The sequence below is a fragment of the Girardinichthys multiradiatus genome, chromosome 4 (assembly GCF_021462225.1).
Source record: "Girardinichthys multiradiatus isolate DD_20200921_A chromosome 4, DD_fGirMul_XY1, whole genome shotgun sequence".
Classification (NCBI taxonomy): Eukaryota; Metazoa; Chordata; class Actinopteri; order Cyprinodontiformes; family Goodeidae; genus Girardinichthys; species Girardinichthys multiradiatus.
In genome coordinates, this window is record NC_061797.1 from 52,458,304 (window position 1) to 52,600,209 (window position 141,906).

Here is a 141,906-nt window from a genome sequence, read left to right on the forward strand (position 1 = left end):
TAGTTAGAGTGGTTTAGTTTATCAGGGAGAGAGCCTTCCTCCCTCCCTGTTGGATGGAGTAAGGGGGAGTCAGGTTTAGCCTAAACCGGCTCAGTTATGGTTGAGGTACAAACACACCCTCCATTTCTGCTACCTGTATGACCCCTTCTCTTTTCCAATGGTTATAATCAGTCTGACAGAGAGAGGTATCCCAATCGTTGTGGTTTTTAGTATAACAATGACCATCAGTGGGCTCTAGATGGACAAACTTTATCAGTTTATTGTTTTACTTAGTGCCCCTACACGTGGCCCATTCTGGGGTGGCCAGGCTCTGGCACGCGGTGGTTTGATCTGGCCTCCCCTAGTGTTTAACCCTTTCTCTCTCCTAGACATGGCGATTGACTGAGCTTCTACTGTAACTAACTCTATGTGCTCTCTTTCAGACTCTAACCTTGAAACCCCCAGTCGGTCGTGGCAGATGGCCGCTCACACTGAGCCTGGTTCTGGTTCTGCTGGAGGTTTCTTGTTGTGACATGTGTTGTGAATTGGCGCTATATAAATAAACGGAATTAATTGAATTGAATTAAATTAAATTAAATTAAATTGAATTGAATTGAATTGTGCAGGGCTCGCGTTAACCAAATATTTTCAGCTTTTTTTAGAACAGTGACTGAAAATCTGAAGACCGTGCCATTTTGACAGATTGCAATCTACACCCCTGTGGTCAGTGGTCACAGCAGCTCCTGGAGGTGTACAAAGGTTTTGAAAAAAGAGGGAATGATGCAGAGGAAGATGAAGAACGAACAAGAAATCAGCCCTGGGCTACTATGGAGTGAGCAAGCGGACACAAGGAGGTTAGGCAGGACTACAGAGTTCAGTGGGAGCAGGAGTTCTTCTGGCTAAGGAGGGAGGCCGGAAAAATGTTCTGCGACGCAAAAAAAAAAGCCAAAATGAGAAACGGATTTTTCCTTGGATGCACGAACATGCAGAACTTAAAATGAATGAAAATAAATGCTATTGAATGTTTAATTATTCTCCTTTTAAAAATAAAGAGACAGGTGAAACTAGTTTGTGACAGGATTTTTTTACACTATCAGTCAAGATGACCAACAACAAAAAGTGTAGTACAACCCCTAATCTTGAGACACCATCCTTCAAACCTGAGATTTTAGATTGAAGCGTTATCTTCCATCAGTGTGATGGGGTCTGGTTAATGGTTGTTCATGTGTTCAGCATTTATATTTGGTGGCATTTGAAGCAGCCTGTTGTAATGATATCCTTCCTATACATAGTTTCCTATTGTCCCTTTTACTCTTTTGTTTAAGTGCTCATTGTCTTTGATACAGTGATATCTAGTGACATAAGTTGGGATTGCAACAACCATGCAACAGTTAAACGTAGTGCACACATCCCCTAATTGTTTATTACCTGGTTGCTGGCAGATTGAGGGATTGAGAGATTTGTGATTTCTATGGGCAGCAGTTCAAATGCAAAATGAATTTGTAACACGAACAGAAGCCCTATTGTTGTATTGAGTGACAAGAAGAAAGAACAACGAAAGCATCCTGAAAACAATATGGCGATTCAAGAACAAGGTGAAGGGGGCCTTATAATAGTAACATGGCAATCCAATGGTGGACAGGAAAAAGGAGAATGAATTTAGGCGCTTTTATCCAAGGTAATAAAAATAAATTTCTGATCTGTTTTCATCGTAATTAAAACATTTTTGTGAAGATATTTTTACCATTGTAAACTGTGGCATCATGTTGTAAGGATTTTTTCTGTTAATTCATTCATGCTCAGAGCCATCATATGTATTCTGAAGATCAGAGGACAGACAAGACTGAAAGAAATCTTCTAATTATTGGGATTTGTTCCTCTGCTGTGATATTACAGCAAACATCTAGAGTGCTTGCTCTGTTATGACACTGGTTGTCTAAATATTGGGGAAAAAAATATTTCAACAGTAAAAACATGAAATTTCCCCCCTTTTATTTCAGCTCCTTACTTTTACTCCCACAAAACTATAGTCTACTCCTTCGGGTCCCTTTGGCAATTCTTTCTGTGAGAGTTTTAAAACCACGTTTTTCATTGTGGTGTAATTTAGGGCCAGTTCTTCTGGCATCAACACGGCGCCGTTTGCTGACCCCTCTCACTCTTTTTCTCACAACTTTGCAAGTCCTTGACCCCACCAACCACCAGAGCACCGTGGCCAGCTCAGACTCATCCGTCTTTTTGTCCTCATCTGTTCATACTTAGCTCCCTTCAGGCGGGGCGCCAACAGATATCGTCATACGCTGACACTGACATGTCGGCAGGACGCGGAGCGACGTTTGATGCGAGAACGTCGTGGTCTGGACTCATTCTGGCAGCTGCACAGAGGGCCCAGCAGCAGCCACAGGTAAAGGATCACACAGGCCCAACAGGATGACATTTTCACCCAGAAGGTGGACCAGCAGCCGTGGGTGAAGGTGGTCTCCAACACCGCTGACTCATAGCTGCAAGAGGACACCAACAGTCAGAAAGGGAACTCTCCACAAAAATCATGACATGCATTAAAATAAGAATAAAAACAAAACGTTCACTGTCCTACCTGAACCAGTTAGTGAGGGTCATCATGACGTACAGTGAGGCCAAGAAGAAGACAAAATGGAAGAAGAAGTAACTGTAAGCCACCTTCTGGGTCTCATTATGGATAACATTCTGACAACCTTTGTTGTCATCATCAACCACAAACTCCTCTTCAACTGGAAAAAAAGGGAAAAAAGTCTAAATTTGAACACCAAAGTTTATACAAAAGCAAATCTGATCATTTAATATGTTGTAAATCTGCTCTAAATTTGGTGCAACAGTTCACTTTCTGGTTGAAACCAAATAACACCTTTCAGGAGTTAACCCTCAAGCCCTGAGTGGGCGCAGCATTAACATTTACCCTACCGGTCGAACATTTTAGATCACCTTTCTCATTTAATGGTTGTCTTTACGTTTATGACTATTTCCGATGTACATAGATTCTCACTGAAGGCATCAAAACACTGAGTGAACACATATGCAATTATGTAGCAAACCAAAAATTGTAAAATAACTTTAAATATGATATATTTTAGATTCCTTAAAGTAGGCGCTCTGCTGTGATGACTGAAATATTAACCTTTGACCTTCTCTCGATGAACCTCTGGGAAGTTCTTTCAAGACTTTCTGGAAACCATTCCAGGCGACCACCTCATGAAGATCATGGAGAGAACGCCTAGAGAGCAAAGCAGTCATCAGAGCAAAGGGAGGCTGAATCTAAAATATAAAAATGTTTAGAGTTATTTCACACTTTTTGTTTACTACATTACTCCATGTGTTTTCATTCACAGGTTTGTTGCCTCTGGTGAGAATCTACAATGTAAATAGTCATGAAAATAAAGAGACCCATTAAGTGAGAAAATGTATCTAAAACGTTTGAGCGGTAGTGTATTTCTGAGGTTTTCAACAAAATGTGCATTTGATGTTTACAAATCTACTTCCGTGTCAGATTTCTTGTAAAACACAGAAAGAAGAATCCAAAGTACAAAAAGAAACAGGACTTGATGAAAGTAGAAGCATGTTGAGAAGGGCAGCTTTACAGGTTAAATGATGGCATACCTTTAGGGTCATTACAAATGCTGGTCATTTGACCTTTTGTTGTACCTTTGCAGTTTCAGTCCTTTTGTACATGACCCACTCAGATAGATAAAGGAGCCATCTGTAACGTTCTGTACCAGCCTCTCATCTGTAGTTTAACAACTGCTGAATTAAAGTGTTTTTGTAAAATTGAACCTAAAATCAATCGAAATATAGAATACATAATAGGTAAGTAAGTAAAGTTTATTTATATAGCATCTTTCACAGACATGGGAGGGTAACAAAGTGCTTTTCAGAAAGTACACAAAAATACAATAAAATACAGATAGATTCACCATCTCAGTGCAATAAAATAAAATACTGTAAAAGTTTAGCATAGAGGTAACATTAAGTAAAAACTTTGCACGGAGGTCATCCAACTCTGTCACTGCTGTACTTAAAAATCTTGGAGAAACAAGTGGATCTTAAGTTTGCTCTTGAAGACATCAACACAGTCAAGTGCACGTAGGGGGAAGGGAGATCATTTCAGAGCCTTGGCGCGATGACCTGGAAAGAGGCGTTCTCCTCGGGATTTAAAATGGGTGCGAGGGACCATGAGAATGTTCTGATCAGACGACCTCAGCCTCCGAGAAGCAGTATAAAGACATAACAGGTCTCTGATATAGGAGGGAGCTAGACCATGCAGAGCTCTAAAAGTCAGTACCAAGATTTTGAATTTAATACCAAAAGAAACTGGGAATCAGTGGAGGACTTGTAGAATGGAAGTAATATGAGGCCTTCTGTTGGTGCGGGTCAGCTGCAAAATTTTGGACATGTTGCAGACGAAACAGTTCCTTTTTGTTTAGACAAGAAAATAAACTATTACAGTAGTCTAAACGAGAAGATACAAACGCATGGATGATCAGCTCAAGATCGTCTTTGGAGACAATTGTTCTTAATTTACACATTTTCCTCAACTGGTAGAAACTGTTTCTCGTCAGCTGCTTTGAATGATGCTCCAATGACATTGCTTTGTCAAAGATAATGCCAAGATTTCTAAGGCTTGATTTAGCAGACAAGCTCAGATCACCCAAAAACTGGTAGATCCCTGGAATGGCATAATCAGGGGCAACCAGCAACACCTCAGTTTTATCTGCAGGGATAAAACTGTTTGATTTTTACAAAGCAGTTCATTAAATTCAATTTTTGGAGATCAGAGGCCTTGAAGGAGCAATCCAGCTGAGTATCATCAGCATATAAAATGAGAGGACACATCAGCAAACTCCTGGATTATCTTTCCTAAGGGAAGAACATCCACTCTAGCTTCCCGTCCCGTCTACAGTCGCACTTGCCTCTCTCTCAGAACCTCTTGCTGCCTCATCTTCTTCTACTCCAGCTGTCCCCGCTTCATTTATCTCATTGATGGACTTACTTCAACGTTCCATCACATCACTCACTCATCACCTTATGGATTTCTCCGCCACGTCAGCTGTCCATCCGCCCTCTGACCCACCTGACGCTCAGTCTGTTGCTCGGCCTGCTGCTCGGCCCCTCCCCTCAGCTTTCACACTGGCTAATGCCCGGCCAGGCTCTCTGTTAGGTAAGATGTATTTATTCCTTTATTCCCCTTTTCTGCATTCTTCTGCATTCTTTCTAAAAAAAAATGTTTTATTTTTTTTCCTACTTTTTTTTTTTACATTCAAGCAGACCTTATGTCCCCTTTCATGCCAACATATCACCCAGACTTCACTCAAAAATCCTTCAGGGTTAATTGATTAATTTAGTGTCTCTCATTTTACCTTCTCCTGAATTAGATTATCGCATTGCAACCTCAGAAGATGTCACAGCAGTCTTTAAATCCTGCCTCTTTAGGCTCATCACTATCTACGCCATTGGCAGGCATTTCATTCAGCTGTCAGACTCTCACACGCCATTGGCAGGCGTTTCATTCAGCTGTCAGACTCTCACACGCCATTGGCAGGCGTTTCATTCAGCCATCGGGCTAACTCACGCCATTGGCAGGCGTTTCATTCAGCCGTCAGACTCTCACACGCCATTGGCATGTTGTGGTTTTTAGTATAACAATGACCACCAGTGGGCTCTAGATGGACAAACTTTATCAGTTTATTGTTTTACTTAGTGCCCCTACACGTGGCCCATTCTGGGGTGGCCGGGCTCTGGCACGCGGTGGTTTGATCTGGCCTCCCCTAGTGTTTAACCCTTTCTCTCTCCTAGACATGGCGATTGACTGAGCTTCTACTGTAACTAACTCTATGTGCTCTCTTTCAGACTCTAACCTTGAAACCCCCAGTTGGTCGTGGCAGATGGCCGCTCACACTGAGCCTGGTTCTGGTTCTGCTGGAGGTTTCTACCTGTTAAAAGGGAGTTTTTCCTCTCCACTGTCGCTACATGCATGCTCAGTATGAGGGATTGCTGCAAAGTCAACACCAGTTACTGTCCACTGTCTCTACATGTTCATCCAGGAGGAGTGAATGCTGCAAGTCACTGACTGGATGCAATCTGCTGGGTTTCCTTAGATAGAAAAACTTTTTATCCAATTTGAATAAATAACTGAATCTGACTGAACTGTTCAATGGTTACGATTAATTGGAATGTATGAACCTGATTGTTGTGAAGAGACTTGTGACGACATATGTTGTGCATTGGCGCTATATAAATATAAACCCTAGAGATGGTAGTGCGTTAAAATCCCAGTAGATCAGCAGTTTCTGAAATACTCAGACCAGCCCGTGTGGCACCAACAACCATGCCACATTCAAAGTCACTTAAATCACCTTTCTTCCCCATTCTGATGCTCGGTTTGAACTGCAGTAGATGGTCTTGACCATGGGTATATGCATAAAAGCTTTGAGTTGCTGCCATGTGATTGGCTGATTAGAAATTTGCGTTAACGAGCAGTTGGACAGGTGTTCACTGAGGTGCAATCTATTGACATCACGTTTGGTAGACTTCCACAGGTGTTCAGTTTTCTGACAAAGTCTCCTCTTATCCCAAATACAGTCATTAATCCAAGGACGTGTGGTCTTCTTAATCACCAGATTAGATTTAACAGGAGCAACCTGATCCAAAATGGATTTACAATGACTGTTAAAACTGTCAGTGAGGCTGTTCACATCATGACAATCCACGAGAAGTTCAGAGTTAAGCACGGCAGAGATTTTAGCAGCCCTGTTTTCAGTGATGATGCGCCTCTGTGACCTAATCTCAGGTGGCACGGGCTCAGGAGTGAACATCAAGTCAAATAAAACACAGTAATGATCACTGATATGGACATCCTCCACACAGAGTCCCAAAGTTCACAATTTCAGTGTTGCACTGGCTCCCGAAAACTGGCTGCGAGGACCAAGGAAGACGACAACGAGGGGGCACTGACGCCACAGCGCACGCCCAGCGGCCAAGGTTGGCTATTCGTGAAACCCGTCTGTATTTAACTTGGACACCGGACCTAGAGCCTCTTTTCCTCTGGCTCTTCTTTTTACCCAGAGCCCAAAACAGCAACAAGTATTCAGGTGAGTCAGGTGAGCAAACAATAGGAGGGGGAAAAGTTTGTTTGTACTTTCCCCAATCATTAAAGAGGGACTCCATATACTCTTTTATGCCAAAAAGAAAGCCACGGTCATAACTCTGGACAGCAGAAACGTATCCATTAGATACTTGGGCAGATATGACCGTACATACTGTCAAAACAATCAAAAATCAGTCTACATAGTAGGCGAGCAGTGGCGTGGCCAGACACAGGCGCCATCTTGAGTTAATAGTTAACTGCAGAAATCTGCTCTGACTCAGTTTGTATAGTACTATGAAATACTAGGAAATTTAATTTACACTCTTTTGCCAGACTGGATTGAAGTCAGAACTCTGTCAGGATCCATATGTTTCTGGTGTTTCTGCTATTAATTCTAAAACTACCACAGTGTGCGTTAAGGACTTAAGTAAGTCAGTGTGGACAGTACAAACCTGCTTCTTCCTCAGGGCAACAAAAACAACATGTCGCTTTCTGGAACTCGTAGCGATAAACTTTGATCATCCAGAACGGACCAAACACCTCCGCCAGATATGAAGCTTCATTACTGCAAGGAAAGTTTGATGTGATTACAACCATCTCCAGGTAAAGCTTGCAATGAAAGGTGGTTGGACGGCAGATACTCATCCGTTCCGAGATGCACTCACCAAGCGAAGAGAACACAGCAGTACATGATGGCAGCTCCAATGATGGCCACGGCATTGCCCTCATTCTTCACTCCATCTTGTCCCACACTGGGGTAACAGACGGTCATGTTCATGCCCTGATACACCACTGACACACAACACAAGACAACACAGCAGGGCTTAGAAAAAAATGTCTGGTTTTATTACAAGACTTTTTCCACAGATGGCAACAAACAGAAGAACAGAAAAGCTGCTTTCTTTCTTGTAAAAGGGGCCTTGGCTGTAATTACCTACTTAAACACGCCCTCTGACTCTCGTAAATATGCACTATATACTTCTAAATACTGTATACGAACACTCCAATACTAATATACAGAAATCCGGGTGAGTCTCTGGAGGGTCTTTTCACACAGATTTCTCAGAGAAACTTTGTGCCTGTTTGACGTAGATGACAAGAAATGTTATTTGTAACACAACCTTCTTTTAATTCTATCTGGAGTCCTGATTTTCCATGAATGATTGCACTTATACTGTCCTTACTCCCAGGACCTGAAACTCAAATTATTTCTCAGAGTAGTAGACCATTCAGAGATTATAAGAATACCAGGATGAGTCACTTGCAAAGAAAAAAGAAACCTAGACCTTGAAGAGCTTGCTTGTTAAGTTGTGAGCGTGTGTCTTTGTGTGTGTGTTGGTGGGTTTGTGGCAGCCTTCAGAAAGTGGTTAGGAAAATATTTTTTAAAAGGCTTGAAGCGCACATATTTTTCCAACATGTTGCTACAATGCCCTGCACCGCCAGGACTCACACACACCTACTGTACGTACAGTCACTAATTACCAACATGGCTCAGTAGGCTGGGGTGGAGGCTGGGTGGTTAAAGGATTTCACCTCCGGCCACTTTCAGCTAAAATGCTGAAACGAATTTCAAAAAGGGAGGCTAGAGAAACCTTTAATTATGCAACAATTATTACTTAACCAATTATTACTTTCTTTCTCTGTTTATAGATTATATTATTCATTTTTATTTATTCTTGTATTTTTGCATTCATTCATCTATGTTTTCCATATATATGTATGTGTGTATGTATGTATCTGTCATGCAGCTGAGTCATCCTGTTAACTCAGCATGTTTGCAGTAACATGTCAGTATGCCGAACGGTTTCTTCCAAGGAGGGATATGTTTCAATAATTGTTGACAATGCAGCACAAATGTTGCAAGGCAGTGATGAATCCAGTCTGCCCACAGCTGCTTCCCTTCTAAACATTTCAGAGCTAGCTTTCAAACAAGTGCACAGCTGCGTGGGTGCCAATCATAACAAAGGAGTTCAACTACAGACTCAGCCATAACTGTTTAGAGAGCCAAATACTTTTTTCTTTAACATTTGGAGAATATTACATGTAAATTCTGTAATTACAATCCTTCACTACCTGAAAGATATGTTTTCTGTCTTTGTTGGTTTATTAATGAGTTTAAAACTATAATTAATGTAAAATATAGAAGTACCTTTTTACATTTTAACTTGGTAAAAACATGTAATAGTGCGATAGTGTGGGAAAACAGACATCAGTATTGCTTTTAGGCACGTTCCCCATGACTTAAACAATCCTTTAATATGCGGCTGGATTGAAATTTGGAAACCTCCTTCAGAGTGAAGGCATTTCTAACTCTGCTGCTGTCTTAATACTTCTCTAGTACTGCAGGACATCTCCATGATGGCATCGCGCCCTGGGCATGAATCTCTCATAACCCATACCACTATCTCAGTCATTTATGCATCGCTGCTTAAATTGATGCACTTTGTACGAGAATGTGTACCTTTCTAACTTTTGCCTTACGTTCTGGTAGTTAGCCGAAGCTGCTAACTGTAAATTATCAGTTTTTTAAAGTCTGCCTCTATGTCCTTAGAAAAGAAAAAGGCTGCTGGGTTCATTCTCACCCTGGTAATAACATCAGCGCCTCAGTGGGTTTCACAGAAACACATGCACTAATGTTATTTACATTGTAATTTGTCATATTATACTGTATTGTACTGTAATAAAATGTATGGTATTGTTTTCTTTTCTGTTATATTACCAAATAATTTTTCTCATTGAAATTCGTTCTTCCCGTGTCATGATCTGCCTGTATCAGGTTTCAAGTTTGAGTTCCTAGTCAGTTTTCTCTTACGTTCTTCAGTTATTTCAGTTCATCAGTCAGGTTGACACCACTGCTCCAGCCATGGTCCCTGAAAACGCCTCCATTCTGCCTGCTTCATTAGCGCCCGTTTCTACCTCATCTCTTCATTGTCACAGAGGCACACTCATCGACGTTCCGGAGGGTCTGGCGGACGCCTCCAATCTTTTTCCGGAGGCTCACGCCGAAGCCTTTCCTGTTTTGAAGGGTCAGACAGGCGCCTCCTAACCTCTTCCAGAGGGTCTGGTCGACACCTTTCCCCCTCGCCCGGCGTCTTCAACCTCGCTTCCGGCTTCCAGCTGCCAACCCAGCTCCACGCCTCTGCTCTCCACTTGTTGTTCCCCAGCCCAAGATGCTGCGTCCAGCAGTGGGCTTCAGCAGAGGTCTGAGCTTCCTGTGCAGTCCCCAACAGCAAAGTTTGCTGCTCCACAGTTCCAGAAAACATCTTGCTTTGCCGTTTGTGCTCCATCATCCTCTGCACTCCTAGTCCAGTCCTCATCACCGACCACACTTCTGCCTCAGTCATCATCTTCCTCCTCACCATGTCGCCAAAGAGTTGCAGTTGAGCAAGCAGCTAGTCTCAAGAGAACTGTAGCCAGCCCGTATCTGCCTCTTCTGCACGCCGTAAACTTGACCGCCTGCTTCAAGTCAGCTTCTGCTTCCACTGAGGGTCAGCTAGACGTTCAGCTTCAACTCCTGCCTCTGAGGGTCATCCAGACATCCTAACTTCAGATGCTTCCTAAAGGTCCTCCGTGGGTTCAAGCCTTCCGAGCTGATATCATGATCTGCCTGTATTAGATTTTAAGTTTGAGTTCCTAGTCTGTTTTCTCTTCCATTCTTCAGTTGCTGATATTTTAGTTTATTTTTTGATTATTCATTCCATCCATGAGTTTAGGTTACTTTCTTGGATTCCTGTGTTAGGTGTATTAGTTTATTTTCTCTTATAAAACGGGTTCCTCCTTGTTTATCTTTTTTAGTTAGTCTCATTGTTTGTTTATTGTTTTATGTTCTCTTAAATGTTTTCTGTTTCCTCCCTGGACTCCCTGCTCATTTCTGTTTGTGTTTTTAAGTCCAATCAACAGTTTCCACTCAAACAAACTGAGTTCATATTGCTGAAACGTGTGTCATTTCTTTACATAAATTGTGATTTCTGAGTGAACTGTAATTTTTAATGGCCTTTCTTATTGTAATTACATTTTTGAGCTCAAACAACTCAATGCCATCAAGTTTTGCATGTTAGCAACGTATTGACCTCACCCACCTGCCAGAAATCTAGTTTAAACCAGTTTTAACAGAGTGTCAGCTAGGTTTCCATTGACCATCAAACTGCGCAAATGGTGATTATGAAGCATTTTAAGGGAACTCGTTGCCTTAAAATGATGTTTTTAAATAGATTCTACTTATCTGGGTTTACAGTGTTCAGTCGCCTCCTTTCTCTCCCACACCAGCTGCACCCGATTCTCTCGTTGATTAGCGCCCTCAGTTCATTGGTCTATTCTTCACTGCCCTCAGCATTTATACTCTGTAGTTTTCTGTTCTTGCAACTGGATTCTCCTCCTTGCTACCTGTCTCTTCTCTAGTGGGTTCCTTCCAAGCTTCTGTTTCTTGCCTATATCCATCGCAGCGATTTTGTAAGTGAATGCTTCATTTTATAATAAACTTGAAAAAACTCACCATGCTGCTTCCTCATTCCGCTCTGCACCTTGGTCCTACACAACCACAGCATTCCCTGACATCCCACTAACTGTTAACAACAGAATGCTAAATTGATTTCCTAGTTATTTATTGGGTCATTCTTTAATACTGCTAAGTTAATGCATTTTATTATTACAATAAAGCCTTATAGTTATCATCAGTTGCCAGTTAGAAATAATATTATATAATAAAACATAATAAAAGTTAGATATTCTCCTTTGTAAAAAGAATCTCTTTTAAAATAGTTTTTCTATCCAAACAAAACATATTTTATTTAGGTTAATTATTACTTGTTTTTATCACCTCCCCTCTTTATCATGTCAAGCTGTGTCAGAATGTATGTAATGACACTGCTGGGATGTTTTCCTCTGTTATTATGCTGTCAGTGGTTTGTCAGAGGAATGTGAAACAAACATTTTTCCATCTGCTCTCCTCACAGAATAGCTGCATGTCGCAGCACATCTCAGCCCAGATTATCTGTGCTGGTGTCTGCATGTTTGCATGTGATGAAAGTCCGGATAAGATGGGAGGGGGCCTCTAACAAGCTGCTGCACTTATGTCTTCATTATTAAAGAGCTCTTTGTCTTTCCTGAGGCCAACAGGTGAGTCATTATGAGAGAAGTGGGGGAAGATGACAGAGGATAACTTGGGTCTTTATGTGTCTAAATGCAAAAATGTTAACTCTGAAATAAAATATTTGTTGCCCAGACATGACTGAGACAGAAATTAGCAATTAGCAAGAATTAAACTGTTTGACAAACTGCTCCAGACTGACTGAAGACCCAGCATCTCAGCTGCATTACTGATATTAAAAAGCAGATTAAGAGAGATGATCGAAATGTTGTCTTTTATATGAATGAAAAAAGGAGGCAAGTTTTGGTTTGTGATTTAAAAATGGAAAACTACTAAACACAGGTGCTAAAACCAATTATTTTCTAAAAATAAATAATTTCTTTAACAAGACAAAAGCATTTAGATTTTTCTGTTTTTATCAGTAACATTTGAAACTGAAGCACATGCCTTACTTTTTTAGGTTTTTTAGCATGTCTGGAGCTTATTTTTAGCAATCTGTGATTTACTGTTTCCCAGGGACACAAATATATTCTCCCTGAGGCTCATTTCAGCAACAAAGCAAGACCACGAAGAGGCATTGTAGGGCAGATACAAATTCCTCAAACCTCCGTCTTAAAGAACTGAAGCAAAGACTGGCACCAAGTCCCAATCATTGTCCCAATCTGTCCTATCATCAGAAACATAAACATGTGCTACTGGGACTTTAACTGGAATTGTGTGCTTTTGTCAGCTAAGGCTAAAATTAAGTTTATCAACAATAAAAACTCAAAGTGGGTCTGGCATGAAACAAATGAGGATTCTGTGGAAAATACCGCCATGCCCACTGTTAAGTACAGTAGTGAAAGTGTAATGCTGTGGGCCTTTTTCTGTAGGCCCCAGCAAACGTGTTACAGGGGATGGCATTAGAAACATTTTGAAATATAAGACTTTTTTAAATAAAACACAGATGGCCTCTGACAGACAACTCAAAACAGGTCGTCACCGGGTCTTTTAGGAGAATAAAGAGCAAAAACTTAGGACCAAATCAACACACAAATAGTTTGCTAGTCACAAAATTAACTGTCTTCTATAGCTGTCAATTTGTAGAGGTCAACATTAGTTTACTGTAAGATAAAACTGAAGTATGCCCTTTAATAAAGTCCACCATAGATAAAAATGTATCTCACCAGGTGGCAGACTTTAATTATTTTGTGAGATTAAAGCTCGGACTTCTTGGAATTTGAAACTGAAATGATTTGGAGTCAGTTGTGTTTGATTATAAAGATCAATATTTGAATAAAATACACATTGTTTTCTAAAAAACCGTCAAAAGACCTATTAAGTTGCTTTTCCGTCCTTGATGGGTCGAATGCTGGCCCACAGGTTAAATGTTTTCCCTAAAAGGTCATAAAGAAACATCTAAACATTAACCTTGATCGTCTGACCCTTTCGAGATAACAGGACAGACGTGGAGAGGCAAGACTGAGTCCAGGTGCTGGCAAGAGGAACTGCCTGAGGAGCTAAGATGCTAAGCAGTCAGCTAAAATAAGACATTATGCTGAGCAGATCTGGAGAGGTAGGAGCCAGAAAATAATTAGTTTAATAAACTATTATGTGCAGTAATCTTCTTATGCTCTCAGTCATTGGAACCATTATTAATAGAAACTGGCACAGAGAGGATAGGATGTGTGAAACAGACCCTCCTCCTTTAGTTGTCTTAAAGAAAAGAAACGTTGACTGTTGGTAACTTTGGACAGAAATGTTAAGTGTCAGCAGCATTATCTGTGGTTCAGCTTTATGTCTGCTTCCTTACCTTTCTCTGGCGGGCGGCTGGACAGTGCGGAGAAAGTCAGGTACATGACGTAACAGCTGATAATGGAGGCCTGAAGGAGCCCAGAGCGAGGCTGCTCTGTAGAGACACAAAATAAAAACCTTAAAGCATGCAAAGACAAACACATTTAACCAACTTAAACTGTCCTTTTCTTTATTTTATTATTGTACCGTGTTGGCCTTAAACAACACACTGAGGAAAACTAAAATAAATGTCTAAATTGTCTATTTGCAGCAGGTTTTTACTTTTTGCTCGGATATTGCAAAAACCTGCTGCAAATAGACAATTTAGACATTTCTTGTAACGGACTACAGTTAGCATTGGGAAGCCAAAAGCTTATTTTCTGAAAAGCATTCTGCATTTTCATCTAGATTTACTGGCCTCGCCTCCCAAACAGGTTCAATAAATACTACAAGCAAACTTCTCTGATTTTTAAAAAATATTCTGGAACAACTTCCAGCTCAACAGTACTTCTGTTCTGGGATTCCTCTTTTTATCAATCAACAGTTTTACGCATATACAGGTCCTTCTCAAAATATTAGCATATTGTGATAAAGTTCATTATTTTCCATAATGTCATGATGAAAATTTAACATTCATATATTTTAGATTCATTGCACACTAACTGAAATATTTCAGGTCTTTTATTGTCTTAATACGGATGATTTTGGCATACAGCTCATGAAAACCCAAAATTCCTATCTCACAAAATTAGCATATTATTAAAAGGGTCTCTAAACGAGCTATGAACCTAATCATCTGAATCAACAAGTTAACTCTAAACACCTGCAAAAGATTCCTGAGGCCTTTCAAACTCCCAGCCTGGTTCATCACTCAAAACCCCAATCATGGGTAAGACTGCCGACCTGACTGCTGTCCAGAAGGCCACTATTGACACCCTCAAGCAAGAGGGTAAGACACAGAAAGACATTTCTGAACAAATAGGCTGTTCCCAGAGTGCTGTATCAAGGCACCTCAGTGGGAAGTCTGTGGGAAGGAAAAAGTGTGGCAGAAAACGCTGCACAACGAGAAGAGGTGACCGGACCCTGAGGAAGATTGTGGAGAAGGGCCGATTCCAGACCTTGGGGGACCTGTGGAAGCAGTGGACTGAATCTGGAGTAGAAACATCCAGAGCCACCGTGCACAGGCGTGTGCAGGAAATGGGCTACAGGTGCCGCATTCCCCAGGTCAAGCCACTTTTGAACCAGAAACAGCGGCAGAAGCGCCTGACCTGGGCTACAGAGAAGCAGCACTGGACTGTTGCTCAGTGGTCCAAAGTACTTTTTTCAGATGAAAGCAAATTCTGCATGTCATTCTGAAATCAAGGTGCCAGAGTCTGGAGGAAGACTGGGGAGAAGGAAATGCCAAAATGCCAGAAGTCCAGTGTCAAGTACCCACAGTCAGTGATGGTCTGGGGTGCCGTGTCAGCTGCTGGTGTTGGTCCACTGTGTTTTATCAAGGGCAGGGTCAATGCAGCTAGCTATCAGGAGATTTTGGAGCACTTCATGCTTCCATCTGCTGAAAAGCTTTATGGAGATGAAGATTTCATTTTTCAGCACGACCTGGCACCTGCTCACAGTGACAAAACCACTGGTAAATGGTTTACTGACCATGGTATCACTGTGCTCAATTGGCCTGCCAACTCTCCTGACCTGAACCCCATAGAGAATCTGTGGGATATTGTGAAGAGAACGTTGAGAGACTCAAGACCCAACACTCTGGATGAGCTAAAGGCCGCTATCGAAGCATCCTGGGCCTCCATAAGACCTCAGCAGTGCCACAGGCTGATTGCCTCCATGCCACGCCGCATTGAAGCAGTCATTTCTGCCAAAGGATTCCCGACCAAGTATTGAGTGCATAACTGTACATGATTATTTGAAAGTTGACGTTTTTTGTATTAAAAACACTTTTCTTTTATTGGTCGGATGAAATATGCTAATTTTGTGAGATAGGAATTTTGGGTTTTCATGAGCTGTATGCCAAAATCATCCGTATTAAGACAATAAAAGACCTGAAATATTTCAGTTAGTGTGCAATGAATCTAAAATATATGAATGTTACATTTTCATCATGACATTATAGAAAATAATGAACTTTATCACAATATGCTAATATTTTGAGAAGGACCTGTATTTTGATATTTACCCAAAAGGTTGAGACAAAAAGTTTTGTTTCCTCTTTGATAAGTAGTGTCTTCATTTCCAACGGATTGAAAATTTCCCAGATTTTCAGCCTGAAGTTCTTTTTCTCTTTAAACGATCCGACCCAACCAGCTCCTGCCTCTGTCCTTAACATCATGAGACCAAACCTTTTCTGCTTGTCTTTTAGGATTGACACAATTATTTTTGCTCAACTCCAGAATTGTTTGAGAAAAAAAAAAGGTAAAATAATTTTTCATTACTTTTTATTACTATTAAGCCAGCATTTTACACACATTAGGATTATTATGCTTTTATACAACTTGGGAATGTCCACATAATGATGTCAGGGATTTGTAAGCCTGTGGTAGGTTTAATCACAACAGTTAGTTGAATTACGCAGACCAGTGGATGTATTTTAAGGCAACACTGCTTCCTTGTTTGACATCATTGAAAAATCAGAAGATATGGGCCAGGATAACAAGACGAGAACCATGTTCCTGCACAGGTCTGGTTCACCCTTAGCTACATTTTCCAGGCACCTCAAGGTGCCACCATCATCTGTTCAAACAATTATATGCAAATATAGACACCATCTGAATGCCAAGCCATTATATTTAGGAAAAGGTCGGGTATTTTGTCCTAGAGATGAACCTGCTTTGGTGTAAAATGTGTGAATCATCCCCAGAAGAAAAGCTAAAGACCTTGTGAAGGTGGCAGATATAGCTGCCAAGAGAGAAACAAGTCCTGCACTGACATGGGCTGAAAGTCCAACCAGTGAGGAAGAAGCCATTACTCAAAACATAAAAAGCAGGAATGCAGTTTGCAATTGAACCTTAATTCCTAGTGGTATGTCCTGTGGTCTGATGAAACTAAAACTTAAGTGTTTGGCCATAATGACCATTGTTACATTTAAAGGAAAGTAAGTAATTAAAGTTTATTTGTGAGGCACCTTCTATAGACAAAGCTGTCACAAAGTGCACAGAAACCGTACAGAAAACCAATAAAATAACTATTAAAATTAGGTGTCTTAATAGGTAATAAAAAGATAAAGTAACACGTAGTAAAAATAAACATTCAACTGAAAGCCTGTTTGAACAAGTTTTAACTGCTTTTTAAAAGAGTCCACAGAGTCAACAGCAGCAGAGGGAGACTGACCAACAGCCTTGGAGCAAAACAAGGATAAGCTTGCAAGGCCCAGCTGTGACGTATGAGGGAGGCAGTATAATGCTGTGGGGTGTTTTTACTGCAGGACTGCTGCACTTCACTAAATAGATGGCATCATGAGGAAAGAATGTTTTATGGACATATTAAATATAAAATATATGCAAACACCAGCCAGGAAGATAAAGCCTGTCTGGTTTCAACATGTGGATGGTTTCTTTTCTCTGATAGACTCACTCTGCTTGACGCAGGGCGTGACGGCGATGAAGGACATGAGGCCGCAGAGCCCCAGGTTGACCCACAGCAGGACCTTGTTGAATTGGCAGGCGATGGGGTGTGTGTAGTACTTGTACATGAAGGTGAAGGCCATGGTGGCGATGGTGTAGAAGAAGAGGGTGGCGCACATTACTGCCAGGTACCAGCGCTTGTTTTCTGCTGCTCCGGTCAACCTGAGGGCGATCCAGCAATAGCTTTTACTTCAAACGCTTTCTTAATTACTGTCCAGTCACCATACCGTACATACACCACACTTCACAGATACAGAGTAGATACTAAACTTTAAAATAATATTAACTGTACATTTTATCTGACTGATGTGTTTCATAAACATCAAACTCTCTGAGGTGTCCCTGTTTCTATAAGAAAAGACATTTTGAAATCTTTGGAGGAATTTTCCCACTGATTGCTTCCAGCTAAATGTCCTGTGGATTTTGTCTAAATGTAAGGAGTTTTTTCGCAAAACTGTGAGCTAAACTTTACATTTTTTTAAAGAATATGACTGGTCGACCTAGGATCATAACGGCTGGCATAACAGTACAAAAGGCAGACATGACTTTGTTAGGCAGTTCACAGAATGCAGTGAAACTGAAGACCTAAGTAAAAATCATGAAGCATCATGAAGACCAAAGAACACAAGAGGCAAGGAGAGCATTACTCAGAGAAGCAGCCAAAAGGCCCGTGATGACTCTGGAGAAACTGCAGACATCCAAAGTTTAAGCCTGAGAATCTGTCGACAGGACAACTTCTAGTTGTGCACAAATCCCTCCTTTATGGAAGAGTGGCAAGAAGAATACAGCCACTACATACCATGTAGGGGACAACAAATATGTGGAAAAAGGTGCTCTGTTCATTTATGACCAATACTGAAGATTTTGGTCTCATGCAAAATGTTATGTGTGGAGGAAAACTAACACTGCAATTTGAGCAAACAATCCCTGCTGTGAAACATGGTGGTGGCAGCATCATTATGTGGGGGTTGATTGAATTTAACAGGGACAAGGAAGCCGTTCAGAGCTTATGGGAAGATGGGTGGAGCTAAATACAGGTCAAGAGGCTGCAGGCAACTTGAGAGGGAGGTTCACCTTCCACATGGAGAACAACCCTAAACATGCAGCCAGAGCTACGGACTGGTTCATCAAAGCATATTCACGTGTTAGAATGGCCCTGACAAAGTCAACATTCCCTGGGATCAATCTGATAAATGATGACTAAAGCAGCCAAAGTCCAAAGATAATCTTTCAAAGACATTGATCAGGTCTGGCTGTTTGGAAGACAAATATAAAGGAATGTAAAAGTGGTTTAAAACATTCACAGTTCTGCATCTCACACTTTCTATTATTTGCCACAATTACAATTTCATCCACAGGGGATCTCCTGACTCACCAGTTTTTGTTCCATGTGTGTGCAAAAGCTGTGATGAGGATGAGCTGGATGAGGATGAAGGCAAATCCTCCCACCACGCCCACGTAATGCCAAGCTGAGAGAGAAAATCAGAGAAAGAACAACCACTCGGTTTGTTTCTGGAAGTGATAACGAGAGTAAAATAAAACAGAGAGAGCAGAGTGCTGATCATCAATCAGTTCTGACATCAGGCTTGTAACTCCACCACATTAATTGTTCCCAACAGAAGGAAAACCACCTGTAGAGATTTATGGTCCCGTATTTAATTCCCTTCAGTAGTTTCTGAGTGCAGATCACCACTGCCCTCTAGGAACATTTAAAAGGAAGTGCATTTGGACCATGATCAACGACATGTTTGCTCTCAGTGGGTTTTAAAGAAAAGGAGCTCACCATGTAGAAAAGACTCTGTCGGGATGAAGAAGGCAGCAGTGCACATTCCAAGCAGGGTGATAAACTTTAAAAACCAGAACCTGAAAGAAAGAGACACAAAAACTGACATGAAAACCTTCAATCACAAAACCTCAGGAATGAAATAGCTCCGTTTTTATAGAACTGTGCAGTGAGTGATGCATATTTCAGCTCATGCTCATAACTCCAGAAAAACTCTCTTCATACCTTAATTAAACTTTCCACATAGAAACAAATAGATTTCTGTCAAAATCTGAATCAATTCTTGCATCTTGTTTATATTCAAAATATAAATAAGTAGACAGCGGCAGAAACTAAAGAATGAATGAAACAATGAAATAATTAACATCTCAGACTCAGACAGGTATGAGTGGGAATAAGCTTGTTTTAATAATTCAAATGAATTTATTTATAAAGTGCCAACTGATACTAAAGTAATCTCAGGCCACTGAGTGGACAGCCCAGCAAATACCCTCAGCTCAGAGCTGAAACAGCAAAAACCCAGGTCCATCTCTGACGCTGCAGGCCTCAGTCAGCATGTTAAATGTGAAAGTTCTGGGCAGGTGTCAACCAGAGGCCTTTGCGACTGGATTACCAGTGAGAAATAATAGTGACGGCGGAGGAAGTAGCAGTTGATTTATTCAGGCGCGCACCATCAAGCCTAACAGCATCAAGCCCCTTAACAAGACACAATTGCAGCCTTAAATATTTAATATTTAATTTCCCTTTGGGATTAATAAAGTATTTTTGAATTTGAATTAAATAGGCACAGCTGATAAAAGGACTAAACCATTCTCCACATGGAATTTAACATCTCACAACTTCCAACTCAAACATACATTTTATCAAATATATACATATTCCCCCTTACTTTTTCTAAATATTTTATATTTTTTTAAACCTACACACACAAACACCATAAAACCTCACAAATACTAAGTGCACAAATCCCCCACATTTGCCATGGTGTCTCCCGGAACCTATAAATGGTGTCTGGACCCCCAGGGAAGTATTTGTCCAAACACCCTGGAGAGGACACAGAAAAGACAGGTGAGTTACTTCCTTAGCTTCACTGACACTTTTAAACAGACTAGTGTTCATCTGTCTGAACGCTGAAGCTCGGCCCAAGCTGGGTCATCAGGAGGAAAATGATCTCAAACTCAGCAGCAAATCTACAAAAAAATGGCAGAGAATGAAAAGAATCAAGGAGTTGCAATGGCCCAGCCAAAACCTGTTGCAAGACAGAAGCCTTTCAATGAAGTTAAGGTGTGGGTGTCCAAAAACAATGTGGACTGAAGCAATGAACAGTGATTGGGACAGACTTTCCTCCGCAGAGAAAGCAGCTACTGAGAGTCGCTGCAGGAAAGGGTAGTTCTACCAGAAACCTTAGAGCTGAAAGAGGGTGTACTTTCTTTTTACTTTGACTGTAGTTTACTTTTTTAAGTATGGTGCTCTTCAATAAATTTCAGCCAAACATTTATAAACCAGAGAATGACATAGTATATGAAAACAAAGCATCGAAGTGTAAAACAGCATCTGTAGCTCCATGGCACTGGGTCTCTCACTGGCCTGTCCTTACAGACCACTAAGACCTGCCAGAGACCCTGAAGCCTTTTCACTCAGGCACCAGTAAGACTCTTATTCCAAGAGGAGCAACAATCCAGTCTGCCAAATCCTTATCCACGCTGCGTCACAGCGCTAATCGAGTGCTCTGCAATGGAAAGTGCAACCACAAAGACCTTTAAATAGATGTCGGACCTGCTCAGGTGAGCTGAGGGAAACACTTTCTCCTCAAAACATGGAGTGAAGTATTTAAGGACAACATTAGGACTTCTTGTTCTTATTCAGACAACAATTAAGTCTTTTCTGTAGATTTAGAAAAATGATCATAAATGTTGTACAAATGTATTTAGGACTCGGAGTTAATCTACTGTAATCTGGTGCTGGAGTTCACTTGAAGGTGCTACAGTCCTTGATTTTGATGACTAAAATGAAAGGTACCCTGTTTTCCAAGAATTCAAATCCACAAATCAATGACTGAGGCAAAAAGAGTGTCTTCATCATCAAATCCAAATAAGACTGACCCGTTGTGGATGAGCGCTCTGAAGTCCTGACTGGACTTTACGTCAATGAGGAAGATGGCCATCATCAGGTAGAAGCAGGAGGTGCCGAAGCAGACCCTGTAGACGGCGGAGTAGCCCACCAGCATCTCGCAGTGGCCGCCGCCGTGCGCCTGGTCGCACACCACGTTGAAGAAAGGCACCTGAAACACGAACCCCAGTTTAATTAGACACTGCTTCCACATTTCTGTCCAGATTCCTGAATCAGAGGCACACATTTGGAACGAATCTCATGTCATTTGCTGCCCTACAACTCAGCCCTGCACCTTGTGTTTTGTACGCTCTTGGCACTAGAGGACTAGAGGAGCATCGGCAATACGCAGCCTCCCCCTCAAATCCAATTAGTTTTGTCTCGTATAAAGAGGGTTATGTGGTCAGACTATCTGTGTCTAAAAATGGAGATTTTCCTGATAATGACGCAAGTGTTTCTAGTAAACAGGCTACTTATCAGGAACATTTTTCAGTTTCAACAACAAATATATTCTCTAATTTCATGTTATTGCAATGCACCACATTTTGTATTAAGGTCACTTTTCCTGAAAAATGTAGTTCATTGCACATTGAAGGCAAAAAAAAGTACACCCTTTTTCAATTCTTTGGTGTTATGCATCAGGATATAATACAACTGATCTGTTTTTTTACAGGTTCTAAAATGTATAATCATAGTTTATTAAACAAAGAGTGAAAAACTAAGAACACCCCATAATTTAACAGCTTGTAGAACCACTGTTCTTTCCAATGCTGCGTCTGTTCATTGTGGTTTGCAGACATTTGTTTTTGCACAGCTTGCTTAAGTCCTACCATTCCTACCAGCATTTTAGTCAGATTTGGACAGGTCTGGACTTTGACTGGGCCTTGCAGACTGGGCCTCGTTGTACTGTTAATGACCCAGTTTGGACCCAGCTTCAGGTATCAGACAGCTGATCTCTTGTTAGACTCTAGAATACTTTGGTATGCAGAGTTCATGGTCGACTCAGTGACTGCAAGCTACCCAAAATCATCACCCCTCCACCACCGTGCTTGGCAGTTGGTATGTGGTGTCTGATATGCTGTGTTTGATTTCTTCCCAATATACCGCTGTGCTAAATATAGCTAAACATCACAGAAGCCTTGTAATTTCCTCAGATGCAGCTTTGCAAGCCTACTGCAAGTCATCAATCCATATCATATATTTTTAGTGAAAGGAGGGTTTTTGAAAGTCTGCCAGATAACTCATACTTGTTCAATCTTTTTCAAAATCACCTGTACAGGACTTTTAATATTTAACGTAATAACTGACGCTTGTGAAGTCTGCAGCAGACCTAGTGTCTTTTTGGTCATGTCCCTGAGCATTGCAGTCTTTCTTTGGAGGGGATTTGTTGAGACATCCATTCCTGGGAAAGTTGGCAGGTTTCAAAAATGTTTTCCTCTCGTGTCTTCTTTAAAGTTAGGGTCAATCTTTAAGTCTGTAGAAAGATGATCTGTGAATTGTTTAGAAATTGCCTCCTAACCCTCCCTAGACTGAGGAGCAGCAACAGTTACTTCTCTAAGGTCATTACTGATGTTTTTCCCTGTTAACACATACCTGCATGCTCCAGTACAGCTAAACCTCTGCTTGGTTCGAGGCCGTTACTCTTGCTTATTGTGACTAATTAATCAATGCATTTGCATTTGCATTAGAAAAGAGCAGATTGTTTTTGCTACGTCCTCATATGAATAAAACCCTTGAAGTGAAAGAACGTGTCCACCCCTCAGACTATATTATACTCACATTCTCCCTGACAAGCTCAGAGATGGTGCGGGACAACATGAGGCAGGAGACGGCGCAGCTCATGATGTGGAAGATGGTGTACATGACTCGTGTGCTGGTGGACGATTTGACAGGAGGGCAGAAGGCACAGCAGAGCGAGCAAGGAGCCGGTCCACAGCAGCAACAAATCTGAGGAGGAGAGGAGGGAGGAGGTCGCTCAGCATCGAACACAAACTGAAGGAAACACGGGAAAGAATCTGTGTGTAATCCCAACACATCTAACAGAAAAGACTTGTTTCAACATGATTAGGATTAAAATTCATATGAATTGTCTAAATGTCCAAATATGTTTAAAAGCACACAGACTTTTACTGCTTGGGTTTCCTGTTTTTCTTTACAGCAAAACAAAATCGATCCTTGTGGGATGCAATGGGCAATGTCTGTTTTAGCTGGTGCAAAGTTATCCAAAGAAAGAAAGAAAGAAAGAACATTTAAGGACAACTACAGATAACCACTCCTCACACACACACACACACACACACACCCTAAAACTGCATTAACGTTGCTGAATCTGAGTTTAGAAATAAAGAGATCAGTTGTACATGTGTTAGAAGAACAGCTCAGGATCTCTTTCAGAACCTAATTTGTTGAGGTGTAACACTGAACCTTCAGGTTTAAAGAAGAGAAAACACAGATTCCAAGCATTAAAGGTCAACCAGTCTGGAGACGTGTTGTTTAGTATCAAATAACCTATATTACAGGACTTGGCAGAGGCACCGTTGGTGACAGATTAATCTAATGAAAACAGCAACATTCGGATTCTGATGGACAAGTGGATGCAAGCCCATCCCTGCTGATCCTGGACTAAATCTTCGGAGGCATGCACATCTGTCTGGTGCGTCAGCAAACTCTGACGTCTGGAGGTCAGTCTGGTTTATCAGGGTCACAACATGACCCTGATATCAGGAATGAAATATCAAATCTAGCTGTATTTTTCTGCTCCTATTGATAGGCTGTTCGTTTACAACACAGATGGAGGTCTGCATGATTTATAGATACATAGTGGTCCACCACATCCTATTAAATTGTTCCTCCTCATGTGCAAGTCATAATCTGAAGGATGATGCAGAGAAGATCACCCAACAACACTTCAGTGACATCTAGAATAGACCTTTAACCATTGACATTCTTTGAAATGGATTTTATTTTGTCAGTTTGAGGAGCTAGTTTGCTCATTTGTCCCTGATCCATAAACAGTAAGATGTCTGAAATGTTCACAGTTATGTTCTTTTATGAATTTTAAAAATATCAATGCAGTGCAACATAAAATTCTAAATATTGCACAGATAGTTTTTGGGAGTTTCAACCAGTTGTTTGATTTTTTAAAACTTTTTCTTTGATTTGAACCTTCATTATGCTTAATTTTAATCATACATGCATTTCACAAGATGCACACCCTAGTTTAAGTTAATTAGTGACTTGTTCTATTGAAATATTACCTTGATCCTTAACACATCTGTAGACCTTGATGTCAATAGTACTCTACACTTTTTGAACTGAAAACTTGAAGGACTTTGGAGCAAAGAGTATTTAATTAAATACAAATAATTAACTTTTTTCTCATGTGGGGCTTTTTCAGTGCAAGCTATGAACTTACAAAAAGCCCAGTGGAAACAGCACAAATCCTAAAAGTTCTGAAGCTCCTTGGAACCATTTGGGCAGATGTCTGTCCTGTGTCCCAGTTTAAGGTTCATAATACAGGATTACCGCTCGCAGAGTGAAGCTGCTGCAGTGAACGAAGGAGATTATCTTCCATAAACACAGAATGATCACTCAGATTTAACAATAGCCAAATTACAGAGTCAATCACACAGTATTGCACAGTAAATAAAGTTCAGGATATTTATTAATGATTATCAGCCCACTCTAAACATTTTATTCTTTTTAAAGAGAAAATACTTTTGTTTCACAGCGCTTGTTGAGAATGCTTGCATTATTTTGATTTGAACTCAGAAATTAAGCTACTCCACAGAAAAGGTAAAAAAGGTCAAGGGTCAACATTACTGGCCCCTTGATGCTACAAGTCATTTCTGTATATTTGCTGCTGGACAACTGCCTGCTGCTGTTTTAGGTATTCTTTCAAAATCTTCAAATATCTTTTTTACTTATTACAAGAAGCCACTTACATATAAAAGTTACTTTAACAAAATAATTCTGGTAAGAAATAAATTAGTAAACGGCGGCGTTTACTCTAACTTAAAATGGCTAAAGTCACATACAGGCATACCACATTGGTGGCTGGAACACTGATGCTCCATATTTTAAAGGAAGTTTGCACTGCGTAAGCCTCAGACCTTTAGTATGGTGCTCCTGGCTGATGAAATGAGATTGAACACCATGGGGAAATGGAAAGAGCTGTCAGAGGCTTTCAGAAAGAAGATTGTAGCAGCTTGTGTATGTGTTTGGTAAGGAAATCTGCCATTCCATCGTTTGGGTAATAGGCAACAGAGGAGGTCATTTAAAACGGTGACCAGCACACCCAGGTCCGAGCACGTTCACCCTGAAAGCAGTTCGCAAGATGCTGAAAGACGTCTGAAATGTTATCATTAAACTTGCAGCAGGCTCTTGCTACTATTAATATGAAAGAGCATAACTATACAAACAGCAAGAGACTCCACAAAGGAGAATTTTTCTCAGACACCGGTAATTACATGACCTTATTTTAACCAAACTAGCAATCGGGGGAAGTGTGAACCTTCTCCTGAGCAAGAAAACGTTACTGATTACTGTAGATTTTAGTTGGTGAGTAAGCTGAGAATAATTTGTGCAATTTTACAAATGCTTTCTGGACACCTGAGGGCATCTAGTAACTTGGGTGCTCTTGTTGGAGTATGGTGGTTTAGGAGTTCCTCTGAATGATACTGGCCATCCCATGCAGGGCTTTGTTACCAGTCAATAAAACCCTAAAATCCACCCTGTACTGGTGTAATGTGATCACTGTTCCCCATAGTCAGGCCGTACATACTCCTTTGCGTATTGTTGCCAAACATACTGGCAGTACTGGTCACAGACAAACTTCTCAAACTGTGAATGTTCTAGTGAGCACTGTTGGAGACATAATCTGGAAGTGGTACAACAAGGTGATCTTCAAAATGTTTCTGACAAGCGTGTTAAAAAGTGATAATAAGCATTGTCTAAGAGCCAATAACTCACACAAAACTTCAGAAAACCCTCAAATTAACGAGTGAGGGTTTTTATTTCATGCAAACAATAGATACTGAACTCAAACATCCTGAAATCTATGCATGCTCACTGCATAATACTCCACTGCTGAAGAAAAGCATGTTGAAACTTTTTTAAAGTTTGCTATAGAGCATTTGGACAAGCCAATGAAAAACTTGAAGAATATAGTATGGTCAGATATTGCACACAGTATGTTTAGAGGAGTACAGTGCTGCATATAAAACCAAACTTACAGTTATGTTAGGAGGTGGGCATATAATGGTTTAGGGAGACTTCATGTAAATGAAGGAAATATTAATGAAGTCATTTTTGTGGACAATCTATAAATGAAATGAGGCTGGATTCTTCAGTAAGACAATGATCCCAAACACAGCCAAGCAAACTCTCAGCTGGTTTCAGAAACATAAAATACAGCTGCTAAATGGGGCCTGTCCATCCATTTATATGTCTGTAATTTTCAAGTAAGGCAGAAAGTGAACATTGTCCTGTTTGAATATAGTTTATACTGGTGCCCTAACATGTAAACATCAATTCAATGTTAAAATTTTATTTCTTTAATTTGTCGAGGTGCTTAAAATGTACATATACCTCATATGTTTTTATTGTTCTTCAGAAGTCCAGATTCTTTGTGAAACCGAACCAACAGAATTTCTATAAAAATGAACAAAGCATAAATCAAGGGTGCAAACTGTCCAATGATACGTTCTGTCAGAACTACATCCATTTTTCCCAGACAATATTATTGAAGAAATCGAGGTTGCAGAATCTTTATATGTAGTCTCTCCTGTTTCTTTTCAAACTCCTGCAAACCTAAAAGGTGCTTGTTGTATTTTGCATTGTTGCAGTTTGCACTGCCTCAGAACATCCATTGTGTGCTGCACCTTCACAACATCCCAGAGGAACATACTGTACTTTTTGCTCTTTCACAGTTACACTACAGTTAAACTGTACTGTAACTTTTCAGGTCATATTTCAGATTATTATTAAGTATCTCCAACAAAATGCATCATGCCAGGATTCAGCATAACCATGCTTCTTGTGCAATAATCACTCAGCAATATTAACCCAAACTCTTATAATGTTTAGAACAAAAATGGAGGTTTTTTTCCTTTTTTACATTTTTTTCTGCCTTCTCTTTATAAAAATATGTGTGCTGGAAACAGCTGACAACATTTGAAGAGTTTCATCAGTTATGTTAGCCAGGCATGTTTTTAATAAAATCCAAAATTAAAGCATCGATTATTAATAAAAGATCTCCTTTTCTGTAGTTTTAATCCAGGTGTGACATCGGAAACCTCTCCTCCTCCTGCTCTGCTGCTCCTCAACTCTCACCTGATAGGCCACCATGTTGAGGAAGTAGCTGTAGACGCTGGTGCGGCTCATCGCCTGCGTGGCCGACATTGTCCCTCCGAAGTTCTTGTCGTCAACCACCACAGCTCTACATTTGGCCATGAACTTCCAGCACTGACAGCTTTTCCCAAAGAGCCGGCAAAGAATCCTCACATCCTCAAGGAGGCCAGAACTAAAAGCCCTGACGGGCCTGTCAGAGAAGTAACAGGTTGTCCTTACTCAGTCCTTCTGCTGGATTAACAATGGATTTGGTCCAGCTGGGCTCCCTGCAGCCGAGACCGTCAGCCTGAGCCCCGGCCTGACAGCCTTGCTGGAGAATCAGTTGTTTTTTTGCCCATATCCTGCGTGCCTTTGCTCTGCGGCTGTGTTGGCTGCTGCCAGAAAAGAGGGAGAAACGGAGGCGAAAGCCCAGTGGCCTCCCTCATCCCCCTCCCTGTCCCAGTCAGATTAGACAGAGGCGGGGGTTGGAGGAGGTGGGGGAGGAGGTTGAAATGGACCATGTGTCTGTCCCATCTGTCCATTCTGTCCCTTCCCCCAGCCCTACAGTACCGTGGTTGTGACAACACCTTCTTTACAGCAGGGACCACTGATCTCTGGATGCTGGAATGCCACCTCACAGGCCTCCAACAGACCTGCACCAGGTCTGAATCTGTAACTTACTCACTGAAACAGGCCATAACTGTAATCATAGCCAGTTATAAGGATTGCATTTATGACCCAGAAACACAGAAACAGAACAGACTAAACACTGAGCAGAGATATGGAATCCGAAGAGGCAACATGCATTAGTGGATGTTCTCAAAGTCCAATAATAAACCTGCCAGTGCATTGGAAGAGCCCTAACCCAAGGCCACAAAGGCTTAAAAATAGAAAGTCAGGTGGAGATAATAATTAGGCTCCAAAATGATGTGCAGCTTAACTTCGCTAGTAAGATAAAGACTGTTAGAATAAGAGCCACTCTGCAGTCCTGTCTAATAAGATCATGTTAAACAGTGCCTTGATCAAATATTTACATCCCTTGAACATTTTTACATTTTGTTACCTTACAACCACAAACCATATTGGGATTATTAATGGAATTTAATGCAATCAATCAACACAAAGTAGCACATAATTGAGGAGTGAAAGGAAAATAAAGTGGGAAATATCTGAAAGGCGTGGAGTACACTTGTATTCAATCAACACTTTAAAACCACCTTTTGCTCCAATTACAGCTGTAAGTATTTCAGGTTGTGTCTCCAGCTGCTTTGCAGACCTAAAAACTGAAACTTTTTTCCATCTTTCTTTGCAAATTAGCTTAAACTCACTCAGATTTGGATTAGACCATTTGCGAACAGCAAACTTAAAGTCATACCACAGATTCTCAATTAGACTTCAGTCTAGGCCATTCAAACGCATGAATTGCTTGATAACTGATAAGTGATTGAAGCCTGAGATTGAAGTTTACATTTTGTTTGGGATTTAAATCGAAACTAAATTTAGATTAAAAGTTGCATTTTAAATCTGCATTTTATAATGTTTTTCTTTTATGCAACGCTTTCCATATTGCGCTCTCTTGTTAAACAAAACTTTAAGTTTTTCTCTTCTTTGATGTCCTTTAAAGCACTTCAGGTTGTCTTGTGTGTGAATGGTGCTCTGGTGCATCTAACTGGTTTTCTTCCAGGATTGTCCTGTGTTTAGCTCAATCCATCTTCCCATCAACATCTCTGTATCTGCCAAAGAAAAGCTTGCCCACAGCATGATGCCATGGGTGTGATCAGGGTGATGGGCCATGTTGGTTTTTCATCATACTGAGAGAGTGCTGAAAAAAAACACATTTTGGCCTCATTTGAACAGAGCGACCTCTGTCTCTACATTTAACCTAACCCTGCTTTAAACTTTGCAACAACTTTCTCCTTAACTTGTCTGCTGGGTTCCTTGGTCTTGATGATGCTGTTTGTTCTCTAATGTTCTCTAGCAAACCTCTGAGGCCAGAAACAGAATATTAATATTTATGCTGAGGGTAAATCATACACAGGCAGACTGTTTACTTATCAGGTGACTTCTTAAGGGTGCTTGTTGAACTAGATTTTAGTTAGTGGTGGTAGAGTAAATGGGGCTGAAGAGTTTTATTTTGAAACTCTTTCCCTACACAATTATGCACCAGTTTGTGTTGGTAAGATTTCAATAAATAAATAAAAACTTTGCAAAGTTTTTGGCTGTAATGTGAAAAATGGCGTAAAGGTTCAAGGTTTTACTAGGCCCTGTAGGTCAATGTTTGCAGAGTTCAGTGCAGATATTAGAAATGAAACCTTTTTCTTTATGTTAGTTTTGTTAATTTGCTGAATGTAAAACCTTTGCAGTTCTAGAGATTTGCATTATTTATCTTGTCATGCTTTGTGCTATGCATCAGCAGTGAAATGAAAAGCTGTCCATTTAGCAGCAAAACTGCAATGAACACTTGAAGAGAGAGAGCCAGATTAGATTTGGGTTAGTGTGCAGCGGGATAATCCCGTCACTGTTCAGCCCTCCGCTCTATCAGGATGACCTTCATCGGCCCAGACAAGATTTTAAAAGCTGCAACCCGTTACTCTCCCTAAGCCACTCATACACAGCATATTTCACACAGCATACTGCATGTTATCCTCCTCTGAACTCTGATTCTGATATGTTGAACTCTCATTTACAACTGCTGAGTCAAACCTGAGCAAACCGAACCACCAGATTAAAATTCAGATGCATTTCTTTTTTCAAATTTGAGATCTTTTAATAATATTTCTCTGTAATTCTCATAGACTAACTGTATTACAGTGGTTGTGTTGCAAAATAAATCCTAGATAAATGAGGGTCTCCTAAACTGTCAAGCAGTGGAGGTTCTAGACCAAATGTACCAGCATGGCCAGGGTGGAGCCAGTGTTTTTTTCATGGGGGCACAGAACAAAATAAGAAACAAACAAAAAAAACAAAAAATAGGGCAATATTTCATCGTTTTATACATTAAGTGAGCCATAGAGCCACTTGCGGCTCTGAAGCTGCAGGATGCAGACCCCTGATCTAGCAGATGACAACTGTGATCCTATCTCAATACAACTGAATCTAAAAGTGCAACACCCTAATTTATAATTCATTTTTTTGATGATATGAAACACTTCATTGTGCCAGAAAAAACAAACACACAAGAAATCTGTAAGGGTTGAACATGGCTGTGTTTTAAAAAAAATGCAGGAAACAGAGTGAATGACTGACTCATTTTCTGCCCTCTGAGTTGCTTTAGTACTTGTTGTTGTTCTGTTTGTGTAATTCTTAAGAAGAGTCTCAGTCTGTCCAGATTCACTTTCTTACAAGTGCCAAACAAATAGCTGGTTAAATGAGGGGAAGGCGACAGAGATTCACACTCAGCTAAGAGGCTTGGACTTACAGACCCAGTGAACAAAGACTCTCCCAGAACCTTCAAGAGAATCTGCAATCACAGGATTACAGGCCTGAACCTGATGGTGACGAAAAAGCAGTCAAGAATAAAGCAATATACAGTGATACAACAACCCTGCTTGTGCTCAGAAGGAACTGAATAACTTGCCTTATCTTTGCAATTACTTTTTGCATTTTTAAATATCCTATTTTTGCCAATATTTTTGTTCATCAGTTTTTATTACAAAGCTTTCTCTAACAAACTGTTAGGAATAACCTTTATTAATATTGCTCATAGCTGTTTTTCCCATCTATACTATAGTGAAATAAAATATAAGTTCTAATGTTTCCCTTTTGTTAGAATAGGATAAGAAGCTCATCAACATACATTACAAGGATAAATAGCCCAAGGTTTGTCATAAATGACCTGAAGCTGGGGCACTGGGTTTGATAGTGGAGCAGCTGGTATAACTGGTTTGATTAGAAACCTACAACACACTTATATTAAGTATGGACACCCGCTACTACACAACCTAACAGATAGACACCACAATGATGACACATAGTCTACTGATAATCACTGAGGGAGGAAACATCCATTGCATTGGAGACCAGATATAAAACTATATGTGACCTTCTATCGAGGCTCTTCGTCATCCTCTAACAGACGGCGATGGTCCGAGACGGGAGCCTCAGCGCTGATCTCTGTAATCATTCCTCTGCCTTAATTTAGATTAAAAAGAGCTAAAAGTTAGAAACTGGTTGAGTCGTTCTTTTAGATAGAGTGTGTGATCGCTTCATGGGGACCAAGTACCGGTGGAGCTCCAAGGCGTCTGACCGCCAACAGGTGCGGTAGCTTTGGACAAATTGGTGTTCCCGCTCGCGCCCCGGAAGCGAAAACCACTTTTGGATAGGATAGGGTTGCCACGGAAGGACAACACATCACAGCTGCGGCCGCAACAGGTAAGAAGATTCCTATTAAAAATCTCCAGTGTTTTTCCTGTAAAAACACTCTGGCTGTGTTGTTAGTCCTGAGTGAGCTGTTTTTGTGATTCTTGGAAGCAGAGAAATGGTTCAGAATAATTGTTGCGTACGCATTAATAAGTGATAAGACGTGTTAATAGGTGGTGCGATTTTAACGGTGACAGCCCGGGAAGAAATGTACAATCTTCTAAAAGACTGTTAAAATCTAAGGAAGTAGGTTTTGAGTTCCTTTGTTGTATGCAAGGGAAGATCGGTTTCCCTCGCACACAACATAAAAGCTACCTTCCTGAATAAGGCACGCCATACTTGGCTAAGGTTTGAACGGGTCCTGAGTTCCGCTTAATGGAATTCGAAAGCGCCGCCAAGGGGGATGTATTAGGTTTCGATAGCTCCTTGGGCTTCTTAAAAGTCCTAAAAGCCGCTTACTTCCTTGTGAGTAAAACACGCAGAGATGAATGTGCATCCTCGGTTTAGGTTTTGATGGTTCCTGTTTGCTCTCGTAAAGAGCACGAAAGCCACCACCGAGAGGGAGTCTTGAGTTTCGATAGCTCTCTAATTTTTCCATAAGAAAAATTTTAAAGCCGCTGGCTCCTTTGTGAATGAACAGCTGTATAAATATAAAAGTGTAACATCAATTGGCCAGTGTGGATGTGTGTGAGTCATAAAAGTGAGCAGACGGAAGTGACGGGGGACATATTACACTGACAGACACTGACTGACTGCTATATGCTAAGCTAACATGCTAAGCTAACAGGCCAAGCTAACAGACCCAAGCTCACTGAATAAACTCTATTGTGAATAAACTTTGGTGTCTGAGAGATAACAAAATAAGCTCTCATTTGGACCAGGAAACGTTGCTGTACCGCCTGGTTGGTCAGAGTGTGTGAACGTCTGTGTGAAATGAGAGAATGACAGAGACGTCACTAGAAAATGAGCTCCCTGCTTGTTCTATAGGAGCAATGCTTAGAGACAGGGAGGATAAATATATTAGCAAGTTTCAACCACAAAGATGCTTTAAGAAGTTAAAACAACAGTTTGATGGAGCTTGTTTGGGTCCTGGAAATAATTGTAGCGTCACCAGAAAAGGGTAAGAAATAAATTTTAACCATTAAGTGACACAAAGTGGTTCCACTCTAAAATGCTGTATTTAAAGGGTAATCAAACTTTATGTAGCCAATGTTTGTCCGTTTTGTCTGTTTTTGTGAAATGAATGTCTGTTTCATGTTATGTAAAAAATTAGGGGATATGTGGCAGGATACATTTAATTTAAATTGTTTTCTGATATGAAACTAATTGGAATTTAGAGTTATTAGGTCTGGAGAAGCAGTCCTGACTATGGACCGCCTGCTTGAAAGGTAAAAACATTTTAAACTATCTGACACTCAGTGTTATTTATTAAATAAGGTATCACAATAATAATTAGAGACTACAAGAGCAGGTCTGATCCAACAGGACCATAATAATATTAGGTCAGTTTTTTATGATAACACAAAAGGAGGCGCCAGAAAGGGACAATCTTTCACCTCAAAACATGATTTTAACAGATGGTTTGAACTTTTTACAGTCAGAATGATCAAATTAGACTCAAATTTAACACAAGATGAAATGCACCTTAACAGAATTACTGGACTGGACTAAATGAACAAACTTTAGTTACATGAAATAAATACAAAGTGTGATTAAAAAGGAAACTGTACAGTGTGTTTATAAAACTGGGTAAGACAAACTAAGATTATAAGACATAATATGTCCTTAATTTCTGTCTTCATTCATTTCATTAAGCCTTCTAAACGGATGAGGAGTGAGTTTTTTCCACAGGAATCAGTTACAGTCAGTCAGTCAGTCAGTCAGTCATTTTCTACCACTTATTCCATAGTGGGTCACAGGGAAGCTGGTGCCTATCTCCAGCAGTCTACGGGCGAGAGGCAGGGTACACCCTGGACAGGTCGCCAGTCCATCGCAGGGCAACACACAAACAACCATGCACACACTCATTCATACACCTACGGTCAATTTAGAGTGACCAATTAACCTAACAGGCATGTCTTTGGACTGTGGGAGGAAGCCGGAGTACCAGATTTTAAAAATGGTATCTATGGTTCAGATTTATTACTTACATTCACAATTAACTGAACACAATACTCTGACCCTTTTTGATGCCTACACTACACATAAAAAGAGACCAATCAAGGTATGGAAAGAGATTTAAAGAAGCACTAGAACTAATGAAATTAGCACTTCGCATTATTAGAATAATAGCAACTAATAAAAAATAGTGACCCCATTCTTAAATATAATAAGAACTTACTGCATTAGAAAATATAGATAGATCTAAATGAAGCTAGATTAGAATAAAACATTCAGAGCCGTTATAATCTTGCTGATGAATACCACAAACATTGTTATGGAACCAGATGATTACAAGAGAGCAGCTTTATCAGGGTCAAACAGAAACATTTGTAGAGCAGATCCAATGTCCTTCGACCTGATTTTGACTTTATTTAACCCTATCATGGCACATATTATGTATGGAAAGAAATAAAAGGTATAATTGCCAGCATTGACACCTGATTATTTCAATGGTGACCCCTTGAAATGTACCATCTCATTTTTGACAGGGTCCTTGCAGAACAGAAGAAAAACAACAGTAAAACGAATCAAACAAATATGACAAAATCACACAGAAACACCCACAACATTCTCAAGGACCCACACACTCTCACAACCACATAGTCACACACAACCAAAATCACAACCACCAGCATAGCAACTGCATGGCACATAGACTTAACATCAAGACACAAAATAAGAAAACATACAGGTGCAGAGTTCATGTTCATATCTCTGTGAGGATTAAGTCCAGAATAAATTAACCTTTATTCTTACTAAAAGCAAGAAAAAGATGTTTTACAATAAAATAAATATGAATAACAGTAAGACTGTCAGTAAGTGAGCCAAAGTATTCAAGCTGATGAAGCTTTAAACTGAAATGCAAAACGTCTCATTTTCCTAATTCTTGGTGTAAAATACATAAAGATAACTGATCAGTATTTCTCAGGCCATATAGTGAATTAAATTGGATTAAGTATTTCTAAATACAGAGTATTTCAAAATTTGAGGGGATGAAGATTAGTTTCTGTGGCACGGTCATAAATAACATCAGCGTGTTCTAGGATCAGCAGCACCAGTTGTGGAAAATTATTTTACAAGCTGGAAGGAAAAACATTCTCAGAACGATAATGTGAGAATTTTAAGGCAACAGGCTTTCAAACAATATTAAATTCAGGATTTTAACTCGACCAGTTAGACTCAGATTTTATCTGACTCCAAAAGACAATTTTTCGAAAACATTACAACAATTAATTAACCCTAACCCTAACCCTTGAAAAGGATAAATCTACCATTGCCTTCTGACAAGATTAAAATTAATGTCCTATGTTTAAAACTGTGTTTTCACCAAAAGTGGTAGTTGCATTAATTGATAGAGTTGATTTAATTGATGGAATTAAAAGCAATAAAATGCCAGGAGAATTGTACATAGGGATTTATGTCAAGTCAAATTTATTTATATAGCGCTTTCCAGCAACAAGGCACTCAGGATGCTGTACATAAGGAGGAGCATTGCAGTGATACAAAATCAAATAACAGAGGTAAGAATAGAAGGATGGATAAGAAAATGAAACGGAAAGTTGGACTTAAAACTTAACTAATAATGTTTAGATGTCATAGTCATTATTTATGCATAAATAGGTTTATTGAGGTAGGCAGAAGTACAAATTAATTTTCAACTTTCACTACTTGATGCTGCAAAAAGGTGACAAGAGGCCAAGTATCCATAGTATTTGTGTCAGACCACCAGGTGCAACAAAGGTAGGCTATACTTTCCTTTTTCTGAATGAAATGATTCTGTTTATAACTAATCTATTTACTATTATCTTCTTTTACTCCTTAATAAGCTGGTACACAGCAAGACTGTAATGTTGTTTATTTTTTTCTTCTTTGTCTCGTCTCGTCGTCTTCCGCTTATCCGGGACCGGGTCGCGGGGGCAGCAGACTCAGCAGAGACGCCCAGACGTCCCTCTCTCCAGACACCTCCTCCAGTTCCTCCAAGGGGAGCCCAAGGCGTTCCCAGGCCAGCCGAGAGACATAGTCCCTCCAGCGTGTCCTGGGCCGTCCCCTGGGCCTCCTCCCGGTGGGACGTGCCTGGAACACCTCCAGAGGAAGGTGTCCAGGAGGCATCTGGTATAGATGCCCGAGCCACCTCAACTGGCTCCTCTCGATGTGGAGGAGCAGCGGCTCTACTCCGAGCTCCTCCCGGATGGTCGAGCTCCTCACCCTATCTCTAAGGGAGTGCCCGGCCACCCTACGGAGGAAGCTCATTTCAGCCGCTTGTATCCGGGATCTCGTTCTTTCGGTCATGACCCAAAGTTCATGGCCATAGGTGAAGGTAGGAACGTAGACCGACCAGTAAATTGAGAGCTTTGCTTTTCGTCTCAGCTCTCTCTTCACCACAACGGACCATTACTGTGGCAGCCGCACCGATCCGTCTGTCGATCTCCCGCTCCATTCTTCCCTCACTCGTGAACAAGACCCCAAGATACTTAAACTCCTCCACTTGAGGCAGGAACTCCCCTCCAACCTGAAGAGGACAAGCCACCATTTTCCGGTCGCGTACCATGGTCTCTGACTTGGAGGAGCTGATCCTCATCCCAGCCGCTTCACACTCGGCTGTGAACCGCCACAGTGCATGCTGTAGGTCTTGGCTAGAGGGGGCCAGCAGGACCACGTCATCTGCAAAAAGAAGAGACGAAATCCACTGGTCCCCAAACCCGACCCCCTCCGGCCCTTGGCTGCGTCTAGAAATCCTGTCCATAAAAGTTATGAACAGGACCGGTGACAAAGGGCAGAACTGCCAGAGTCCAACATGCACTGGGAACAGGTCCGACTTAGTGCCGGCAATGCGGACCAAACTCCTGCTCCGCTTGTACAGAGACCGGATGGCCCCTAGTAAAGGGCCCCCGATTCCATACTCCTGGAGCACCCCCCACAGGGCATCATGAGGGACACAGTCGAATGCTTTCTCCAGGTCCACAAAACACGTGTGAACCGGTTGGGCAAACTCCCATGAACCCTCGAGTACCCTGTAGAGGGTATAGAGCTGGTCCAGTGTTCCACGGCTGGGACGAAAACCACACTGCTCCTCCTGAAGCCGAGGTTCGACTATCAGCCGGACTCTCCTTTCCAATACCCTGGCGTAGGCCTTACCAGGGAGGCTGAGGAGTGTGATCCCCCTGTAGTTGGAACACACCCTCTGGTCCCCCTTCTTATGAAGGGGGACCACCACCCCAGTCTGCCAGTCCAGAGGCACTGTCCCCGACCGCCACGCAATGTTGAAGAGACGTGTCAACCATGACAGCCCTACAACATCCAGAGACTCGAGGTACTCAGGGCGGATCTCATCCACCCCCGAATCTCATCCACCCCCGAAGCCTTGCCACCGCGGAGCTTTTTAACCACCTTGGTGACTTCAGCCTGGGTGATGAAAGAGTCCATATAATAATAATGGAAATAACAATGTACAAATATGATTATGTGTTTTGAAATGAAGATGGTGAAAGAAAGAAAAATGCTGAACTCACCCAAGTTTGTGATTTCTTGTTCATGTTAATTTGTTGTACTGGGATGACTGTATGATCACATTATTTTCAGGCATTGTCCGTCACAATACTCATGATTTCTCTTGAAAGGTTGATGAAGAGTCGTCCCTCTATATTGCCTGATGATGTGAGCGATAACCCTAAACATATAATTTTCTCCTGGGTGAAGAAGGCCTGAAAAGGTAGCTTGGACCAGCCTGACTAATGGGACCATTGACATATTATTACTTAGAACATGAGATCTCTGGGGTTCAGGAACAATAGGAATCCAAAGATTGTGTTTGAGGGTTGAAAACGTGTGGTTGAGAAGAGCGTGACAGGAATGAATGAAGGTCCAAGGTATGAATGATGAATGATGTGGGCCACATGAGTGAAAGGTTTATGGATCTAATGTTTTAGTTTCTTTGAGCTCATTATTTGTTCTGGGTTTTGATTCATAGTTGTGTTCAGACAACTAATGAACGTTTTAGAGTTCACCAAGTTTTGTTTTTCATTAGTTTTTCTCTAATGTCGATGTTCCCTAGATGTGTTCAGATGCTCGCAAGTTGGAACAATTTTCTGGGTTTTAGATTCAGAGTGAAAACTTAAATTTCTTATGAAGTTTCTTGAGGTGAAATTGGATCTAAATTCTCTTTGGGATGGGAACAGAACCAAATAGAACCTGTCATTCTGCCATAGGGTTCTGGTTGAATAATTTGATGGTAAAAGATTTGGCAGCAAACTTCTTTAAGAGGGGAGGCTGAAGCCGGCATGTGTTGTGTGTCTGAAGTGTTTGTCTAAATTTCTGTTTCAATGTTTGTCTGACTAACCTCTTCCGCTGTGCTTCTAGCTTTTTCTTATTTTTGTTGTTTTAAATTTTTCAACAGGTCATTATTATCTATTTGCGATGTTTTAATCATTTAAATTTCAGACACACATGACAGGTCTGTTCTATGGGAAACAGAGGGGGGTCCACACACTGAGGGCTGCAGGCAGTTACCAGAGAGATGGTACTCCGTTTGGGGGACAGAGTTACGTGACGGACGGAAGGACCTGCCTCCCATATTCTAGCTTAGGGTCCATATCCACCAGACACATTGATTGATGGGAGGTGGGTTTTTTCCCACCTCAACAGGTGGATTGTTATGGATGTATGATTCTGTGGCCTTTTCTAATCATCTCTTTGCTGCCTTAATTAAATATATCTGTCCTTGTTGCTTATCTTATCACCGCTCACTGCTACAGCTTACACAACATAACTGTTGATTTCACATAAGATGCAACACATAGTCAAAGATAAACTAATACAAGAGGATGACACCCTTTAGGGGAATAACTACAACCATGAACTCAGGGGGACTGAAAGTGACAACCGCCTGTCAGATGCAAATAGTTAAGGGGTCGGGCCCCTCAAATCAACGACGTAAGAAAGAGGGGGCCGTGATCAGGCTCACCGGTTTGACAGAGGATAACCCATAAGTGAAAAGGGGGCCCGCCCTCTGACCCGATATCCTTTACAGTGATTTCTGTGACTTAATAAATAATGTTGATATTAAAGGAATCAGAATATTTGATTTAATGGTATGAATGATGTACCAGATAAGTTAATGACAGATTGATTAAATGAAATTAGTTAAGCACATGTCATGAATGAAAGTATTAATAGAACCTCGCAGGTTATTTTTAGTTATGGTCACCTCCAAAGGTTGATTTTTAGGACGTTAAGTAATAAATGGAGGCTGCTTTAAAGTAAAATGTTTTCTAATTGTGCTAAACAGGTACATTGTTCTTGATAATAATGAAATATTTTTGACTAAGATCCATATGATTATGCCACTATGTGGCCTGTTTTAATGATAGTAATTGTAGTTAATAATTACCTACAATTGGGTGTAATCTGCCCGGTATGAATATATGATTTTATATTCCATTTTAAGACTAACCTTTTCAGGTAGCTGAACCTGCGAAAGGACGCTTAGGGATGGATGTCGCTCAGGGGGCAGAGAAGATGGACAAAGACAATCAACACTTAGGGTCTACATTAACTGATTCACATGTTAGACAGAATTTTCTGCTGTGCTTCAGGCTGTTGTCCTTTTTCTCTTTTCTCTAATTCATACACATACAGGTTTGATGGGGTTAGACTTGTCTCCACTAGGTGTATCAACTGTTGCTTAGACACAACCAGGGGGTCTACCGGAGAGATGGCGTTCCTCCGTGCGGGGGGAGGAACCACGTGACAGCTGGAAGGAGTTTCCCTGGTCATATATAGGTTTAACACACATACACGGTTGAATGATTGTTTCGGGGGGTGGGTACCCAGTTGCAGGTGGTCCACTACCCAGTGCCTAGGGGGTTAACTGATCTAAATTAGTGAGGTGCCTTTAACTAACACCTCATCAGGGGGTTGTTAGGAATAACCTTTATTAATATTGCTCATAGCTGTTTTTCCCATCTATACTATAGTGAAATAAAATATAAGTTCTAATGTTTCCCTTTTGTTAGAATAGGATAAGAAGCTCATAGACATACATTACAAGGATAAATGGCCCAAGGTTTGTCATAAATGACCTGAAGCTGGGGCACTGGGTTTGATGGTGGAGCAGCTGGTATAACTGGGTTGATTAGAAACCTACAACACACTTATATTAAGGATGGACACCTGCTACTACACAACCTAACAGATAGACACCACAATGATGACACATAGTCTACTGATAATCACTGAGGGAGGAAACATCCATTGCATTGGAGACCAGATATATGTGACCTTCTATCGAGGCTCTTCATCATCCTCTAACAGACGGAGACGGTCCGAGACGGGAGCCTCAGCGCTGATCTCTGTAATCATTCCTCTGCCTTAATTTAGATTAAAAAGAGCTAAAAGTTAGAAACTGGTTGAGAGTCGTTCCTTTAAGAGTCTTTAGATAAAGTGTGTGATCGCTTCATGGGGTCCAAGGACCGGTGGAGCTCCGAGGCGTCTGACTGCCAGCAGGGAGCGGTAGCTCGGACAAAACTAACCAAAATAAGACCAGGAAGAAACTCAAATGGTGAATAAAACATTGACAAAAAAAAACTAAACTGTCAAAGAAAACAAAGGACAAACCCAATCAGACTGTGAACAGATCTATAATGAGTCAGAGAATCCAGAGAGAGTTGCAGAATAACCAAACTAAATCCAGACTCCTAAACAAATTAGAAACTAAATACAGAAATGACAAACAACACTATGAAAATAATTTCACAGAAAAAGACAACAAAGAAAAGCAAAATTAAACACAGAGCTACAATAGCGATGGATGGATGGATTATTTCCTGCAGCCTTGGCTGGGTGTAAAGCAGTGGTTCCAGGCAACAAACATGAGTTGCTCTGAGTCCAGTCTGCAGCCCAGCATTCCTGGGGGCCCATTCACTCACAGATAATTGCTGCTGCCATGTGGGAGAGGAGGAGGTGCCAAAAAGAACAAACAAAAGCAAATTAGGGGATACAAATGGCTGTATGAGTGAAAGCACTCAATCTATGGTTTCATTAGGCTTGCGTAATAATAGCTGGCAGTGGTCCAGAGGTGGGGGGATTATCTATTCATTATGCATTGAGTAATATCCCTAAAGGTTCCACACAAGAACATAATTAAAGTTCTGTTTTTATTTCTTTACTAAATAGCAGAGTAAAAATACCATTCAGGAGCTAGCAGTCAGAACAGAAACACAGTGAACCTGTTCAAGGCCGACTACCTCGGTGCATCATGCTCATATTCTGACAAGAAATATCTCTTCATCCATTGGCTTGTCATTGTGTGAGTCACTCGCCACCCAGAAGACAGCTTCATGCTTCGCGAGAGCTTCCCCCTATAAGAGGAATGCTCATGCTACAGTCTGCTCTATCATTATTTTCCAATGCTATTTAGCCTGTACAAAACTCAGAAGTAGAATTGGCTATGATATACCGATCTTTACTATATTTATACCCTCACTTAACAAGAGACCTTCTAGATTTACGGAGGAACATTTTCAGACTATTTATTCCTCGTTTTTTGTATTTTCCTTCCAAAAAGGAAAACCTTCTTGCAATCTTTTAAAATGAACTTGATTGTTAGTTTTTCCTAAAGGTCTTGCTTTTTTTCCTGGTCGTTTTGATGTCTTCTCCCATATCTCTAAGTTACATTTAATAAAACGTAATTACACAGAAAATACAGTTAAGCCCAAATATAATTATAATCCTCAAATATTTAGGATTAAATTAATCTTTTAAATTTACTAACATACATTTTCCTGGAAGTTGTGTTTAATGTTCTGAAGTGACCTAGCCAGAGTCCCGATTTGAGTCTAATAATCTCCGGAGGGAGCTAAAGATTAGGGTGATGACAAGGAGGCCATCCAGCCTCAAAGAGATCATCAAAGATAAGTCATCAAAATACGGGTGGAAACATGCAAAAAGGTGTTTTCAACAATTACATAAGGGGTCTGATTGCTCTAATTCCAATAAAGATTTGGCCTTTGACTGTTGTGATGGGTAAAAAACAAAATTGGCATGTTTTTTTTTTTTACATAAAATGTAGAAAAAACAGACTTTTGTTAAGTTGATATTCTTTATCATCTTTTGTGCCTGTGTTGTTTATTGTTAGAAAAAAACTTGGCTGAATAAAAAACTATTTTAAATCAAAATCTGAAAAAAAGTATTGAACACATGAAGAAAATAACCAGTAAAAAGGGTATACAAAGCTAAGAAAATAGTTGAAGTCTGACAGTATTTAGAAAGCAATCGTGCCCCTTATTAGTACCAAATAATCTGGGATGGTTTAGCCTGAACTGATGGCCTATTAAAAGCTTTTTATCAACAAGGTATTGCACAAGAAGCATCTCATGATAAATAAAAGCAAAGGGCTCTTTCAAGGCCTTTGCAACCTAATAGTTGCAAATCATACAATTAAATTATTACATACATATTTATAAACTACTGAATGTTCCAGTGATCAGCATTGGGGCCATAATCTGGAAGTAGATAGAACATAATCAGCATAGACCAGCCATGACCCCAAGTCTTCTAAAGACTTCTGACAGAGGTGTCAAAACATTATAGGAACTGTTCAAAACCCAGCAGCCACTCCCAGAGTTTCAGAAAGATCTGTAATGAACAGAAAACGTTCTTCCACAAAATAATCAATACACTCAAACCACACAGACATCTGCACAAACTCACAGCGCAAGACTCCACTGCTGAAGTAAAAGCTTTTTAAAGCATGTTTAAAGTTTACTGGAGGACATTTCGAAAAGCCCAGGGGAGTGTCTGGTCAGATGAGACCAACACTGGACTCTTTGGATTTCATTCCACACACCATGTTTGGAACTAGCACTATGCATCACTCCAAAAACACAATTCCAGCAATAAAGTATGAAGGTGTGGGGCTGTTTTTCAGCATGTTACCAGCAGACTTTAAGCAACTGGAAAAATATGAGGCAAGGTCAATTTATTTATGAAGGCAATCCAAAATGCTTTACAGGTCATTAAAGAAAAGACAAAAAAACAAAGATCTTTACGAGTTTAGAGAAGAAAAGGTTTAAATACAGGATACCGGGACATCCTTAATAAGAATCTGATGAAACAATTTTTTTTTTCCTCTTGTTTTGAAAAAATCTTCAATAATGCTGTTTCAGAAACTGGTTGTTTTATTCAAAAATCCTGTAGTACCCATATTGTACCAGAAGGTGACGATAAAATCAACATTGACTACATTGAAATTCAAACAAAGAACATCTAAGCATAGCTACAGGACCGCTACACTATAGATTCTCATCAAACAGTAATAGCTCATGCCATTTTTAAACAATTTACCCTTTTCTTTTAGTCAATGAGTTCTTTGGATTTATCTGAAAATCTTCACATTTGACATTTAAGGGAAATAGAGTCAGAGCAAAGGAAGTGAAATAACACAAAAAATCACTCTAATGTTGTCTTAGTTTCTTTTCCTCTCTTAACACCTCCCTAACACACCCAATTCACATTTAAACCTGTATTTAATGTCTACAAACTAATTTAGGGCTTTTCTTGGCTTTTTTCAACATCTCATGGGATCTGGTTTGAAAACTCAACTACATACACAAGTCAAACCTGGAGGGAACTATTTTACACCAATGACAGATTCTGTAAAACATATTATGTGATTTAAGAAGACTATTGAATTTATTAAAACTAAAAAAAGACTGAATTGAATATCTTTTTATCTAAGGCCATATAACATGGGTTACAGTCTAAGAACTACAACAACTAAACACTATTGGTATACAATGATACATTTGGAGATTTTTTTAAACCTTTATGAAATTTGTAATAGGGAGCCAGCTTAAGAACTCTATTGCCTGCATGGGTCAAACCTGCACAGAATTATCCCATATTAATGTTGGGCTACAGAAAGTTTGTCTGTGTTTTAATTTTTAAAACTCAAAAAAGGGTGATTTTTAGAGCTTTGCTTGTGCTCTTTACAACCTTACATGGGATCTATGCTGAAAACTGCTCCACCTAAATAAATTAAACCTGAACATATCTAATCACTGATTCTATAAAACACAGTTTCTGATTTATAAAACCTTGCTTAAATAGTTGAAAACTAGCTGCAATGTTGTTAGCTCATCTCTGGAAGGAATAAATCCTTTCCTAACCCCTCCCTAACATACCGAAACTCACACTGACTTTACCTTTGACCACAGGATCTAATTTGTAGGATTTATCGCATAATGAATGATAATAATATATTTTTTGTCTTGACATTGATTTCTGTAGATGAAGTTTGTGGCTTGACAAGGAAAAAACTTGACGAAGATCCAATGGCAAATAATCCCACGTGATCTCCAATTACACTTTACAAGACATCTCCATTTGAACAAGGAACTGATTAGGATTGTTGGAAGAAAGCGTTGAGCAAAAGAAGAATAGAATAGAGGAACTTTGGTATGAAAATATTCTCCTAAAATTGAAAAACCCAGCTGGAACTGCCTTACCTGAGCTCTAAACAAGCGTCCTGTCATCCTATTCCTGAGACCCGGAGCAAAGTAGGTTCAAAACAGTCAAACAGCCATCAATCATAGAGCAAGATGAAGGGGTTAGTATGACGGCAATGGCTTATCCTGGGACCTGATGCCATTTATCAGCCCCCTCACCACCCCACACATCTCCTGAAGCAACAGACCTAAAGAACATTGATTTTGTTTTGAGTCCTGCTTGGGGCAGACAGCTTGAACAGGTTTGCTTTTCCTTTAATCTCATTAAAACAGGTGGATTGTTAAAGCTCAAGTACATAAAAGACCTAAAAATGTCTGGAGGCAGGAAATCGGTGGTTGGAGAACAAATAAACCTCTTAAAACAGACAGGAATAGCAAGGGGAGGAATACAGACTGACTTCTGTAATCCGGACAGACAGAGGGTCACGCACGCACTCAAGTAATTGTATTTTCTTCATCAGTGCGTAAACTAAAACTGATAAAAGAAAAGATATTCAAGGTGTTTTCAAAACTTACTGATCACTGTTTGATTAGATTAGAAAGAAAGACTGAAAACCAAAGGAAAATATGTATCAACTACTGCCATGTACACCCGGCCACTTTATTAGGTACTTCTGTTCATCTGTTTGTAAACACACATAGCAGATGAACCAATCACATGCAAGCAACTTAGTGCATCTAGACAAGGAGAAGAAGACTTGCTGAAGTTCAAACTGTTTAACAAAAATAGGACAAAATAGCTTTAAATGACTTTGAGCATTGCCTAGCTGTTGGTGGCAGATAGTTAGGTCTGAATATTTGAAAAAATGTTAATCTACTGGGATTTCTACACACAACCATCTCTTGGGTTTACAGAGAATGCTATGAAAAAGAGAAAATATCTAGTGAGTTGTAGATGTGTGGATGTCTGTTAATCTCAGAGGACAGAGGAGAATGGATAGACTTGTTCAAGATTATATAAAGAGCCCAGTGGCTCAAATTACCACTTGTTATAACCAAGGTATGCAGAATACCATCTCTGAACACACAACAGGTTGAACGTTGAAGAAGATGGGCTACAGCAGCAGAAGACCACGCCAGGTGATCCTCCAATTAGATAGAACTTTTTAGGTGTACCTAAAAAAGTGGCCAGTGACTGTATATTATCTAAAGAGGAGCTGATGTAAAACTAGGAAAGTCCATGTTCTATGCAACTAAATTTACTAATGATTTGGATTCTTTACACATCTGAAGAGTTGTTGAGACGTGGGTTTTATTTGGACCATGCTCTATAAGAAATCCTCTCTGTGTAAAGACAATATTGAGAGTTATGTTTTCAATAAAGATTTATAAAGCTTCTCCGGTAAGATTTCATATTTCTTGGCTGTCTTCTACAATTTTACTGACTTCCCTAAAGAAACCTCAACGTTTAACATTAAGATTGATGATAATGCATTCAACATTATTGTCATGCTTGGTACAGTTTTATTAATAAAGCGGTCCCAGTGTCCCTTCACGAAGAGCGACGTTAGTCTTTTACTTTGAAATTTATGGAAGTGGTACATACGTATTTCCGTTGCTCTGCGACGCTCTCATCTCTTACGTGAGCTTCGCCGCCATATTGTGAGTGGCTTTGCTGTGGAAAGCGCCAAAGAAGAGCAGATAGCCCTGCCTTTTAAAACATTTTTGAGCAACATGCCTCATTCGTGTGCTGCGTTGGATTGTACAAAACGCTTTACGGTCCAAACCAGATCCTCGGGGATTACCTTTCACAGGTGAGGCTGCATAATCATCGTGTTTGGGTGTGTTGACGTCATGAACAATACTGTCAACTTCCGCGCTCAAATTCCAACAATTTCTAAAGCTATTTTGTGTTTATTGAGAAGCAGCTCTGTTTGACGCCGTCTACGAAAACTGTGTTTATTTGAAAGTAAACCGATGAGTCAGTTTTAACTAGATTAGCTGAACGGTTGTCCTGGACGACACTGACGTTAGCGTCCTACTAGCTTCACAAAAGGACTATTCCGCTGCATTTAACGATTCTGGACCAGATTCGATGAAAGATAAAAGATCATTAAAATAGTTAGACTTTAATAGAGTTATTCTTTATTCATTGCATGTTCTATATAACACGGTCAACAATTTGTAAAACAGAGTTTGTGAAACCTTGCTTTAATTATTGAAAACTGTTTGGATTGTTATTAGCTGTTTAGTTATCCTTTTTACACTTGATAGGTTTCCCAAAGAAAGTGGCATGAAAAAACGATGGGTGAAAGCCCTCAGGAGGAAGGGTTTCTCCCCCAGCACAGCTTCCAGGATCTGCAGCGAGCACTTTAAACAGGAGGACTTTGACAGGACAGGCCAGACCGTCAGACTCAGAGATGGAGTTGTTCCTTCAGTCTTCAGTTTTTCTGCTTGTTCCAAAAGGGTAAGTGCATCACTGGGCTTTTAAGATCAAAATTATATTCAAATTGTGTAACATTATTTTTTATGAATTTTGTGTTTCAAATCAGCGACGGGCAGCCAAAACAACCAAGACTTCATCCAAGAAACAAGAGACCCAGATAGTGGACAGTTCCCCACCTGCCCAAGAACCAGAGCCTCTGCCCAATCCTGATTTAGTGAGTTCTGAGCATTTTGAGCACTCAGCTGTGGGTCTTTTGACCCCTTACCACACCTGTACATATATGCATGCAGTGCCTTTAAACATGCCGTTTTTGATTGACTCTGACAAAGTTCCTTAGTGGCTATAAGCTGCCTGACTGTGTCTGCTGATAGTGCTAACATGACTGATCCCTTGTGTCTTACTAGGACCACTCCTATGCATTGCCTCCATCTCTGGGAGATCTGAAGGCAAAACTCAGTGAGGCGCTGAATAGGGTTGAAAGTCTGGAAAGAGAAATGAGGAATGCCAAGGATCGGGAACGGAGAGCGAAAAATGCATTGCATGTTCTTGTGGAGGATCTGAAGGGCAAGAACCTTATAAATGAAAAACTAAAACAAAGCCTTGATTTATAGTAAGATCAAATGAAAACAAGGACTTGGAGAACATTAAATTAGGTGTAATACACCTTTACATATCTCATACGACTTTTTAGTTATTATTTTAAGAGGACTCAGTATTCAGTCGAAGCGCTGAATTTAAAATCTTGTCTGCCGGGGAGTTCATCATCAGCACTGACACCCTGATGCTGACGATTCTGGAGCATCTTTCATGTCCGTGATGCATCTCCTTCCATCACAGTAGCCAGGACCATTTGGAGCTCTACCTCACTTCAATAAGGGCAGGTATTGATTCATTTATTATTTTCCTCATGAATGTCCATATTTTTTGTAAGTGCTGCTGATTTTACTGCAGGTAGTTGCTATCATGGCAAATTCTTGTTGTATTTGTCCTGAATGTTTCTATGGTAGCAGCATTGTCTTTACTATGCTCTATAGATTGAAAACAGTTATAAAACCTTAGCCTTTAAAACAAACTCTGTCTGTTTTAGGGGGTTGGTGTGAAAACCCGTCCGGTTGGTATCTCTCCAAGCACATACGGAAACCTGGCAGCGCAGCATGAGACCATCTCCCTTTCTCTAATTGAGATGTGTACTCCATCTGAAGGAGAACAGTTTCCACCCCCCTTTCCCAACATCCCCGTTGGCTTTTGTTTACACCTCAGCATCTGTTTGATTTGTTTGGTTCAGAAGAATTAGTTTCATCTCATTTCATTCAAGAGGAATCACTGTACCAGGATTTTCTACTTGGTTAGCTTTGGTTATCTGCGTTTCACAAATTAAGACTGCACAACTTTGCCAAACTAAACATTCTTCTAGTATAGGGTGGCGACATGCAAAAAACAGCAAGACATTTCTCTCCCAAGGGTTTGTGGAGATGTGGGCCTGTGGGGTGTGTTGTGATGCCGAAAGTGAGTCCTTAGCAGCACAAGACACAAATTTGGCAAATAAAAATTTTCTTTATGAATTCTGTGATGTGTAGGCCTCTTTCTAATTTTGTTAATGGCCATTAAACTTAACTTAAATCATGCTTGTCTGGAATTTACCAAAATCTTTTGCTACATGTTTGTAGCAAAAGATGTTTGTGTGTTTTTGCACCCTATGTTTGTCATCAGCCATGCATGGTAAAGCAGTGATTAACACTGTTGTCTGGCAGCAAGATGGCCTGGGGTTCAATTCCCAGCCTGGGCTCTTTCTGCATGAAATGTATATGTTTTTCCTGTGCATGCATGGGTAGTCAGACTTAATTGGTTATTCTAAATTGTAAATAGGTAGGAGTGTATGTGTGCATGGTTGTTTGTCCTGTGTGTGTCTCTGCGTTGCCCGGTGATGAAACCACACGTGCTAATGATGGGACACCTGAACCAAAGCTATGAACGCTGTTCCGAGCAGGAAGGGTAATTTCAAATGACGCCAGATTCAGGGCTTGTTTCATTTTAACAATGAAAGGATCAATGAGACAAAGCTATAAACGGTACAAACTCCTTACTGGGTTCTTTGTCCATTTGCTCATGGATTAGCTGTGTTGATCTGTGGCCCAAATCCTTAATACTCCTGCAGAAACAAGCGATAATAAATAAAATCCCCTCATTTAATTCAACTCTTACTATTTGCAGTGTACAGATTTTAATCTCTAAACTATGTGGTTTATCAATATGCATATTTATCAAGTTTTGCATCCAAGTATTTATTTTAGCACTAAACTTGTGGCTGAAATTACCAAGATAGATGTTTGCTTCTGAATCCTCACGTGACCTTTAGAAAAATGAGTGAAGCACGGCAGAACAAGACAAAACAATACTGTTTTGAAACTTTTAAACATCTCAGAACAATAGACAAAGCCTTTAATCCCTAGTGGATGTGCAGTCTCAGTTTGAATCTTAGTGAATGTAGGAGAGGCAACTGTCTAAAACCAAAGAAAAATTGCTGAAGATTGGCAGACTTTATACTATGATTGGTCCAAGTCCACTTATTAAGCTGTAAAAGCAATATAAATTAGCTGACCCAGTTCCCTAAAAAGCAACAATATATTGCATGTTCTATATAAGTTTATAAGTGACAAGATATAAACGTCCTAAGGCCTTAAGGACATTGTTGGTGGTTGCTCATACCTTTTGTCAACAGGGGGCACTTTTTTTTTGCTTGTTTTTAGGAAAATCTTAACCATAAATGTAAATAATGTGATACTCATTTATAATCAGTGTAGTTTGTGTCACAAACCATTTTACTTCTAATGTAAGATCCTCGATGAAACATTTTTACACGGGTGATGCCTTTAACTGAACCCTTCTTTCTTCCTCTTTAAGTGTTTGTTTGCATGCTCTGTTCAGAAAACAGCATTACATGAAACGTTGATTGCTATGTAATTAAGATTAATGAGAAATAGTGGATTTAAAAAATCATTTCCGGTGCAACCTCGTTTTCTCTCCGGTGTATAGCGGCGTCCTCTTTGTTCCGGTTAACTGTATCCAATATGGCGGCGGAGGGAGACGTTGATTTGGACCTGGAAGCCGAGGAAAACTGCACCGGGAAGCCGGTGGAAAAGCCCCGGAAACATGACAGCGGAGCCGCTGATTTGGAGCGGGTCACGGACTACGCGGAGGAGAAAGAAATCTCAAGTTCGGATCTACAAACGGTGAGAAGTACGGGCTAACCAACGGGCCGCCCCCGGAAACATGCGGCTGCTGTTAACAGACGTTCCCCGTGTTTCAGCAGAGCCACAGCGGTGTAGAAACTGTTTAGTTTGCGTTTTTACTTCAGAATACCAATAAATGACTTTAAATGTTTACCTTATCGTCAGACATTTAGAGTTTATTTACTGGATGTTTCCTAAACTCAGGTTAAATGCAGCATTGTGATTGTGGAAAAACCTTTTAGAGCTGCTATCAAGTCTTCTTTTATGTCATTTAAAGTGATTCAGGCCTCCAAATTCAATATTTTGCATAATAGTGTGTAGCATGTTCTGTAGTTAAATTGTTCCAGAGCATTTTTACAGTATACATTGTTGCAGCAGCTCTGTAGTTTGGATGTTCACGACAGTTTACAGCAGGGAGGAGAGCGGACGGGAGAAAAGGAGAGACGGGTTTTGCACCGACAACTATCTTTCTATCAAGTCATCCTTGATAAAAGTTACAACGCTTAGACAGAGAGAACATTACAAGTGAAAGGACACATATGCAATAATGTAGCAAACCAAAAATTGTAAAATAACTCTAAATATGTTATATTTTAAATTCCGTAAAGTAGGCGATCTGCTGTGATGACAGAAATATTAACCTTTGACCTTCTCTCGATGAACCTCTGAAGTTCTTTCAAGACTTTCTGGAAACCATTCCAGGTGACCACCTCATGAAGATCATGGAGAGAACGAAGCAGTCATCAGAGCAAAGGGAGGCTGAATCTAAAATATAAAAATGTTATTTTACACTTTTTGTTTACTACATTATTCCATGTGTCTTCATTCACAGGTAAAGAGATGCATTAAGTGAGAAAGGCGTCGTAAAACCTTTGACCGGTAGTGTATGTCTATACATAAATGTAATTTTCAGTATTTCAGAGCAGGAAAGATAAAAATGTTATCTTTCATAAATCCCAGTTGGTTCTGAATAATGAGAATATGGGTCTGAGAGCCATGTTATCGCTATTATTGCAGCTTTCTGGAGGAAAATCAGGTCTCTAGTATTAACCCCTTACATGTCTTGTCACAAACAACACTTGCAGTAAAATTCATTTCAAATAATACTTTTACAAAAACTTAAGTAAAATAACTGCTTTCCAAAAAGACAAATTGAATGAGGAAGAAACAGATTTAAGAGCTTTAAACGACGCTCCTTTATTTCTAAGGTTGAATTTTTAAATGAAATTCATCATTTGCTGAGATGATCATACAGAATAAAACTGTTGTTTAAAGATCAGCTAAAGACAAACTGTTACTCTTTCAGGCGATGTCGGTGATTGGAGACCGAAGATCTCGAGAACAGAAGGCCAAACAGGAGAGGTAAGTTTAGTTCTGACCCGTCCCGTTTAAAACTTATTGTCTTATATTTTGAGACCCATGTATCCTGAGATTATTCACTACAATTTGCTTTTGACAGCAGGAGCTGAATTCTTGTTTTGTTTGTTTTCAGAGAAAAAGAGTTGGCTAAAGTCACCATCAAGAAAGAGGATGTTGAACTGATTGTAAGTAGGCAGCGATTCTTTCTCTGCCTTAGATCATCACGTTCCAGATTTTTACGTTCCAGATCATCACGTTCCAGATCATTACGTTCGATTATCACGTTCGATCATCACGTTCCAGATCATTACGTTCCAGATCATCACGTTCCAGATCATTACGTTCCAGATCATCACGTTCCAGATCATTACGTTCCAGATCATTACGTTCCAGATCATCACGTTCGATCATTACGTTCCAGATCATTACGTTCCAGATCATTACGTTCCAGATCATCACGTTCGATTATCACGTTCGATCATCACGTTCCAGATCATTACGTTCCAGATCATCACGTTCCAGATCATTACGTTCCAGATCATTACGTTCCAGATCATCACGTTCGATCATTACGTTCCAGATCATTACGTTCCAGATCATTACGTTCCAGATCATTACGTTCCAGATCATCACGTTCGATTATCACGTTCGATCATCACGTTCCAGATCATTACGTTCCAGATCATTACGTTCGATTATCACGTTCGATCATCACGTTCCAGATCATTACGTTCCAGATCATTACGTTCCAGATCATTACGTTCCATCATCATGTTCCAGATCATTACGTTCGATCATCACGTTCCAGATCATCACATTCCAGATCATCACGTTCCAGATCATCACGTTCGATTATCACGTTCGATCATCACGTTCCAGATCATTACGTTCCAGATCATTACGTTCCAGATCATTACGTTCGATTATCACGTTCGATCATCACGTTCCAGATTATTACGTTCCAGATCATTACGTTCCAGATCATTACGTTCCATCATCATGTTCCAGATCATTACGTTCGATCATCACGTTCCAGATCATCACGTTCCAGATCATCACGTTCGATCATCACGTTCCAGATTATTACGTTCCAGATCATCACGTTCGATTATCACGTTCGATCATCACGTTCCAGATCATTACGTTCCAGATCATCACGTTCCAGATCATTACGTTCCAGATCATTACGTTCCAGATCATCACGTTCGATTATCACGTTCGATCATCACGTTCCAGATCATTACGTTCCAGATCATTACGTTCCAGATCATTACGTTCGATTATCACGTTCGATCATTACGTTCCAGATCATTACGTTCCAGATCATTACGTTCCAGATCATTACGTTCCATCATCATGTTCCAGATCATTACGTTCAATCATCACGTTCCAGATCATCACGTTCCAGATCATCACGTTCCAGATCATCACGTTCGATTATCACGTTCGATCATCACGTTCCAGATCATTACGTTCCAGATCATTACGTTCCAGATCATTACGTTCGATTATCACGTTCGATCATCACGTTCCAGATTATTACGTTCCAGATCATTACGTTCCATCATCATGTTCCAGATCATTACGTTCGATCATCACGTTCCAGATCATCACGTTCCAGATCATCACGTTCGATTATCACGTTCGATCATCACGTTCCAGATTATTACGTTCCAGATCATCACGTTCGATTATCACGTTCGATCATCACGTTCCAGATCATTACGTTCCAGATCATCACGTTCGATCATTACGTTCCAGATCATTACGTTCCAGATCATTACGTTCCAGATCATTACGTTCGATTATCACGTTCGATCATCACGTTCCAGATCATTACGTTCCAGATCATTACGTTCCAGATCATTACGTTCCATCATCATGTTCCAGATCATTACGTTCGATCATCACGTTCCAGATCATCACGTTCCAGATCATCACATTCCAGATCATCACGTTCCAGATCATCACGTTCCAGATCATCACGTTCGATTATCACGTTCGATCATCACGTTCCAGAACATTACGTTCCAGATCATTACGTTCCAGATCATTACGTTCGATTATCACGTTCGATCATCACGTTCCAGATTATTACGTTCCAGATCATTACGTTCCAGATCATTACGTTCCATCATCATGTTCCAGATCATTACGTTCGATCATCACGTTCCAGATCATCACGTTCCAGATCATCACGTTCGATTATCACGTTCGATCATCACGTTCCAGATTATTACGTTCCAGATCATTACGTTCCAGATCATTACGTTCCAGATCATTACGTTCCAGATCATTACGTTCCATCATCATGTTCCAGATCATTACGTTCGATCATTACGTTCCAGATCATCACATTTGATTATCACGTTCGATCATCACGTTCCAGATCATTACGTTCCAGATCATTACGTTCCAGATCATTACGTTCCAGATCATTACGTTCCAGATCATTACGTTCCAGATCATTACGTTCCATCATCATGTTCCAGATCATTACGTTCCATCATCACGTTCCAGATCATCACGTTCCAGATCATCACGTTCGATTATCACGTTCGATCATTACGTTCCAGATCATTACGTTCCAGATCATCACGTTCGATCATTACGTTCCAGATCATCACGTTCCAGATCATTACGTTCCAGATCATTACGTTCCAGATCATTACGTTCCAGATCATCACGTTCGATCATTACGTTCCAGATCATTACGTTCCAGATCATCATGTTCCAGATCATTACGTTCCAGATCATTACGTTCCAGATCATTACGTTCCAGATCATCAGTTGGTTTACATGACTCCAGTCTTACATGATTAAACTGAGTAAAACGTGAACCCTGCTGTTTAGAGGACTCTCTAGTCCTAGTTAAAGACGGGTGTTTGCACCGAAGGCTTGATTAAATTATTTGCTCCACTTCTCCATTTTGCAGTTGCACCTCTGAAACATCTGTCTAAAGTGCATTTATAGCTGCAGATGTATTTATGCATATGTTCTAGACTCCATGGTGAGCCACTTGATGAGACGAACATGAAAACTTTAGGAATAGAAATCCCCAAATTGACTTGGCATGGGCCAGTTTAAGATTCTCAGTTCATAGTTTTTAGTACAAAATACTTGGTTCAAACCAAACATGGAATAAAGAGCAACTGAAGCTTGTAGTTTTCAAGTTATAAATATTATCCGTTTTGCTGTTCTCTTTATAGTGTAACACAAGAGTCTAATGAGCTGATATTAACTGGCTAATTAGTCAGGCTGTCTGCTCAGGTAGCAAGCCCGCAGCCAGCTACTTACCAGATATGCTGCTCTTAGCTTGCCAACTGTTTGGATGATGCAGTACCTTAATAGTGTTGCGTTGCTTTAGTTTCTATGGTAGCTTGTTTTTCTGACTGGAAAGAGATCTAAGCTGTAACATTAGTCTTTTTCTGTATGCAAGGGAACACTGTAGGAGATGTCTTTCAGCCAGCTGACCAGCAGAGCACAGCCAGATGCTGGGGAGGGTCAGTGCTGTGTTACTGTATGCTCCATACACAAGCAGAAACCTCTTTGTACTCTGGCATCTCACTAAAGGGACTTTAAACACAGGAAATATTAGGGGCTTCTAGGCCGTAACGTTTCAAATCTTTGACACCGATGAGCGGGTCCAGATTTCAGCGGCACCTCGAATCCAATCCTGCTGCGGCTGCCGTTACTGTTCAGTAACATCATGGTGTACAAGATCTGAACGATTCTTTTCTGGGCCTCATTAATACATTAAAAATCTGTTCTTGTGGTTTGGATGTTAACTTGCATGTCTTCTGTTGTGCAGATGTCAGAAATGGAGATCTCGCGGTCAGTGGCGGAGCGCAGCCTGAGGGAACACATGGGGAACGTGGTGGAAGCTCTGGTGGCTCTCACCAACTGAACAGACATTCACACACTGGACTGTTTTCCCACTTAAAGCTCATGGAGCAGATTCACGGTGGTGGTAGATCTTACGCCATAACCCTGTTTTTTGATTTTTAAATAAAAGTTCATTCTTCCCTTGTGTAAAATCATTGAGTGTCTTTAATTCAAACACCGTGTTAACAGCTGTACTGGCAAGCAAATAAACAAATTCCACAGACAGCCAGTAAGAAAAAAGTAGGTTATTTACAAAAGCTAATTCTCTTCATATCCAACTGCATCTTTACACTCCGAATATTTCCAGGCAAAACAGAAAGTAGGGGAATGAGTCCATGTGTCTGAAACGGTCCAGAGAAAGAATGGGCTTTAAATGCAGCTCAGTCTTCAACGTTCTTGAGGATCATCTTAGGTCTTCCTCTTCTTCACCGTGGGGCGATCAAACACGTCCCTCACACCTGCCGCCTTCTGCTTGAAGAACTTGCTGTTCTGAGCGCTCTCCTGAGCCCAGGCCGAGTCGAATGAGGTGGTGTCCTGGTCCACCAGGTGGGTGTACTTTGTGCGTCCCGACCGCCCAAAGTTTTTGACCTGGTGAGAGTGAGAACAGTCGTAACCACCTGGATAATAAATTCCTGCCATAGTTAGGGAATGACTTGTAGCATATGTGAAGCGCCTCACCTGCATGACTTTGGGTAAGATGGTTTTGTTGAAGTGATCCTCCAGAGTAGGAGCGCTAAAATCTCTCTTATAAACATCCTCCTCTTCATCCTGGGAAGAAAGCAAATGTTTCAAGAATGCCATCAGGAAAACTACACCAGATATGTCCACAGCGCCACCTAGAGGATAAAAGCTGGTGCCGGGCCAATTCTCTCCTTCAAGGCTTCATAATGCCGGGTGGACTGATTACCTGGGTGTTTTCTGTGGCTGTGTTGATGCCAACTACAATCCATCTGGCCAGGTTGTGTATTGTGATCAAAATTTCACTTTTGTTGTTTTCCACTAGGTGAAAATATCTGCACTGAAAACACAAACCTTTCTGCTGGATAGAGAATCCAGCAACATCTTGGTTATTAGAAACACACACTAGGGCTGCACGATATTAGGAGAACATGCTGTGTTGTGATAATATAACTTTATTAATAAGTGCCTTTTTGGGGGGTTTACAGCAAACAGACCCCAGATAGAGCAGTCTATTCAGCTTCACATTCATCATCTTAACAGTCAAAGACGTTCTCTGTAATATGCATGTTGTGATATTGCTTGATTTAAATAAGAGCGTCAGATGCAGAAAGTATTTTGAACATGAGCATTTATCGTATCGTTTATCATCATTCTGAAAAATGTCTAATAGGAATGTTGATTTTTTGTGATGATGACAAAATCCCCAGAACTGAGGGGTCCACCACCGGTTCCACAAGAACATCAATAAATATCAAAGTTGAAAATATGATGCAGTTACTTTAAGTAACTGGTGTCCTGAAGAGGCCTGTTCTAAAACTGGGAATATCTTAGTGTTTGTGGGACTGTGGTTGCAGTGAGAAATACTTTGTTACTGTGACTTTTATCATTATCACAAAAAAGAACTAAATATCGTGATGGGATTTTAAGTCCATATCTCCCATCCCTACTGTGAGCATTTAACCTACAGTTGTAGTGAATTTAAACCCAATTAAATCATTCAAAGTCTCCACTTAGTGGTTAATTCTAGGGCTCCCAAACATTTGGAGTCACTGCATCATTTCCTTGACTGTCCTTTGATCTGTTAAACATAAATGGTAAATGACCTGAACTGTAGAGCACTTTATCAACTCCTCAGAGACCCCACAGCACTTTCCACTACAATCACTCATCCATCCACTAACAGTGGTGAGCTCCAGTGTAGCCACAGCTGCCCTGGGACAGACTGACAGAAGCGAAGCTGCCATAAAATTGGCCGAAGGACACAACGACTGAGACAGACAGAGCGAGGGTTCGAACCAGCAACCCACCGGTTACAGGACGAACCATGGGTAGGATACAACTGGTAGTTTTCCTCTGCACTGTGACGTGTTCAGGAAGCCTCTGGCCCCGGTCAGCAGGGCAGTGTGTGCACACTGCGGACGTCGGTCAGGTTCCAGGTTAGTGAAGCAACACAAAGGACTGCCTGCAAGCCGTGTAAAAAGGTTTGAGTACCAGGATGTTTGACTCCATCTGTGGAAACGCTGCTTATATGATATTTTAATGAAAGGGTGTAGCAGTCTCTTCTCTGCAGCGTCAGCATCAGGACTGAATGAATGAATGAACTGTTGCCTGTTTTTCTTTGTTCCATTTCATATTTGACATTTTGAATACAAAGTTTTTTCTTTTATTTGTAAATACATAAAAAAATAAGAGCTGCGTTTGATTTTGTTGTTTTGGCATGTTGGACATTATGTTTACTGGTACATAATATACTTTATTTAGTAATAATTAGTTCAGATACTTTCTTAAATGAATAAAAACATGAAACAGTGAATTCTTGTTTGATTTACTGAATAAATAAATACAATAAATTGTATTGTAACCATCTGGATCCGGACGGATCCGTGGGGAAATCCCAGCTGGTATTTGGGGGGAGGGTTCTAGTGGTAGAAAAGCTTGTTTTGTGTTTCAGACAAACTAAAGCTGAGTTAATCGATGATGGAAAATAATCTGGGTCATGCTCACCATGAAGAAGGCTCCTCGGTGGTAGTACTTCTGCAGGAACTTGTATTTGCCTTTTTGGGCTTTATTGGTGACGAGTTTTCCGCTGTTTCGGAGCTCAGCCCTGCGCTCCTCCTCCGTCAGGTTGTGGAATCTGTCGATTTCAGCCTTCTCCTTCTCCAACCTGAAGACAAACAATACAACTGACCACCATGTTCGACAAACGGGACTCTCATTATCAAATCTATTTGAACTTTTACTCACATTTCTCGGGCCTCTCTGTCCCTCTTGATGCGTTTCAGCTCTCGGACCTTCCAGGCTTCGTATTCCTCCTCCTCGTTCTCTCCGTCCGTATCCAGGGCTTCCAGAGCAGCCAGCGTGCGCCGATTCTCCTCGAACTCCTTCTTTGCCTCCTCCTCAACGATTTTCAGGGTGTAACGGCGGCGCTCCTCCACCTGCTTTTTGGCCTCGGCCTCCAGCTCTCTCTGCTTCTGCTCCTCAGCTTCACGCTCTGCAACAGTGATTCTGTCCTTCCTGTAGATCAAATAGGGTTTGCATCATCACCATTTTTTCCTGACTTTCATCCATCTAAACCAGACTCCAAAGATAACCAGCCCCTATTTTTCAGTAGGTGTTATTTATTACAGTTTGAGTATGTTTGTTGATAAGGACTTTTTCTATTGTTCTTTTTTATTGTGTGGCACTATCCATCCTTTATTTCACACCTAACTGACAGGAAATGAAGCAGAGAGGGAAGGGGTAAGACATGGAGTAAACCAATTGGGTTCTGATGCCCCTGTAGCTTTGCCAACCGAGCCACTGGGCTGATTGACTCATCTTTAACATAAATTGAGGTGAATTCCAACACCAATTTTTGACAGCAAGCTGAAAACTGCATTTCAGGAGGTTTGAAATGAGTTTCTGGGGCCCCAACATGAAACCTGCTCTAGAAAACAAGACTCCTGAAGTTGCTGACACTGATAAATTAGTGATGGATTTATTTCTCAGAAACATTTTCAGTTTTTTAAGTTCTTACTTGCGAATGAAGACAGGTTTGAGTCTGGGCTCTGCTTCATCCTCGCTGTCCGTATATTCCTCATATTCTGATTCCGACTCTGACTCCTCCCCAGACTTCCCCTCCTCCTCCACCTCCATGACCTCCATATCCTCATTCTTCCGTTCCAGCGCTCGCTGACGCATCATCGCACGTCTCCTTTCAATTTCCTGTGTGGAACAATGATTGGAACAATAAGAATTTGTCCAACATGAAAAGGAATAAAACACAAGAAATATTTGCATAATCACAACCTCGTCATCCACTTCTTCCTCCTCCTCTTCATCCTCGCTGCTGTCCTCATGTTCAGGATGCCACGTCCCCTCATCGGAGTCCTCGCTGCTCTCAGCCACAACTTCAGGCTCAACGATCTGCCTGTGCCTCGCTAACCTGAGGACCAACGAGGGAGAAACATTTTAGCTCTGCAGGATTTGCTGATAACTGAAGTTAATGCTGAGGAACGGAGTGATACCTCTCCTCTACATCCTCAGAGGTGCGGTTGAGTAAACGTTTGAGACGTGGGTCAGAGACATGCTCCTCCTCCTGCGGCTCCACCTCTGGCTCCACTTCCACTCCTTTCTTCACAAACTTGAATTCTTCATCTTCTTCGTCTGAAGACTCCATCGGGGCGTAGTCTGGACGTTTACCGGACACATACCTCTTCACCTTCACTTTCTCCATGGTGAGTTCACCTACATGAGGCACACATGAACAAGATAACTCGCATCAACTCAACTTTAAAACAAGGGACCAGAGTTTCCTGCAGCTGTATTAAAAAATCTAAGATCTATCCAGATCATCCAGAAAGCTTGAGTCATTATTGACCTTAAATTTAACTACATAAAAACTAATTCCTGAACTAGCTTTGGTCTTGTTTGTAGCATCTACATAACATCACAGTAAAAGACTGCAATAATTTAAGATGAACAATAATTCAACAAGATAAGGATTTGAGGATTTTCATTATATGTGCTGCATCTGTGCAGAAATACACTCCTCAAAAAAATGAAGGGAACACTCAAATAACATCCTAGATCTGAATGAATGAAATATTCTCATTAAATACTTTGTTCTGTATAAAGTTAAATGTTCTGACAACAAAATCACACAATAATCATCAATGGAAATCAAATTTATGAACCAATGGAGGCCTGGATTTGGAGTCACACACAAAATTAAAGTGTAAAAACTCACTAGAGGCTGATCCAACGTTGATGTAATGTCCTTAAAACAAGTCAAAATGAGGCTCAGTATTGTGTGTGACCTCCATGTGTCTGTATGACCTCCCTACAACACCTGGACATGCTCCTGATGAGACGGTGGATGGTCTCCTGAGGGATCTCCTCCCAGACCTGGACTAAAGCATCCACTAACTCCTGGACAGTCTGTGGTGCAACGTGACGTTGGTGGATGGAGCGAGACATGATGTCCCAGACGTGCTCAATCAGATTCAGGTCTGGGGAACGGGCGGGCCAGTCCATAGCTTCAATGTCTTCATCTTGCAGGAACTGCTGACACACTCCAGCCACATGAGGTCTAGCATTGTCCTGCATTAGGAGGAACCCAGGGCCAACCGCACCAGCATATGGTCTCACAAGGGGTCTGAGGATCTCATCTCGGTACCTAATGGCAGTCAGGCTACCTCTGGTGAGCACATGGAAAGAAATGCCACCCCACACCATTACTGACCCACTACCAAACCGGTCATGCTGAAGGATATTGCAGGCAGCAGATCTCTCTCCACGGTGTCTCCAGTCTCTGTCCCGTCTGTCACATGTGCTCAGTGTGAACCTGCTTTCATCTGTGAAGACCACAGGGTACCAGTGGTAAATTTACCAATCCTGATGTTCTCTGGCAAATGCCAAGCGTCCTGCACGGTGTTGGACTGTGAGTACAACCCTCATTTGTGGACGTCAGGCCCTCATACCATCCTCATGGAGTCGGTTTCTAACCATTGGTGCAGACACATGCACATTTGTGGCCTGCTGGAGGTCATTTTGCAGGGCTCTGGCAGTGCTCCTCCTGTTCCTCCTTGCACAAAGGTGGAGGTAGTGGTCCTGCTGCTGGGTTGTTGCCCTCCTACGGCCTCCTCCACGTCTCCTGGTGTACTGGCCTGTCTCCTGGTAGCACCTCCAGGTTCTGGACACTACGCTGACAGACACAGCAAACCTTCTTGCCACAGCTGGCATTGATGTGCCATCCTGGATGAGCTGCACTACCTGAGCCACTTGTGTGGGTTGTAGAGTCCGTCTCATGCTACCACGAGTGTGAAAGCACCACCAACATTCAAAAGTGACCAAAACATCAGCCAGAAATCATCGGTACTGAGAAGTGGTCTGTGGTCCCCACCTGCAGAACCACTCCTTTATTGAGTGTCTTGATAATCACCAAAGATTTCCTCCTGTTGTCTTTTTCATTTGAACAACAAGATGTGAAATTAATTGTCAATCAGTGTTGCTTCCTAAGTGGACAGTTTGATTTCACAGAAGTTTGATTTACTTGGAGTTATATTGTGTTGTTTAAGTCTTCCTTTATTTTTTTCAGCTGTGTATATCAGTTCCTACATCATTACAACCACATGAAAAGTTACACTTTTCCCTCAAATGGTGTTTCAGCAGCTGTGAAGTTTAATTGCTCACTCATTTAATGATGTTAAGCAATCAAAACTCTATTAATACTTATTACACACATCATCATAATATAAAACCCCTAATTAAAACAAAAAAAGTAGAATACCGAAACATTCTAAAATGAATACTAATATAAACTAATATAAATGTCTGGAAGTAATCAACTGACACACACAAAGGTCAACCAGTAATTACTGGATGTTCGTAAAAACCAGTTCAAGTAAGCACTAAACTCATAATCGAATAGTTAATAATAGGTTTTATTATAATCTTGTCCACTTGTATTTTACAGATCTGACACACCTAGCTCACCTGTTGTCAGCGGATTCTTACAGTAAACCGTGTAAGAAGCTTCATAACAGTAAATAATGTCAGGAATTTATCAAACTCGTTTAAAACGAGCTGAGCTTTGAATTCAAGATGTACCAATATAAGGATTAATTTCATGTAATGTAAGCCCTTATATGAAAACTCTGGACGTACTAAAACGTTTTATGGCCTAAAATTAGGAAGATAAAATTTAGGACTTTAGGATCGAGAAAAAACGGACAATGCCGCTTTTTCTAAGACCTTATTTATCATCATATCTTTATTAAACCAGTCCTGCCCCTGTAACTAACTTGTCGGTCATTCCGTGAAAGTTGCCAACTGTGGCACAGATGCTAGCTAATGTAGCTGAATGGCTAACCAACAAAGCTCACCTTTCTCGTTCCGGATCGGAACGGCACCGGCCGTGGACTGGATCGGCGGGAGCTTCATGTTGGCGGCGTCGTGACTAGACATGGCTGCCTGGTCAACGAAATATGAGGCGATAAAAGGGAATTAAAAACGTTTTTCACTTTGCTAAAAGAGCTCGTTGTTGCTGCAGCGAAACGGAAGTTCAACAAAATGCGTGAACGGACAGGAAGTGGAATTGTTCCGACAAATGTTTTCAGAACTTTGAATTAAATATTTCATTTTGTGTTTATTTTTTACTATGGTGGGATGGGAGTTCTGGATTTCATAAATAAATAATAATAAAATAATAAATGATAAAAGTTTGAGGTAGAGGGTTCAAAGAGAGCTCGCAGATTTAGTGCAAATTAGCGCCCTCCAGTGGTCGTTGAAAGCGTTTATCAAAAAAAGAGCAAAAACAATACAGTGCAAGAAAAATGTATAATAATAATACCAATAATAATAAACCATTTCCATTTTATGTGTAGATAGGAATACATGTTGTGCTGTTTCATTTACACTGTATGGCCAGAAATGTTGGGTCCCAGCACCAAATTAATGAATCCTGGTGTTCCTATCACTTCCATGGCTGCAGGTGTGGAGAACCTTGACTGGCCTGCAGAGTCCTGACCTCAACCTTCTTGAACACCTTTGGGATGAATTAGAGCCGGGGCTGCAGTTCTGGTTCTGATCCAACTATGAACACACTCTGATATTTACAGAATTGTTCAAGCCTCTATTGCTGGCAACAGTGGGTCCATCAACAAACTGGACCTTATAGATTAGCAATTGGATGTCATTGAAGTTCATGTACATGTAAAAGCAGACAGATTAATACTTTTTCCCTCTCACAGCCTAGCACTCATTTTTGAATCAATTTTCAGTTTACCTAAGAAGGTGATATTTGCCCATTAAAACGTTTGCTGAAGCACCAGAATTGTGCTCAAAAGAAAATAAAATGTTGTTAATTTTTAAACTAAGCTAGCTTGGACTTTTTTTCCAGAACCTGTGAGTCAGAAATAAATGCTCAATTTAAGGATCCTGGCCACAGAATTCTCAGGGTTCAGCATCCAAACCAAATCTCTGTTCAGACCTTTAGCATATGGGCATTAGTTACTGATAATTTCAACTCATCTTACACTTTTATAATGATAATTGAAGGTGATTACATTTGTGTCACCTTCCTTTTAGTTTCCCTGGGTACCTGTAAAATTACTTTATTTAATAACGTTTTTTAAACATTTATTTTTAAATCTTTTCTTGCTCAAGGATTTTTGTTCAACTTTTAAAATTAGCAAATAAACTTGGATCTTTGAATTGCATCTGGTGCTTTCTGTACAAGTCTTTGTTCTGTTGATGGTACTTGCTATTTAGATACAATTGAATTATGAGTTAATATCTTCCAGTAGTACAGTATTTGTTTGTAGATGGAAAATGTAGATAACTTTAGATAACTTTTGAGTTTTTCTTGAATATTTTTCCTTGCCTTTTTTTATTTTCTAAATTCAGAAATAATAACAATAACTCTTCTGTATCGAATGAAACTGGCCCAATTTTATTTATTTTACTACAGCAACTAAAACCCCTACATTCGGACGGTGTTTAGATAGTCATTTTCATTTTAAGGTATATATGAAAAAAATACTGAAACTAAAATATGTTTGATAGCTGAAATGTCTGGTTTTGCAAACATACCTAAAAAATTAACCGATGTTGATACTATTTAGGTAAAAAACTCAATGTCAAAGAAAAAAGTTGCATATTTAAAATAAATATCCACACAGTTACAGTTACTAGAACACTCAAAACGATGTGCACTAGAGGAGAGTCTGCTGCCCGCGCAACCCGGTCCCGGATGAAGCAGAAGACGAGTACAAGGTATCATAATTGCATGTTCTCCTGACAGTGTGCAGCAGCCATTGCATGTATGAGACACAGTGCAGCAGAAATACTGGTAAAAAGATTTATTCTCATGGCTTATAAATGAAATAAAACAGTCTGGTCTCCAGTGAGGTGAGGCTGCTCTTTCAGAGTTGAAGCCCTCTCTGTTTGAACAGCTTCTCCAGCTTCTCCTCCAGAGCCAAGTTTGTTCCTTTTAGACCTTTAACCACCTCGGCAGCCCAAACAAAGTACTCCTGGACCCGCTCAGCTGACCAACCTGCCAGAGAAACAAGTAGAGGGTTAACTTGGGAAAACTGAATATAACAGCTTTGATGGACATGTTTCCTCCCCTGAAAGTGCTTGTTTATGTGTTTTTCTGGACTTCTAAACTGTGATTGAAATCAGCATGAGAAGATGTCAAGACTAAAGCAGACTCCTTAAAGGGGCTGGCCTTACAAGAGATGATGGTTTGGGGTTTCTCATTTACAGTACCTGGAATAGTAAAGACACTCCTTGAGCTTTTTCACATTTTGTCTCATTAAAACTGAAAACTTCAGTGTATTTCATTGGGATATCAGGTAATAGACCAACACAAAGGAGTGCATAGTTTTGATGTGGAAGGAATATGAAGTGTGGGGTATGGCGTATGTTAGGTATTATTTAGTCAACTCAGAGGTAAGAACGATACAGTCAGAGTTACTTGTGACAAGGGTAGCCCACTTTGCAGTGAAACTACAAAGTTTTGACACCCTATCTCTTTATTTATATACACAGTTCAACAGACAGTTCAGACAGGGTGTGTGTGTGTGAGACGGAAAGGAGGCTGGTTCTCACAAAGATAACAATGATCTCACACACACAGGGAGGAAGGCATAGTGCAGGTGCCTTGCAACCCAAGGTTTTTACATGAGTGATAACAAGTTTTTGCACCCATCCAACAGCGTATGTCTGTTCTAGCTGTGCACATCTTTGTGGAGCATTGCTAAGTGGTTAAAGGAATATTTCCACATGTCAAATTGAAAGGAACTGAGGTCTCCTAATAATGTCCAAGAGTTGAGCAGCAGGATTAGGATATTATGAAAATAAATGAAACACAAATGGCTTTAAAGGTACTAAAATAAATTGTCTTTTGTTTTTTTCTATTAAATATGGGTCTAGCCAAAACTTTAAAAATACTAAATGAGGTTTTATTTTATTTCTAAAGCTTTCTTCACTAAGGTGTGTATCCAGTGAATCTTTCTGCAACATTTAGCTAACCTAACCATAATAAATGAAACAATGACAGCTTCCACAGATAAAAGATTTCAGCTTTAGTTTCAGTGAAAAGAGGTGCTGACCGACAGGCATGCAGGCATTCAGGTCCCTTAGGTTGTACAGCTTGTCAGCCAGTTTCACCAGTTTGGCTTGTTGGCTGCAGTGAGGTGCATGCTCCACCTGCAGCCGCTTCCGCTCCTGCTTCGGCAGACGTTTGTCATCCGTCACCTCTTGGACAATGTGAGTTACGATCGGGCCAAATTTGGCCTCCAGCTCCTCCGAGGTGGTGTCTGTGTCCTCTACAGTGTCGTGAAGCAAAGCGGCCTGCATGTCAAAAAGCAAAAAGGCTCAGCGTTGCAGGAAGGCTGGGTGCATCACAGAAATAACAGATGAAGACGCACTTGCAAAACCTCAATGTCTGTGACTCCTCCTTCATAGCTGAGGATTCTTGCTACTCCTTAAAATGGAACACAGAGCTGCATTAGAGAAGTTTTCAGCTTATGAGAAAATATGGTAAAACATACAGGATGCTCTGATAGAAGACACCAGATATAAAAGGTACTCCAGATAAAGCATCAAGATCCTTACACTAAAGTGAAGGAGTTCAAGGAAAGATATGCAGACTGCAGATGTACAGGTCCTTCTCAAAAAATTAGCATATTGTGATAAAGTTCATTATTTTCTATAATGTAATGATAAAAATTTTACATTCATATATTTTAGATTCATTGCACACTAACTGAAATATTTTAGGTATTTCATTGTCTTAATACGGATGATTTTGGCATACAGCTCATGAAAACCCAAAATTCCTATCTCACAAAATTAGCATATTTCATCCGACCAATAAAAAAAAAGTGTTTTTAATACAAAAAACGTCAACCTTCAAATAATCATGTACAGTTATGCACTCAATACTTGGTCGGGAATCCTTTTGCAGAAATGACTGCTTCAATGCGGCGTGGCATGGAGGCAATCAGCCTGTGGCACTGCTGAGGTCTTATGGAGGCCCAGGATGCTTCGATAGCGGCCTTTAGCTCATCCAGAGTGTTGGGTCTTGAGTCTCTCAACGTTCTCTTCACAATATCCCACAGATTCTCTATGGGGTTCAGGTCAGGAGAGTTGGCAGGCCAATTGAGCACAGTGATACCATGGTCAGTAAACCATTTACCAGTGGTTTTGGCACTGTGAGCAGGTGCCAGGTCGTGCTGAAAAATGAAATCTTCATCTCCATAAAGCTTTTCAGCAGATGGAAGCATGAAGTGCTCCAAAATCTCCTGATAGCTAGCTGCATTGACCCTGCCCTTGATAAAACACAGTGGACCAACACCAGCAGCTGACACGGCACCCCAGACCATCACTGACTGTGGGTACTTGACACTGGACTTCTGGCATTTTGGCATTTCCTTCTCCCCAGTCTTCCTCCAGACTCTGGCACCTTGATTTCCGAATGACATGCAGAATTTGCTTTCATCCGATAAAAGTACTTTGGACCACTGAGCAACAGTCCAGTGCTGCTTCTCTGTAGCCCAGGTCAGGCGCTTCTGCCGCTGTTTCTGGTTCAAAAGTGGCTTGACCTGGGGAATGCGGCACCTGTAGCCCATTTCCTGCACACGCCTGTGCACGGTGGCTCTGGATGTTTCTACTCCAGACTCAGTCCACTGCTTCCGCAGGTCCCCCAAGGTCTGGAATCGGCCCTTCTCCACAATCTTCCTCAGGGTCCGGTCACCTATTCTCGTTGTGCAGCGTTTTCTGCCACACTTTTTCCTTCCCACAGACTTCCCACTGAGGTGCCTTGATACAGCACTCTGGGAACAGCCTATTCGTTCAGAAATGTCTTTCTGTGTCTTACCCTCTTGCTTGAGGGTGTCAATAGTGGCCTTCTGGACAGCAGTCAGGTCGGCAGTCTTACCCATGATTGGGGTTTTGAGTGATGAACCAGGCTGGGAGTTTTAAAGGCCTCAGGAATCTTTTGCAGGTGTTTAGAGTTAACTCGTTGATTCAGATGATTAGGTTCATAGCTCGTTTAGAGACCCTTTTAATGATATGCTAATTTTGTGAGATAGGAATTTTGGGTTTTCATGAGCTGTTTGCCAAAATCATCTGTATTAAGACAATAAAAGACCTGAAATATTTCAGTTAGTGTGCAATGAATCTAAAATATATGAATGTTAAATTTTCATCATGACATTATGGAAAATAATTAACTTTATCACAATATGCTAATTTTTTGAGAAGGACCTGTATAGTTCCTGACATATTCTTTGCTTATGCATTGAGGTTCGGAGGGACACATTATTTTCTGCAAAGCTCCACTGATGTGTCGTCCTTGTTGATAATTGTTCTCTGTAGAATAACTGACGTTAAACCGCAGGGGATTTGCACTTACAACTCTGCCTAAATAGGTCGGCAGTTTGTTTGGGGGTTTGGGTCATTGCTGATGTCTTTCCATCCTGGCATTATGCTGCTGTTTGTTATGTAAGGGGAGCTCCAACAGGTAACATCAAACTAAATGAATGTTTAATATTGGTTTTATCTAAATATAAAAGGTGACTTTTCCGTCACTATAGTTCACTGAAAACACACAATAATATTCCTACCTACCGATTGGATGGTTAATGTACGGCGTTCCCTCTGGATCTTTACGCCGTTGATTACGATGTTTTTCCGCAGCAAAATTAACTGTTTCTAACAATAAAACCGCTTCTGAATCCATGGCTAACTGTACCGTATCTCAGGTATCTAAAGAAACACAGAGTCCGTTCCTTTCTGGGTCCGGGAGGAAACAGCAGTTCACATGTTCCTTTCCGCCCTGTTAGCCACGGAAGTCGTTATCTTTTCCACTCATAGATTCATTTTGCTGCTGTTTAGAATAAAAACGTGTTTTCTGTTGCCTAAATAGTTTAAAATCAGAATTAAAGTTTTAGGTTCCAGTTAGCCGTGTAACAAGCTAACCTTGCTGGAGGGTTTATTTCTTTCTGTCAGTAGCGTCTTTGATAATAGGTAATAATGTAAACGAGATTTTTATTTAGTCATTTAAGTGCAGCTGACTTTATTTCGCTCCGTTGTTGTTGTTTTAGCCCAGAATGGCTCACAGTACCAGGAGAGACTCCCCGGAGCTCCCAGACTTCTCTCTGCTGAAGAGGCTGGTCAGAGATCAGCTCATCTACCTGCTGGAACAGGTGGGAACACGACCCACACAGCACCACACCTGGGTACCAGTTCGGCTCAGCTGGATGCCACCTGGCATCGCCTTTTCCCAGTTGGAATGACTATGCAACATTTAGCTTTTAAAAATCAGATTTGGATGCGTAGGTTAGAATGTGTTTTTGATTTTCTGCAAACAACGCAGGTTCAAAACTATACATACTCGGGCTCACGTCTGCTGTGAACAAAGTCAGCTCTGGTGAAATGACCTTTGCCCACTCTTCCTTTGTTGCCACCCTCAAACTTCTGGCACCCTTGCGGCTTAATTTTTGACCGTTCTTGTCAGAATCGCAACATTTCATTTAAACTGGTGGCTTTCCTGGCACAGACCTGGCTTTTAAGCATAGTCTCCTCAAATGTCCTGCTAGAACACCCAGCTGGGTCCAGGCTTCAACCATCTAGATCAGGGTTTGAGATGAAGTTGATGAATTTGGAGGTAGTCTCCTGTCTTCATAGTTCAAGCTGGTTTATTCAATGTACCAGTACCACTGGTAGCTAAACAGCCCCACAGCATGAAGCCGCCACCACTATGCTTGACAGTGAGTACAGTGCTTATAGGTATGAAACTGTCTTTTTGACTCCTCTAAACATAGCTCATGTTATTGTCGATAAACAGCGCAATCTTTGATTCGTCTGTGTGGATTAGCTATAACTTTCAGTTCAGTTTTAAGGAACTGATTTTGGAGCAGGGGCTTCTTTCTTGATATCGGTAGATGCTGATGTAAAACTGGCTTTGCTGTTGACAGCTGGGACACTAACCTCCTGTTTTCTATCCTAATACGTTGTGTTGTCACACAGCTGCCAGGGAAGAAAGACCTTTTCATTGATTCAGACTTGATGAGTCCACTTGATCGAATTGCAAATGTTTCAACATTAAAGGTAAATTGTATGTACTTCTTTTTGTCTCACCAAAAACAGCTTACATTTCTAATACTTCCAAAGCATCTAATACTGTATGTTATATTTTGCAGCAACATGAAGTTGACAAGCTTTACAAAGTGGAGTACAAGCCAATAATCAGCATCTCAGATCAGTGAGTTCTGCTTCCTGTTAATAGTGTAACACTGTTTTTATACTTACACACTCTCTGACTTCATCACGTTTTTACAGGCTCTGCTTTCTGATTCGACCACGAATACAAACTGTGAAGTGGATTTGTGGTAAGTTAGATTTAGTTTTTGTCTCACCTCACCAGCTGCAAGGGGTTTTTCACAACCCCGGTCCTTGGGGCAAACTGTCCTGTATGTAAAGCATCCGTTACTTCAGTTGAAAGAGGAAGACGAGGAGGGCAGTGTACCTCGAGGACCAGGGTCGGGATAAACGGTGTTTTTCTGGGATCAGTTGATTTACTGATGGTGGATTTGGTCAGCAGTTACACAACTGTAACCCTTACAGAGGCCACTGCGTGTACATTTTACAAATTACGGACAAAAACTGCAAACATGGAAAAGTATTAAATATACAAGTTTGTTTATTATTGCTGTAAAAGTTTATTTCCTGTCTGTAGTGATCTAAATGTTGTTTATTATTGCTAATTAATGGACGGTGTTTCAGATTTTTAAGCTCTTGTCTTTTCAGATGTGGTCAATGCAGACAAGGCAGCAGAAAAATATCGACGATACAAGATAATCTTCACCCCCCAAAAGGTTGGTCTTCCTCTGCTGCAGGTAGAAAACACAAGTTTGTCCCGTATGATGTTTTCATACCTTTCTTTGGTTCAGATTTACTGGTTTCCATCAGGTTTATAAGAGAAAACACCAAGTAACTTTTAAATTGTGCCGGTTGAAATCTGTGCAGTCCTGTTCGAACCAGTAATGTCTCAATTCAGCCCAGTTTGTTCAATCCAGTTAATTGTGAATAGGCCTATAATCCACTTTCATTCATTTCAGTCTAATTATTAAAGAGAAAATCAGTTCACAGATATGATCCACTCTACACTCCAACTATTGTTCACATCTTGTTTAATTAATGTGTTTGTGAGTCGTCTAAATTGATCCAGCTCAATTAAAAAATAACCCAGTTTATTCCAGTTCATTGTCAGTACAGTCCAGTTTAAAAGTGTTAAAACCAATATAATCAAACACAGTTCAAATAAATAGAATTTAAACCCTTACATTTATAATCCAGTTCAAATAAATAGAATGTATTTTACTCCAGTTTATCCAACTCAGTCCAATTCATTCTAATTAAGCACTTTCTACTTCAAGTGTATTAGATTCAAGTTCCATCCAATTCAGCTTGAATAGATGTGATGCTAACTAAGCCAGTTGTAACTAATTTAAATCAGTATGGTCCAGTTTATTCTAGTCCAACCCAGTTTAATCCGATTCATTCTGAGCAACTACAGACCAATGGCCGTTGTGATCCAGTTTCATCCAGTTTAATCCAAATAAGTGCACTTGTTAGCATAAAAATGCAATCCAGGTAAAATCAATACATTTTAGTTCACTCTTCTAGTCCACAGATGATCCGGTTTAATGTAATCAAAATATATTCTGGGAAGTTCTTTTGAGTTATTATAAATATAAATTATTAGGATATTTAAAAGCCACCCATTTTAATCTAAATCTGATCTGGTAGGTCTTTGGTATTTTATCCACTGTATGTGTTAGTTTCCCCCTTTGTTTTAATGGTTTTAGTATTTAACTGCTTAGCTTGACTGAACTGTAATATGCTATATAAATATATTCACATTGACAATAACATGAATAAATCCAGTCCAGTTAATTTAATTAAAATGCCACCTGGTCCGGTGTAAAATTATTTGTTAAACTCCGGTTTGTTTAAATCGTGTGAATGTTTCTCCTTCCTGTTCAGTTCTACGCGTGTGAGGCTCTGCTGGAGGAACAGGGGATCTTTGGTGGTCAGTTTTTCCTCTGTTGTTACTTTGATTTATTAACAGTCAGCAGGGGAAGGTGACCGCGTGAGTGTTGAAGCTGTCTGTCTTCCTGCAGATGTGACCACTGATGAATGGGCTTTCTACCTCCTTCCACTAGATGATGACGTCATCAGCCTGGAGCTTCCCGAGTTCTTCCGAGACAACTTCCTGGTAGATTTGGAGTCGAGCAGAGAGCTGAGACAATTAACCAATTCATTAATTTTTTTAAATCTGCAGATTTTATTAATTATTAACCCTCAGAGTACCCATAAAGTTGGTATTGACTATATGTAGGGTTCGAATGTGGTCTGGAAAAGTATGGAATTTAATTTCATTATTTTCCAACTCCAAATAATAAGGGCTGCACGGTGGCGCAGTTGGTATCACTGTTGCCTTGCAACAAAAAGGTCCTGGGTTCGATTCCCGGCTGGGGGTCTTTCTGCATGGAGTTTGCATGTTCTCTCCATGCATGCGTGGGTTCTCACCGGCTACTCTAGCTTCCTCCCACAGTCCAAAGACATGCCTGTTAGGTTAATTGGTCTCTCTAAATTGCCCTTGTGTGTGTGTGTGCTTTGTTGTTTGTGTGTTGCCCTGCGATGGACTGGCGACTTGTCCAGGGTGACCCCGCCTCTCGCCCATAGACTGCTGGAGATAGGCACCAGCTCCCCCATGATCCACTATGGAATAAGTGGTAGAAAATGACTGACTGACAAATAAGTATTAAGAAACAAGATGGATGTATGAAAGTATCTCTAACCCATCCATCCAGTGAACTTTGGACCCTGGAACCCTAGGAACCCTGTATTTGTAGGGTTCCTTACTAGATTTCCTGAAGATTTTTTTGCTGGTTATTTATTTATTTGTGGACAGTTTTTGTTTAATTTCATGCATTTTGATCTTTTTCCTGATAGTGAAGTTCCAGGAGTTTAAAAAAATAATTGTAAAGAAGAACCTAGCAATTTTGAGGATTCACACCTCAGGTTTGATCAGAACCGAAAAAAGAAATATTGAAAAATGTCTGGGTATTAGCATTTGCCGATCCATCACCTTTTGAGGATATACACACGGAATGACTCCGAATATAAGAACAAGTTAACAAGCTTAGCTAATGAAGCTTTCATTTCCACAGGCAGGAGACCAACGATGGGTGAGAACAGCTGGGAGTGCCCTGCACCTCCTTCACTCCCTCTTCGGGCCGTTCTCGAAGATCTTCGGGATTGGGCGCTGTTCTAAGGTCCAGTATGATCAAAGAGCAGAACCTTCAGATCTGGTGGCTTTATCTACATTAACACAGCTGCTGCTGTTTGTCTGTCTTCAGATGACCTACGAGTCGTGGAGGGAGCAGGTAGAAGAGGGAGAACAAAAAGCTCGGCAGGCTGAAATCGGGAATGTGTTTCTTATTGATCGAGGTACGGAGCCACGGCTCTTCAAAGTGGATGCAGGTGGTGCTGTGCTTTCTTTCCACTCTAACACCATTGTTGTTTAACAGATGTGGACTATGTCACTCCTTTATGCTCACAAGTTGTCTACGAGGGGCTGGTGGACGATATCTTTAGGATCAAATGTGGTGCGTATCTGCGTTCAGTCACCTCGGGTTCAATGGAGAAATGTTCTTTACGTCTTGTTTATGGGAAGAAACTTGCGCCATCGGAAACTGAATTTGAATTGATCAGACTGAATCTGTATTTCTGTAATTTAGAATTAAATGCATTGGTTTGAAAATGAATTTCACTAAACTGAAACTGAATTTAATGGTTTGAAACCGAATTCATTTGCGGTTAAAATGTATTTTGTTGTATTAAAAATTCAAGTTGACTACTTTCACTTTCAAGTCTGAAATTCAGTTTTTTGTGTCACACATCCAGGTCCTTGAGGATAGCCACAGATTAATTAAACACAGATTCATCGATTTATGTTTCACATCAGATTAAACTTCCTTTACGGCATGTTGAGCTGCAGCAGGGCAGTTCCAACAGCAACACCTCTGCTACCTGTAGATATTAGCTAAACATGTCAGATTAGGGATAAGGTGCCGATATGCAGATAAGTTGCTCCGATGTTACGGCGGTCTGGGTTTCTTGCCCTTACCCCAGCGCAACTTCTGTAGCTTAGCAACTATTGAGACCGAGCCTGAAAGTTAATAACGCTGCCTCCACTGTAAATAGCTACATTGTTTTATTTAACCTTTTACATTTTGCTGATGGCTCAAATATCCTATTTTGTTTAAAATGTTCTTGTTTTCTAATCTTGTTCAGCCATTTAAAATGTTCAAAATATTTTTTGTGTTCATAGATATAAAAATCTAACACTAAATAAAATACATTGATGACAAATAGCATTTGTTACATTTATTCGTAAAGTTTTCAACAACTTAAACACTAACATATTAACTTTAGGAACAAAGTTTAAATTAGTTTATTTGCAGAGCATAATAATAATTATTATTATAATAAATAAACCAAACATTAATATTAGATTTCATCTGACTGAATTACTTCTGTTTAACTTCCATCCATTGGGGAAACCCAGCGGGATTTTGAAAACAATGAGCCGGGAGTCAGCTGTTCTCTGGGGGTTTAGGCTCCTCAACCACCCGGTCAGCTGACAGCTGGCGAGGCGAGCGGCTGCTGGGGCAGCGGACGAACATATCGGCGCATTTGTGAAATTAAGCGATATCTTGATAAACTGATCAGATATTTTAGGTTTAAACAGCTACATTCTCGTCTAAAAACATTGTAAAAGTTCAGTTGTTTCACAGAATGTGCAATATATCTGATTTTATTCCCAATTTTTCTCTCTCCTCCGACCTTTCCTACTTCCGTTTGAATTTAAGCCGCAATGAATCATGGGGTCCGTGTATCCTCCATGGCCCACCCTATCCCATGATTCATTGCGGGTCCAATCTTCGTGGTACCTGCTGCTCTACCGCGAAGCCCTAGCATCAGAAAGCTTGTTGAAATGAATGAAACATATTTGCCGCGTATTTTAGACTAAAAATGTTCCACACCAGCATTGAGTTTAAAAAGGTAAACATATTTCTGCACTGGAACAAAGCTGAGTTGAGTGTTAGAAGAAATACCAACCCAAAAATAAAATGGAGTTCCTGCAGGAATTTACTGAGGCTGAGTCAAGTTACGATTTTGGGCAAATGCAAAAAAACGAATCAAAGCTGATTGGAAGTTGCCAGTTGATGCAGACCAACTAGACTGAGCAGTACCAATCACTGCTTGAAGATTAGTAATGATTATTGGCCAGTTCTAGCAGGTCTGTGATGAAGGAGCAAACGATAACAGAGCCGTCAGATTGATTGGTGTCAGTTCAGCCTGGCCCAATGAACAGTGATTCTGACGGGGTGCTGTTAGTTTGGTTGAGGTGACACTCAGGATGGTTGATCACAGTGAAATGAAAGATCACTGTACAAGTTTCCAGCTGCAACAAGACATGCCCTTGTTACTTTTCCTGGTTTTCTAGAGAGGTTTCTAGAGAGGTTGTGCCCAGAGACCACATTTGTCCTCTTTAATTGATCTAAATGTTGTTATGGTCAGTTAATTGAAAATCAAATCAATCAAAGAACAGGGTCTGATCAGGATGAAAAGAGGTTCACGAGTGATATTTTATGTACTTTATGTTACTGTTTCTTTGCTGTTTGTCAGATCAAGTTGGTCATTACAATGTGCTTTAAACCTTGGAGCCTTTTTACTCACTGAGTAAAACAAAACGTGGCTACGAATTCCTGGCTATGGTCCAATAGTCCGACTCTTTGCAGTTTCCTTTGTCGGCTCATCTCTGCATCTTGTTCTGTAGGATGTGTGGAGTTCGGACCTGATGTCACCTCCTCTGACAGAAGTATTAAAGTCATGCTGAACTCTCAGGATAAGGTAGAGCTGAGGTTGGAGCTGTCCATCTGCTTCCATCAGAACTGAAGGTAAACGTTTGCTAATTTCTCGCAGGTGTTTAATGAAATCCGAAACGAGCATTTCTCCAACGTTTTTGGATTTCTCAGTCAGAAAGCCAGGAACCTCCAAACTGCGTATGATGTGAGTAAATGAAGACTGTAACCGAGGTGACTGACACAGTGGACAGTTTTAATCTTCCTCATTTCTTCCAATCCTGCAGAAGAGACGAGGGATGGACATACAGCAGATGAAGACGTTTGTCTCAGAGGAGCTGAAAGGTTTAAAGCAGGAGCATCGGCTGCTCAGCCTACGTGAGAGTTACCTTCACATCAAGACTAATTATTACATGTTCTGAAAAATGAGCGAGGCTAACAGCAGTGTTTTTCTCAGACATCAGCGCCAGCGAGTCGATCATGAAAAAGAAAACAAAGCAGGATTTCCAGGAGCTGTTGAAGACTGAACACTGTAAGAATAATCTGGCCACACTTTAGATCCAGTTTTGTCTCTTAGTTTAGGTTATCTGAGACTTTTCTCTGTAATACAACGAAATCTTCATTTTAATTTGTTTTATATTTATTTTTATAATTCTTTTGAGAAATCTTCTGGACTTGTTTCTTATGAGGCTGCAATGAAACTACAAAAAATGGGTTCTTTTCAGTTCTGCAAGTACAAAGTTGTGCTAATAGAAACAAACAAGATCCAAAAGCAGTCATTGCCTGCTTGTCCTCATGCAGTGCCTCTTTCTACAGTTGTAAGCATCAGGTTGTTTATAAACATAAAAAATGCATTTTTTGTTTTGTGCATTTATATTTATCACGACCAGATTAGAACTGGACAACAAAGATGAGAAATATAATAAAACCATATCTGTGAGGACATGACTGCCTATTATTTATGCAGGTTGTGTTAATGTTCTTGTGTTCCCTTAGGTTTACTTGAAGGGTTTGAAATCCGTGAATGCATTTCCTTCATAGAGGAGCACATCAACAGACAGGTGGGCTTTACTTGTCATAGGTATTGCGTAAAGGAAAGGCTTAAAACCAAAAACCTTCAGAGAAACGCTCTTCTTCTCTTTTTGATCCTCAGGTCTCCATGATTGAAAGTCTTCGACTGCTGTGTCTTCTGTCGGTCACGGAAAACGGTGAATTCCCGTTTGTGGTTCTAAGCAGGAATGTCCGTTTGTTTTGAATTTGTGAAGACAAATTTATCACTCCTTCTTTTGCAGGACTCCTGCCAAAAGATTTCAGGTCATTAAAGGCGCAGTATCTTCAGGTGAGGACGCACAGAGACATTCAAACAACAACGTTCTTCTGTTTGTTGTGTTTGAAGCAGAAACATCAAAATTTGTCTGAATATTTCTTAAAGTTTGAATTTTTTTTGCGGCATTAGTAGTCTTTATTTTAACAGTAGTTCTTCTTTTTCCAAAGTAGGCAGACAGGAAATGGGTGCAGTTACATCCCCTGGCTTGGTCTAGGAGATATAAGGGACCAACATAGTTTTATAATTTTAGACAGTGAAATGAGGGGTCAAAAGGGCAGTTGAAGAGGTTTATTTTCCGCCATATTTAAGTTATTTTCTGTTCAGATTGGTAAAAGCTTCAGGGAGAGCTCAGGCCAACATAACAAACAAAACAACCCTGAGAGAAAAATAAAAAGAGAACTTACCTAACTCCAATAAAAGCAAAATATACAAACCTACAAAATAATTTACCTAACAAGCACATAAACAGGAGAAAACTGGGGTTAAACAATAGGCGGCTCTCCCCTACCAAGGCCGTCTGATCATGTTCACGTTAGAATAAATATACAAAGAGCCTACCCAACAAACAGGGGTGTAAACGGCCCTGAGGTGCAGCTTCACAGCCATTAAATAATGTGCAGGTGATTGCTGATTGGACTGAGACCCAGGAACCACAAGAACAGAAGCCTAGAACAAAACAAGGCATTACTTCAAGACAAAAACAAAAACATCCACCTTGGGGATGTAACAGGAAGACATGCGGCAAATGTCACCGGGGCCGGGTCTGAACCTGCATCGAGGACTGAAGCCTCTGTATATGGGTGTTTAATCTGCACCATTTTCTCTGCTGGGATCCATTAGAGCTATGGAGCCGAACATCTGCTGACCTTTTCCAACCTGAGGCAGCTGGGGCTGCTGGTGGAGCAGCAGCCAGGGGAGACGCTCACTGTCATGGAGAGCAAAGTGGGCAAACTGGTCAACGACCGAACTGCAGGTAAAACAGGTTCAGTTCAACAAATTCAAATAGGGAACACATATGCATGTTTGACCTTTTCGTTGTTGCATTCAGTATGAACCCAGTATTGCTGTTTTTTTTTATTGTTGTCTCAGTTTAAGCAGTAGATGTTCATTATTTCCTGAATTTCAAGTTGCAGCAAATTCTGAAAAAAGATGGTTTGTGTCTGTGTTTCTGACACATTCTGACATTAAGGATCCAAAATCATGGGGAAGCTCAGGTTTTATTTTGTCCTGTTGTTGCAGCATTGTTCAGCATTACAGGTTCTCACTCGAAGTCACATTTTTGGTTTCTGAATTCTCCACAACTCTCTACTGAAGATGGGTCAAGACTACAGGCAGGCCAGCCCAGTAGCTGTACTCTCCTCTTCTTCGGCCATACATTTAAAATATGTGCAGAATGTGGTTTTCCTTTCCTATCCTGCAGCGTTTAGATGCTTCCTTCTCCGATACACCTGCACGTCTGGGGTTGAGCACCCCAGACAGGAGGCTTCTTTACTGCATAGTAAAGTTTTGTAAATTCATCAATGCAAATTGCATATTTTAACAGATGTTTCCCAACGTGATCCCTTGTCCGTGTGGTTCTATGAGCTTTTGATAAACATTTGGTTCATGAAGCCGTGCCGTCCGAAGGATCCGCTACTCATCATCGGTATCAAACTCCTTAACAAGACTTTAATTTATTTAAATTATGAACTGTGGAGATAAATATGGAAAATTCTGCTTATTTTTCCTTCTACCATTGGTTATTGTTATTTTTCCAAACTGATGGGCCTCTGTTCTTTATAGAGGTTGCTGCAGGCCTGAGGTGCAGGAATGAATGTATGATGACCAAATAAGAAAATATGTGGTTGAAACTGGCTGCTATAGAATTAAAATCATGTAATAATAATTGTATTCTCCCAGGTAATTTTATGTTTTTTTATTCTAACTCTGCTGTTTAGAATTTAACTTGAATGTGTTAATTTATTTATTTATTTGTAGGAAAGCTGACTGACGCCTTTTCTTCTCTGGCCAAGAAGAGCAACTTCAGAGCCTTGAGTCGAAAGCTCAACCTGGTAAAGAATAAAGATCATTTCAGCTACTTTTAAACATCGTGATGTGGGCAGCACATTTCTCCTTGGTATTGTAAGGAAACTGGACATTAATAACTTTATTTTGGGTAAAGGTACCAAAGTCAGATGAAGAATATGACCTGCGTATTCCTCGGGACATGGCTTATATCTTCAGTGGCGCCTACATCCCTCTGAGCTGCAAACTTATTGAGCAGGTGAGTCATGTCCTTCCATTGGATGGGAGTTTTTTCTCCCAGTAAAACCAAAATCATTTTCCTATTCTCTTTGGCTTTTACCCAGGTGTTAGAGCGGGACGGCTGGACCGGGCTGGAAGAAGTAACCAGACTGATAAACGGCCATGAATTTGCTGTAACAGGTTGGATCACTGAGGAATTTCCTGGAATCTAAAAGGCTAATGAGCTGTTAGTGCAACAACATTCATTCCAGATCTTTTCGTTTGATAAGTGCCTGATTTTTTTTCTGTCCCGTATCAGGCAGCGGCTGTGCTGACTTAAAGCCGAAGAGCGACGCTCAGCGGATCATTCTGGTCATGTTCCTCGGTGGATGCACCTTCTCTGAGATTTCAGCTCTCCGTTTTCTGGGAAAAGAGAGAGGTAAACACAAAATGATTGTACTGTAACTCAGAATGATGCAACAGATCATCCATTTTTAAAGAAAGTCAGAAATGATCATTGTGTCTTATTTTTAAGACATTTTAAAGCTGTTTTAAAATGTTACTGTAATAAAGTGTTTTTTGAAAAGGAAATTAGAGCATTTCAATATATTATAAGACAAAAGTACAACAATTCCAGAGATTAAGTCTCCAAGTAAATATTTAACTATGTAATATTTTAAATAAAACTGGAAATATGTACATTTGTTAAATGTTTATTATTTATATGTTTAAATTATTTATTAAATACCAAAATAAATTAAAAAACGTGACAGTGTTTCAACAAAACATGTATAATTATTTAAGTAATAATTTTATTGAATTATTTCGTTAGTCTGTGTTGCAGGATATCATGAACTGATTCTGTTTGTCAGCTTTAGCCATTAGAGTCGGTGGGTGGGGCTAACACCGTCATAGACAAGGTGATTGGTCTGCAGGTGATTTGCTGTGGAGGCTAACCAATCAGATGTTGGTCATTGTGAGCCATGACAGAGACTATGAAATACTTCAATTGTAAAACACTTATACGAATTTTACACATAATGAAATAAAAGCTAAATCAATTATATTTAATTATTTGTATATTTAATACACTCTTGACACATTTAAATTATAGAAACATTTTTCTTTATTCACATAGTTATTAAAATTCTAGGTAAATTATTACATATTGAATTTTTGAGGACATTTATTAAGCTTTTTTGATCAAATGAAGAGTAGCATATTTCATCCTTAATATGAATACACCAAAAAAAATCATTCTTTATCATTTTTTATTTGGCTTGTGGCAATTGTTCGCCTCATTATTGTTGCTTACAGTGTCAGCTTTTATTTACTTGTCTTGTGTAATAAACAAAAAAACATCTCACTGTGGATCTTTCATATTTAGACAACCATGTCTTATTTCTGAAGAGTTAAAGACATAACTGTTTAGCCGTATTCAAGATTAAAGTTTGGATAAGGGAATTAACATCCTGTTTATGACCCCTTAAATTATCAGCGGGCATCCAAGAATACATCAGTTTTTACACAGAGCATAGATCTTAAAGTCAAATATTTGCTGATAGATTTTCCTTTGAGTGTTTAAGAATTACTAATTTAAAAGATTTCAAATAGTTTAAAATCTAAATTTAAGATTTGAAAGAATTGGCAAATGTTTTGGTTAATGTAAAAATAAAAAATCTTACAATTGAATACTATAAGTTAAATCTTTTCTGCATCTTAATGACCATTTGCCAATTTTCTGTGGTTTCTTATACGCCAAACTAATAAAGCTTAACCCATTCTTCTAAACCCGTTTTGAGGTGCTGTTGTTGTTGGCCAGTGCTGCTGCTCTTTCTTCTTCTCCTTCTTTTTCCTTTTCTTCTTCTTTGTGTTGTTTATTGGTCCACACTCCTCACCAACCGGTAAGATGGGTGGACCCAATGTTGCTCAGAAAAAGAAATGAATAAATAAAACTTAGATTCTGTCAAATTACTCAGCTAGAGAGATGTGGCCTGCGACTTTTTATTTCTTGAGTCCTTCAGAAAGTCAAGAAGGTCAAGTTTTATTTTTATATTATTAAGGTTTTAATTAGTTGTTTTCTCTTAACCTAATAAAGCAAAAAAAAAAACACGTATTATCTCATCTTCCCTACAGTAACATTTCCCTGTCTGGTGTTTCCCTATTATGAATAAAGTGCTGTTTAGTCCAGTGTGCCCAAGTCCGAGTCACAGAATAATTGTCTCTTCCCTTCTGTTCCTTGTTGTTCTTCCCATTTCTCCTAATTTCCTTTCCTTTCTTCCTCCCATTGCTTTTGCCACCCCCTTAATTTTTTGCTTTATTATGCCCTTTATTTCCGTACCACTAAACCTAACATTAACATCAACTGGTAGATGTTTGGTGCTTTCCTTTGCTGTCTTATCTGCCATTTCATTTTTCGTATGCCATAAAGTTCACTGTAAGCCTCATCATATTTATTTTATAAAGTGTTTGTTGTATCTAAATTATTATGTCTGGTCTTCTATCTGACTGCAAGTAGGCCTCTAAATTAAATTCGGCTTAAGACGTCAGACGTTGTTGGGCCGGCCCAGTTATTCATCTGAAGATTTTTTAAGTTAAGAAGCACCTAAACATGAAAACTACTGTTGTCTGTTCCAGGTTACACATTCATTGTGGTAACTACCGCAATTACAAACAGTTCGAGGCTCCTGGAGACTCTGCTGGACAACGTTTGATATGGACTGGAAGAGGACACATTCCTGCAGCCTGATGCCAGGCACTGTTTTCAGCTCTGTCACATTCAGCAGCAGAACTGTATAAATGTATGAAGCGAATAAAACGGGTTTTTCAAAAACATGAAAGTCAAGTTTCTTCCATTGTGGTCGCCAATACTCGCAAAAAAGCAGTTTCGGTATCTGTGTGTTAATCTGTACGCCACACCCTCTATGAAAGTAGGGTGTGTGTGTGTTTTGAACATAGGCGTAAGCCGAGCAGCAAGCGGGTGGGCGGTGAGCAGAAGAAGCTCCCGGCGGCTCATCCTGGTTTGCTACATTAAGCGCACCCACACCACGAGCCAATTAGAAGGCAGAAACCTGTGGAACGCGTGTTTTGAATTGTGTTCAAACGGACTCTGGTGAAATCAGGCAGAGTGGAGGTCTGCAGCTGCTTGTTTTGGATAAAAGTGTTTTTTCTCAACTTTTCTGCCGTTCTGGGATTGAACAATGAGGAAGAGGTAAGGCTCAAGCTTTGTGTCTCGGAGTACACCGTTGTTCTGTCAGTAAAATTAAGTTTAAGCGTTAGCCAACAGCCAGTCTGACGTTAGGGTCGCTTAATGTCGCCTTCTTGTTATCAGTGATTTCTCTAACAAATCTTTCGAGGATGATTTGGTGTCACAGGAGCTAATTGTTGCTGTTTTTGACTGCCGCAGCGAGGTGCTCGCAGCAGAGGCGGTGTCGTGCCTGAACAAGACGCTGTGCCACCTGAAGGACATCTGGGAGGAGATCGGCATCCCGGAGGACCAGAGACTGCAGAGGACTAATGTTGTCAAGAACCACATTAAGGTTAGAAAGCTCCGGGACATCCTGTTCAGATGCCTAACCTCTTTACTTCAGATAAGGTCTGGGTAGAGACATTATAAGGTGACAAAGCACACATTCTTTAACGGACTATTTCAACACTTTAAAGGTAACTGAGCTGAATTATTCATTTCATTTATGAAACAGCAGATTTAAGGCCCAGAGCTACTTCTCTCTTTGGATTTTTCTCCTAAACATCCTGATTTCTTGTACATGTTTGAATGAACTTAAGATCCTTCATGTTTCTGATGTTTTTTTAACCCATTTTAAAAGAAATAAATTAAATGTTGTCATTTAGAGCCAAACCAAAACTAGGATCCTTTTTACATTTTGGTGAAACATTTTTGAATTCTTTAAATTTATTATTTTCTGAGTATGAAAAATGTTTTAAGTGTCTAAACAATTTTCTTCTTAGTTCATTAACTAAAAGATGAAAGGTAATTTTTTAATTGATTTGTATTTAAATGACATCTTTAAAGCTTAGTTTTCTGAGTAATTGACACAATTCACAGATAAATACACACGTTATCCATAAGATGGGACGTTTCATTGACTTCTAGAACCTATAGATCAGGGACTTTTTAGGATTTTTAACTGGGACTGGTTTTGAGCTGAGCAATGAACAGAATCTGTATTTAGAGTTGAATAATCCAGTCTGTGTGCAAACAATCAAAGCGTTTGTAGTCTTTAACCCTCCCGCAGTCCTGGCTAAGCGCTAGTAGAGAGCAAAGATGTCACTGGAGGAAAGAACTGCATTCTGACCCCTGCAGAACCAGAAATGTGATGTGGAGGGTCCCTGCAGCCCGGCGTGTGGGAAAACCATGAAAGAAATGGGAGGGGAAAACTCCAGTAGCGCACACAGGGTCCATGCGACCTTTCCAGGACTGCGGGAGGGTTAAAACTGAGCTGATCTTAGTTGCTCCATATGCCAACAAAAGCAGTGAATTAGAAGCTAACTTTAGGGTGAAGTTGTTGCATGATTTGTGGAACATGCAGATAATAAAACACATCTAGGTCACCGTTTTGTTTAGTTTTTCTAAAATGTTATAAAAATGTATGTTAGTTTGACAAAGTGTCATTTCCAAACAGTAGATTTGTAGAAACCTGGAGAGTAATGATGGTTTTCAGTGGGACTTAAACTGATCGTGTAAACGTTGTAAATGTGCACCAGCATGACTACCTTTGACTGGAAAGGTTAAACTAGGCGGTTTAAAAAATAACCATCTTCCTCTCTGCTGGTCAGAAATGTTCATTATCAGATATTAGGGAACGTATGCATGTCCACAGATCGCATCTCCTGATCACTCTCTGTTGATTTGACCTACAGAACTTACTGGAGATGATGGTTAAAGAGGAGGAATCTCTGAAAAAGAGGCTCCTAAGCAGCATCCAGACATGCAGGACCGAGATGGAGAAACTCTGCTTAGAACTCCAGATTCCTATTTTTGAGGTAAAAGCTCCTTTTTTGCTGATAATACTGATTGGAAAGACTTTGGGTGGTTGAAACGTTTGGACACGTAGGGTCCTGCTAAAGAGAAAGATCCACTGCATCAGTACCTTATCTAAACTGCTCACCCATCTCTTGGGTCAACGTCTCTGACATGGCAGCTGTCTTTATGTGATTTTCACTGGATTCAACTAATTTCAGGAGGAAGATGGTATAAGCATGCTCCAGCAGGAGAAGAACATCCGCACCGAGGTGGAGGCTCTGATGAAGGAGAAGAATCAGCGGATGCAGCAGCTGAAAGCCCTGCTGGAGCAGGATCAGGACCTGTGTGACATTTTGTGCTCCATACCGTACGGCATCGCTCCAGATTCGGTCCCCTCGCTGGAGCAGCTGGAGAACTTCCACCAGCACATCGGCAAGCAGAATGAAGAAAAGGTGGGAACTCTTCTGTTTCTTTGTAGCCATTGTCATGCTAACAGCGGGCCAGGTTCTCGCACAGATTCAGAGTCGTTCAGATTGAGTAGGAGAACATTTACCTGTTCAAAGTCAAGTCCTCGAGCCAGGAGATGTTCAATGTGCCAAACAATATAAATATAAGGTTGCTTTCCTGATACAACTGCAGGTGAGTTTAAAGGTAAAGGATGTCATTTATGTAACGTAAGGAGCATCATCAGAGATGAATAGTTGTGAACCAGCTGAACAAGACTGCCTGCCCTGCTGTATACTCACTGAATGACCAGTTATTATAATCAGGTATCTACAGCATTTATCATTTATGGTGCTGAGCATTCTGAATGTCGCTCTGTTTTAGTTATTGTCCTTGGTTTGAAAGCGTTTCAGTGTGTGGCCCATCTTCTGACGGGAGAAGCCGACCTGAGCTGGCTCTAATTTTCCTAAAATTACAAACAAAATCACTACAGACTACTTAATAGCATTTAACCAATAAATCTTTTGGTAGCTGAAAACTGAGTCAATCTTAAACATTTTAACAGAAGATCTTTGGGCTATAATTGGCCATAACTTTCAGCTTGTTGTTGGATCAGAGTGATGATTTCTACTTGAAGAGGAAAAGATTTTTATGTAAATGTGGCTGATTTTTAACCAACAGCGACATCTCCACTGAAATGTCAGAAGATGCAACTTGGACAGAGATATTCAGTGTTTTTTAGTTTTTTTTCCATGCTAGAAACCACTGATTTGAGTAGTTTTTCCTCTCTCTCCAATTTAATAATGGACTTGCTTTGGATTCTTTTCCTCTGTAAAAGTTCAGGCTTTTCCTGGCTGATATCTGTTTTCTTTTGGTTCTAACTAGAGATGCACAATACATTGAATCATAATCAAAATATCGATGTTTGTGTGTGAATAGTTTTTAAATTGATTTGTTAATGAGCTTTATCTTTGATTTGCCACATTACACCTTGATTTGAACTTTCTACCCATCCGCATCTTGTTTTGTTTTACTTGCTGAATAAATTCACCCTCATTCAGGAATCAAAAAGCAACATTTCACTACCTCTTTGGTCTCCAAGCAGCTTGAAATTCAGGCAGAACCGGACCCGTGGTTTTGAAACTGGGTCTGAATGGTCTAAACGTTTGCCAGTAAAATAAATGTTCCAAAGTCCACAAATGGTGCTTTTAAGGAATCTGCTTTATTGTAGGATATTCCGTTCCTTTATTGGGCTGCTAGAGTTAGATCATTTAAATGGAGCTGATCTAAGTCTAGATGTTACAAAGGCAGTGCAATGGTCCTGTACCAGAGTCCGAAAACTAGAAGCCAATATGTGCCCACAGATAATAACTCAGGTTCAAAGTAAATATTGTTAGAATATTCTGAAACCTTCATGAAAAATCTCAAGACAGAAGAATAAACATATCCTTTATTGTCCCACTGTGGGGAAATTCAGGAGTCAGCAGCAAAGTAAAAGGCAAAATAAAGCATGCAGGTACTTGAAGGTAAAAACTATAAAAATCCAAAAGTAAAACAATTACAACATAAGAAAAAATACTGTACAGTTATTAAAAATGGCACTCTGGGATTAAATAAAATATGCAACTAAATAGAGTGATTTCTGCACCAGCTTTATGCATGGGGTGGGAGACATTGTCCAACCCTGGTGTTATTTTTTGCTAGAGTCCTTCTGTCTCCCACAACTTGCACTGGGTCCAGAGGTCGTTCTAGACCCCAGTCTGGAAACAGGTTTTTCTTTATGAAAAATATGTTGGAACCCTGTTTGTAACTTTAGTAGCAGATATGTAAGATTTCATGGAGAGTGGTAGAGCCATGTTATAGTGGATAAATTGTTCATGCTCCATGTGGTTTCATTCTGACCGCCATTAACATTATTTAGCACATGATGAATATATCTTTGGTGACTTGAATCAAACATACCTGGACGCATTGGGTTTTCTCTCTTATTGAAAGGCAAGGCGATACACAGAGTTCACAGAGCTCAAGAAGCAGATCGTTTTGATCATGGAGGAATTGGACCATGTTCCAGAGACGAGCTTCGAGAAAGATGTCGTCTGTGAAGATGAGGACTCCTTCTGCCTTTCCAGGGACAATATCACGTCTCTCAAACTGCTCCTTTGTCAGGCAAGAGGTTTTTATTCCATAGTACTTTACATTGGGCTCCACACTGCTGAGCTTCTTTATTTAAAGCTTATAAAGGATCAACTTGTACTTGGGAGATTTCAAAGAAATAGATGCAAAATAAAAACATTTCTAGAATTCTTAGGTAAACAAATGGATGATTATTTCCAGATTAATACATATAAAACAGAAGTAATATGTTAGGAAGCCTTTAAGGGGTTTATAAAAGAGCAAACTATAAGTTACACAGGTAGGAAAACTAAAGAAAGGCACGAGATGGCAAAACACACTGAAGAAAGAATACAGATGCTAGAGAGTAAATGCTGAAAAGGCTGCTGCTAATCTACAACGGCTAAAACAACATTTTTATGATCAAGGAGAACTCAGAAAACTCCTTGCATGGTGTAAAAAGCAACAGGAATCTGAAAGGTCTATCACCAAATTAGAGGTGTCCAATAGGAATACCACAGTAGATTCAACAGAGTTGAATCTATTGTATCAATCAGTATAGTTCTGAATATAATGTCCTACCAAACTTACAGTCAAACCTCCCAGATAAACTATTATTTTCTACAAATTTCAAAGAATGCCGGAGATCATTTGGACACAAATGAATATAATGGAAACTCCTTAAAAGCAGATAAATCTGCAGGATCGGGTGGTCTCCCTCTTGCCATATATAAATATTTAAAACATAAATCAAAGAGGCCTGTTTATTATATTTATATTGAATGTTTCAATAATAGTAATCTTTCTAGTTCAGAGAGTCTTTGGTTATTCTGTTACCTAAACCAGGCAAAATGAATGCTAAATGTGAAAATATGCAACCAATAATCTTAAGAACTACTGACACCAACATTTTGAGCAAACGTTTGTCAAAAAGAATAGAAAAGGTGCTTCCAGATATTGTAGGGGACAATTGTAAGGTAGACAGGGATTTTATAATGTAAGAAGAGTTTGCAATATCCCACATGATCAAAAAGATGAGGAAGAGCGGGCCTTCTTCTGCTTGATGCGGAAAAGACGTTTGATCGAATAGAATGGTCGTATCTTGTTGAAGTAATTGGTACATTTAGATTTAATGAGGCCTGCTTGCATTGACTTAAAATATGACATTTTGATCCTGTAGCAGAAATTATGACAAACAAAACGATTTCTAAACCCTTCAAAAGTAGGAGAGGATGTCCCCAAGGCTCACTTCTTGTCACCATTTTTATTTATTTTAGCAACTGAACTACTGTCAATTGCAATAAAGTCAAGTACTCTAAGACGAGGAATTAAAACTGGTAGTAAAGAACATAGAATAGCTTTTTTTTTGCAGATGATTTTATTCCTTAAACAATTACATACCTCCTTGCCAGCTTTCTGAGATTTAGTAGGTTGAGGTCAAAGTAAAATGCAAAGTTTTATTCCTTTGAAATTACTTCTGGGATTACTTATTCAGGTATTAGAATAGTACCCTTATTAGGGAATGTTGTATCACCTAATTATGACACTATAGTAGGAACAACCTCAAAAGAATTGGAACGATGGGCATCTCTTCCATTATCGTGTAATTGGAAGAATAAATATTAAGATGAATCTATTACCTGAATTCATGTATATATTTCAAAACGTTCCTTTGGCCCAACCTGCTGGGATGTTTACTAAAATGTCAAATATGATTAGAAGAAATATGGAACCCTTTTGTAATTTTTCTTAAAAGCTTTGATATTTCCTGATGGAGATGTAGCTCCCACTGTAAGAAAAATGGGTTCCAATAAAATATTTGTGGATATGTGTAACTTCAGATACCTTCCTATACAAGCCATTTCTGTTTTAGAAATTAGTTTTTCTTGGCGAAACCGTTTATTTTGTGCAGATGGGAGGGTGAAAACTCAAATTAATTGTAAATCTGCTTAATGTTTTTTTTGGGCAATAACACAATAAATATATTGTTTAAAAAAAACTTGTATTAGGGTTTATTAGATTGAGTATCACTCAGAGCTGCTGCTCTTCTCCATGTTGATCCTGCAGCTGGAGGAACGGAAGGCGGAGAACGAGGCCACCTGCGAGAGTCACAGGGAGAAGATCCAGCAGCTGTGGAACCGACTGCAGGTTCCTCAGGAGGAGAGGGAGCTTTTCAACGAACACATGGTGACATCCAGGAGGAGGAACCTGGAGGCGGTGAGATGACTAGAAGCTTCCATCCGTCTGCTCTTTCCTCCTGTTTTATGCTGCATTTGTGATTAGCTTTGAGTCCCAGAACCAGACTTGTTTTTTCTCTAAGCTGTTCATTTTACATGTTGTTGTTTCTTCTGCAGTTGCAAACGGAAGTGCAGCGTTTGGAGGAGCTCAAACTCCAAAACATCCGAAACGTGACCGAAGCCATCCGATCTGAGATCGCTGTGTTTTGGGAAAAGTGTTTTTTCAGCATCGAACAGCGACAGAATTTCACACCATATTTTAGTGGCAAGTTTTTTGTGTTAGCAGTAAATGATGCAGTTTTTGTTTTACCTGGCTGACGATGTATTTGTGTGTTCAGAGGATTTTAATGAGGAGCTGTTGGCTCTGCATGATGCTGAGATTCAGCATCTAAAGCAGCACTACGAGGATCACAAAGAGCTTTTCGAGGGGGTCCAGAAGTGGGAAGAAAGTTGGAGACTCTACCTGGAACTTGATGTGAGTTTGAAAAGGGAATCTAAAAGTTCTCCTCAGGTTTTGGATCAGTTGTTTATTTGATTAAACCTGGGTTTCATTTTATTTTACCAGTATTATAAAAAATAATGGCTGTTCTTCTAGCAGAGATGTCTCTGTGTTCCAGAAGCAGTGTGCTGATTGTAAAAATAATTTAAAACCCTCATATTTTTGTCAGAAACCAAATATGAACCATCAAGCAGAAGATGAGTAAGCATGGACACTGATTCAATAGGATAACAACCCGTCTTTCAAATGAAACAGCTGCAGGTCTTCCTCCTCCTCTTTCCGTCTCCTCCTGGAAGCAACAAACTAAGGATGAAAACAAGAGCTCCCAAACTTGCTTTTACAAAAACATAAAGCTCTATATAAAAGCCCTTTTTGAAAGTGGTGGATCAGCAGGTTATTGGATGAAACTTCTGTTGTTGAAGCTCAGCCAATCAGGTTAAAGAAGCGCTGTAGAATGAAGCCAGATGGTGGACCCGAGCTTCCGTTGTGGGCGGTGAGAGGCGTCTGTGGCTCAGTAGGAAGAATAGTCGTCTTGCAATCAGAAGGTTGTGGGTTCGATTCCAGCTTCCTCCTGCCACATGTTGATGTGCCCATGGGCAAGGCACTTAACCTCAAGTTGCCTACCGATCTGCGTATGAATGTGTGAGTGTTAGTGAGTGCGATTGGGTGAATGTGTAAAGCGTTTTGAGTGGTCTGTATGACTGGAAAGGCGCTAAATACGTTCGGTCCACTTACCATTTATCATATTTAAGATGTCCCCGACCCCATGTAATGTTGAAGAGGCGTGTGAACCATGACAGCCCCACAACATCCAGAGACTTGAGGTACTCAGGGTGGATCTCATCCAACCCCGAAGCCTTGCCACTGCCGAGCTTTTTAACCACCTCGGTGACTTCAGCCTGGGTGATGAAAGAGTCCAACCCCGAGTCCCCAGCCTCTGTTTCCACCAGGGAATGCGTGACGGGAAGACTGAGGAGATCCTGAAAGTACTCCTTTCACCACCCGATAATGTCCCCAGTCGAGGTCAGCAGCTCGTAAACAGTGTTGGCAAAGCACTGCTTCCTCCTCCTGAGGCGCCGGACGGTTTGCCAGAATCGCTTCGAGGCCAACCGGTAGTCCTTCTCCATGGCCTCACCGAACTCCTCCCAGGCCCGAGTTTTTGCCTCTGCCACCGCCCGGGCCGCGGCACGCTTGACCTCACGGTACCCGTCAGCCGCCTCAGGAGTCCCACAAGCCAACCACAGCCGATAGGACTCCTTCAGCTTGACAGCATCCCTTACTGCCGGTGTCCACCACCGGGTTCTGGGATTGCTGCCGTGACAGGCACCGCAGACCTTACGGCGGCAGCTATGGGCAGCAGCATCGACAATAGATGCGGAGAACATGGTCCACTCGGACTCTATGTCTCCAACATCCCTCGGGATCTGGTCAAAGCTCTCCTGGAGGTGAGAGTTGAATACATCCCTGGCCGAGGGCTCCGCCAGGCGTTCCCAGCAGACCCTCACTATGTACTTGGGCCTGCCAAGTCTGTACGACTTTCTCCTCCTCCAGCGGATCCAACTCACCACCAGGTGGTGATCAGTGGACAGCTCAGCCCCTCTCTTCACCCGAGTGTCCAAAACATGCAGCCGAAGGTCTGATGATACGACAACAAAGTCGATCATTGACCTCCTGCCTAGGGTGTCCTGGTGCCAAGTGCACTGATGGACACCCTTATGTTTGAACATGGTGTTCATTATGGACAATCCATGACTAGCACAGAAGTCCAATAACAAAACATCACTCGGATTCAGATCGGGGAGGCCATTCCTCCCGATCACGCCTCTCCAGATGTCACTGTCGCTTCCCACGTGGGCGTTGAAGTCCCCCAGCAGAATAATGGAGTCCCCGGGAGGAGCACTATCCAGCACCCCCGACAGGGACGCCAAGAAGGCCGGGTACTCTGGACTACCACTCGGCCCGTAGGCTGAAACGATAGTCAGAGACCTCTCCCCAACCCGAAGGTGCAGGGATACGACCCTCTCATCCACTGGGGTAAACCCCAACACGAGACGGCTGAGCTGGGGGGCGACAAGCAAACCCACACCAGCCTGCCGCCTCTCCCCGTGGGCCAATCCAGAGTAGAAGAGAGTCCAACCCCTCTCAAGGAGATGGGTTCCAGAGCCCACGCTGTGCGTGGAGGCGAGCCCGACTATTTCTAGTCACCCACCAGGTGGGCAAGGTGACATTCCACGTCCCTAGAGCCAAGCCAACCTAAGCATCTGGAGAATGGGCCGCCGAGGTCTCCACCTTCATCCGCTGCTCGATTCTCTTTGCCCTGGTCCCTAATGGTTCCCCCTGCGGGTGGTGGGCCCACTGGGGGATGGTCTCACGTCTCTCGTTCGGGCAACCCGGCCACCAGGCACTCTCAGACGAGTTGTGACCCCAGGTCACCCTGGTCCAGGGTGAGATCCCGGCTCTGCCGTACCGGGTGACGTCACGTGCCTCAATTGTGTGGTCCTCATGAAGGTGTCTTGCGTAGCATAATAGTACAGCATAATTACCTTGCAGCGTTGGCTAGCATTACAGTGGCTACGGTAGCATAATACTAGAGCTGCAACTAACCATTATTTGCTAATTTGCATGTTTGCAACAGTAGGAAACATGGCGTAATAGCGTAGCGTAACATAGCTTCAGTCTAGCATAGCACAGTTCCATGATACTAGGACAAGTCTCGCATCATGGTAGCAAACACGGTGTCATAACATTTGCTCTTATAATAAACCAGGGATATTTAATTTATTAAGACACATTTTTTTGTTTTTAATTTCTAATTTTACCCTCCATTTAGACATACATTCATATTTATGCATTTCCTATATTGATCAAATTGTGCCATAAATAAAGGATGATTTATTCCTTGCTTGGATCAGGGCTCTTTTGCTGTATATTTAATAAAAAATATAAACCTGCTACAGCTGTCACCATGCAGCCATTATGAACTGTAATGTTTTCTCCTCGACTACTGCTTCCAGCCACTACGACCAAAACGCTTGGAATCACTAAAAGGTTCATTCATATTCATCTTCCATATTAAATATATTTGTTGCCACTTCAATCATTTGTAGAAGAAAGCAACAGATCCAACACGGTTCACTAACAGAGGAGGAAATCTTCTTAAAGAGGAGAAACAAAGGTCAGAGCTTCACAAAAACCTCCCAAAGGTAAAATGTGAAAACATTTGGGATTATTTAGCATGTTTAACATATCTGACCACTGTTAATACTGTGCTCTAACTTTTGTGCTTCAAGCTTGAGAAGAAATTGAAAGCCGAGATCGACACTTGGGAGGCCGAGCAGGCCCAGGAGTTCCTGGTGAATAATCAGAAGTTCCTGCAGTATGTGGCAGAACAGTGGGAGCTACACCGGATAGAGAAGGAAAAGGAGAAACTTGAGAGGGTGAGTAAGAGGTTGGATTTAAGTTTTGGTATGTCTTTAAGAAGGGTGTTGACTCTTTGGTTTCCAAATCTTTCCAGCACCTAAAGAAGAGCAAACAGACGGAGGAGGATATGCTGTATGGAACTGCAGTAAGAACTCCAACCAAACGTAGATTCTTAGGCACAACGACCCCAAATAAATCCCGAAAGGTTGGAAACCTATTTCTTGTCCTGCTCTTCTAAAAACCAAAGTCTTGTCCTTTCAGCACTAACAACTTTATGTCTTCGTCTGCCAGCTAAATGCGACTTCCAGCATGTCCAGTGGCACCTCTAACAGCACCATGCGCTCCGTGTACGGCGGGACGGTCTGTCGCTCGCCTGTGCCTCGCCTTCCCCTCTCTGCAAACAAGGTCGGGTTAACACCTCAGCTGCATTTAAACTACCAGCTTTAGGATTTGAAAACAGATCCGTCACTGACAGAAGATTTGAATCTGACTGCATCTGATCAAACAAAATTAACAAGCTTATTATAACATTTAAATAATTTGGGTTTTTTTGATACAGTTTTCTAACTGTTCTGCAGAAAGCTTTAAAGGGTAAATGGTTTGTACTTGTACAGTGCTTAATCAAGTCCCCAGAGACCCCAACGCCCTTCACACTACATTCATTCATTCACCCATTCATCAACACTAACAGTGGTGAGCTACAATGTAGCCACAGCTGCCCTGGGGCAGACTGACAGAAGGGAACTTATGATGCTTTTAAATCCATCCTTTCCACCTAAAATCATCCAGCTGTGGTCTATATAAAGTGGAACCTCAATGCTTTAGTCTGAACTCCTTGTTCTTGTAGCTCCTCAGGCTCCTCTTTGACCTGTTCTAAGGAACATCTGAGAGCAACTCGTTTTGGTGCCGTCTCTTTAAATGTTGCTGAGGCCCTTCACACCCCGCCCACCTCCAGGTCAAAGAGCATTTTTGTAGTTTGATAACAGAGATATAATTATGTAGAGGCCCAGAAACAAGACTAAGATGTCACAATAAAAACTGTTTATGTTGTATTATTAAAACCTGCAGTCTGACTCTGTCCTCCTGGAGCTAAAAGCAGCACCAAGACCCGATGCTGCTGCTATCAGAACCACGGCCAGGACGTCACATCCACACAATAAATTCATGTCTAAAATAAAGTTTGTTGTCATTTTAGCGTTATTTGCAGCTTACTGCTTTGCTGCGTCCGTCGTTCCATAGACAGAAGGAACCGACCATTTAATCAGATGAAGTCTTTCAGCAAATCCTTCTAGATACTGGAGGTTGATGAAGAACTCGTCCTTGAAGTGGGGGAAATGGGAATTTCTCCACTGATGTAGGAACATTTCCATGAAAAATAAAATTTAACCAGGAACTTTGAAGAGGTTGTGGTGCTGGAGGACGGTGTCATGAATCGTGTGGGTTAATACAACCAACAACTGAACCAAACCCATCCTCCTTCAGCTTCAGCATACTCGAGCTTGGACTACAAAATCACAGCGAGAATTAAATAGATACGCAAAATTGATCAGCCGGAAGTCCGTGACCTTGTTTAGCTGTTCTGGAGCAAATACTGAGATGTTACAGTTGGAAAAACGGAACGGATGAGAGAGAAAACTGAACAAACTGAAACATACGACCCAAACAGAACATAAAGATATCTGCAGCACCTGAAGAGACTAAATTCAACGTTTCTGCTCTCCTACAGACTCCAAGTACACAGCAACATGGATTTAAAAGCTAGACAAGTAGATATTGCAGGATATGCCTCTCTTTAAGAAAAAATAGACAATTTCTGTTCTACTGCGTTATTCTTTCATTCTCTTAATTCAGGGCAAATGGTTTGGATGTGTTGAATCATTGGGGTTCCCAGTCAGTCTTGAAAAGGAATTTCCTTTTTCTATTTTCCAGGTCTGGATAAGTCTAGAAGAAATAAAATTAAGAATTAAAAAGGCTTTGGGGTTTCTGACAGTATTGCATATTCCCATTTTCCATAAGCTAAAAATCTTCATTTGTGCTCTTCTTTGATTTGTATTCAGATGGCCTGATTTTCTTGCCACGTTACAACCTATCTGTCAAAATCCACAGATGAATTCACATTTGTTTTTTGAGTTTTGGTCCACTTCCTGGGTTTAAAACTAGACCTGGCTGGGACATGATGGAGATATGTTCTGATGCCGAAACATCAGAAAATTTTTTTAATAACCAGCAAAATGGTTTTAAAGTTCATAAATTGAACTTTAAAGACTTGTGATTTGTGAAATATTAGTTCAGGTTTTCAAATGAAACTGGTCCAAGTTGGTTCACATGCCCAAGATGCGGTAAAATGACCCTTCACCACACAGACAAACCAGAATCCGTTATTGATAGAGTTAAAAATCTGATCATTACAGACCAGTGTAAAATAAGACACAAGTGAACCAATTAAGTTGGACTTGCAAGGGAGAGACAGTCCTCTGCAGAACAGCGACTTCCTTCTCGCAAAGGAAGAAATCCTTGCACCAGCCTTTTATTTACAACTCGCATTCCTATAAGCAAAAAGCGGGAATTGGTTCAGCCAATTTTTAGAGATTTCAACCTAAAAGTGTAGTTATTCCCATATACGGTATAAGCTTATAATGTCCAGAGAATGATCCACTCCAGACCGCGTTCCTTAACCTTCCACAAACACTTTTACACACTAAAAAAACAATCAGGAATTAGAAATCATCTTAACTAGAGTAGAACTTCAGACATAAACATGATTTAAACTAAACAATGATAACTTATATACATTTTTCCAACAGTTATTAATTAATCAATCCATGTTGTATTATTTCATTATTTGTGCTGCATGGGGAATATAAAACCTCACTATTGTAAAATATTCCCAAGGTAAATATTTTACACTGAAATGTCCAAATGGTACAAAAACTGTTTGGTTCAAGAAAAAATGTATCAGTCTTATGTAATCAGTCTCTCCTCCTGTCCGTCTCCCAGACTCCAGCAGCACGGACACCAGGTGGTAGCAAGCCCCCCCACCCAAGGGTTCAGGGCTGCAACAAGGAGAACGAGGCTCAGTTGAAGGGGACCCCCATGAGTGGTGCGTTGCAGACCCCGCCTTGTCCACAGCGTACCTTCAGCATGGCTTCTGTAGCCAGCACATATTCTGAGTTTGTGGTAATTTACACTTTTCTCTCTAACATATGTTCTCCCTCTGTTTGTTCGTTGCCGCACCAAAACTTTCTTTAGCTTATCACGAGAAATGATGTACAGACACTTAAATGTGTTCACTTGTGTTTTAGAGGGTCTTGGTCAACACTGAATCAGTTCAATCCAGGTCTGTTTGGAAACCTAAAAGCTGGAACTAATCCCTGTTTAACTGCATGCTTCTGCTCAGACAAATATTCTTCCTGCATGAGGTTTGAGGAGGACATGAAACGGGATCACTTCCTGGATCTTTGAAGGCTTTACAGTTCAACCAATAAATTAAAACCAAATCCAACATATTTAGTTGTTCCATTGTGTTTGTAAATTGTCAGTATAAATGAACAACTAAACCAAAATTAAGCCAAACAAGTGACTGTCTAAGCAGAGAACCATAAATGTACAGCTTTAATTTAAAAGGAGGATAAATGTTTTTTACCATCCAGTACAGCTAACATCTAAAGCAAAAGTATGTCGGCCTCCATAAGTGGTGGAGGACAGTTAAATATAATAAGCTAAATAACTAACATGTGTATTGAAAATTAAAACAAATTAATCAAATTCCGGTTTTGTAAAAGGATTTTGAACCAGGTGGAGCTGCTTCATGGCTCCTTTTTGGGGGCGTTGTACACATGAAGGAAACATGAAACAACAGAATAACATGTTACTACAAAACAGCTAGATCCCCCAACGCTCCACTTGATTTTCTGATATTTAGTGTGAAAAGAATGTCATAATCAGAATCAGAAAAGCTTTATTGCCAAGTACGTTTTTGGACATACAAGGAATTTGTTTTGGCGTAATGCATGGCGTTAAGATCAGTTGTCTCCATCGGTGTATTTATCACAGATTTGCTTTATTGTGAGCCATGTGATGTTTCATTGGTTTCCACCCATGTGGGTGAGTGACGGGTTCTTCAAAGTTGGAGAGTTTGACACTAGCCTTTAGTAAATGATAAATGAGCTGAACTTATATAGCGCCTTTCCAGTCATACAGACCACTTAAAGCGCTTAGTGTGAGCGAGTACTGGCTGAGTTTCTTCTGAAGAAGCTACATCTGAACATTGGTGGCTTCAGAATTTCAATTTAAATGTTTGTCAAATTTTTTTTCCAGAAAGTGATTTCGTTTTCCTTCGTTACAAGTAACATCTTGGTTAGAACTTGTTGGCTAAAACCACCTCCTTTTAATCATTTTCATAACATTTTACAAAATTGGTGTTTTTACTATTTCCGCCTCTAACCAACGTCCCTCCCCTCTTTGAATCTGGAACTTTAGTTGTCAATTATGAAGACAATTAATAGTTTACTGTTCTCTTCAGTTGAAGTTTGTCCCGTGGCTTGGTTGACATTTACATCAGGAAAGGAAAATGTCACACCACCAGCTAACATTTGTACACATCAGAGATGACGGTTATTTGATAGAATAATTTTTGAAAGTCTGCTTGCATGGAGCTTAGGAGATTCCTGGACGTTCAAAAAGGCTCATGCAACACTTAAGTGTTTTAAGATCAAATGAATTTAAATATCTGTCAAAGACAACACAAGTTAACACAAAATGCAGTTTTTAAATGAAGGTTTTTATTAAGGGAGAAAATCATCCAAAACCTACATGGCCCTGTGTGGAAAGGTGATCGCCATTTCTGAAGCGTTGGGACTTCAGTGAACCACATTGAGAATCATTATCCACAAATGGAGGACACGTGGAACAGTGGTGCAGCTTCTCAGGAGCGGCCAGCTGACAAAAATTACCCCAAGAGCTCAATGTCGACTCATCCAAGACTTCACAGAAGATCCCACAACAACCTCCAAAGAACTGCAGGCCTCACTTGCTTTAAAGTCCTGACCTGAATTCTACTGAGATGCTGTGGCATGGCCTTAAAAAGGCTGTCCATGCTAGAAAACCCTCCGCAATACAATTCTGCAAAGCAGAGTGGGCCAAAGTTCCTCCACAGTACACCAAGTTATCGCAAACGTTCAGTTGCAGTTGTTGCTGCTAAGGACCCAACCAGTTATTAGGTTTAGGGGCCAATCACTTTTTCACACAGGGCCATGTAGGTTTGGATGTTTTTCTCCCTTAATTATAAAAACCTTCATTTAAAATCTGTATATTTTGTTTGTTGATCTGAAACACTAAAGTGTGACAAACATGCAGAAAAATACGAAATCAGGAAGGGGGCAAACAGTTTCACACCACTCAGGGTTCTCATCAGGAATTTCTATGAAGAGAAAAATATTTTGTCTAACGGGGGGGATGTTGTATTTGGGTTTCTCTTCGTGTGATGCTTCTTCCCTTTAACTGGAACTAATGGCATTCAAAATGTGACCTTTTAAATTACCTGTGAAATCAATTTTATCCTAAAAATGTGTGATTTTAATGGTCTAGTCACAGACACACCAGCATCCAGCCCAAAGTTTAGAAAATTTGTATTTGTTGGTAACGGAAGAAGATACAGCAGAAGAACGCCCCTTCCTCTGCTCTGTTTCCTGACATTAGCTGCATCACACAATACAAAAAGGCACTGAAAACTAGAGTGTGTGAAATATCACAAAGAACTGATTGAATATAATATTTGATAGTCTCTTTGGTTAAAGCTCTGCATAGATATAACCTAGTTGGCCAGTTGAAGGGACTCGTTAACGTCCCTTAATGCTCACACTGGGTGGATTTCTTTAGTGGCTGAAATGCTAAAGCTCCTGGAGCTGGTGGAGACGAGAAAAAAACAGGGCCTGAGGTGAGGGTTAATTGTAATCAATAATGTTAATCACCATTTTCAGCAATAGTAGAACAAAGTATTTCTGAAATCCTGCAGTTGTATTGGACGCAGTCTTACAAGCAAGGAATCCCCTCCTTCACAGTTCTAGAACCTGAGTCTGAATATTATGTAATAATATAAATATTGGCAACGAACAAACATTACGTACAGTCAGGCCATTATTTGTCAAGTATGTGGTATTCACCATAGTTTGGGCTCCATTCAGATACATCTAGACCAGTGGTTCTCATCTGGTCAGGGGTCCTGACCCAACATCACCCCTTTTTGACAAACTTTGATCCAAGTTGAAAGTTTTCATTCACTTATTTAAATTCTGTCACTTCAATGAATCTTATAATTGATGCTTGTTTAACAATCAGATCAATCAAAAACATCTTTTTCAATCAGACATTGTTGCTGTTTTCATGCAAAATGCAGGAAGTAAAAAAAAATGCAACCAATATTATGTAGTTTTAGCTTATTACCTCAACAAATATTGTGCTCTGGAAAAAGCAGCAGTAAGTTCAATTTTGGGTGGAACAAAAACATCATAAACCTGATTTAATGTGAGAACTGAGCAAGTTTTCTTGCTGCTGACGAGGAGTGGTAGACACAACCGAGTTCATGTTCAACGTCCAGTCTTGTTGAAACTGAGCTGAGATGCTCGCTCCCCTCAACTCTGCACCAGAACTGAAAGGCTTACCGTCACGTGACCATCCCACCTGCCAACTGTCTTTGTTACTAGGCAACATGACAATATCCGGTTCTGAAGGGGTTGCGCATCCAGTAAAAACAGTATGTCATATAGCCTGAGTTGTACATGGGTTTTGCCAATGTTCAAATACATACGTAAACAAGCTTTGCATGTCTTCTTCTATGGTGTGTAACTGTAGGTGTCAACCCGTTTTCACATGTGGAAGAAGGTGCTTTGTTCAGATGAGACCCAGATCATTTTGGCCTACATGCCAAGCAAAGATACACAAACTAATGATATTGCAAGGAAGCCTATTATTAACATGGTCTGCAAAAGCCCTTTAGAATAAAGAGTAAAACATATCCAAGCTACTAATTGCATCGTGAATGCGATTCACAGTCAGGGCCACTATGGCGATGGTGGCAGGGGTTTGTCCTGTAACCAGTGGGTTGTAGGTTTGAGCCCCCGCTATGTCTGTCTCAGTCGTTGTGTCTTTGGGCAAGACACTTCCTGACCACTTCTAGACCACCAGAGGTGGTTTGTTAGCCTCCCTTCTGTCAGTCTGCCCCAGGCTGTAGCTACATTGTAGCTCACCTCTGTCAGTGTGAGAATGTGTGGATGACTGAATGTAGTGTGAAGCGCTTTGGGGTCTCTGGGGACTTGATAAAGTGCTGTACAAGTACAAGCCATTTACCTTTGAGTTATTTTATATATCAACCTCAACACGCCTATCAAGACCGAATGAGTGCAACTTCTATTTATCCTACTTATTCCTGTTCAGGATGATGGAGCAGTTCATATCCAATTAAAAGGATTCAAATCAATCCAATTCATTCCAATATAGTTCAAATCATGATTATGGGGTTTTTGAAATGATTTTTAGGCAGTGATTGCATGTTTTCTGATGGCCACTTTGCTTATACATATCTGTGGCTTTAATTTGACATTCCAGCAGAGGAATTCTCATGCCTGCTCCTGTTTCCTACAGCGAGACCTGTCCAAGGCCTCCAACACCAAGATCCAGGACGGCATCCTGAACTCAACCTCCACCAACCCCTGACTCTTCCAGTCTGAGGCTGATTTGAGTCATAAAATAAATAACATCCGCTCCAACACAAGTTCAGGTGTCAGAGGATCACTACTGTTCACTGCTTCTAGCTTTTATGGATAAATGAAGGTATTTATATAACGAGTGCAATTAAGACAGGAAGATGTGGTTAGATACTGATGGTGCCGTCTTAGCTCGATTTGACACTTTCTGTTTAAAAAGAAAATGTAAATTAACACTAGCTGGGTTCTCAGCTGTCTGCCAATCATTAAGGTCTATAAAATATTCTCCATCTTAAACTGCACAATTTCTTTTATATTATTTAGACAAACTAACGTGAAGCTTTCTGATAATACATTTATTTAAAACATGGACAATAAACAGTATACACTAACCACAAGAGGAGAGATGCACTGTATCAGGTTATAGCTGTAAGTGGTAATTTCCACCTGTAGTCCCTATGCAGACTGGGGTTCCAGGCCAAATGTATTATAAACACGTTGCACTTTTCTGAAAATGTTTTGCAACTTGTATAATTTTAGGCCCGCAACGTTCTTTCCAAGTCAGTTTTTATATTTGAATGTATTTATATGTATATATTTCTGCAAGTATTGTTTCACAATGACTTTAGGCCATTAAGACTGTTATCCTGATGCAGCGCAGTAATTAACTCAAATGGCTTCAGTATCATGGCTGAATTGGAAAAACATGTCAAAATATGATAAATGTATTTTTAAAATCAATAAAACTGGCTTCTCTTCTTAAATTGATCAACCATGCAGATGCAGTTCAATGTTCTAAATAATTCTCCACAATAAACTAGTGGATCTCTGTTCTGTAGAAAACATGTGGGCATAACTGAAGGGTGTGTGTGCAAAAGCAAGGTGGCCTACAAACCTGGCAGCGGTTTTGACAGCAGGAATGGGCTACAATTCCAGCAAACACAAACCTCTTTATAAAACATAAACGCCAAAGGAAGATCCACCTCTTGGGTCCTTCTGGGCACAAATCTCGAGTGGCGACAGTGTTAACCCACACAGCTGGGACTTTTTGTCAAATAAAGCCGGCAGTGGGAGTCGCAGGTCATCAATGCCATAGTTTCACATAAAATTTCCATCCGGAGTCTCCCCATAACACTGAACTCAACAAAGTGTCGTGTTGTTTGCTGAGAAACTGCCTTAAATTTAAATTCTCTCACCCTCTGGTTAAAAAAGATTTCTGGGTCTCTTATTTTTTATGCTTTTAAATCCCATGGCTGGTAGCACAAATCACCTTCACTTCATCACTCCCTCGACCTGCAATGCCTCCTCAACTTAGCTGTTGATGGATTTTGACTACCTCGCTTGGGAAGTCAGGGATGTAACTAAAAGGTGGGCTGACGGCTCTTTCACAGACAAGATGGCAACAAAAGCCCCCTAATTACACCTTGAAGTTGTTATGGTGGTTATAGAAGAATACCTGAAACATTTGGCCCAGGTCAAAAGGCAATTGTGCCAAATGCTAAGAAGGTATGTAAACTACTCAATCTGAAGAAAACCTAAAAACAAAATGTTTAATTCTCTTCATCTTGTGCATGTTTCTGGCATTAGGAAAATAATTTTATCAATCCTGATGTAAAATAGGAAAGTTTTATCTGATTTTTCACCAAAATGTTCTTATTGTAGAGTTACTGTAAATTTTACCTGTAGTTTTGGTCTATTTCATTATCATCATTCCCGCAAAAACTGTTTCATAAATCAATTTGACTTCGCACGCAGGAGAGTGACGTCAGTGGCAACTCTTCTTCTCCTGCCCCAGACCGCACCATCACGCATCTTGTACGTTACGGAGCGGAGAGTGAACGCAGCATGGCGCTCCCTCATACCAACGCGCAAGCCTTGTGTTTGCGGCTGATTTTGTGAGAAGCAAGTCTGTGCAGACAAGAGCGCAGTTTCTGACCTGCGGTTCCACATCTCTTCTCTTCCGCGACAGCGCCATCTATCTCCTTGTCCGAGTCAACGTGGATGGTGAACGTCAAACTATTGTTGTGTATATATATATATATATATATAGACACATACTACCAGTCAGTAGTTTTAGATACACTTTCTCACTTAATGGGTTTCCTTATTTTCATGACTGTTAACATAATAGATTTTCCCCACAGGCAAAAAAACTGAATGAACACATGGAATTATATAGTAAACAAAAAGTGTGAAGTAACTAAACCTTTTTATATGTTAGATTCTTCCAAATAGCCAGCCTTTGCTTTGATTAATAATAATTTAGACTTTAATGGAGAAATCAACATCTGCATTTTAACCAGTGTTGATTGCTCTAAGACTGTGTCAAAAAATAAGTGATCAAATATATACTATTGTGAGTTCATGTCATTGACTAAATAACTTCAGAATCAGCTTCTTATCTCTGGTAACGACGTAGTTTCCTCTCACTCATTAAACACTAAGTTCAACAGCGAAGCAGAAATGCTGGGCTTTGTCCTGCCAATCGGAGGCTCAGCTTCTGCATGATGATTGGATGATCTGTCTGAGGCTGAATCCCTTTTTGATTGACAGCTAAATCAGTGAATCAACGATCTTGAAATTGAGCTTCCCCTCCTTGAAAGACCAGCATCCACCACTGGTTTTAACCCTTCCATAGGGAGCAGTGGGCTGCTACTGTGCGGGGCCGGGGAGCTTTCTGGGGCTAAGGGTCTTGCTCAGGGATCCAACAACTAAGACAGATGGAACAGTGGTTCGAACTGGGAAACCCACCAGTTACATGAACTCTTACAACCTGAGCCACAGTTGCTGGGCATAAACAAGTAAGAAGACCAGAAATTGTTAAAGTTCAGTTTTAAGGTAGTGTATTCAAAGTTTTGAGGCACCCAGCAAACTTTATTTGCTTTTTTACATTTTGCTTTTAAAAAGGAAGCCTTATGGCTGCAGGAATGAAGGATCTTCAAAACCTCTCTGTCCTGCATTGAACAGAGAGGGGCCATCAACCACTATGTTCTGACCTGAGATTGCTCAATCTCTCCATCACCTCCCTCTGAATCCATCAGGGACACATGTTTGAATTTCATGAAGTAATGAAGTTATTATGATACAAAGTTAATCAGGACTTGTATTAGCTGTGGATGTGACTACATGTAATAGACGTGTATACATGTATTATTAAAATTGTTTGCTGAATTTCTCACATTTCTCAGGACTTGACTTTCCTGCTATCAGCTGAAACACGTGAAAGTTTTATGTATACATTGTTACATAAAACATTTATTCCTATTTAGTAGTTTGATGTAATAAAGTTCAAAACTTTTTGGTTTCGGGGTGCACTAAATCTCTAAACTATTACAATCAGTGCTTTAATTAGCTTTAATAGCTGTTGCAAAAGACCTTGGGCTAAATTGATGAGAGGTAGTGATGGGTATTATTTAATCAACTCAGAGGTAAGGAACGACAGTCAGTTTTACTTGCGGCAAGGGTAGCTGTGCACTACAGACTACGAAGTATTAGCCCCCTCTCTATTTATACATGCTTGGTCACACACAGTTCAAACAACATTCAAGGTGGGTGTGGGTGTGTGTGTAAGGTTAGGGTTTATGTGTCTTGATTTTAAGCACAGAGAAAGGAGTGAGGATTGGTGCCAGTCCCTAGATGTTGCTGATAATAGCATAACTCACCCTTCTCTCTTATCTCTTTGTCTATGACATGTGGGGGAAGAAAGCACTTAGAGCAGACACAAGTGATAAACAATATAAAAATATTAAAAACCCTAACAGGTAGCCTACTGATACCCAAAGGGAAATTATTTATATTTATGTGTGTGGGGAAAAAAAAGGCACATTTTTATTTCAATCGGGAAACCAAGCGTTCTAGAACTGCAGGTCTGAAGGTGCAGGACTTAAACTGCGGTTTCCGGTCTGCAGAGACACTATTAGACTTTGTTGCCCTTCCAGGTCAGCTGCGCCTTCTCTTAGCAGCTCTGGTACAGATTTGGACATGGTGATTTCCCACTGTCTCTGAACACAATCTTCTGCTCTCATTTTGTCTCGGGAGCAATGCACACCGCTCCCTAACGTACAAGACGTGTAATGGTGCGGTCTGGGCCAGGAGAGGAAGAGTTGCCACTGACACTGTTACTCTCCTGCGTCGCTAAGAATTGCGAAGTCAAACTGATTAATGGGGGACTTCTGGGAAGATGGTGGAGGGAGCAAATGTGTTGTAAGCCCTTTCTGGAGCAAACCCCCTAAAGAATATAAACCGGATCATACATGAGAACGAAATAACCTCTCTTCTATATACTGAAGACTCCCAAAACATTTAGCGGGATTGTACCAAGTAAAACTAACTTCCGCCATTAATTTTTGCAGCAAGCATGGCCAAACCTAATCCCAAAGTAAAGCTAAGGCTCTTTTCCCCCATGACTAGTGTGCTACGGATGTTATGGATACTGATACTAAAGGCACTAAAAACACGTCATCTCCAGCAAAACCGCCAACCCCCCTGAAAAAAATCAGACCCTCAGAAACTGTATCTTCTGACTCAGAAGCCATCACGCAGCCAGTTTTTAACGCCACTATTCTTGCTGTAATTAATTCACTTCAAGCACTAATGTCTGACTTCAAAAAGGATTTGCAAGAAAACACGTTATTGCTAACATCACCAAAACTGTGGAATTTAATGCTGAGGGGATAAAAGAATGGCAAGAAATGAACAAGGAATTAATGAAGGAGATGAAAAGTCTAAAAGAACAGAATGTTAAATTGGAAAACAGAGCAGCAGATTTGGAGAGAAAAACAACTGAGATGGAGCGGTACAAGAGAAGATGGACCTTAAGGCTGAATGGCCTCAAGGAGAAGCAGGATGAAAACACTCGAGAGCTAACTGTTGATCTCCTATTGAAGATTGTTCCACACTGAAAAGACAAAATTGACTGGATCCTAGACTTGATGCGCCGACTGGGGAAATCCTCTGACCACCCTCGTCAAATCATCATGCAGTTTACAGCTAGGATCTACAGGGATGAGCTTTGGAGAGTAACAAAATGCCACCCCATCTGGATGGACCTTTACCTTCGCTTTGCAGAAGGTCTCACCAAGGAAGATTGCGAAGCAAGGAGAGCTGTTTGGCCTAAAGTGAAGCGGGCAAGGAAGGAGGGTCTAAAGGCTATGTTTAGGGGTCCCCACGCTTACATTGACAGACAGAGAGTGATGCCCTAATAAATGGATTGAACTTATATAGTGCTTTTCCAGTCATACAGACCGCTCAAAGCGCTTTACACTAGAGCCACATTCACCCAATTGCACTCACTAACGCTCACACATTCATACACCGATACACAGATCAGTAGGCAAGTGCCTTGCCCAGGGGCACATCGACCTATGGCAGGAGGAAGCTGGAATCAAACCCACAACCTTCTGATTGCAACACGACTACTCTTCCTACTGAGCCACAGTCGCCTATACTGTTGGGTCCAGGTTTGACATAAGAGACTAAATGTACATCCTTCAATCAAACGAGGTGTGAAAATTTTGACAGGTGGGCGGGACTTCCGGTGGCTGGGACATCCTAGGGCGGGACTTCCGGTGGCGGGCCTTCCTGTGATGTAACCGGATATCATCATTAATCGGAAGTTGTCATTACAAGGAAGCGAATCTTTCTAATTGTATGTTTTGAGATGTTTTTACATCTAAAAACAAAACATGTAGTTTCTCCACTTTAAAAGGTCACTCAGGTTAATGCAGGCACATCACACGAAATTCTGATAAAAAGAGAGAACCTGACAGAATTGTAAATTCATTTTGTTTTAACACAGGTTATTTAGATGGATGTTTTTACATCTAAAAAACAAGGAGACAAAAAGTAGATACAGAACTTTTCTTCCTCTGCTCAAATGTTTGAGTAATCTAATCTGCACCAGTAACTTATAGAGATGATCTAAAACAGAGAAACAAATGAACTGAAAAAAATTGTTATGAGTGCTCAGTATGCTGTTTCCAAATTAGAAATGGATTCTACAGCTAAAAGACTTTGTTTGGAATCATGAGAGACTCCATTTGGTAAAATGGATGATCATTTTAGTTACCTTAAGCTTTTCTTTTTTTCATCTTAGAGCAATAGTTATTGATGATTTAGAGAAAACAGTTTTCTCCTCATTTCACGTGGGAGCCAGAGGTTGTAACCAGTATGTCTATGTAAAACGTAACAAGAAACTGAAAAAATAAAGGTTATAAAATCCTCAGACATGTCACTGTTTATTGAATTAAGGCAGACATCTTGTGTATTGTCTCAGACAGTCTTCACACCAACTGTAGTCAAAAGTAATTAAGAGGAAAATAGCACTTTTCTGGCTATAAGTCTGGAGCATTGTCTGACAATTCCCATTCCCTGTTTATTGAATTAACACGTCTGCGCTGTTGCTGAGGTGTCTCGGGGGGTGTGGCCAAGTGGCGTAACTAAGCGCGCTGATAGGATTTCGTTATTAGGGGGCGAATCTAGAATCAACAAATTAAAAAAACAGAGGGGCGTTCTTCAGTGTTTGTTTTAAATACTAGCGGAAAACGCAACAATTTACCTGCAGCATTTGCTGGAAAAGAACGCTTGTTGAACAATGGTTAGAGTTAAGAGAGTTTTTCATCAAACCGGGGAGAAAAGCAAGATGTGCCAAGATGATGAACAACCATCTACATCATCTATTTCCTCGTCTGAGATACCTATCAGAATTCCTATCGTAACATACTCTGCAGATGATGATTCAACTTCACCAACAACAATGGATGAAAAACAGGCCTCAGGTCAGCTAAGACGTACATCTCTTCTGTGTGAAACCCCAGTAACCGTCTACAGGCATACGCACCGTGAATTGGATGCCCCGAAGAAATCAACATATTACCATTGCAAGGTACAAAGGCCTCCGTTCGACACTCTGCAGGAAGAGTGGTCTTTGGAACCATATGGACTGAGCGGTAGCTGGGGGTATATTTTCATGTACGAAATAGGAGAGCTCTGCCTGTATCAATTGGATCAAGACGAGGTATTTAATGGATCATTGGCTCTGCGTACTCTCACCCACAACGACTGGGCTGTGTTACGGCTGGCAATTCCACACCTTAACGATAACCCTGAATCAGTCTCAGTGTACGAAAGGGAGGATGAAGATGAAAGCTCTCCTCAATCAGCAAAAAGGATGAGAATGTGTCCTTCCGATGTTGAAATAGCTGCGAGAGAACCTCTCTTTAGTGCAGTGTGGGGGTCAAAAACCACAGCAAATGGCCGCTGGTCTTTTCAAGCAAGCAAACGCAAGAATAACCAGACGACCCCCTCAGATCTGTTTGTGTTGGAGGCATTCAATCAGAACTGCGGTGTATTCAAGACTGTGCTGGCTCTACCGTATGATGCTTGGATTGAGAAGATGAATTAAATTGGACAGCGTCTTTCCAACCTTTTCCAAAACTCACGCTGCTGGATTGATGTTATGTCAGTGAAAAGAATCCTGACGTTCCCTGTTGTGGATCTAAAGCCCACCCTCTTTTGAGGACCCACCCTCTTTTGAGGACCCACTCCCCTTCTTGAGGACCCTCCCACCTTCCTGCGCTATATATCAGGGTCTAACTGCGAGCTCACAGACTCTTCTTCTTCATAACGGCGGGCGGCAGACCTTGAGAATGTATGGAGCGTACGGGAAAACACCATACTGGGACCTCTACAGCCATCAAGAAGAGACCGTCTTCTCTCCTGATCATGATGATGAAAGCTTCAACACCGGGCTGTATCATCCACGTTCTCCAGACCTCTACTCACCAGCCGCCTCATCGTCGCAGCTCTTTGAGTCCCTATTCAGTCCAGGGACACCGACAGGATACAACCTCAGATTGTATCATCCGCCTTCTCCCGACCTCTCTTCACCGCTATGCATGTCTGAGTCTGTACACAGATATCCAACCTGAAGACAAGAGGGTGATCGTGGAGGACGAGGCAACCATCAGCTACTCACCCTCCCCACAAACTCCAGACCCGATACCTGCCCCTCAGCCTTCACCAGAGGAGGAGGAGAGTAATCAGGGTGATGAAATTGACTGCTGGATCTCAAGCGCTCTCATCAATACGGTGAAAACAGCAATACTTCATTTATTCAACATAACCTGTTTGAACTATGTCAAAGAAACCTGTTATGGGTGCATTACGGACCACCCGAGCCAACGACAGCATCCGTGCCTGGAGATATTGGAGGAGGAGTATTACCGAATCAACTTTCAACGCATCGTGCGACGACTTGTAAACCCCAAGCTCCTTCCTGCTATTCGGAAACTTCTGACACATCGACGCATACAAGCAGATGACTTCAGAGTGAAAACGATTGCAGAGACGGTTTTATATGAACTGAAATCGGTACAAGGCTTCCATAGTGCAATCACTGATATGTATGATAAGATGAGCGGTAATGACTGTCTCAAGCAGCTTAACTCTGTTTCAGAGTGCTACGATCCGATCTCAGATGATTGATGACTTGTTTTGTCTTTTCTGTATTCTCTCTCGGCTTTCTACTGGTATACATACTGGTCCTTCTCAAAATATTAGCATATTGTGATAAAGTTCATTATTTTCCATAATGTCATGATGAAAATTTAACATTCATATATTTTAGATTCATTGCACACTAACTGAAATATTTCAGGTCTTTTATTGTCTTAATACGGATGATTTTGGCATACAGCTCATGAAAACCCAAAATTCCTATCTCACAAAATTAGCATATCATTAAAAGGGTCTCTAAACGAGCTATGAACCTAATCATCTGAATCAACGAGTTAACTCTAAACACCTGCAAAAGATTCCTGAGGCCTTTAAAACTCCCAGCCTGGTTCATCACTCAACACCCCAATCATGGGTAAGACTGCCGACCTGACTGCTGTCCAGAAGGCCACTATTGACACCCTCAAGCAGAGGGTAAGACACAGAAAGAAATTTCTGAACGAATAGGCTGTTCCCAGAGTGCTGTATCAAGGCACCTCAGTGGGAAGTCTGTGGGAAGGAAAAAGTGTGGCAGAAAACGCTGCACATCGAGAAGAGGTGACCGGACTCTGAGGAAGATTGTGGAGAAGGGCCGATTCCAGACCTTGGGGGACCTGCGGAAGCAGTGGACTGAGTCTGGAGTAGAAACATCCAGAGCCACCGTGCACAGGCGTGTGCAGGAAATGGGCTACAGGTGCCGCATTCCCCAGGTCAAGCCACTTTTGAACCAGAAACAGTGGCAGAAGCGCCTGACCTGGGCTACAGAGAAGCAGCACTGGACTGTTGCTCAGTGGTCCAAAGTACTTTTTTCGGATGAAAGCAAATTCTGCATGTCATTCAGAAATCAAGGTGCCAGAGTCTGGAGGAAGACTGGGGAGAAGGAAATGCCAAAATGCCAGAAGTCCAGTGTCAAGTACCCACAGTCAGTGATGGTCTGGGGTGCCGTGTCAGCTGCTGGTGTTGGTCCACTGTGTTTTATCAAGGGCAGGGTCAATGCAGCTAGCTATCAGGAGATTTTGGAGCACTTCATGCTTCCATCTGCTGAATAGCTTTATGGAGATGAAGATTTCATTTTTCAGCACGACCTGGCACCTGCTCACAGTGCCAAAACCACTGGTAAATGGTTTACTGACCATGGTATCACTGTGCTCAATTGGCCTGCCAACTCTCCTGACCTGAACCCCATAGAGAATCTGTGGGATATTGTGAAGAGAACGTTGAGAGACTCAAGACCCAACACTCTGGATGAGCTAAAGGCCGCTATCGAAGCATCCTGGGCCTCCATAAGACCTCAGCAGTGCCACAGGCTGATTGCCTCCATGCCACGCCGCATTGAAGCAGTCATTTCTGCCAAAGGATTCCCGACCAAGTATTGAGTGCATAACTGTACATGATTATTTGAAGGTTGACGTTTTTTGTATTAAAAACACTTTTCTTTTATTGGTCGGATGAAATATGCTAATTTTGTGAGATAGGAATTTTGGGTTTTCATGAGCTGTATGCCAAAATCATCCGTATTAAGACAATAAAAGACCTGAAATATTTCAGTTAGTGTGCAATGAATCTAAAATATATGAATGTTAAATTTTCATCATTACATTATGGAAAATAATGAACTTTATCACAATATGCTAATTTTTTGAGAAGGACCTGTATAGCTTTCTAATAAGTCCTGTAGGTATCTGTGTGAACAGAAATACAGAAATGGGCAAAAATAGCAACATGTTTTGTTGGCAAGGTTCACACATTTTTCTTTAATTCATGTGTTTATTTTAAAGTCCTAATATGCATGTAAGTTGTGAAAATGTTTATTCATATCTTTTTATGTTTATTTTGCAGTTTTAAATAAAAGATCAAAACGCCTTCAAACGCTTCAAGTCTTTTTTGTCAGCTATCTGTCTAGCATGGACCAGCAGGCCTGTGCGAGGACAGAATAACCGTAGTAACTGAATTGATTGCGGAAAGTGTGTTGGATGAAAAAGAAAAGCGGTTTGGCATAAACTGGTTTGTGACTGGACTGGAATGGCGACTCCGGTAGAGGACGATGAAGATGAGATGGATTTAAGAGATTGGTCTCAGGTTGTTACTGGAAGAGAAAGAGGAGGAATCAGGCAAGAAAATTAAAGTTTGTTTGGGACACAAGTCAGTAAAACATTTTTGGAAGAAAACAGTTAGGATGAAGGAATCTCAGTAGTCCAGAAGAAAATTGTTAGAGAAGACTTCAAAGTAATTCTTAAATTTAAAGTAGATAAGATTCAGATTGGTCCGATTGCATTATCAAGAGAGCTTAAAAAGAAGATTGGACATATTTCTTTCCCAAAAACACTTAGGGATGGGAGTGTGTTGATCATTTGTAAAACAGAAGAACAGAAAAACAAAGCTTTCAATATTGAACGTATTTATAGAAACTCTGTGAGACAAAAATGGATTTTAGGAGAAAAGAAAGTAATGAGGGGAGTGATAACAGGAATACCTGTGAATGAAGATCTAGATAAACCTAAAAAGAGCATTCAGGCTGTCGAGGTGAATCAGATAAAACGATTGTTGAAAACAATAAATGGGGAAAGAGTTGAAAGTCTATCAATAATGATAGAATTTCAAGAAAATGTACTTCCAGAGAGGGTTAAGATAGGATTCATAAGCTTTCCAGTTAGGCCCTATATCCCTCCCCTACCCAGGTGTTACAAGTGTCAAAGATATGGACACATTGCAGCAGTGTGTAGAGGAAAACAAGGGTGTCCAAAATGTGGGGGTGATCATAGATATGAGGAATGTGATGAAAATAATCAAGATAAATGTTGTTACTGTGGGGGACAACATGGACTGACTTTTAGGGGAAAGAAAGCCATTGAAGTGGAAGAAATGAAGACAACCAACAATATCAGCTATTCTGAAGCTGTGAAGAGGCTGCAAGGACAGACTGTAAGGAGGGAGATAAATTTTCATTGAAACCCAAAACCTCAATTAGTGTCAAAAGAGAAAACTGAACCTAGAATCACAGTGGAGAAGATCATGTTCATTCCGTAGGTGATTATCTGTGCAGATCAAAACTTCTCAAAGCTGAGAAAATTAAAATAATAGTAAAAGGAATGGAGAAGTTCTTTGGTATAAAATATAGGAACATTTAAATAAGAGATTTAAATAAGAGATGGGAAGTCAGGAACACCAGGAGAGAAAACAGTTTGATTATTTTACAGTGGAAGACTTGAAGTTTAATAGCAAATGGGCAAGAATTTAAAGGATTCATTAAAAATCGTACCAAAAAAACAGATATAATATGTATACAGGAAACCTGGCTCAAACCAAATTTAGATTTTGTTATTAAATGATATAATGGTATGAGACAGAAATGAAGGTCAAGGAGGGGATTGTATAATATTTTTAAAAATGAATTCAATTTAGATTGTTAGCTAAAGGAGTTCAATTAGAAAATATAGCTGTAGATGTTTGGAATAGGAAAGAAAGCATCAAAGTAATACATTTTTATAATCCTTGTAAGAGAATTAAACCTGAATTGATGGATGAAATTGATATTTAAATGGAAGAAATTTTTGGTGGGGTGATTTTAATGCACATAGTTGTCATCTTTTTGTTTATTGACTTGACCCACATGCAGAGAACACTGAGGAGACAAAGAGGAGAAAAAGAAATAGTTTATTTTTGATGAATCGATATGATAACAGGAACTGGAACTGGATCGCATCCACTGTGTGGAGAGAAGGCTTGGTAAGAGATGGAAAATAGTTATCAAATTTTCTTGATGAGCTCTTTCTGACTTACTGGTTGGATGGATGGAGCTTAGTATGAGAGGGAGACAAAGTGGGGTCGGATGGATGAATTCTGTGCCCGCTTGAAGTTGTATTCCACCCAATCCTTCACTCAGCATACAGGGTTAAGTTCCTTCACACAGTGGTGAGGTTTTTCTGGGGTTTGTTTTCTTATTGAATGACGAGTATAGGTGCCGGGCTCGGAGGTAAGTACGTCGGAGGGGGGACAGGGTTCGCTTGGGTCTTGAGCCAGAAAGGATGAGGTTTTAGCCGTCGCCAGCTGGAAACGGAATCCAGGAACTTCACTTGGAACTTGAGACGAGGAAATCAGCACAACGAGGAATCAACAGAGCCGTAGCCGGACTGGAGTCAAGCCTGGAGAAAAACATGGAGACAAGGCGGGTTACTGGGAATCACAAAGGAGTTTCAGAAAGCTAAGGCAGGTTTGGCCAGCATTTGTTACCACAATAGGCAAACACTCAGGCGTAGGAGTGCTGGCGAGCTGCTCTCGTATCCTCCTCCTCTCTGATGAGCGAGCACCTGTTCCTTCTCACCTCCGGAGCTCAGACGGCATCTGTGGTGGAAAAGTGTAAGCAGCAGGCAAAATAAAAAACAAAGACAGACTCCAAAACCCTGACAATAGTTCATTATGGGGTACTAAATATGACTGCAATGAAATAGTTATTGAAGAATTAATGGAGAATAAAAATCTTATTTATTTAAATGATGGAAGAGGCACAAGAGTTAATGTGAGAACAGGTACGGAGTCAGTAATTGATCTTGCAATAATTTCGAATTCACTGGCAGGAGTTAGTTCATGGCAAATAATTAAAGATACAACAATAGGAAGTGACCATTATCCCATAATAACAGAAATAAATTTAGATATTGAAAAGTATAAGATAGGTGGCTTAAAGAAATGGTGTTTCAGTAGTACCAATTGGGAAGAATTTAGGCTTATAAGTGATCAGGAATTGGGAAAAATTAATTTGAATATGGAAGTTGATCATTTAAATTTCTGTGTTTGTAATGCCATTTTACAAGCTGCTAATCAATCCATGAAGAAGAAAGGAGGTTGGATTTATAAGATTGTTCCATGGTGGACAAAGGAATGTGACAAAGTAATTAAAAATCGAAATAAAGCTTTTAAAATGATGAAAAGGAATCACAGTTCCAAGAATCTCATAGAATACAAGAGATGTCAGGCTTTTGTGAGAACTATAAAATGTGCAAAAAAGGATTGTTGGAGAAATTTTTGTAATTCAGTGGGAAGAGAAACAGAGATTAATAAAGAATGGTCAATGATAAGAAGAATGAATGGGATTAAAAGAGAATATGGTTATCCAGTCTTAAATGATGGCCACGTTTCAGCAGTAAGAGATGAAAAGCTAGATCTAATGGCAAAAACTTTTATTAAAATACATTGTTCAGAAAATATTACTTTGGAAAGGAAACGGGGGATAGAAATGACAATATTAGAAAACAGAGACATATTGGAACACAGAAAATGTAAATGATTTTTTGAATGTTCCTTCAATAAATCATTTACATTGAATGTCCCTGCTGGACCCCCTGCAGTTTGCTTACCAAGCAAACAGGTCAGCAGATGATGCTGTTAACTTAGGTCTACACTTCATCCTGCAACACCTCGACCACCCAGGAACGTACGCCAGGATCCTGTTTGTAGACTTCAGCTCGGCCTTCAACACCATCATACCAGACATCCTCCACCAGAAGCTCACCCAGCTCAACGTCCCAGCCTCCACCTGTCAGTGGATCAACAGCTTCCTGACGGACCGACAGCAGCAGGTGAGACTGGGGAGCATCTTCTCCTGATCCAGATCAATAAGTACTGGTGCCCCCCAGGGGTGTGTTCTATCCCCACTCCTCTTCTCTCTGTACACAAATAACTGCACCTCATCGGACTCGTCCGTGAAACTCCTGAAGTTTGCAGACGACACCACTGTCATTGGACTGATCCAGGACGGTGATGAGTCTGTATACAGACAGGAGGTGGATCGGCTGGTACACTGGTGTTGTCAGAACTACCTGGAACTCAACCCACTCAAGACTGTGGAAATGGTGGTGGAACACCACCCCCATACACCCCCCTCACCATCCTCAACAACACTGTATCGGCCGTGGACCACTTCAGGTTCTTAGGAACCACCATCTCTGAGGACCTGAGATGGTCTTCACACATAGACACTGTTCGAAAGAAGGCCCAGCAGAGACTGTACTTCCTGAGGCAACTCAAGAAGTTCAACCTTCCACAGGAGCTGCTGGTCATCTTCTACACTGCCATCATTCAATCTGTCCTGTCTTCATCCATCTCAGTGTGGTTTGGATCATCCACCAAACAGGACAGGTCCAGACTGCAACGAATAATCAGGACTGCAGAGAGAATAATCAGAGCTGACCTTCCCTCCATCCAGGTCTTATACAGGTCAAGGGTCAGGAGAAGAGCTGCTAACATCTCTGCAGATCCCACACACCCTGCACATAAACTGTTTAGAGTTTTACCTTCAGGTGGCGCTACAGAGCACTGTTCACTAAAACCAGCCGCCACAGAGACAGTTTCTTCCTCCAGGTTGTTTCTCTGATGAACATTTAATAGAGTACAGAACAACTGCATACAGATGTTGTAAATGCACCTTTTTATTATATATGTGTATATTTTTATATATTATATAAGTATATTCTTTAATGCAAAAAACAAAACCAAAGAGCAAAGTGTACCGGAGTCAAAATCCTTGTTTGTATGTATGAACTTGGCAATAAAGCTGATTCTGATTTTACAAAATCAGAATTAAATTGAGCTTTTCGGAAATTTAAATTAACAACACCAGGAAAAGATTATTTAATGATAAAACATTTTAGTGAATCATCTAAGGACACTTTATTGGAACTGCATGGCTCTCCAAAGAAATGCCACACCATTACTGACCCACTGCCAAACCGGTCATGCTGAAAGATGTTGCAGGCAGCAGATCTCTCTCCACGGTGTCTCCAGACTCTGTCACGTCTGTCACATGTTCTCAGTGTGAACCTGCTTTCATCTGTGAAGACCACAGGGCACCAGTGGTGAATTTGCCAATCCTGGTGTTCTCTGGCAAATTCCAAGCGTCCTGCACGGTGTTGGACTGTGAGCACAACCCTCATTTGTGGACGTCGGGCCCTCATACTGTCCTCATGGAGTCGGTTTCTAACCGTTTGTGCAGACACATGCACATTAGTAGCCTGCTGGAGGTCATTTTGCAGGGCTCTGGCAGTGCTCCTCCTGTTCCTCCTTGCACAAAGGTGGAGGTAGCGGTCCTGCTGCTGGGTTGTTGCCCTCCTACGGCCTCCTCCACATCTCCTGGTGTACTGGCCTGTCTCCTGGTAGCGCCTCCAGGCTCTGGACACTACGCTGACAGACACAGCATACCTTCTTGCCACAGCTGGCATTGATGTGCCATCCTGGAGGAACTGCACTACCTGAGCCACTTGTGTGGGTTGTAGAGTCCGTCTCATGCTACCACGAGTGTGAAAGCACCACCAACATTCAAAAGTGACCAAAACATCAGCCAGAAATCATCGGTACTGAGAAGTGGTCTGTGGTCCCCACCTGCAGAACCACTCCTTTATTGAGTGTCTTGATAATCACCAAAGATTTCCTCCTGATGTCTTTTTCATTTGAACAACAAGATGTGAAATTGATTGTCAATCAGTGTTGCTTCCTAAGTGGACAGTTTGATTTCACAGAAGTTTGATTTACTTGGAGTTATATTGTGTTGTTTAAGTGTTCACTTTATTTTTTGAGCAGTGTATATTGTTGAAAATGGTACTCTGCAAGGAAGTATAATAAGTCCTTTATTATTTTCATTAATGATAAATGATGTGTTTCAAAATATAGATAATGGGATGGGATTTTCCCCTCCTTGTGTTGGAGGGGTTTGTGTGCTCGAATGATCCTAGAAGCTATGTTGTCTGGGGCCTAAATTCCCCTGATAGGGTCTCCCATGACAAACAGGGTCTAGGTGACGGGTCGGACAAAGAGTGGTTCAAGAATCCTTCATGAGGACTAGTAGATCGAGGTGCATGATGTCGCCGGGTACAGCAGAGCTGGGGTCCCAGCCTGGAGCCAGGCCTGGAGTTGGGACTCACCGGAGAGTGCCTGGTGGCTGGGTTGCGAGACGCGAGGCCATCCCCCAGTGGGCCCACCACCTGCAGGAGGAACCGTGAGGGACCGGTGCAAAGAGGATTGGGCGGCAAACGATGGTGGGGACCTCAGCGACCCGATCCCCGGATGCTTAGGCTGGCTCTAGGGACGTGGAATGTCACCTCGATGGGGGGGAAGGAGCCTGAGCTTGTGCGGGAGGTCGAAAGATATCGACTAGAAATAGTCGGGCTCGCCTCCACACACAGCGTGGGCTCTGGAACCCATCTCCTCGAGAGGGGCTGGACTCTCTTCTACTCTGGAGTGGCCCACGGGGAGAGGCGGCGGGCTGCGATGGGTTTGCTTGTTGCCCCCCAGCTCAGCCGTCTGGTGTTGGGGTTTACCCCAGTGGATGAGAGGAACGCATCCCTGCGTCTTCGGGTTGGGTACAGGTCTCTGACTGTCGTTTCAGCCTACGGGCCGAGGGGTAGTGCAGAGTACCCGGCCTTCTTGGCGTCCCTGTCAGGGGTGCTGAATAGTGTCCCTCCCGGGGCCTCCATTATTCTGCTGGGGGACTTCAACGCCCACGTGGGACTCCATTATTCTGCTGGGGGACTTCAACGCCCACGTGGGAAACGACAGTGACACCTGGAGGGGCGTGATCAGGAGGAATGGCCTCCCCGATCTGAATCCGAGTGGTGTTTCATTATTGGACTTCTGTGCTAGTCACAGATTGTCCATAATGAACACCATGTTCAAACATAAGGGTGTCCATCAGTGCACTTGGCACCAGGATACCCTAGGCAGGAGGTTGATGATCGACTTTGTTGTCGTATCATCAGACCTTCGGCTGCATGTTTTGGACACTTGGGTGAAAAGAGGGGCTGAGCTGTCCACTGATCACCACCTGGTGGTGAGTTGGATCAGCTGGAAGAGGAGAAAGCTGGACAGACTTGGCAGGCCCAAGTGCATAGTGAGTGTCTGCTGGGAACACCTGGCGGAGCCCTCGGCCAGGGATGTATTCAACTCCCACTTCCGGAGAGCTTTGACCGGATTCCGGGGGATGTTGGAGACATAGAGTCCGAGTGGACCATGTTCTCCGCATCTATTGTCGATGCTGCTGCCCGTAACTGCGGCCATAAGGTCTGCGTTGCCTGTCGCGGCGGCAATCCCCGAACCCGGTGGTGGACACCGGCAGTAAGGGACGCTGTCAAGCTGAAGAAGGAGTCCTATCAGCTGTGGTTGGCTTGTGGGACTCCTGAGGCGTCTGACGGGTACCGTGAGGAAAAGTGCTTCTGTGTTCTTTTGTGTCTCTGCTCTGTTCTCTCAAACCCCCAGTCGGTCGTGGCAGATGGCCGCTCACACTGAGCCTGGTTCTGGTTCTGCTGGAGGTTTCTTCCTGTTAAAAGGGAGTTTTTCCTCTCCACTGTCGCTACATGCATGCTCAGTATGAGGGATTGCTGCAAAGTCAACGCCAGTGACTGTCCACTGTCTCTACATGCTCATCCAGGAGGAGTGAATGCTGCAAGTCACTGACTGGATGCAATCTGCTGGGTTTCCTTAGATAGAAAAACGTTTTATCCAATTTGAATAAAAAGCTAACTCTGACTGCACTGTTCAATTGTTAGGATTAATTGGAATGTATGAACCTGACTGTTGTGAAGTGCCTTGAGACAACATGTGTTGTGAATTGACACTATATAAATAAACTGAATTGAATTGAATACTAGGGACCATCTGGTCCTTGTACAAGCAGAGCAGGAGTTTGGTCCGCATTGCCGGCACTAAGTCGGACCTGTTCCCGGTGCATGTTGGACGCCGGCAGGGCTGCCCTTTGTCACCGGTCCTGTTCATAACTTTTATGGACAGGATTTCCAGGCGCAGCCAAGGGCTGGAGGAGATCTGGTTTGGGGACCAGAAGATTTCGTCTCTTCTTTTTGCAGATGACGTGGTCCTGCAGGCCCCCTCTAGCCAAGACCTACAGCATGCGCTGTGGCGGTTCGCAGCCGAGTGTGAAGCGGCTGGGATGAAGATCAGCTCCTCCAAGTCCGAGGTCATGGTTCTCGACCAGAAAAGGGTGACTTGTCCTCTTCTGGTTGGAGGGGAGTTCCTGCCTCAAGTGGAGGAGTTCAAGTATCTCGGGGTCTTGTTCATGAGGGTAGAATGGAGCGGGAGATCTACAGACGGATCGGTGCAGCTTCCGCAGTAATGGGGGCGCTGTGCCGGTCCGTTGTGGTGAAGAGAGAGCTGAGCCGAAAAGCGAAGCTCCCGATTTATTGGTCGGTCTACGTTCAAATAAGACCATTAAGATCAGTAATTTGTTCAGATTCGAGTTCATCATTGGTTGGTTTACAGTATAATCATTCAGAAAGCAGACCAGATATTTTAATAGAAATTCAACAGACATTATTTAGAATAAATATGATGGGTTTAATGATACATTTTTTTATGGATACCAGCACATTATGGTGTTAAAGGAAATGAATTGGTAGATAGGGCAGCAAAGGAAGCTGTTAGAAATGTATCAGTAGATTTAGTTATTAATGTTAGTTAAACAGAAATAAAAATGTTAATCAAACAGAAATTGAAGGATAAATGGCAAAAGGAAAGGGAGAAAGAAAAGAAAGGACATTGGTTTTATAAAATTCAAAAAAAGACTTGAGAAATGAGAGGAACAGGAAGGGCAAGGAGGGAAGAAGCAATTATTTCTCGTCTGAGATTTGGACATACTGGTTTAAATAGTTTTTCTTTTTTTGGGGGGAAACATTGTAATGGTAAATGTGAATACTGTGGAATAGATGAAACCATAGAGCATGTTGCACTGTAAAAATTATGAGACAACAATTAATTCCAAATTTTAATAGAATTAGGATTAAATTAGATTTAGTTGATTTATTTAGAAGTAATCTAAAAAGTAACATTTATCAGATAATATTTCGTTATCTAAAAATAACAGCTGTACAACGGAATTTAATAATTCCCGAGAGACATTCTGGTCCAAACTCCATACCAGTAGTTGGCGGTAATGTACCAATTTTGTTGTTTGTCAACCGCCATTATAAAGAATAATAATAATAAGAAGAAGAAGAATGAAAATATGACCTCGTTTAGAAGCTGTTTTTTGTTCTTCAGAGCTCCACCATGTCTGGGGCGTTAGCTAGATTGCTTTTCTACCCGACTTTAGCCTACAATGTTGCAATGGAGAAGGTGTCCTCCAGGAGGTGGTTCGACCGAGTGGACGAGACGGTCATCCTGGGAGCGCTGCCGTTCAGGTCCATGACCAAACAGGTCAGAACACCGCTGGATTAAACCATAAAGCACTGTTTAAACTCGTCCAACAGGTCAGATCACCGGAACCCTGGCTTCTGTGGAGAAAGAGCTCTGCTGTACAGGTACAACTCAGTCATTTAAAATAGCATCAAAAATGGTAAGAATTCAAATTTAAGAAGCAAAACTCACATTTATATGTTGGGTGCACAGAGATTTTAGGCGTTTTGAACTCATTAAAAGTCTAAATATTACATAAAGCATCAAATGATTTTAAATAAAGAAATGTGATGGCTTACACAATAGCTAATTTGGCAGATGTCCAGCAGCCCCTGACAGTCCACAAGGAGGGTAGGGCACAAAAGGTCATTGGTGAAGTAGCTGGTTTTCAGAGTTCAGTATCCACCATATTTATGGAAAGTTTAGCAGAAGGATAAGGGCTTTATTGGTTTGGTTTTTTAGCCATCATTTATACAGTCTCAACAAATGCCATCTCAAGGCACTCTACAAAACAAACAGATCCAATTTCTATAAAATAATGTAGTGTGGTAAAAAGAGGTCCACAATTAACTGGGAAGACTGGTGCCTTTAGAGGATTGTGAAGCCTGCTCTAGTGTTTTCCGTGTCGTTTGAAAATCAAGGGTCTTGGGGAAGATTGAGAGGCACATAATTATTACAGTGTGATGTTTCAAGAGTCAGTGATGATTTGAAGAATCGTGTCATCTACTGCTGTTGGTGCACTTCATTTATCAAGTCCAAAATCAGCGCAGTCCCCAACCAGAAAATTTTAGAGCACTCCTTCTGCTGACAAGCTTTATGGAGATGTTGACTACATTTCCCAGCAGGACTTGGAACCAGCCCACAATGCCACAGGTACCGACGCCTGCTTTGCTGACCACTGTGCTTGAAAGGCAAGGACACTGGCCTCACGTTAAGTACTGTCAAGTGGAACATGTGAGTTAGGAACCTCAACAGAACCACAGGCTGACTAAGACCTTTTATGCCTCGCTGCATTGATGCGCCAATTCATGCAAAAGGAGCCCCGACCAAAGTACTGCATTCATATACTGTATTAAGTCTTTTTGTTTTGGTTTGATGTAATATTGTATTTTTCTGATAAACTGAATTTTGGGTTTTCATGAGCTGTAGGCCAGATTTACCATATTTCATAAATAAACCCTTGATGTATATCGCTCTGTGTCTAAAGAATCTGCACAATAAATGGGTTTATCACAGACATAAATTAACTGGTGGATGGTATTTCACTTTACTGAAATGTGACTCAGTCCGGTTTAAACTGATGGTGTATTCAGTTTCTTCCTAAAAGTCAGAGAAAAATTACATGGAACGCCCCCGGAAATCACAGCGGTGCTGGGTTCAAGTTTTCTCTGAAGTTGGATCTTGGGTATGGAAATGATGCCACACCTGAGTTGGTGGTGTAGGAAGACAGAAAGGCTAATTATTGTTTAGCTTTTTATTGTTAGCATCACAACTTGAAAACAGTGAATTTTTCTCCCTTTCATGCTTTCAAACTCAAAAGATGTTCACAATTAGAAATTTTACTGCACTATGCATGCCACTAATAACTCTGGGAGTCATCCTGTAACCTTCTGGTCATCACAGTGCTTTACATAACATTGTGACTTTTGTCACTGTTTGGGGTCTGCAGATAAATATGAACTGATGGTGGTTGTTTGTGTTGCAGCTGGTGGAAGTCGAGAACGTTCGGGGAGTTGTCACCATGAATGAAACATATGAAACCAAATATTTCTGCAACTCAACCCAGGTCAGTGGGATTCATTAGTGTTGCCATTCTGGAGCAGTTCATTAGTGAAAGATAAAAGCCTGTTACAAAAACACAGCTGCATTTATGTGGTTTTTTTATATAGTCAGTTCTCACCTACACCTGACTTTAAGATTAAAAATGTTTACAAAATTAAGACTAGAATGTAAGAATTTGATGTCTGGAAGCAGGAGTGGAAAACTGCAGGAGTGGAGCAGCTGAGGCTGAGCACTGTGGACCTGACTGGAGTCCCCACCCTGGACAAACTCCACCAGGGAGTGGAGTTTGTCCTGCAGCACAGACAGCGGGGAACAAGTGTGTATGTCCACTGCAAGGCGGGGCGTTCCCGCAGTGCCACACTTGTTGCTGCGTACCTCATACAGGTCAGTATAGAACTCCTAAACATCAGTGGCCAATAAATCAGGTGACTAGAGATGTTCCGTTTGTTCTTTTTACACTAGGTGACAGAAGTAGGATAACCATCCTATCTTTAATTTGGATTTACTCTTGTCAGAAACCTATCAGCCATAGAGGAGAGTCCAGCCAATAGTGGAACCTCGGCTTCAGGAGGAACAGTGTGGTTTTTGTTCTGGCCGTGGAACACTGGACCAGCTCTATACCCTCTACAGGGTGCTCGAGGGTTCATGGGAGTTTGCCCAACTGGTCCACATGTGTTTTGTGGACCTGGAGAAAGCATTCGACTGTGCCCCTCGTAATGCCCTGTGGGGGGTGCTCCAGAAGTACGGAGTTGGGGGCCCTTTACTAGGGGCCATCCGGTCTCTGTACAAGTGGAGCAGGAGTTTGGTCCGCATTGCCGGCACTAAGTCGGACCTGTTCCCGGCTGCCTTTTGTCACCAGCTTTGTTTCATTGACAGGATTTCTAGACGCAGCCAAGGGCCGGAGGGGGTCTGGTTTGGGGACCAGAGGATTTTGTCTCTTCTTTTTGCAGATGACGTGGTCCTGCTGGCCCCCTCTAGCCAACACCTACAGCATGCGCTGTGGCGGTTCACAGCCAGTGTGAAGCGACTGGGATGAAGATCAGCTCCTCCAAGTCCGAGGCCATGGTTCTCGACCGGAAAAGGGTGGCTTGTCCTCTTCAGGTTGGAGGGGAGTTCCTGCCTCAAGTGGAGGAGTTTAAGTATCTTGGAGTCTTGTGGCTGCCGCAGTAATGGGGGCGCTGTGCCGGTCCGTTGTGGTGAAGAGAGAGCTGAGCCGAAAAGCGAAGTTCTCGATTTACCGGTCGGTCTACGTTCCTACCCTCACCAATGACCATGAACGTTGGGTCATGACTGAAAGAACGAGATCACGGATACAAGCGGCTGAAATGAGCTTCCTCCGTAGGGTGGCCGGACACTCCCTTAGAGATAGGGTGAGGAGCTCGGGAGGAGCTCGGAGTAGAGCCGCTGCTCCTCCACATCGAGAGGAGCCAGTTGAGGTGGCTCGGGCATCTATACCGGATGCCTCCTGGACGCCTTCCTCGGGAGGTGTTCCAGGCACGTCCCACCGGGAGGAGGCCCAGGGGACGGCCCAGGACACGCTGAAGGGGCTATGTCTCTCGGCTGGCCTGGGAACGCATTGGGCTCCCCCCGGAGGAACTGGAGGAGGTGTCTGGAGAGAGGGACGTCTGGGCGTCTCTGCTGAGTCTGCTGCCCCCGCGACCCGGTCCCGGATAAAGCGGAAGACGACAAGTGCGAGTACATGTCAAAAACCAGTCTCCTTCCCAGCTTGATGTGTCATTTGTGTTGCTTTGGATAATATTTAGTTGTTGGATATTATATATTTAATCTGTTCAAGTTTAGTCCAGTTAAATCCATCGAGTGCGCTGTAGATGTTTGAGTGGAGGAAATTTAACTACCTTTAGTTTTGTTGAGCAGAAACATCATGCTGCAGCCAGTCACATGTGAAATGACGACTGGCTGCTTTAGTTTTTTAATTTATTCCTGTTGTCAGGTGGGTTTCTCTCTGCTTTTGGTCTGCAGGACACAACAAGAATGGGAATATTTCAGACCTTTTTTCCACTGTTTAAATCTGTTAATGTCTGGGGATTGTTGTTGTTTTTCTCCTACAGCTACACTGCTGGACTCCAGAAAAGGCCTGTCAGAAGCTGGTGTCCATCAGACCGCACATCTTGGTGCGCTCAGCTCAGCTGGAGATGCTCAGGAGATACTACGTGAAAGTGTTTGATCCTTACACCAATTAGACCGGGACGGTGGCGGGTTAAACCCTAATAATCAGGCTGAAAAATGGACTGAGAGAATATGTTGCTATTGCTTGTTTTATTTCACTTGTTTTCTATTCATTTTAAAGTCACATTTTTGTGCATTTTTCATGGAAATGGTTGGTTTTTTTTATTGGCTTCAAGCCAAAAATTACAGTTTTATTTTGTTGTTATTCACTCCTTTGACTTTCCACCATAATAGTGTTTCAGCTAACAAGAGAAAAATATGACATTGTCTGTAACTACAAAAAATGAATTAGTAATATACTGTACTTTGCGCTCACATTTTATTTGATTGTGTATTCGTATAAGGCTTTAAAAATAGAGCACATGAAGGTTAATAAATGTTTGTAACCAAAGTATGGCCTTTTGTTTTGTGGTGTGCATTCAATGCTTTACTTGGAATGGTGACCACTTGAAACTCTTTAAAATCCACATTCATACCACAATATTGGTAAATGGCCTGATCTTGTAAAGCCCCAAAGCACTTTATTCTACAATCAGTCATCCGCACATTCACACAGGTGAGCTACAATGTAGCCACAGCTGACCTGGGCAGACTGACAGAAGTGAGGCTGCCATACAATTGGTGCCACCCGGCCCTCTGACCAGCATCAGCAGGCAAGGTGGTAAAGTGTCTTGTCCAAGGACACATCGACTGAGATGGTTCGAACCTGCAACCCACCAGTTACAGGACAAACTCGTACCACCTGAGCCACAGGTTTTATATCCTATAAAATGATCACATTGCTCTCCTATATAAAGACTCGTGAGTCCTTTGGGACCACATAGTTTTCAAGGCTGGTCTGAGAAGGCTTTGGGATGTGGAGAACCTCTAGTAGCATTAGTTAATAACTCATTCAGAAACAGTTGGATAGACAGTTGATTGTTTTCTGTGCAGCAAATTAAAGACAAATGCATTATTTTAATGGAGCCACAAAGTTTAGGTCTTGCACTTTTTTTAAATGCAACCTTTGGTCAACTCAAGTAAAACTCTTAAAGGTAAAAAAAGAAAAAAGTATTTGTTAAGTTTGAAAGTGGTTCCGTGTAGTTTTTCAAATGGGGACCAGACTGATCGAAATTGTAGACAAAAATGTTTCCCTACACTTTTTGCAGAGCTTGGATTAACATTTAAAACACTTTGGAGAGCTCAAGTTTGCTTTAAGTAAAAAATAAAAATAAATAAAAACTAGATAAATCATTGTTTACGTCTATTTTTTTTTTTTTTTTTGCAAATAAAGACTGATGGATTAGTTCACCAGGCGTATGCGGGTTCTGGGATTTTTTATGGGCTGTTCAGCTGAAAAACAAGAAGCTTGCCTGCGTTTCCCCTCCCGGCCTTCAGGGGGCGACTCAGTGTCGACTTGTGGAAGAGTGGGCAGCAGAGTAAATATGGCGGCGTCGTTGGTAAGGTTTATCCGCGGAGGTCTTGGAAGGAGTTTTAATAGTGAGTTGACTTGAAATCTCCTTTCTCAGTATACTTTATGTGTGTTATAGTTATAACCATTAGGCTGCATCCATCACTATGTTTATAAAACAGATTATTTTGGTTTTTACGCTTCATTCCGACTGACCTTCGAGCTAGCTAGCGCTGGAGTTAACAGTTAGTCATTTTGTTATTGTGACAGAACTGACTGTTTAGACAGCAGCGACAGATCAGTGGGGGTATATTTCTCGGTTTGTCAGTGTTGAACCTTGACTTCCCTTCCTTCAGTTACCCGGGCTTCGTGTCTCCTGCAGCAGCAGATCAGACCGCAGAGCTCCACCAATGAGACCCGCCGTGAGTATCACCTCCACACTGGTGGGACCGAGTGGATAAAATAACAAGACAAACTCTGTACTATTTCACTTTTGACTAAGACACACATCCAACAGTAGAGGTAGACCAGTAATTGGCCGGTCGGATTATCACCCATTTTGACACATCGGCCATCAGCTTCTGCGGTGCATTTAGTCTGGAGCTGTGTGGCGGCAGTCCACGGTCAGCGTGGCTGTGTGGCGGCAGTCCACGGTCAGCGTGGCTGTGTGGCGGCAGTCCACGGTCAGCGTGGCTGTGTGGCGGCAGTCCACGGTCAGCGTGGCTGTGTTTTCAGCACAAATGTTAAACGGAACCCTACGTCTTAATGTCAAATACAGAAAAGACAATCAGACCTGCATCAGTCAGGAGATCTCTTCTTTGGCTGTTTGCCGCTGTCACCGGTCCAATTATATGATTCAAATTGGATGAATGAATAAAGGACATTAACTTTGAATAAACTGGTTGAGTCCAGTTTAAATGTCTCTAACAGTAAAACAAAAAGGTGGGAGGACAAAAAACTAATACTTTGTCTCCTCTGCCGTTTGAACAGCCACAGTCAGGCCCAAAGATGCTGTCACCCACAAACAGCTGGCAGCATTTGGAGAATATGTGGCTGAAATGATGCCAAAATTCATCCAGCAGGTTCAGGTCAGTTTAAAGGCTCATCACTGGTCACATTAGCAACTATCTGGATTTGTACTTTTACAGGTCACACATTCACTAAAAGATAGTTGCGGGTTTTAAACAGATTCCTAAAAAAAGCTGAGGAGAGTTTGAAATGTTTTTGTTGTTGCTGTTTTAGGTGACCTGCTATAATGAGCTGGAGGTGATGATCCATCCTGACGGGGTGATCCCAGTGCTGACCTTCCTGAGGGACCACACCAATGCTCAGTTCAGGAACATGATTGACCTCACCGCTGTGGACGTCCCCTCACGGCAGAACCGCTTTGAGGTAGCTGCAAACACCACACGAACACTTCATTTAACACCACTTTACTTTAAGACTGTATCAGCCTGAGTAGCACTGAGATTAACTTTGGATTTTGTGTTTTTTATCACATCGAAACTGAACTTAATTGAATTCAATCTGTGCCTTTATGGGTATATGGAAGCGACTTTGTAAGGTGCCAGAAGAGAAACAATAAGGATCAGGAGACAGCGGCACAGTGTGTGTGTGGTTTCCAGTGCTGGTGGACAGGTTGACAGAGGATGCCAGGAAGTAGTACCCATGGAATGCGATGTTGGCATGCAACATTGTGATTTGTAGTGCACATATATCCCAGGGGTGAAAAGAGCCTGGAGGGGAGAGGGATGAAGGACATCCGAGCAAGAAACAATCACTGTGAGAATGAAAGAGAGATGGGAGCAACAGTGAGGCTACAAGCAGTGAAGGTCCTGAAGGTGGATGAGTTCCTGGGGGTCAACCATCCAAAGCAACAGTGCACATAAGAAGTTAGGGTGCAGGCAGGTTGGATTACATCGAGATAGTCAGTGGTCATTTGTGACAGGATAGCTGACGGGTTTACAAGAATGGAGTGAGACCTGCTATGATGTGCATTTTTATCGGCAGTGAGGGACAGGATCAGAAAATAAGGACAGCTCAGGTTGAGCTGTTTGGTGGCAAAATTGGAGCTGCAGGTCTGAGATGGTTTGGACATGTGCAGATGAGGTATAGCAGATAGATTGGACATGTTGTATGTGGAGCTATCGGACAATGAAAAGAATTAGGTCACTGAGAAAGTTTGTGGATCTAGTGGAGAAGGATTTGCAGACAGTTGGTTGGAGGATGAAGAGCCAAAAACTTTATTTGAAAAATATTTTTCATGTATTGCATCTCTTCAATTATTTTAAAGCTACAGTAGGCTTCACTTTGATAGAGCCATTTTCTAAATACTTTATGTGGGTTTGTTGAGTCTAATTTGGTATGGACCACTGTCTGGTTTAACCAACATGCTGCAGGGACTGTGAATCCAGAGTTGCATTGAGGGTGGCTTCAGTTTGCTCCCAAATTTCAGGCTGCAGACTTTTTACACTTTATTCAGAAACTGTTTTACTGTTTAGTTTTGTTTTAGCTTTTTAAATGTCGTGACTGTGTTTGACATTGCCAGCAGCTACATGTTCCCCTCAGAGATCTGATGTCAACAGTGAACAGGGGCTGAGTTGATATAAGTTATATAAAAACCAAAAAATGATACAACTGTTTAAATGATGGCGCTCATTTATTCTACTTGATGGGAATCTCACCTTAAGTCACACATGGCTTCGCTGAAATGAAGTCACCAGCTTCTTTCTTAGACTGGTTAAACGGGTCTGGTTTTGTTTCTGTCTGAGTTTGTTGCTCTTCTTGCAGCCTCAAGCAGAGCCCCTTTTTATTATGAATCCATCTGTGCCTCGGTAAGGATGTGAGCCATGAATACTGGAGAGTCATAAAGCAGGGATCATAAGGGAAATGAGTCGTGTACCTCTTACATTTAGAAACACAGACATCAGTGGACATTACTGGGGTTTCTGACCAAATGTAGTTTTTTTTTTACAGATTGTCTACAACCTGTTGTCACTGCGTTACAACTCCCGCATTCGAGTCAAGACGTACACGGATGAGTTGACGCCAGTGGACTCTGCAGTACCCGTCCACAAGGCTGCCAACTGGTATGAGAGGGAGGTTAGTCACCGCAGTTTCTACTGAACATATGAGGGCTGGAAGGCGTGCAGCTAGACTGAGTCAAACTGTGTATGGAAACAGGTGTGGGACATGTATGGTGTGTTCTTCGCCAACCACCCTGACCTCAGGCGCATCCTGACAGACTACGGCTTCGAGGGTCATCCCTTCAGGAAGGACTTCCCTCTATCGGGATACGTAGAGGTGAGTTCTGCCACCAACAGTCCACAGAGCTGAAGCGGAGAACCTTAGAACTGTGCTGTGGATTGCGTTGAGTATTCAATCTGTGCAGCTACTCATTCCTTGTTCCCCTGGAGATGGAGTTGGTTGATATTGTCAGTAACAAGTCAGACAAACTTAATTGCCTACAGGGATTCCCTCTGTGTGCCCCTTTTTTGTATATGCATGGATATGCTTCTGTTAGCATCACTGAACTGGGACCCCCAGCAAACATGAAGGCAATTAGCAGGAGAGTTTGAAACATCTGGAAGAAAAACCAGAAGTAAAAAATGAAGCTGTTCCTCTGCTGGTGGTAGTTGCAGAGCTGAACAGGTCTGAGGTTGGAAGCAGGGGTAAGCATTTATCTTATCATTAAAATTTAGATTTTAATTGACAATAAACTCCAATTATTGTTTGAAAACCCCAAAAATTGTCTCTATTGTTGAATTTGATATTTTTGCTATTTTCTCCACCACTGATTCCTTGAGATCACCAATAAATTCAAAAATGCTATGAAATGCTGGTCCGTGTGCAGTTTAGTGACAAGAATCATACAGTTTTATGTCGCTGGTGTCCTGAAGAAGCATGTTTTATAAAGGGAAGGGCAGCGACCTGCAGTAACAGCCCTACAGTTCCCTGAAAAAACGGACAAGTTATAAATACTTTTTTTTTTTATCGTCACTTTTATTGTTGTCACTATAAATACCATAAAATATCTTGATGTGGCCAAGGCCTTGCTAAAATTGACACCTAGCATCATGACGTATGGTTCCAGTGCTGAACTGGTACTTTGCACTACTTATTTGTGTATCTGCCGCTGTAAACATTGGCTCTGGCACCAATAAACTGGTTCCATCTTGGCTCCAACTGTGAGCCCAGGAAGAAGAAAGAGGAGCTTTGTTCAGGACCTGCAGGAGTTCTCATACGAACAACCACTCAATAGTTTTTGAGCCCTATGTTTAAATCTCTACTTGAACTTAGTTTTTTCTTCTAATTTTAAGAAAACCCCTGAGCTTCAAGTGTAGCTGTGGAACAAAACGAGCTCCCTGTGCCTCTTTGTATTTTACTATCAGCCCATAAATACCACATGTCGCTTTAAAACAGTATTAATAAATGAAGCTGATAATCTTGTACAGACTGGTGTAGTAGCTGAGAGTGGTTTTCCTCCACAGGTGCGTTATGATGATGAGAAGAAGCGGGTGGTGGCGGAGCCCTTGGAGCTGGCGCAGGAGTTCAGGAAGTTCGACCTTAACACGCCCTGGGAGGTGTTCCCGGCGTATCGAGAGCCCAAAGAGACTGCGCCCAAGCTGGAAGCTGGAGAGACGGCCCCTGAGAAGAAGTGACGTCCCTCTGTTGAGTCCACTCTACTCTCATCGGCGTGTTCGTGTTGTTCTGCTCGACAACCCCATCTGAAATATTTATGTAAATAAAAGCAACCAATAAAACAATGCCCAACCGGTTTTATGGTGCTATTTTATCTTGGTTAAGAAAAGAACCAGAGGTGTTGTGGTGGCAGCTGAGATAAGAGCTGCTCCACGTCCCCCAAAGTCTTCCTCCAACTTGCTTTAAACCTGGGATGTTTTCCATTTAGCTTAAGGAAAATGGTTTAGGGGAACGTTTTTTTGTTCCTCTCTTGCCTTTTAGTGAGACCCGAAGGTTTCTCCAACCTAAAGCCAGTAGGGATGTGTGGGATCCTTGTGCTGTTGGAACACCCAACTGTGGCTGAGGGTTCGAGGTGAAGAATTTGTAGGTTATATTCCTGCAGTGTAACAGAGCCTCAGCATGATGCTACCAACTCTATGCCTTACAGTTGGCCATGTTTGAAAGCCTTACCCTAACCGTGACCATAAAACCTTGCCACAGTTTGGGTCAGATGTTTGAAACTTGGACACAGTTGTGGTTTGACAGATTCCAAAAATGTGTCCAAGTTGGTTTTGGGACTGATTTAGCAGACTAACATTAACTCTAAACTCAAAGTTGACTTTCTAGAGCACTGAATAAAGCCAGCAGAAGCTGACCAAGGGCTAAACGGGGTGCTTCTGGAACAACCTAGTTTACCAGTTTAAGGGAGGTCAAACCCAATCCATCTAGAAATGCCAAAGCCTTGATTGGGAAGACTACAAATTTAAAAGAATGGTCAAATATTGAGCCAGAATCAGTCCAGAATTCTTGCTGATGGATGCAAAAAGTCTGTGCTTAAGATGCAACTTCCTAACAGACATTTAAATAGACATTAATGAGGGTTAATGCATTTCTTTCAGCCCAAATGTCAAATTCTGACACAGGTGTTAGTTTTCATTACCAGTCCACCCTAGAAAAAGAGAGGTTCAAATGCATTAACGAAACACTAAAATCAGAATCAGCTTTATTGCCAAGTTCTTACATACAAACAAGGAATTTGACTCCAGTACACTTTGCTCTCTGGCTTTTGTTTTTTACATTAAAGAATATACTTATATACAATATACACATATATAATAAAAAGGTACATTTGCAACATCTGTATGCTGTTGTTTTGTACTTTATTAAATGTTCATCAGAGAAACAGCCTGGAGGAAGAAACTGTCTCTGTGGCGCCACCTGAAGGTAAAACTCTGAACAGTTTATGTGCAGGGTGTGTGGGGTCTGCAGAGATTTTAGCAGCTCTTTTCCTGACCCTTGACCTGTATAAGTCCTGGATGGAGGGAAGGTCAGCTCTGATTATTCTCTCTACAGTCCTGATTATTCGTTGCAGTCTGGACCTGTCCTGTCTTGTGGATGATCCAAACCACACTGAGATGGATGAAGACAGGACAGACTGAATGATGGCAGTGTAGAAGATGACCAGCAGCTCTTGTGGAAGGTTGAACTTCTTGAGTTGCCTCAGGAAGTACAGTCTCTGCTGGGCCTTCTTCTGAACAGTGTCTATGTGTGAAGACCATCTCAGGTCCTCAGAGATGGTGGTTCCTAAGAACCTGAAGTGGTCCACGACCGATACAGTGTTGTTGAGGATGGTGAGGGGGGTGTATGGGGGTGGTGTTCTACAAAAGTCCACCATCATCTCCACAGTCTTGAGTGGGTTCAGTTCAAGGTAGTTCTGACAACACCAGTGTACCAGCCGATCCACCTGCTGTCTGTATGCAGACTCATCACCATCCTGGATCAGTCCAATAACAGTGGTGTCGTCTGCAAACTTCAGGAGTTTCACGGACGAGTCCGATGAGGTGCAGTCATTTCTGTACAGAGAGAAGAGGAGTGGAGATAGAACACACCCCTGGGGGGCACCAGTACTTATTGATCTGGATCAGGAGAAGATGCTCCCCAGTCTCACCTGCTGCTGTCGGTCCGTCAGGAAGCTGTTGATCCACTGACAGGTGGAGGCTGGGACGTTGAGCTGGGTGAGCTTCTGGTGGAGGATGTCTGGTATGATGGTGTTGAAGGCCGAGCTGAAGTCTACTAACAGGATCCTGGCGTAGGTCTCTGGGTGGTCGAGGTGTTGCAGGATGAAGTGTAGACCTAAGTTAACAGCATCATCTGCTGACCTGTTTGCTCGGTAAGCAAACTGCAGGAGGTCCAGCAGGGGGCCTGTGATGTCTTTCAGGTGCTTCAACACCAGCCGCTCAAAGGATTTCATGACCACAGACGTCAGGACTACAGGCCTGTAGTCATTTAATCCTACGATGGTGGGTTTCTTGGGAACCGGGATGATGGTGGATCGTTTGAGGCAGGAGGGGACCTCACATTTCTCCAGTGACTTGTTATCAGGTCCTCCAGCTTTCTTTGTTTTCATGCGCTGAAAGAGCCTGTTTACATCTTCCTCGGAGATCTTTAGTGCAGGTAGAGGATCTGATGGTGGGGGGTTGGTTGCTTTATGGGAGGAACTTGTTCCTGAATGGGATGTAGAGGAGATGATTTGAGGTGTGAATGGTTTCCTGTCATGTCTGCAGTAGAAGCCATTCAGACGGTTGGCCAGGAGACGACTCTGTTCAGGATGGGTGGAGGGGCTCCTATAGGCAGTCAGGTTTCTCAGACCAGTCCATACAGCTGAAGCATCACCAGTAGAAAGGTTGTTCTTCAGCTTCTCACTGTAGCTTCTCTTAGCTGCTTTGATCTCCTTTGTTAGTTTGTTCCTGGCCTGCCTGTACCGCACCCAATCTCCACTGCTGTGAGCTTCTTCCTTTTCCCTGCGCAGATTCCTGAGGTGTGGAGTAAACCATGGTTTGTTGTTCCCAAAGGTGCAGAAGGTCTTGGTCTGCACACACATGTCCTCACAGAAACTGATGTATGATGTCACCACATCAGTTAGTTGGTTTAAGTCAGTGGCTGAAGTTTCAAAAACAGTCCAGTCTGTGCATTCAAAGCAGGCCTGTAGCATCTGCTTTGATTCCTCAGTCCACTTCTTAACAGTGTGAACCTTGGGTTTGGAAGCTCTTAGTCTCTGTCTGTAGGTTGGGATGAGATGGATTAGATAATGATCTGAAAAACCCAGAGCAGCCCTGGTAACAGCATGATATGAGTCCTTTAAAGCTGTGTAACAATGGTCCAGTGTGTTTTTATCTCTGGTGGGACACTTAATATGCTGTCTGTATTTGGGGAGTTCATTGGAGAGGTTTGCTCTGTTAAAATCTCCCAGTATTATGATGAAAGAGTTCGTGTATTTTTTCTCCAGGTCTGTAATCAGCTCAGCAAGATGTTTTTCAGCAGCAGAAGTGCAGCCATGAGGTGGAAAATATGAGCCAATTATTATAGTGATGTTATTGTGTGGGAGGGTGGACAGGGTGTGCTTTAGGTGGTCTGTAGCAGTTGCAGGAAGAGCACCGTCTAAGTAGCTGCCAGCCAGTAGTTCCGGAAAACAGAGGGTAGGCAAACCAGGTTTAATCCACATAGTTTGGAGATCCTTCTCCAAAATATGTCAAAATACAAAAATAGCAAAGATGCTTGGGGACAAAATCAGGTCCAGGTATCCAGCCTGCGAAGGAGCACATACAAAATTACTTGGATGGTGTGTAAATATATTATGTGTGTGCATCATTATTATTATGTTCATAACCAGTGTGGGAAATAAAATGTATAACCTGTGTTAGTATAAGACATTGTGTGGCCTGCAGAATTGTTATTGCACAAACTTGGCCTTGAGTGTGATGAAGCAGAAAATTACTGGGAACTGCAGGAGTGTGTGAAAAAGTAGAGACTGACTTACTCCCTGCTTATATCAGTAGATACGGGGTGCAGCTAGTGGACAATGACTGTCTAAATATGGTAAAGCCGGAAAAGTGTGTACGTGACTACATGTGAGAAAAAACTGTAAACAGGGCGCTGCCCATTTTAATGTGTTTTAATAAAAGCAATGAGCCCAGTGAGAAGCTCTGAAGTCGTCTCGGTGTGTGTCCTGATCACATGAGAGCTTCCCCTGGTCCAGGTACTTTGAATAACATACAGCTGTCTCCGTGTGATTTATTATAATGTGTTGTGAATTCCTCCAGGTTAAGGTGAATAAACGAACGTGCAGAAGGCCTCTTTAAAGAGGAACTTCAACAATTTGGTGATCCCGGACATGGACAACAACAGAGTGTGACAGATGGAAACCTCTGAGAACGGGGCGCCCACGAATCAAAGGTAGGCAGAGCCTATTGTATTAAATTCTGCCGATTGAATTTATGTATAGGCTAAATTAACCAGGTCTCAATTGGTTCTGAATGTCATTTTACTCTGCAAAACTGTAAAAGACTGTGTTAATTGGACATGTTAAAATGAAGTCAGATGAGATTTTCTGAAACGGTCTGCAAAATAAGCCAGCTTTAAAGTTTATTTAAAGCTGATAAAAGGTTAAAGGCCTTATTTGCTGAGAGTGGCGTCTTCACTTATTAATTGACGGATTAATAAAATAAGATAGGTTCAAGGCCTGTGACTTGGCAAACCACAAAGAATATTTTTAACAGGGGTTAAAGGCCCCATAGAAGACCATCTAAATATTTTTAAACAGGTGACAGGTTCATTCAAATCTTATGAAGGGTTAGAGTCCCATCTAGTGGTCACACTGAGGAATTACACAAGCGACTGGGAGTGCAGTCCATCTTAAATCATTGAACAATCATTCTGACTTAAAAATACGGTTGGAGTTTTGATTATTTGAGGGAAAATGAAATGCATTTATTGAATATAGGGTGAAGTGGCTTGTAGTGGATTGTTTCTGCAGATTTGTGCATATTTCCTGTGTGTGAGTGTCTGTCACAGACAGTTGTGTTGTATTGAGGAACTACGAGCTGGAATGTGTGTGTTTGCGACCGACCTGGATGATTATTTGGGGTAAAATAAAAAGACAAATACTAGATATAACTATCTGTGGTGCGGATTATAGAAGAAATGTGAATATTAAGTGTTTTTGTTGATATTAAGCGGGATTGACTGTGAGGAACGTCTGGGTGTATGTCTGTGTATGTCTGGGTGGCTTCCGGGTCCACCATTGCAGATGGAATAAAAGCACTGTGTTGTTAACAAAGGACAATACAGTGATAAGCGGATTTTATATGCATATTGTGAAACGTTAATTGAACATTTATTTCACAGGATTTTAAACAACAAGGAAGGTAAATTTCCGGACACAACAGCATGGCTGGATTTAGAAACACAATTAAATAACATACAAGCACTGGTTCTCCAAACCAGGGGTAAAGACGAAGCTGATAAGATTAAAAATAAGATCGAAAAAAAGGTAAGACAAACAATGAAGGCAGATGGAATTACTTTGACGGACAAGTGGAATTTAGGTGATTGGTTTAGAAAGAAACTGAACACAGCGAAGACAAACAGACAGGAAGCACAAAGTAAGTTGAATGATGCTTCTGTCTGGTCCAAAAGTAAGTACAGGACAAACATAGATAAATATGAAATAGACGAGCGCTTCTGGGGAGACATACTTTTGATTTACCAAGGAGGAATTCACACGATGCAGCGGAAAAAAACCCAGAGAAGGAGACAAGAAGGAGGGGTCAAAATCAACTCAGGGGACGAGCCCAGAGGAACCGCCCCCATATATAGACTCCTCCCCATGCATCTCCCTCACTGGTGCGCCCACACCGCCCCCTGGTGGATTGTACCCCATATTGGAAGTAGAAAATGGAACACTTGTAGTGCAGGGCTTGGACATTCTAGCTGATAAAGGTGGATCTTTCAGCGGATGTTCCAGCTCATCCATGTCAGTAGCTGCAGGTTCCTTCTATGATGCAGAAAAGAAAGCATTTCAGGACTACTCGCAGGGACTGATCCGGAAGGTTCAGTGGCTTTAATGCTAAGTGGATCCTGGAGGCCAGATAGGGTTTTGTGTCCCAATTCTTTTCTCACACCCACACCTTGTTACACCTCTACCCCAGCTGTAGAGGTGCAGGTAAGCAGGCACAGCATGCCACAGGAAACTGGAAAGACAGAGCAGATCCATCCTGAGGACGGATCCCCAATACACAGTCACACAGTTGGACAGTTAAGGGATCATTTAACCCGCAAAGCTGCAGCTAAACCAGAAGGCTTTAGTTATGCCCCAAAAACCAATTATCCCCTTTTACAGCAACAAGGCTCTGGAGCCCCCTATAGGTATAAACCTTTCTCTCTGGGCGACATTATGGCTCTCTGTGACAAACTGCCCCCCATAACTGAAGGAGCAGCAGTGTGGCTACAGACTTTAGACACCCTGACAGCAGGCACCACACTAGCATTAGGAGATTATAGAGCCGTGGCAGGACGGTGCATACCACACCACACATGTAGAGAGATTGAGACTGCTGCTTACACCTCAGAAGCCCCGGATTCTGACCTCTTCACCCAGCATGTCCACTGGCTAGGTGATGCATTGAGAACAGCATACCCTGTAACCAGGGGACACACCATCCCTAAGTTTGAATGGGACCCTAAAATTAACCCCAGGGAATACCTGGACCAGTGCAAATCTATGTGGCAAACTCAGACAGGAACTAACCCAGCTAATGAGGGGGCACAGCGAGACTGGTTCAGAGATGCTGTCCTTAAAGGACTGCCCCAACAGGTGAAGGCCAGTATGGACGACAATCCTGACATGTTTGGAGCGGATGCTGGAACTTGGGATCGCCATCTGATCCATCACCTGTCCAAAATAAGAGAGGACCATAAGAAAGATGAGGAGGAACTTAAAACTCTGCAGACCCAATTGCTAAAAATGCAGTTAGCCGAAGCAAAGCAGAAAGCAGGAGAAAAGAAGAAAGACAACAAAACTCCCAAAATAATGTATGAAGGTGCGGTTTCTCAGGGCCCCCAGACTCCTCCATTTCCTGGCCATCAGGACACGATTGCACAGAGGTCTGCAACCTCTGGTCCTTATCATGCCCAACCAGGCCGGTTCAGGGGCAGAGGCGAGCCAAGGGGCCGTGGATTCCGTGGAGGACCACCAAGGCGATGGGGGGGTGCTGACGCTTGCTACTACTGTAAGGAGCAGGGTCATTGGAGTCGAGAATGTCCGTACAACCTAGAGGCATATGAGTGTCGGTATGGACCCAGAGGAGGCCCAGGGCGACGCCCGTATCGAGGACGGGGTGGTCCACCACGTGGAGGTCAACAGCAACAACCTTCACTTCAGCTGCCAGCCTGGGATGAACCCAGCTTTGGGCCAGACCACTACTGAGGGCCCCCACAGAACCCCCCGGACAGAGGGACTGAGGACCCCTTACTGTCCGTGACGGTGTATGGACAAACTCTTCCTTTTTTGGTGGACACTGGGGCCACATGCTCAACTATTCAACAAGCCCCTCCTACCACCCTCTCCACAAGGACTACCACTGTCATGGGGTTGTCTGGGGCTAAACAGGTCCTGCCTTACACCACACCCCTAAAAACCGAGATAGGGGGACAGACTTTGAACCACAGCTATTTGGTGTCAGCGGACACCCCTGTCAACTTATTGGGCAGAGGCATGTTGATTAAAATGGGAACCACCATTTTATGTGGACCTGATGGACTGTCTGTGCATCTGCCCAATGGAGCTCAACTAGCCTGTGGCAACAATTCCCGCCTCTCTCATGGACAGTATCTCATACAACCCCTGGCTGACCCTATGGCTGACATATATTGGGTCCTCCTGCATCCAGAAACTACAGCGGGTGCAGGCATCCTCTCGTCCTTCCTTCGGTGGAAATCCTGGATCTCGACCCTGGTGCTCTACGTCTCTCCCCCTGACCCGCCACATGTCACCCTCTTCTATGACAGGAATAACTGTGAGTGTTATCAGGAAAGCTTTGCTGAGGAGCTGGAGGGGACTTCCTGGGAGATCGCCACCGCAGACATTTATGTAGCCCCTGAAGGTGTCGTAGCCTCCGTGCAGTTGTCTACAGAACAGGAGAACTGGTTTAAAATGTGGTCTGATGGTGTACCCCATGTTTCACTGGCGATACACCCTGCTCACGAAGCCCGTGAACTGGGAGGAGTGTTAAAACGCTCCCTGGGTCTCACTGACTGGCATTCTACGTCCACACCCAATCTCTCTTATTCCCCCTCAGGTAACACCTACCACATTACTAACATGTCCACAGACGTTGGCACCTTGGAACATGTGCAACTTGAAAGACATCATGGGAGAGAAAAAACAGATCATCCAATGGCTGCAGCTGTAGTTCAGAGCATGCCATCTTCACTTTGGGCTGAGGGCCCCACGGACGTGGGACTCATTCAGTGTTCTCCCATCACTTTCCAGCTTAACTCTGACCGACCCATTTGGAAATCCCAGTACCCTCACAAATCAGCAGCTGAAAGGGGAATTTCTGACACCATAGAAGGCCTGTGGAACGCTGGGTTGCTGGAACCAGCTGACTGCTCTTCTTGGAACACACCCATCTTACCAGTAGAAAAGAAGGGCACTGGGAAATGGAGAATGGCCCACGACTTGAGAGCTGTAAATGCAGCACTTTCCACTCCTACAGTTCCAGTGCCCAATCCTTATGTTGCTCTTACCAATCTAAACCCCGAACATGCATGGTTCACCTGCATCGGTCTGGCCAACGCTTTCTTCTGCCTGCCTCTAGCTGAGGAGTGCAGAGATGTTTTTGCATTTACATATAAGTCAAACAGGTACCGCTACACTCGTTTGCTGCAGGGTTTTGCTCTATCACCAGGAATGTTTAATCAGGTCCTTAAGGAATCCCTCCAAGACTGTCCCCTTCCACCAAACACCACATTGATTCAATATGTGGATGACATTCTTTTGGCGACACCAACTGTTTCTGAATGCTTGGAGGCCACGGCTGTGGTGCTCTCACACCTAGCAAAAGCTGGGTACAAGGTCAGCAAAGCCAAACTGCAAATTTGCTGGAAACAGGTGGATTTCTTAGGCAGGGTGATCTCCCAGCCCGGGACAGGAATGTCCCCTTCACATCAATCTGCTGTCCTTTCTCATCCAAAACCGGTGCAGGTGAAGGACATGCTTTCCTTCTTGGGACTCACCGGATACAGCAGGTCATTTATTCCAGGATACATTGACCTAACTGGTCCACTGCGCGACTTAGTGAAGAATGATGGATGACAAATGATGAAGAGTCTTGAGCACTGGTGGCATCCATACCTGAAACAGACGGTAGGTCATTGGATAAGCTCGTCTAGCACCTGCCAACAATTCAATGTGAGACCCACTCTGAAGCCTGCACCAGGTAAGTTCCCTGTGGACCCGGTAGCAGGTAAGGAAATCATCATAGACTACATGGACATGACTGAGAGAGTGAATGGGTTCAGATATCTTTTGGTGTGTGTGGATGCATTCACCGGTTGGCCAGAGGCCTGGCCAGCAAAAAAGGAAGACAGCAAAACAGTGGTGAAGTGTCTGATTAATCACTACATCCCCAGTCACGGTTTTCCTGTGAAAATCAGGTCAGATAACGGCACACATTTAAAAAATGAAGAACTTAGAGAGGTTGAAAAGTTCTTGGGACTGAGACACTCCTTTGGAACAGTGTACCACCCCCAATCTCAAGGGAAGGTGGAAAGGATGAACCAGACAATCAAAACCAAATTGGCTAAAATCTGTGCACAGACCAAAATGAATTGGGTCACAGCATTACCTTTAGCTTTGATGTCAGTAAGAAGCTCAGTGAGCCAGAGACATGGGTTGACGCCCCATGAACTGCAGACTGGAAGACCTTTTCTAGGCCCGAAAACCAGGTTACCTAATCTGACTGAATGTGAACAATCTATGTCTCACCGTGATTACTATAGATCTCTCCACAGCTTGGTTGCAGCATTCTCAAAACAGGTGGCCGCCCAACCATCCGAGGCTCGAGCCACCACCTCAGACGCAGAGTGGATCCTTCTGAAAGTCATCAAACGGAAGTGGTCAGAGTCCAGGTGGACGGGTCCATTCCAGGTCACAGAGAGAACCTCACATGCGGTGAGGGTCAAGGGCAAAGGAGACACGTGGTATCATTGGAGCCAGTGTGCAGCAGCAGAGGCACCACAGAGATTGCTGTCAGAGGTCCAGCAGAACCTGAGGGACAACACCAGCACACCAGAAGATCTTTCTCACCCAATTCAAGGGGCAGAATAATCCCTTAGGGTGAGAAAGTGTTCATTTACACCTAAAGGTTAGTCTACACCTTAGGTGCACCGTCAGATCAGTGGTCCCACCAATAGGGGCAGACTAATCCCCTGGTGAGACCACTTAGCTCCAGGTCAGTCTACACCTGTGAGTGAAGACCAGGACATTACACAGAAGAGGCGGATGTGATTGAGCTTTCCTCTCTTTCACTGGTGGTCGTAGCTGCTCTCCCACCGACGAACTGAACTGAACACTGAACTTTTAAAATAAAAAGAGGTCTTTTGTGTTTCACCATATTGTTAATCCTTATCTTCCTTTGCAGGTACCTTTGAAAAGAATGGGAGGTAAAAATCTAGGACCCAGGCCCCTTAAGTGTTGGGTCATGGTAGGTATAGGTGTTTTATCATTTTTTATTGTCACATTGATTCTAGGTTTGTATTGTGAACTTCCATTCCAGACATGCTCTGACAACCGCCAAACTGAGCAAATGTTCAAACGCGCAACCAATAAGGGAAAAGCGGACCGGTGTATGGCTAAATACGAGGGGATAGAGCTCAATTATGTTTGTGGGGCCACCACCACCTTTTCTTTTGACCTCTGTCCGGTGGTGTATTGCGGAAATGGCGGAACCGGGTGGGAAGGTTATGCCATTTATTTATGCACGGACGAAAGATGGTCTAAGTACTGTAAACAACGGGGGGACTCCTGACCCATACCCCTACCATGTGGCTCTTGGAGTGGGGTGACTAGTTGGATGGGCTCGGGATGGATTCCTGATAAAAAGGCAGTACCCGGTAATTTGACAATTATCAGCATCCAGCGTGGCACGCCAGGTGGAGCCATTACCAACGGACGTAACCCCCTTATGCTCTCCATGTACGTTAACTGCACTCAACGCTTTGTAGAGTATTTTACTCTTGCAGTATGGCAGTCAGGAACAGACACATGGGGACCAATAAAAATTAATTTTCGAACACCGTCTGTGCACCAGGACAACACAATTACCGTCCCACCGACAGTCAGGCCAAAAAATAAACCCCAGGTGATGGAACTTGATTACTCCAAATTGAAACCTATAGAGGTAATCCAAATGGCCACAGGATATACTGAAGATAACATTTGGCTTCAGTGGATAACACAAACAGCAAAAGAACAAAGCAAAGCTGAGTGTGTGGCCTGTGCCTCGGCCCGACCACATTTTACCACCGATCCTGCCCCTCTGTATCCAGAGGACACGTGGGGTTACAATTGTATGATACAACTAACTAAGGAGGCCACACCACACACTAACTGCGCCACACTAGC

The 141,906-nt window shown here is 41.6% G+C and overlaps 9 protein-coding genes and 1 long non-coding RNA gene across 16 annotated transcripts; 6 read left to right on the plus strand and 4 right to left on the minus strand.

Annotated features, from left to right (window-relative positions):
- Positions 1–1,493: 1,493 nt before the first annotated feature.
- serinc4 (serine incorporator 4) lies at positions 1,494–46,498 on the minus strand. 2 transcript variants are annotated; one of them, XM_047362718.1, is made up of 11 exons: positions 46,371–46,498; positions 23,250–23,417; positions 21,464–21,642; positions 19,362–19,441; positions 18,954–19,047; positions 17,529–17,740; positions 13,972–14,067; positions 7,759–7,885; positions 7,546–7,658; positions 2,573–2,726; positions 1,494–2,477 (listed from the first exon to the last, which is right to left on the minus strand). In XM_047362718.1, exons 2-11 carry the CDS (start codon positions 23,331–23,333, stop codon positions 2,270–2,272), a joined length of 1,347 nt encoding a protein of 448 aa, XP_047218674.1. In that variant the 5' UTR covers positions 23,334–23,417; positions 46,371–46,498; the 3' UTR covers positions 1,494–2,269. The 2 variants fall into 2 exon arrangements, with proteins under 2 accessions (XP_047218674.1, XP_047218673.1); XM_047362717.1 differs by lacking the exon at positions 46,371–46,498 and adding an exon at positions 27,804–28,227.
- LOC124866779 (THAP domain-containing protein 6-like) lies at positions 46,403–49,405 on the plus strand. Its single transcript, XM_047362720.1, has 5 exons — positions 46,403–46,578; positions 47,039–47,231; positions 47,317–47,424; positions 47,615–48,091; positions 48,298–49,405. The coding sequence occupies exons 1-4, from the start codon at positions 46,499–46,501 to the stop codon at positions 47,819–47,821; spliced, it is 588 nt and encodes a 195-aa protein (XP_047218676.1). The 5' UTR covers positions 46,403–46,498; the 3' UTR covers positions 47,822–48,091; positions 48,298–49,405.
- A 648-nt stretch (positions 49,406–50,053) lies between these two features.
- hypk (huntingtin interacting protein K) lies at positions 50,054–55,836 on the plus strand. The gene is made up of 4 exons (XM_047362721.1): positions 50,054–50,440; positions 51,747–51,802; positions 51,933–51,984; positions 55,611–55,836. Exons 1-4 carry the CDS (start codon positions 50,279–50,281, stop codon positions 55,704–55,706), a joined length of 366 nt encoding a protein of 121 aa, XP_047218677.1. The 5' UTR covers positions 50,054–50,278; the 3' UTR covers positions 55,707–55,836.
- mfap1 (microfibril associated protein 1) lies at positions 55,827–62,925 on the minus strand. The gene is made up of 8 exons (XM_047362719.1): positions 62,731–62,925; positions 59,872–60,091; positions 59,654–59,789; positions 59,382–59,569; positions 58,610–58,879; positions 58,370–58,529; positions 56,363–56,452; positions 55,827–56,272 (listed from the first exon to the last, which is right to left on the minus strand). The coding sequence occupies exons 1-8, from the start codon at positions 62,810–62,812 to the stop codon at positions 56,093–56,095; spliced, it is 1,326 nt and encodes a 441-aa protein (XP_047218675.1). The 5' UTR covers positions 62,813–62,925; the 3' UTR covers positions 55,827–56,092.
- Positions 62,926–64,692: 1,767 nt separating this feature from the next.
- hddc3 (HD domain containing 3) lies at positions 64,693–68,616 on the minus strand. The gene is made up of 4 exons (XM_047362914.1): positions 68,483–68,616; positions 66,280–66,335; positions 65,962–66,202; positions 64,693–64,901 (listed from the first exon to the last, which is right to left on the minus strand). Exons 1-4 carry the CDS (start codon positions 68,592–68,594, stop codon positions 64,771–64,773), a joined length of 540 nt encoding a protein of 179 aa, XP_047218870.1. The 5' UTR covers positions 68,595–68,616; the 3' UTR covers positions 64,693–64,770.
- A 123-nt stretch (positions 68,617–68,739) lies between these two features.
- Positions 68,740–82,177, plus strand: vps33b (VPS33B late endosome and lysosome associated). 2 transcript variants are annotated; one of them, XR_007037944.1, is made up of 24 exons: positions 68,740–68,881; positions 68,959–69,060; positions 69,884–69,964; positions 70,057–70,118; positions 70,196–70,245; positions 70,664–70,731; positions 71,903–71,948; positions 72,040–72,134; positions 73,093–73,197; positions 73,282–73,372; positions 73,453–73,530; positions 75,768–75,841; positions 75,914–76,000; positions 76,080–76,170; positions 76,250–76,324; positions 76,789–76,853; positions 76,946–77,000; positions 77,085–77,131; positions 77,960–78,092; positions 79,097–79,170; positions 79,281–79,382; positions 79,468–79,589; positions 79,662–79,781; positions 81,980–82,001. XR_007037944.1 is itself a non-coding variant. In XM_047362909.1 (24 exons), the coding sequence occupies exons 2-24, from the start codon at positions 68,965–68,967 to the stop codon at positions 82,054–82,056; spliced, it is 1,848 nt and encodes a 615-aa protein (XP_047218865.1). In that variant the 5' UTR covers positions 68,740–68,881; positions 68,959–68,964; the 3' UTR covers positions 82,057–82,177. The 2 variants fall into 2 exon arrangements, 1 of the variants encoding a protein (XP_047218865.1); XM_047362909.1 differs by having other exon boundaries at positions 79,468–79,543; positions 81,980–82,177.
- Positions 82,178–82,397: 220 nt separating this feature from the next.
- Positions 82,398–101,506, plus strand: prc1b (protein regulator of cytokinesis 1b). 5 transcript variants are annotated; one of them, XR_007037945.1, is made up of 14 exons: positions 82,398–82,553; positions 82,749–82,881; positions 84,224–84,346; positions 84,545–84,778; positions 86,766–86,936; positions 88,950–89,099; positions 89,237–89,384; positions 89,458–89,594; positions 92,726–92,821; positions 92,909–93,055; positions 93,133–93,243; positions 93,330–93,443; positions 93,886–93,993; positions 94,107–94,216. XR_007037945.1 is itself a non-coding variant. In XM_047362910.1 (14 exons), the coding sequence occupies exons 1-14, from the start codon at positions 82,543–82,545 to the stop codon at positions 100,746–100,748; spliced, it is 1,827 nt and encodes a 608-aa protein (XP_047218866.1). In that variant the 5' UTR covers positions 82,398–82,542; the 3' UTR covers positions 100,749–101,506. The 5 variants fall into 5 exon arrangements, 4 of the variants coding, with proteins under 4 accessions (XP_047218866.1, XP_047218868.1, XP_047218867.1 ...); XM_047362910.1 differs by lacking the exons at positions 93,886–93,993; positions 94,107–94,216 and adding exons at positions 96,036–96,215; positions 100,677–101,506; XM_047362912.1 differs by lacking the exons at positions 93,886–93,993; positions 94,107–94,216 and adding exons at positions 96,036–96,138; positions 100,677–101,506.
- An 11,362-nt stretch (positions 101,507–112,868) lies between these two features.
- On the minus strand, positions 112,869–113,574 carry LOC124866660. Its single transcript, XR_007037870.1, has 3 exons — positions 113,462–113,574; positions 113,012–113,373; positions 112,869–112,937 (listed from the first exon to the last, which is right to left on the minus strand). It is a non-coding gene; the product is annotated as an uncharacterized LOC124866660 (long non-coding RNA).
- Positions 113,575–120,198: 6,624 nt separating this feature from the next.
- Positions 120,199–124,763, plus strand: ptpmt1 (protein tyrosine phosphatase mitochondrial 1). The gene is made up of 4 exons (XM_047363919.1): positions 120,199–120,424; positions 122,109–122,189; positions 122,378–122,569; positions 124,255–124,763. The coding sequence occupies exons 1-4, from the start codon at positions 120,278–120,280 to the stop codon at positions 124,384–124,386; spliced, it is 552 nt and encodes a 183-aa protein (XP_047219875.1). The 5' UTR covers positions 120,199–120,277; the 3' UTR covers positions 124,387–124,763.
- Positions 124,764–125,756: 993 nt separating this feature from the next.
- ndufs3 (NADH:ubiquinone oxidoreductase core subunit S3) lies at positions 125,757–130,540 on the plus strand. Its single transcript, XM_047363918.1, has 7 exons — positions 125,757–125,851; positions 126,119–126,184; positions 126,753–126,850; positions 127,005–127,154; positions 128,739–128,864; positions 128,946–129,065; positions 130,253–130,540. Exons 1-7 carry the CDS (start codon positions 125,797–125,799, stop codon positions 130,421–130,423), a joined length of 786 nt encoding a protein of 261 aa, XP_047219874.1. The 5' UTR covers positions 125,757–125,796; the 3' UTR covers positions 130,424–130,540.
- The last annotated feature ends 11,366 nt before the right edge of the window (positions 130,541–141,906 follow it).

Coding starts and splice junctions, on each gene's coding strand:
- serinc4 (XM_047362717.1), bottom strand. CDS start 27,923: ATGGCCAAATGTAGAGCTGTGGTGGTTGACGACAAGAACTTCGGAGGG. Junction 7,659..7,758: donor TGCTGTGTTCTCTTCGCTTG/GTGAGTGCATCT, acceptor CTTTCCTTGCAG/TAATGAAGCTTCATATCTGG. Junction 2,727..7,545: donor TTGCCCTGAGGAAGAAGCAG/GTTTGTACTGTC, acceptor CTTTTTTTCCAG/TTGAAGAGGAGTTTGTGGTT.
- LOC124866779 (XM_047362720.1), top strand. CDS start 46,499: ATGCCTCATTCGTGTGCTGCGTTGGATTGTACAAAACGCTTTACGGTC. Junction 46,579..47,038: donor TCGGGGATTACCTTTCACAG/GTGAGGCTGCAT, acceptor TACACTTGATAG/GTTTCCCAAAGAAAGTGGCA. Junction 47,232..47,316: donor TTTCTGCTTGTTCCAAAAGG/GTAAGTGCATCA, acceptor GTTTCAAATCAG/CGACGGGCAGCCAAAACAAC.
- hypk (XM_047362721.1), top strand. CDS start 50,279: ATGGCGGCGGAGGGAGACGTTGATTTGGACCTGGAAGCCGAGGAAAAC. Junction 51,803..51,932: donor CAGAAGGCCAAACAGGAGAG/GTAAGTTTAGTT, acceptor GTTTGTTTTCAG/AGAAAAAGAGTTGGCTAAAG. Junction 51,985..55,610: donor AAGAGGATGTTGAACTGATT/GTAAGTAGGCAG, acceptor TCTGTTGTGCAG/ATGTCAGAAATGGAGATCTC.
- mfap1 (XM_047362719.1), bottom strand. CDS start 62,812: ATGTCTAGTCACGACGCCGCCAACATGAAGCTCCCGCCGATCCAGTCC. Junction 59,790..59,871: donor TCTGAGGATGTAGAGGAGAG/GTATCACTCCGT, acceptor GTTGGTCCTCAG/GTTAGCGAGGCACAGGCAGA. Junction 56,273..56,362: donor TCTTACCCAAAGTCATGCAG/GTGAGGCGCTTC, acceptor CACTCTCACCAG/GTCAAAAACTTTGGGCGGTC.
- hddc3 (XM_047362914.1), bottom strand. CDS start 68,594: ATGGATTCAGAAGCGGTTTTATTGTTAGAAACAGTTAATTTTGCTGCG. Junction 66,336..68,482: donor GTACATTAACCATCCAATCG/GTAGGTAGGAAT, acceptor TTCCATTTTAAG/GAGTAGCAAGAATCCTCAGC. Junction 66,203..66,279: donor CAGACATTGAGGTTTTGCAA/GTGCGTCTTCAT, acceptor TTTGACATGCAG/GCCGCTTTGCTTCACGACAC.
- vps33b (XM_047362909.1), top strand. CDS start 68,965: ATGGCTCACAGTACCAGGAGAGACTCCCCGGAGCTCCCAGACTTCTCT. Junction 73,531..75,767: donor TATCTTTAGGATCAAATGTG/GTGCGTATCTGC, acceptor CTTGTTCTGTAG/GATGTGTGGAGTTCGGACCT. Junction 79,383..79,467: donor GCTGCAAACTTATTGAGCAG/GTGAGTCATGTC, acceptor GCTTTTACCCAG/GTGTTAGAGCGGGACGGCTG.
- prc1b (XM_047362910.1), top strand. Junction 84,779..86,765: donor GCAAGCAGAATGAAGAAAAG/GTGGGAACTCTT, acceptor TCTTATTGAAAG/GCAAGGCGATACACAGAGTT. Junction 92,822..92,908: donor TTCACAAAAACCTCCCAAAG/GTAAAATGTGAA, acceptor TTGTGCTTCAAG/CTTGAGAAGAAATTGAAAGC.
- ptpmt1 (XM_047363919.1), top strand. CDS start 120,278: ATGTCTGGGGCGTTAGCTAGATTGCTTTTCTACCCGACTTTAGCCTAC. Junction 120,425..122,108: donor TCAGGTCCATGACCAAACAG/GTCAGAACACCG, acceptor TTTGTGTTGCAG/CTGGTGGAAGTCGAGAACGT. Junction 122,570..124,254: donor TTGCTGCGTACCTCATACAG/GTCAGTATAGAA, acceptor TTTCTCCTACAG/CTACACTGCTGGACTCCAGA.
- ndufs3 (XM_047363918.1), top strand. CDS start 125,797: ATGGCGGCGTCGTTGGTAAGGTTTATCCGCGGAGGTCTTGGAAGGAGT. Junction 125,852..126,118: donor TCTTGGAAGGAGTTTTAATA/GTGAGTTGACTT, acceptor CCCTTCCTTCAG/TTACCCGGGCTTCGTGTCTC. Junction 126,851..127,004: donor AATTCATCCAGCAGGTTCAG/GTCAGTTTAAAG, acceptor TTGCTGTTTTAG/GTGACCTGCTATAATGAGCT.